This window comes from Lygodium microphyllum, chromosome 11 (assembly GCF_053477565.2).
Source record: "Lygodium microphyllum isolate KBCC chromosome 11, Lygodium_microphyllum_v1.1.10, whole genome shotgun sequence".
Classification (NCBI taxonomy): Eukaryota; Viridiplantae; Streptophyta; class Polypodiopsida; order Schizaeales; family Lygodiaceae; genus Lygodium; species Lygodium microphyllum.
Window position 1 is genome coordinate 43,885,788 of NC_141145.1, and position 144,179 is coordinate 44,029,966.

The following is a 144,179-nucleotide window of genomic DNA, read 5'->3' on the forward strand; positions in this document are numbered from 1 at the left end:
CGGACCACTGACTACAGGGCTTGTAGACACAATACTTGCTTGCTGGTTTTGATAACCAGCCATATCAAAGTGCCCTGTGGCATGCCAAAACTGCCCTGAACTCCCTGAAATCCAGGCTACATGCCTATATTACCATACATGGGGTTTGGCATAAAACCCTGTGTACCCCCAAACACTGTTCCTGGTACATACATCTAGTTTCCAGGTGCATACCCAGCCATACTCTGAAATATAGATCCACCTCCAAAGTACCCAGGGTGTACAGAGGTCGGTGGGAAAACCTGTGGTAAAGCCTAAAAACTATTTCCCTGTCCATTTGAACCAACATTTGGCTGCTGTAAAGTGGCAAACTGAACTGGCAATGCATGTGTAACTAGCATTTTCACCACCTGTTCCTGGATAGTCGGAACCAATCTTGGAGTCTCCATTGACTCCGCAAGCTGCCTTGGTGTTTCCACTGAATCTGCAGCATGCTTACCCTTATCCTAGACCTCTACTGGATCCGAAATCTTTGCAGATTGCCCAACTTGCTGTGAAGGAAGGGAAGGCTGCAAAAATGCCAAAAACCTTGGATTCTGCATCACTTGAGTAAACATACTCACAGCAGCGACTAACTGCGTCTTGAAAATGTCTTCATCCATAGAAGAAGCCGTAAGAACTTGTGGCTCAACCATAACAGGAGGAGTAACAAACTGTGGAGGTCTAGAAGACTCTCCCACCTCATGAACAACAGGGATCTCCTGTGATGCAGACGCTTCCTCTCTGGTGTCTTCCTTTCTATCAGCCATGATGCACAATTCTGTGTCTGCACCCAAACCAACCCTGGCTCACTCTTTAGGGAAAAAGTGATTCGATCCCGGCAATGGAACCATGTGACCGGCCAGTTCACTGGGAAGGGCGGTAGTGTACAACCAAAATAAATAAATGCTTTCACCCAATTTACACTCGTCCACTTTACCTGAACTTAAAGACACAGAATCAAGAAGAAAAACAGGAAGCTAAAATGCTCCTGTTGCCACACAGACACCCTGTTGGCCCCTAAGTTAGGCACCCCTTGCGGTATTTCTTTATTTTTAAAAAGGAGAAAGTACAATGGGCTGTCTTTCACCTATTCTGGGTGAAATTTGGTAACATAACAGTACAATTACTGACCCAAATCAAGTTAACCAGGAGGGGAAACTCTGCCCAAGTCTGAAACTTCTGGTTGGAGTGCAGAATTGACCATTTCAGTCTGCTGTATTTACTGGTTCAGACCTGTTCTGAAACCTGGTTACAACTCTTACTGTTCCTTGTACTATTCACCCCACTGTAATTTTTCAGACCTGTTCTGAGACCTGTTTTCAGCTCATACTGTTCCCTGCACTGTCCTGCATCATCTGGGCCAAGTGCCCCTTGATTCTGACATCAATTGGGCTCTGAAATACCCTCTGAACAGTCCAGAATCAGTTCTGGTTTAGTGCTGTTTCAGACATTTGCTTGGTGAGGTTACCACCCTCACCTGTCCCTGCTGGGACAGCATACAACTGCTCCTGTTCCTGGAGAAAGGAGGCTCTTGCCTCATGCAAAAACAGCATATTCCCACACAACTGTACCTGAATCAGAAGAAAAACCCTTGATTCTGCAGCATAACCATACTGTCAGGGGGAGAGAGAGAGAGAGAGTAGGAAGCAAGCTCAGCCCTCTGTGCATCATAGACAAGGTAGACCAGCTCTCAAGAGCTCTCCATCTGCAGCAATCCATCTCCCTTTCACAAAAAATGAGCCCCCCATGCATTGAAACTCGTTTTTGTGCTGCCCTCTCTCTCTCTTTTGGAAATTTATGCCCAAATTGTGACACATGGCATACATGTCACAATTTTCCTGTTTAAACCTTTCGGTCTAAAATTCTCCATCCTCGGTTCAAAATTTGACCTTGGCACAGACCAGAGGATTAATCCTCGTGCAAAAACGAAGATAATGACGCAACAGATTCTGGGGTCCAAAAATAGTAACTCCCTAAATTTTAGGAGTTGCTTCCATTGCATCCCCACTAGTCTTCTAACCATCTTTACAGACTATGGCTACATCCAAATTTGTAATGTAGCTCAACTAAAAGTGAATTTCCACTTATGACCCCACATGGACTAATCTCTTCAAGATTTGTCCATCTTCACTTTGAACTAGTCTCTTCCAGGCTAGTTCTTCAACACACTTGTCCATATACACTTTCACAAGTCTCTTCCAGGCTTGTCAATCTACAATGCCATCAGTCTCTTCCAGACTTGTACTGGACCTTAACTGTCCAGTCTTGACTCACTAGACATTCCTGTCCGTTTCACATACTGGCCATGCAACTCAGGCGTTTAGATTTCAAGAGGGATCCTTCCAAAAAGAAAAACCAAATAAAATATGTAATAAAGAAATCAACAAAAAAGTAATAGTTGTCACAGCCTTGTGACACTTCCCCTATAGCTGACATTTTCATTTCTCAAGCCCCTTCAGTCGGAAGTGTTTGTGTAGGACACAACTCCTCTGTCAAGATTCAAACTCAAGGTCATGTTAGTTTTCCCACTGACCAGGGTTCGAATCTCACTTCCTAGATGATGTCTATCATGTCGCCCATCTTGGGGTAAACTTTTTGTTTGTTTAACAACTTTGCCAGTTGAGACAAGTAGTTTACTTCACCGCAACCACAGTCGAGATCCTAGACTCTCAAACTAGTTTAGTGATTGCTCGAGGCAAGGTATAGCCTAATGGCCTTTACCATATGATACATTTTCTTACCAAGCAAACAACCAATGATTCAAAGTTCTATAGATTCCAAGCCTTGGTCACAACATGGGAGCCCACGGATTCTAAGCATCTTTAGCATGTTTGCTTTAGGACATCCTAGCTACGACTCTCTTTATGAGTTGTCGCATCAAGGGATGGTTGAGGACCTTCCACACCTAAAACTATCTCAAGAGATCTATAAAGCATGTCAGCTAGGTAAGCAGCATCATACACACTTTCCTCAGTTATTTGTCACTCCTGTTGCTGAACCCCTTATGCTCATTCATGTAGATCTTTGTGTCCCATATTCACTGCTCCCTTGAATAGCATATTGTACTTCTCTTTGATGATGGATTATTTCTCCAAATATATGTGGGTGTACGTTCTAAAGCACAAGTTAAATGCCTTCACTTGTTTCAGTGCTTGGGTGCTACTGCTCCATAACTAGGTTGGTCGTCGTGTGGATACTATGAGGAGTAGTTCTAGTGGTGCATTTACCTCCCGCGAGTTTTTTGTGTTTCTACAAGAGCAGGGCATTGCATGCCAACTCACCTCTACCAACTCCCCTTCCCCCCCCCACAAAATGGAGTCAGAGAGCATAGAAGCTAGACAATCGTGGATATGGCACGCTCTATGCTATTCGCAGCAGTGTTCCTAAAACCAGCCTTCCTCCTCGGATAGGGTAAATAACATGGTTAAGCACCATTTACAGCAATTAACAAATTCACAAAACTGAAATGCACACTTTACCATATAATCTTGGACATTGAACGCCCTGTTGGCCCCAAAACCGACACCTCTTTCAGTATTTATTTAACTTAATTGAAAAAGGATTTTATATACAATGGGATTCTCCCAATCCCTTTCGGTATTCCAAATCCCCTTGCTGTCCAAAATGATGACCAAGTCTTCAATCTGATTTGCCTCTTGATTCGGACAGTCAATTGGCCTTTACCTACTTTGATAGAGATGGAAAATGCCCCAAATTCATTGATTTGCTGGTCCCTCCACCCGAATTTGACTAAAAACAACTTCAGCCCTATTGAATCCAAGACTTGGAGCTTCTAATTTTTGGCATGCTTCTTGACGCTATTGCTAAACCCTAATTTTTGCTGCAGATTACGTTTTACAGAAAAGAAATTTGAAATTTCTTAGTCTCTGGTGATCTCAATGTTGTAATCTTCGAAGCAAGGCTGTAAAAAGACTGGGAGATGAGAGAGAACACTGAGGAGAGAGAAAATTCTAACTTTCTTCGCAAAGAACTGAAGAAAATCTTTCATTTACTACTACTGTACTGTCTCAACAACTTGTGAATGCAAAGAACTAAAGTAAATCAGTCATTTACTATTGTTGCCATGTCTCAACAACATGTAGATGATGTCACCTACTGTTGATTGGTCTTCTCCTACCCCTTGCTACCTCAGAAGGTTCTCCAATGGCTACAAATCAGACCAATAGCATCTCCTCCCTCTCTCTTGCAGACTAAATACACTAAAATGCCTCTCTCCAACCTCTAAAGACGTTTTTCAATCTTGCATGGGCATTTTTGACAAGTGGCAGCCTTTCCAAATGGTTTTTCTAACATTATTCATAATTAAATATTAATTTTCAGTCTTTAAATACTGAAAATTAATCTAATAATTATTTCGATGCCCTAAAAAATAATCTAACTGGCCAATAATTAAATTGGCTAGGCAAATTCCATTCCTGAGTGTCTCTGCGCCATCTTTGACCATCAAATTGGTGTTAAGTACCATTAAACGCCACTTCTCTAGTCTCACCAACTGACACTTATGGCCAAATGAATAACCTAGGCCAACAACTGACACCAGATACCACCAAGTATCTGTGCAGCATAACTTATAGCAACTTTTGCCTTTAACATCCCGTGATTTCCTCAAGTCTCGGGCTCAAATTTACTCTAATCCCAGTTACGCCTCACATATGCAACATTCACTTAACCATGTGATTAAAAATTAATCCACATGTTAAGTGAGGTTTCAAAAATAATGTCCTCATGACAGCTCTGTAAGCGCCTTTGGATTGAGGCTCTTAACACTTCAATGTACATCCTTAACCAATGTCAGATTGTAGTGATCCCTAAAAAGACTCCGTACCAAGCCTTCTTCAGCTATCAGCCTGTTATTTCTCACTTCAAAGTTTCCGGTAGTCATGCTTATACACACACTCCTGATGATAAGATAGGAAAACTCACCCCTCTAGCAGATCTCTTAATCTCTATGGGCTGTGCCTATTGAGCCATGCCTATTACTCGCTCCTAACCTTCCTACAAATGCTTCAACTTCCAAGCGTCCTCCGCGAAACCCGTTATCTCACTAATATCAGCAAACCATGTGGAATTCGGGGATCCTTCCACTAGATTGCACTCCGGAGGGCCCTGGAAGGTATGCTTGACTTCCCCCTCAAGCTTCATATACATCGTTGTTTACAACTAATTACATTATACATTCTAAGCCATACAATTGGCAAGCAACTCTCCAAGACCCTCTGTGGTGTGTGGCCCAAGTATTTTTGACAAGTCTATCAATTTTAATATACCATTGACTCTATAAGTAACCCTAAACCTATTGAATCAGCATAATTGGGTGAGAGAGTCAACGAACATTGGATAGTGATAGTGAAAACATCAATGAAAATAGAAATGTTCTACTATGAATTTCGAGATGAAAACTTCGCGGTTGAAAAGAGTATTGATATAGAAGCAATGAGGATGAACACAATGCTTTAAAAAAAATGCTCTTTTGAACCATCACATTGATGTTCTCAGCAGTCTATGATGGTGCCATAGTGAAAACATCAATGAAAATAGAAATGTTCTAATAAGAATTTGGAGATGAAAACTTCACGGTTGAAAAGAGTATTGATATAGAAGCAACGAGGATGAACACAATGCTCAAAAAAAAATGATCTTCGAACCATCACATCGATGTTCTCAACGGTCTATGATGGTGCCATCAAATGCATGCATGGATGTTTTAGGGCTGTAATATTGGTATCTAACACACATCGATTGTTTTGCATGGCTGCCATTCTCCATGTGCAAATTTTTCTAGATGCTAGCTGCAAAGCTAAGTTTGCACTTGTAAGCATGATAAGACATAAGCATTAGTCTTATAAGCAGTCTCACTTACCTCAAGCACAGGTATAGATGAAGAATCATGCATGGAAAACTTTAAAAGCAAGTAAACAACATGCACAAGAATATTGAATGTTCTCGATATGCATATGCATGCTATTTTTGTATGATCACAAGATCAAAAGCATTGCAGCCAAACTTGCAGCCCTTTTGGCTGAGGGCAATTGCAATTTGAAATTGGGGATTATGTCAAAAGCCGATGGATTAAGGAACTTTGGAAATGTCTCTCTCTATCCCTCTGCCTGCAACCCTAGAGAAATGAAATAGGTGGTTAACATTGGAGGAGGCTAACCAGGTGAAAGGAGCATAATTAGCATCTGCTACTAGTACCCCTTGTACATAGGATGCCAAGGCCTACAGAGCATTTAGCATTTTAACTATCAGGCATCATTGTGCTATCTCCATTTGCCTCGTGGACCTGATGTTGCTTTCTAGGCTCTTGAGCAAGATTATTATCTTCAGTTGCGTATTGACACAAAAAAAATTGGCAAAGAAAGTTCATAAAGATACCAGATCTCGACTGAAACAACTCTGTCTCTACTGCACATCCACATAGTTACCAAGAAACTAGCAAAGAGCTTTTATATTGATACCAATCTTTGTATGCTTCTTGGGGGGCCAAAATTGAAGAAACGCTAAAGACTTCATGAAATACCTGCACAACCCATGTAAGCCAAAGCAGCAGTAATTCCTCTCGTAGTCATCGGAGATTTCACGAAAACATCACCCTTTCCCAAACCACTTGCTGTTGACACCGGCAGTATCCCATTGGGCTTATCCATAAAGTACCAGCAAAGAGGATCACTTGATGGTATACTTCTGATGTTCTGTCTTTGTTTTCAGTATCCAGAACGTATGCTCTGAAAACACAAGCATATGATCTGAAAACACACACACACACACTCACTCACACACACACACACACACACACACACACACACACACACACTCTCTCTCTCTCTCTCTCTCTCTCTCTCTCTCTCTCTCTCTCTGTGCGCGCGTGCGCGAGCGCTTAGATCGAATCATTATATAGATGCCAGAACGTACCTGGAATCAGAGAGCTAAAAGGCGACGAGGATCCAAACATAGGCCAGCAGAGGGAGCCGCAGTCGAATCAGGCAGAGGCGCCTCAATCGCTGGTCTGTCATGATAAAAGTAATTTTGAAGCGTTTCTGTTGGGAATAGCGAGCGCACTTGTTCGATATTTCCGTGCGAGTGGATTTCTACTTGGTAAACTCCTGGCCACCGGCCCGGGCATCATTGCGAATCTCGCGAGGCTATGCCGCCCTTGCAAAGTGTGGACTCTGGAGAAAAAGGGATGCTTGGATAGACCAACCATCCGGACAGACCAACCACGCTCATGAGACAGAAGTATTATTTGGAGTTTGTACTTACCTTTTCAAGTTATAGCTATTTAAAATGCGTCGTTTTGGTGCATGGCTTAGCACCTCCGCTATGAAAAGTGCGGCTTCACAAAAATAGTGCGCACTTTGCACCTTACACCATGCATTATGTGGCAAAAGTGTTGTTGGCTATAAATTTTCTACAAATAGATATAATAAATTATGATGATCATATGGCCCACCTCCAAAGCTTCAAGGGGAATGGGTCTTTTTTGTTTTGGGGGAAGGGGGGGAGAGAGAGAGAGAGAGAGAGAGAGAGAGAGAGAGATATATATATATATGTATGTATGTATGTATTGGGGGGGGGGGGGGGGGGGGGGGGAGAGAGAGAGAGACAGACAGACAAACAGAGAGATATGTATGTATGCAAATTGATGTGCCAGTCCCTTAGAGCTCTGCATTTTCCCCCTTGACTTTAGAAGTTAGAACCCAAACTGTCAGGAAAAACCTATGGCCTATATTCAAAGTAGTGTTCATGAAAAATCGAGGTTTAATGTAAAATGAATTGCAATTTTATAAAAATCACCTTTAAAAATATAAGTAAAAGGTTTAGTAAATTTCATAAAAAAGAGGACAAACATTATTTGCACGTAAAATAATATTTAAAATAATAAATAAATGAAAAAATTATAAAATATACATTTTTTGACTTGATATTATATTTTTAAAACTTATTTAAATGATAAATATTATAATTATATTTTTTAAATTATTTTTATTTTATTTAATATATAATTATGAGGCATAACTCATGAGTTAATGTGACTAGAAACTACATAGAATTTAATTTATTTAATGAGTCATGGCTCATGACTTTGAAATTGGAACATAAATTAGCATGCACAATTTACAAAATTTAATTATTAAATTATTAAATTAACAATTGACAACCAGGTGACAGTGCAATTCCTTTCACACACTTTCTTTGAGTCTTGAAAAGACTCCCCCTCCATCTCGCCCTCCATCTTCTTCTTTGTAACCTGTGGGAGTCCCCCTCCCCCTCCATCTCAACTCCCTCTCCCCTCCATCTCGCCCTATGGGCCGTGGCTCCCCCTCCATCTCGCTCTCCATCTCGTGGCTCACCCTCCTTCTATCCCTCTATCGGCACACCTCCTTCTCTAGCACTTCCTCTAGGTGGCTAATGATTGAGTAAGCAAGCTTGTCAATCTTGTGCCAAAAAGAACGTGACGAGAAAGAAAAGATAGTATTACTAAAGTGGAAAGCATTGTTTAGATAATAGTGTTATTAAGCATTGTTTAGCTAATATGTTACTAGAAAGATAGTATTGATTTTTAGGTGATGATAGGTGATTGTTTTTTAATGGTACAAATTTTAACAAAATCACAGGTTGCAGCACTGTAGAGTTTTTGGTTCAAAACAACAACAAATTAGAATTTTGATTTTTTTTTTATCTTCCTTTTTCCTATTATTATAATAAGCCAAATGAAAGGTCGGCATCTCTAAATCTAGCTATGGCAACAAAGGCCCCACTTGTACAACCAGCTTACATCCATGGATTTGGAGTCTTAACATCTCATGATCCAAAATTAGAGTAGAATGGTTGCAAACTAAATCTGAGATTCACCAAGGTGGGAATGTGTGTGTGTGTGTGTGTGTGTGTGTGTGTGTGTGTGTGTGTGTGTGTGTGTGTGTGTGTGTGTGTGTGTGTGTGTGTGTGTGTGTGTGTGTGTGTGTGTGTGTGTGTGTGTGTGTGTGTGTGTGTGTGTGTGTGTGTGTGTGGGGGGGGGGGGGGGGGGGGGGGGGGGGGGCCTTGCACCACTTATCACCATGAAATTTACACAATGAATTCCTTGAATACAAGTAAAGTTGGAATTACCCATTGTGCACAATCTTTTGCCTGAAAGCATTGCTGATTCCATTAGGGGCATGGATGGATGAATGGATGAAAATGTTGCTAATTATCAATTAATCTTTGCAACTGTCTCCAATGATCTTATGAGGAGGCCTTAATACTGACGGGATAAAGTTTGAGATAAAAATAATGGCAATCTTAATTTTCTTTTGTTTAATTGCAAAAAATGAAAGATACTCAGCAAAAAAACAAGCAAAGGCAAACATCACTCTTAACTATACCAAGCTTTACATCAATGAAAGTAGAAAACTCTATGCACTTGAATGTTGAAAGCAATGGTAGTACCTCGAAGGTAGATGCATGTATTGCATAAAAATGTGGGTGAGGAAGAGGCAATTCATATTAAAAAGGCAATGCGTACATGGAATGAATCTTGGGCATTTCTCTTTGAGTGGGCATAATTTGACAAATCACTAGGAAGAGTGTTTTGTAACATATGCAAAAATCATAAGAAGTGTAAAAGTGAGTATGGCACTATCGGGTCCATTAATATTCAACTTAGTGCAATAAAGCAGCATGCAGACTCCAAGGCACATAAGTTTGCAGCTTATGTGCATGACACAATCAAAAGGCATTCGAAAATGGGTTACAAAGGCAGCAAGATAATGCAAATGATAGTGTGCTATGTCTGTTTAGAGTAGCTTATTTCATTGCAAATCATAATATGTCTTTTTGAAATTTGCTCCACAATTGGAACTATTACGTTGTTGTGGTTTTGAAAATATTCCAAAATACACGTATTAACAACGACAAGGTTGCAGCCATGTTTGTGTCTTTTATTGCTGACTCTATGAAAAATAATATTATTGACAAGATAAAACAATCTTCTTTCTTTGGGCTATATATAGATGAGTCTACAGATGTCTCAGCTACTTCGCATATGATTATGTATGTCAGCTACATGTGGAGACATGAGCCACATGTTTCTTTTCTTCATTTGCTAAAAGTATATGACAAGTCAGCAAAAGGGTTGTATACATTGCTTTCAAAAAAATTTGTAAAACATGGAGCTGATGTGTCAAAGATTGTTAGTTTTGGATCAGATGGTGCATCAGTAATGGTGGGAAAAGAAAATGGCCTTGCTACTATGTTAAAGAAAGGTAGTCCATTTCTTACTGCAATACATTGTGTTGCACATTGAGTGCATCTATGTGTATGCGATGCAATGAGGGGAAGTGATTATGCATGCAAAGTAGATATGATTCTTAATGAAATTGGTCTACACTTCATGTAAACAACATTCATAAGATCGGATGGCTAAGCCGGCACAAAGTTCTTCAAACCATTTGTGAGGTTTTTGAGCCACTTTTGGAATTTTTGCAAGTTCAAAATCCACCTCTTTATGAGCAGGTATCATGCTTTGAGTTTGTTTATAGTGTGCATTTTCTTGCTGGTTTGTTGGAACATGTATCACATCTGAGCTGCACATTTCAAAGCGATTTTGTGGATGTCACAACCATTCCTAGTATTATTAATGCTACTATTGGGACCATTGAGTTAGAGTTTATTATTGATCCATTTGTGGATGTTAATGCTTGGAATCATGATAGTAAAGGATATCATATTATTCCTGATTATGGCTATAAGACCAGCCACTTGGCATCTTTGAGGCCATTTTAAAAGGTGATTGTTTTCATGCTATGAAGCTACAAAGATGTGCGATAGGGATTGATTTGCATATTGCTCTTACTTTTTGAAAAGAGTATTGCTCTCAATTGTTGGGTGCTTTGAGAGAGAGGTTTGAAGACAACTCCATCTTGAAGAACTTAAACATATTATGTCCCTCTTCCTTCCCCATTGGACAACCTTTTTAAGATGTATGAGATTGAAGAAGTGAATGCCTTGATTGAATTTTATGCATCTCCTATAACATTTGATAGTCATGTATACAAAGGCATGATTTATGGTATGAGCTTGAGGAGGGAATTTCCAATTTTCAAAGTTCAAGGTTCCTTGGATTGGAAAAATCTGGCTTTAAAATATACTTGGACTCGAATTAGCTTCAATCCAGTGCTATGCGAGAATTATTAAAACTTATTCAAGCTTAGTCAAATTGCATTATTGCAGTGTTCAAGCACTGCTATTTGTGAAAGAGGCTTTTCCATTCAAAACCTAATCAAGACATGCAATAGAAATTAGCCACATACAACACGTATGGAAGCTTTAATTATGATTTCCATTGAGGGCAGTACACTACCAAAAATGGACTTTACTGGAGCAATTAAAGCATGGAAAATTTGCAACACATCAAGGCATATCTATGGTTCTCCTCAACCTTAATTTGTAAAGTTTTTAATGCTCTATATTTTGTTATATTTACATGCATGTTATTTTTAAGTATACTTATGTAACTATTACTTATGATCGAGCTTTCAAATTATGTATTTTGCATGTGTGGACTTGCTCATTGATTGGCTTCTTCATCTCCTTAAGGAATTGAGTCTTACCATTCTCTTTATACATGTTTGAGATATTTAAAAAGTTGTTTTGAATCTCACATAACCTCTCTTTTTTGTGTGCATGTGGTGCTTTTTTGCTTGAAGATGACTCCTAACATGGAATTTTGGGACATTTACGTATCTTACTTTGTATAAGAAAATTTACATGCGGACTATGGGACTCATCCAATGTCAAAAGACAATAGTTAATCTTCTAGCATGCACTTGATATAGCTTCAAGGTAGTAACTTCTTTTTGTAGTATGAACAGAGCTACCTTGTATGATTCATTCGCTCTCTCTCTCTCTCTCTTATCTTGAATCCATGTTTGTCATTGAGAATGCCAACTATAATACAAAACACAGCTACCTTGTATGATTCATTTGCTCTCTCTCTATTATCTTGGATCCTTGTTTGTCATTGAGAATGCCAACTATAATACAAAAACACCTCAAGTTGTGATAAGCTCTATCTTGCAAGTTAAATTTTTTAGAATGCAAGATTATTTGGTACAAGGTTATTGATAGTTAGATTATGAACTTGAATGTAAAATACCTTAAAATTTTAAGTAATAATTTTTTGAATTATAAATATTGGGAAAAAACTACATTTTTACATGTCTAAAGGTTTTTGTATTGCCTATAAAAAAAATATTTTTCATGAACATTGATTCAAGGTTTCCTTAAGTTTGGCCATTCCTAAGGTTGCCATAGGCTATTGTTTATATAATATGATAATGTATTGATAATATCACATTTTATATTAATGTTGATGCAACATACTATCTATGTAATAATGTGTTATTATTGCATGTATATCCATATCATGTTCTCAATAATATAGTCATTAATGTTGATAGTTATATTAACACAAACAATTACATTGACATAACCACATCTGATGTGACATTATAAAGTGATTATAATTAATATAATATCATAATAAAATAATGATATTGCTAATTAAGTTTGTTAATTTTAGGGGCCTTAACTAACATATTAATATTGCTTATGATAGGTACATATATTATCTCACATATATCATATATACAACATTATTAATATAATGTATGGATATTAAAAATTATTAGAGAGAGAGAGAGAGAGAGAGAGAGAGAGAGAGAGAGAGAGAGAGAGAGAATGTGTGTGTGTGTGTGTGTTTAGAATGGAATGAGCACAAATATTACAAATAATATATACACATGACATGTATGCATGAGAACTAATATTACATATAATACATACACATGACAAGTAATGGCATGTACACACACACACACACACACACACACACACACACACTCTCTCTCTCTCTCTCTCTCTCTCTCTCTCTCTCTCTCTCTCTCTCTCTCTCTCTCTCTCTCATATTATCATGTGCTTAGAAGGTGTTCTAAAGTAGGGATGAGCCCTCTTATAAAGCATAGTAGTTTGCTTCTAGTTGTTGGTACTCTTCTTTGTTTTCTTCTTACTTGAACTCATCTTCACATGCCATCTTTCTTCTCTTTACACTCCTTTGGATTCTCTATGATGTTCTACACTTCTCACTTCACTTTTTGCTCTTGGACTTTGTGAGCTTTCATATGCTTCAAGTACATTTCATCTCACCCTTGTGCTACATCCAAATATATATTTAATGAAATTGATTTTTAAGCACAACTAATATTCCTTGAGGAAGCGAGGGAGGGGGAGAGAGAGGGGGGAAAGAGAGAAATTATACATATTTGTGTATGATTTTCATGGTTTCTTATCATTTCATCTTGCGTTTTGGCACGAAAAACTTCATCACATGTAGATGTATTGTTATTTGACAAAATATTAGAGATAGTACATGAAGTGTGCAAGAAAGTGGTTTGCTTTGCTTGGACCACACTATGCATATGGAGGTTCAAAAATAGTGTAATTTCCACCCTAAGCCACAACAACTAAATACATTGGTAAGAAACTGTCTATATGTGTGCATATATACTGGTATTGGGTGTAGTATTTACATCAATGTTTTCCAATAGATGTGGTGAATAAGAGCTTAAATGAGATGTAAAAGTACACACACACACACACACACACACACACACACACACACACACACGCACGCACGCACGCACGCACGCACGCATGCATGCACGCACGCACGCACGCACGCACGCACGCACACACACACACACATATCACACTTACATAAACCACACATTTTGTGTGTATGCATGCACATCAATACTTCTTTGGTATTTAAAATAGAAAATACTTATATAAGCTAAAAGTTTGAAACATAACAAGCCCCATATTTGTTGGTTTACAATTGAATGAACTATGCTTGAAAAAATAAAGGAGCATGGATTTCATTGGCTATCACTGAATGGACTACGCTTATGGCAAAGAGAGATACACACTGTCTCTCTTTATCATTATGATGAGAAAGAGAAAGAGAGTATATGCTTATGAGATAATATCTATAAGTTTATATATTGCCATCCTATTCTAGATAGTACCTTCATTTGATTTTAGCACAAACAATGCATATATCGATTTCTTAAATGGAACTCATACAATCACTTGGTTAATCTTATCCTTTATTTGTGGAAAACACCAATTGGGACATGTCAACCTCCTAAAAGTTAAGAATGTGTCATCCAAATGGATATCAACCTTGTGCCACACCAAGGCCCTCTAGTATGGCTAAAAGAGCTCCATAGCTTCCAAAAACCCCTCTAAAGATGTGAAATGTTGTACATCGCAATGGCATAAAGAGATATTCTTAAAATCTTGAGGGGTGATTGAATAACTCATGGAAATGTGGTGTGTTGCACATACATACATACACACACATATATATATTCCCTTTGTGTTTTAAGTGTAAGCAGAGAGGTGACCACATTGGAGAAGAATGAAACATTGGTAGGAGGCTGATGGAGGTGTGCCTTTTCTCTCTCTTCCATGCAGAAGCACCCTTTCTCTCTTTCCCATACAATACATTTTCTTCATTGTTTTTCTCCCCCCCCTCTTCTTCAAGTGCAGGTATGCAATCATCATCAATATAAAAGAAGTGCCAACTCGCTATCTGTATGCAAGAAGGCCATTAGCAAGCAAAGTGTATGGATGTCCAAGCTTATAATACCAAAATGCAATAGGCCTGTACAATGGACCTTGAAGAGCTAGATGATGAATTACCTAGCCCAGCTGTTAATGTGATTATTTATTTAGGGAAATGAGTTAGCTAGCACCTAATTGACCAACATGTGTATCTTGGGTGGAGTAGGAAAAAGTTCACCATCAAGTTCCAGGATGGTCCGCAGAGCTACGATGGTAAACAATGTTGAATCCATAGTCAATTCCTACTTTAGGAGGAAATTTACTAGCACAATTCAAAGGAATGCAATGGAAGGTGTGCATGTGGAGATGGCTACTTCTGATTCACTTGTTTAGTTAGTGGATGAGCTCCAATCAGCAAAACCTCATTGTCTATCATATTCTATTTCTATTCCTTTGGGGCATCTTTTGGATCTAGTTTTCACATTCCAAGATCATTTGCTAAAAATCATGTAGCCAAACTAGCCACTTCTTCTAGTCCATGAGGTGGCAACCAAGATTGTTGTGATGGTCTCTAATGAGATTGAGAAAGTGTAGCGTGAGTCGATGCCAGTAGGACACTTGTCTGACCCTACCATTCTAGTGATTTTGATGAAATGCCAAGGTCTAGTTATCAAACATGTGCTATTGGATAGTGGTTCTAGAGTTAGTATCATTAAAACGACAGCTTGCAAGGAATTTGGACTGATGGAATGGGAACCAACACCTTTCCTTGTGTAGATTTCCTTGGTGGTTTTCAATATGGAGCAAGTAGGAGAAGACTATCACCTCCTAGTCACCCCTAGTTGTAGTAAGCTTGTGAAAAAAAAATTGGTTCTCCTTGAAAAAAAATCCCCCACCTTCTTCTACATTTTGGCTTGTGATTACGGAGATGGTCAACATGGTGGAAGGTCTACATTATGATGAGCAAGCTGAATTCTTGGTGGCTAATGCCAACCTAGTTTTACTTTGTTTGGTGGATGTCCAAACTACTCATAAGTATCTAAATAAGGGCTCTAAATCTAGATTCCTACATGTCATAAGGAAGTTGACTGCAAAGAAATGGACACTATGGAAGATGATGCAGATGCAGTAGCCATAACAACATCAAATGTAGTTGAAGTCCTCAAACAAGAGTGGGAATTTGAAGCACGATTACAGAAGGTGACTAGAGTCATCAAGGATAAACTAACCATAGTATATCTTGGTCTAGATGAAAGCAAGCTTGTCAACATCAATGCTCATTTGGATCTAGATCCTCATGAGCAACTTTTTGCCATTCTAATAGAATTAAAAGAAGTCTTTGCATGGGCCTATGGAGGCATGAAGTGATTGGACCCTAGATTTTATCAACACCACATTCCCCTCAAGCTTGATGTTGTTCTAGTTTGGATGCCATGGTTATGGATGAAATTTCACATGGTGAAGTTGGTCATAGAACTAGATCGCCTACTCAAAGTGGGATTTATTACTCTGGAGGATAAAGCAAAGTAGATTTCTCTGACTGTGATTGTCACTGAAAATAATAAAACCTACGAATCTGTGTAGATTACCATAAGCTTAACAAAGCTATAATGGGTGAAGGCCAAGAAGCGAGTTTTTTTTGGCAACCCCTCTATTCTTATTCCACATAGTTCACTTATTCCGGACTTAGATGTATCCACCTCCACTTCCACTTCCACCACCACCACCACCACCATTGCCGCCGCCGTTGCCACTACCACTGTCACCACCACCGCTGTCATCGCTAGCTCTACCACCATCACTACCTTTGCCACCACCTTCACTCACTCACTCATACACACACACACACACTCTCTCTCTCTCTCTCTCTCTCTACATGTAAGTAGCTCATTCTCTTTGTCTCTCTCTCTCTCTCTCTCTCTCTCTCTCTCTCTCTCTCTCAAATTATGCCAACTATCTCACCATCACCCCTCCCTCTCTCCCTCTCTCTCCCTCTCTATCTCACTCTCTATCTCTCTCAAATTATGCCAACTATCTCACCATCACCCCTCCCTCTCTCCCTCTCTCTCTCCCTCTCTCTCTCTCTCAACCCAAAAATAATTTGTGCTAGTACTATGGATTGATAGAATTTGTATAATATTATATTATATTATGGAAGGTGTTTCAACAAATAGTTTTCTCTCTCTCTCTCTCTCTCATGTTTGCAATATAGAAACATTTGTGCAAGCAGTCCAAATCGATAGAACTTGTATTACATTATTGGATTATGACATGTGTTCCAACAAACAATTCTCTCTTTACCTCTCTCTCTCTCTCTCTCTCTCTCTCTCTCTCGTTTGCAATACGAAAGTATTTTTGCGAGTACTCCAGGTTTGATAGAATTTGTTTTACATTGGATTATGACATGTGTCGTAACAAATAGTTCATTTTTTACTTGTAAATAGTTCTTTCTCTCACTCACTCACTCACTCACTCACTCTCTCATATTTACAATACAAAACAATTTCTGCGTGTAATCTCAATCTAGATTCATATTATATTGATATCTGGCAAGTATACTATCGTTTCACAAATTGACAAATAATGACAATAAAAGATTATCATAAATTTAATCATAGCTAACCAAAGCGAGATATGTTTATATTTTCTCAATAAAATAAAATGCATTTACTCTAATAATTAGCAAAGTTTTTGCTTTGTTGGTCACACTATGGGCAACCTTGAAAAAGTTCTTCTCTTTCCAAATATGAGATGTAAGTTTTCTTCGGTAAGCATGGGTTGATGTATAAACATATATTCATTTGTATCCATTCCAAATACTCACTAAACATTTTTCTTTATACATGGCTCTAGCAACCTTATTAAATGTTGGTTAAAAAATAAACACTCATTATTAAAGCTTGCATATTTTTGGATTATTTATTATGGTGGCAAGAAGGGATATTGATTGGTGAAAACAAGTATAAATTTGATGCTTAGTCAACATGCTTAATGAGAGAGAGAGAGAGAGAGAGAGAGAGAGAGAGAGAGAGAGAGAGAGAGAGAGAGAGAGAGAGAGAGAGAGACCATCATCTTGGTCTCTCATTGTGCATGTCTTTGCTAAGTTGACATCACGTTGTTGAAATATTAATGTTCATAGGCTATAAAATATAGTTATACTTCTTTGAACTAATCATATGTGTGTATATGTGTGTGTGTATATGTTAAGACTTATAATATACACACATAAATACATGCACACATACATATGTATATATATTAATGAGAGAGATAGAAACAAGTTTTTAATGAAACACGCACACATACACGCGTGCATGCACGCACACACACATACACATAGAGAGAACAATCAAGGTAGGTTTATCTAGTGTATATTAGAGAACTAAAGACATAGCTTTAAAGATTATTGCTATTATAAACTCTAATCCACCTTAACTAAGTAATTCATCAATGGTTTGCCTAGTCTTAAAATAAAAAATATATTCTAGATACTTTGAATGTAAGGAATTTCAATGGAAGGGTTTTAGGACTCAATGGAGAAGAGAGAGAGGAGAGAGAGATACAAATAACTTTTGGATGAGAGAGAGAGAGGAGATAATAATAATTATTGATGAGAGACAAGAAAGTTGTGTCGTTTTAAAAATCATTGATAAGAGAGAAGAGAAATAAATGTGAAAAGTAGTTTGGATAGAGAGGTATCTTTTTCAAATTAATGTACGAAAGGCCCAAAAGTTGTATCTATACTATTAGTTAAGGAGAGGTGGGGGACGGGTGCCACGTGGCAGCCCCCACCTCCCCCACAAAAAGAAAAGGAGAATGCGGGGGCGGGGGCGGGTGCCACGTGTCTAGCACCCGCCCCCGCCCCTGCCCGTAAAAATCGCGCCCATCCCTGCACGAAGCGCCAGGGTAAGTCTAGGCGCGGAGCACCTAGTTATAGTATTATAGGAGAGAGTGCTAGAAAAATTTAAAGCCAAAGAAGGGGCGTTGGCCAAAGAAGGGGAGCTAACAACGCCCCTTCTTTGGCTTTAAATTTTTCTAGCATTCTCTTCCATAATACTACCTTAGACCCTCTCCTACATTAATAGCCTTGGATCTTTACACACCTCCATACATATATACACACATACTCTCTCTCAATACTATAATATTGTCTTTGGACTTTTCTTACATATTAATAGCTTTGAATTTTTATCAACACACACACACACGCACACACACACACAATCTCTCTCTCTCTCTCTCTCTCTCTCTCTCTCTCTCTCTCTCTCTCATGTGGCTTTAAAACATTCTAGCAACTCTCTCCTATAACATCATAATACTACCTTTGAACTTCTCCTATATTAATAGCTTTGGATTTTTTTTTTAAATATACATACACACACACACACTCTCTCTCTCTCTCTCTCTAAGTGTGTGTGTGTGGCTCCAAAAAATTCTTTTAACTTTCTCTTACAATACTACACTTGGGCTTTTCTTATATATTAATAACTTTGGATCTTCAATACACACACACACACACACACACACTCTCTCTCTCTCTATGTATGTGTGTGCACATGGCTTAAAACAATTATAGCAACTCTCTCCTATAATAATATAATACTACCTTTGGGCTTCTCTTACATTAATAACTTTGGACCTTTATCAAAATATACATATACATTATTTGTCTCTCTCCAACTTATATCAAATTTTTCTATTTAAAAGTTTTTAGCCCAAGTACAACTAGACTAAAAAGTCACATTTTTATTATATTTTTAATAGTATAATTTTATTTAAATATTTGATAAGGTCTTTATTTTTCCAAATACATAATGTAAAAGACAATAGCCATTATACATTATGTTAATTATTAGTTTTCTATGTTAGGAGAAAAATATTTCCCAAAAGAGAGGATTGTTTTTTGTTCATAAGGTCAAAACTTTTCAATATAGTTCATTCAAAAAGTCTCAATTTACTATGTCTCACAGTAAAACATATTATAAATATACACATAATTTGATATTCCTAGCTAATAATTATTTTTTCTCTTCTCTCTCATCAAATATGATTTTAAAACTTTTTTTTCTCTTCTCTCTCTCATATATATATATATATACACTCTTCTCTCTCGACTCTATTAAATCCTAATGACTCTAGAGAGAGAGAGAGAGAGAGAGAGAGAGAGAGAGAGAGAGAGAGAGAGAGAGAGAGAGAGAGAGAGAGAGAATTGTAAGAGATACACATAATAAGAAATGAAGATAATGACCATACACAAACACATACACAGAGAGAGAGACGCACATATACACATGTACTACTTAATTAATTGCTTAGGTAATAACTGAAATACTAATCATTTTTTAATTAATTACTAAATAAATATATAACGAGAGAGAGAGAGAGAGAGAGAGAGAGAGAGAGAGAGAGAGAGAGAGAGAGAGAGAGAGAGAGAGAGAGAGAGAGAGAGATTATGTGACTTGCTTTGACTTTTTTTGGGTCGAGAAGGGGGTTGCTAGCAACGTGTCAAGAAGAGGATTACTTGCAACCCCTTTTTGAGATGATTTTTTTTTTCACAAGTCTCCTCCATCATTTCTTTGAGGGGACTTGTGAATTTTTTTTCAGTCAAACAGGGGGTTACCGGTAACCCTTACTTGGCGATTTTTTTTTTCACAAGTTCTCTCTAATTTTTTTTTCACTAAACATGGAGCTATCAACAACCTTCCTGGCCAAAAAAAATTCATAAGTCCCCTTAGAGAGATGGAGGCAACTTCTGAATTTTTTCACCGAGAAGGGGATGTCAACAACCTTTGTCTGGCGACAAAAAATTTCATGTCCCCTTAGAGAGATGATATAGGGGAGTTGTGATTTAAAGCTCTCTCTCTCTCTCTCTCTCAGAAAGAGTTGCTAGCAACCACCACCATTAGCACCGCCATCACCACCAACACATCTTACTCTCCCCCTTCTCATTAGAGCCACAACCAATTCTCTTCTCTCTCTCCTCATATGTTGGGAACCAACCACCGACATCTCACTTCCCTTCAATAACATTACCACCACTAGCATTGCTACCACACCACCACATCTTACTCTCCTCCTCCACATCTTCGTCCACTTGAATGTTGTAGTAGTTTCCTCATCGAGAAAGAGAGAGAGAGAGAGATTATGTGACTTTATCATCATCTCTCTAAGGAAACATGAATTTTTTTTGCCGAATAGAGGTTGCTAGCAACCCTTTCACAGAGAGAGAGAGAGAGAGAGAGAGAGAGAGAGAGAGAGAGAGAGAGAGAGAGAGAGAGAGAGAGAGAGAGAGAGAGAGAGAGAGAGAGAGAGCTTTGAATCACAACTCCCTTACATCATCTCTCTAAGGTCTAAGGAGACATGAAATTTTTTGCCGCTAGACAAGGGTTGCCGGCAAACCCTTCTTAGTGAAAAAATTCAGAAGTCGCCTCCATCTCTCTAAGGGGACTTATGAAATTTTTTTGGCTATGAAGATTGTTGATAGCTCCATGTTTAGTAAAAAAATTTAGAGAGGACTTGTGAAAAAAAAATCACCGAGAAAGGGTTGCTGGCAACCCCCTGTTTGGCGGAAAAAAATTTCACAAGTCCCCTCAAAGAAATGATGGAGGAGACTTGTGAAAAAAAAATTCATCTCAAAAAGGGGCTGCAAGCAATCCTCTTCTCGACAAGTTGCTAGCAACCCCCTTCTCAACTTAAAAAAAAGTCAAAGCAAGTCACATAATCTCTCTCTCTCTCTTTTATATTTGTCTCTCTCTCCCCTCTCTTCATATTTCTATTTAGTAATTAACTAAACAATGAATCCACCTTGAGCAATAATTCCTAGCATGTGTTAGTGCATCCCATTTTTTGAATATGGTATCAGAGAAGATCTAGTAGGCTAGGTTCATGCATTCAATAGTCCCATTTGCATTCTTATAAAAAAAATTGGAGAAAAAGTAAAAATCAAGCATTCTTTCTACATTTATGCTTATACATTCTTATCACTATATTTAGCCCTCTCTATCCACTTGCATTGGAGGATTGAAATCTCTAGATACTCTTTAGCATTGTCAATATTGTTTCATGAAAATCTCCCTCACATTAAGATGACCTACTTGAACACTTCAAACCTTGAGAAGGTCATTAGGACTAGCATTGCCAAAAAGTAGCAAACATGCACTTTTCACTAACTACGATGTCTATTGATCTTTCTCTTTGAAGTGCGACTTATTTTCTGTGCTCCCTTAGGGATTTTGTTGCTAATAAGGCCACTTAACTTCAACTAAAAGATATTGGAGAAATTTTATATGTGCTATTCTTTGTAGCCTTTGCCCTTAGAGTGCCCTTGCAAGCCAAAAGCTTCATCAAGATCTTATTTCTCATTTATTTATCTTCAAGTAGGTTCTATGATACTAATTTTCTACTTCAAGTCTAATGAGAGCTTCCCAAGCTTTCTTTCTTCTTCCTTTTGAAATGCCAAGCTTATAGAGTCATCATATCAAAGGTACCTCAAGGAGAAGAAAGCAAAGATGGCTATAAATACCTCTATCAAGAAATGGAGTATTGTAGCTACCAAAAGAAAATAATGATGCCAAAAGGTTAGGCAAAAGTACTTGCTAAGCTTCCATCTCTTTGGCAAGAAGCTATATATCCCCAATCATTCCAAGTCAATAGAGCATGCACCTCAATGCATTCAGATTGGCCTCCACTTCATTTATCTCTTCGGTAACAAGTGGACCTTACTCGTGTACCTTCTCCAAGCATTGCTAAAACATGGTGGTGTCATCCTTAATTCTCCTAGCTAGGGCATTAGAGCCCTCAACTCTTAGTTCTTTCATTGGAGATATGCCCTCAGCTCATGTAACCTACTCAACTTATGTGTGCTACCTTGTCAAAATCCTCTCAGTAATGCCTTGCAAATTAGGAATGTAATCTAGTTCAGAAGGTCTTGGCTTGAAAACATTATCCTCCTCAGTGCATATATTGCTTGCACCCTACAGGTAGTCAGTATTTCTATTCAACCCATGTATGCCACCTTGAAATACCATGTTTGCCCTCCTCCAATTGTCCAACTTCTTTTCTAGACCTCCAAGCTTGCTTTTGCACATGTCTCGCATGGTCACCATGAACTTTTCCCATGCAATCTTATGCATGGAGGGGTCTTCTTTTGAAGCACTACACCTCTCAAATGTGTAGCACCTAGCAAACTTTGCCATGATCTCCCCACAGGATGGGGGGCCTAATAAATCTTTTGGAAGAGCAATTTGCAATCCTAAAAAAAAAATATTGTAGATGGTTCAAATATATCTTGGCGTTCTTTCAATGCTATAGCTTGAACACTATGAGCCATTGTTTGTCAGGGAGATCAAAACATCAGTCAAGTCTCGAGTGGCCTTCTACTTAAGTCTCACGCCATACTCCTCATGTAGTTCTTGTGTTGTAAAGAAAAAATTCCTGAGTATTGGATACTCATCCCTTTTTTTTTTCCCTACAATGCACAACTATCTAATTAGTTGCTACACGGCACTCAACATTCATCTTAGAACTATGTGTGATCATGTAGGCAACAATGTGACTACCTACCTCTCATCCTCATTTCCAAGTTGTTTTGCTACTGAGATGATGTGTTTTCTATGGTACATTTGATAGTCTAATCATGTGGGTAGCCATGTCTCCATGCAAGCCTCAAAGCCCTATCACATGGATATTTGACAATCTAATCACGTGGGTAGCTATGTCTCCATGCAAGCTTCAAAGCCCTATCATTGCATGGATATTTGACAATCTAATCACATGGGTAGCCATGCAAGCTTCATCGCATGGATATTTGACAATCTAATCACGTGGGTAGCTATGTCTCTGTGCGAGCTTTGCTTCTTTCAAAAATTTATATACCATTGTAATTCAAACTTTGTGTTACATAGATTTCTTCAAAGGCACAAAAAGAGATACAAAACCCCCTTCAAGTTTGCAAAAAAGAACCAAAGGGCAAAACTAAAAACATGTATAATCCTTGTGAAGAAAAATCAAATATTAGATGCAATAGAGGTTTCCAATGTCCTAGAAAGATGGAAACATTTCTATCCAACCAACTATGCAAGAGGTATATACCCCCTAATGCACATCCATTGTAAAGTGAGAGGTTGTTTGTGCAACAGTAGCATAGAACATCCTTTTGCTCACTCACTGGGAGAACTTGAGTTCACTTCCACCAACACCGTGCCATAGCTGATGAGCAAATGTCCTCCCCTAAATTTTTTTTGTGACCTCACAACGATGCCATGATCCCTTTCTTTGCTTCTTTGCCAACGGCTCTTTGTAGCATTGCATTGGTGTTTGGACCAACATCCATGGGGTGCACTGGCTCAAAGTCATCACATCTTGAGAATCACCATAATTGGGATTCTCCATCGCTAGCGAGAGAGAGCGAGAGAGAGAGAGAGAGAGAGAGAGAGAGAGAGAGAGAGAGAGAGAGAGAGAGAGAGAGAGAGAGAGAGAGAGAGAGAGAGAGAGAGAGAGAGAGAGAGAGAGAGAGAGAATCTTGACCTCAACCCCTCCCTCCTAGCTCCACCACATTCACAATCAGTTGGTTGCAATGACCATTAATAGGGGGCTTTGGTACTTCAATCCTTAAGTTTAAATATTTCAATCCTTCCATTTCTTCAAAAAAAAAAAACTTCTAGCCAATGGGATCATAGCATACTGCTTGGTTCGTGGATTGAGTCTCACCAAAGGCACAATCATCAAGTGATTAAAAATTGGTTTACTCAGTACCACAATTTACCAAAGACCTGTGGTTTTGTGCTGTCAAATAGTTCTTTCAGCCTAGTACTTTCATTATCTATCATTCATTGACAATGAATGATAGATAATGAAATATGTCATATGCACCACCTTCAATGCCTCACCATCGCATAGAAATTTCTCTTCAATGACTCTCTTAAAATCTTTCATCTCCATTTACAAATCCTTTCTTTTTGGGACTCTAAACCACATCAACATTCTAAGCGTGGATCACTCCCTATAACTTGATTACAAACATGGCTGTCCATAAACGTCTATACTATCTCCATGTTGATTTGGAAGATGAGTATGAACCCAATTCTTCAAAGTTATGCAAGAGACATTGAAGAAGAAAATAGTCAAGGGGTCTTGGCTCCCAAAGCCATCTCTAATTCAACAAATAAGACACATCATCAACCAATGAGTATTGGAAGTCCTTGGAAGTCCATTCCACATCATAGATAGCTATCCTAGAAAGAAGAGAGTGCTAAACTATGACAATTGTAATAACATATTCTTTGAATTGAGGATGTCGCAAAGAGAAATAATCAAGTTTTACATGCTAGATATGCAAATGCAAATGGGTTTTCCATTTCTATTATCAAGCTAGACAAAACTAAGATTAAGAAAATGGCAGAGAGTTTTCATCACCTTGATGAATAGGGCTCTTTCGCCACATATCGAGGGGGGTGAAGGCTCTAAGGACTCAGTGCACTTCAACGTGCAATCAAAGCAAGACATCTGGTGGTTGGGAGCATTTCACATTGACACAAAAGATTTTGACATATTGAACTATGTGTTTCAATGAACTTCTATACCTAAGGTGACAAGTGCTCAACAATTACATGAGGAACTAAACATTGAAGGGTTTGGACAATATAAAGTGGAGTAACACATGGCCACATATTTAAAGACACTAAACTGAATGTATAATGTGTCAAAAGGTGCTATTGCTAAGAGTCCTTGTATTTACTACATAGCCATGTCCAAGGAATGCAATGCTGTTAGTTGAAACAAGGCGTGCAATAGACACACCAAAGATCCAAACTTTTAGGTTGTTTTAGATATCCCTTTAACAAATGTCCACATGTGCACATTGCATGAGTTATGCAAAATGGTTGAGAAAATTTTTCATGTGTATATTGGATTTGCATGGAAATTACAACCCCAACAGGCCAATGATGGTATTATCAAGGCTATTGAGAGGGTTTTGTCATATATTGGCCTGTATGTGGGGGATTTTGTGATCAAGGCAGATCCTCAGAGATTCAAAAATGGAAATAGTGTTTCCAAAAAACCCTCAATAGGTGGGGTTAAGGCAAAAAGGTTTTTGGGCTTCCATGGAAAGCCCAAAAAAGGTCATTTTCACAGTTATCACAACCAATGGAAAGCTCTACATGGAGCTTCAATAGGCCTTAAACTTAATACTTGGTACTTAACTAATGCCACGTCTTTTCTTATACACATCATATTATTTATAGTCATGATCCCTAGTTTGCAAGGTAGTACGAGAGTTTGTTGATTTGGTCCACCCAAGGAATGGAAAGTCCCATTACTAGGCAAGGGAAGATACTTTAGGCATATAAGACATAGTGGTGGTGCAAAAAAGATAAACAACCTATTGGAAGTTTTCTAGTGGTTTTACACATTAATTTGGCATAGAATGAGGTTAGAAGAGGCAAAAAGGACATGCCAAAACTTTGACATTGCTCTTCTTTAAAAATATCGAAACAAAAGAGATAAGAAGTATATAATAACTTAAATACAAATGAAAATTTTTTACAATGGCTGGTCTCCAAGGAGAGACAAGGCCAGAGATGGAGCTCAAGGAGTGGATAAGCAGGCATTCATTCCTCACTACGTGGGCTCAAAGGGGACGACTCCATCTTCTTTGTCAACATTTTCTTTTCCTCATTACCCTCGTCACTTGAGATTGGTAGTTGTATAAGCGATATTGACTCCATTGGAGGTAGTGACTCTATAGTGAGCACTCCTGGAGGGGCAGACTTCATAAGAACCCTACACTTCGTCCACAGTAAGAATCCTCATTTTGCATAAGGATGCAAGTCACCCCGGACCCCCAGTGCTGTAATAGAATGAGCAGCATACGATTTGTACTAAGGGACCCAGATTGGCATCCATATCCAATGTTAAATACCCACAATGTATATCACTTCTCGACCAGAATTATTTCTTTGCATTTGTTGAAATGGTATATCCTCCACAAAACATGGTCAGTGCCTTGAGCACAAAATTAGGGAGCCTTACATTGTGTGAAAAATATTCAATGTGAAATTTTATAATATGTAATAATAAAATCATTCATTCAAATCAATACACAACCTTTCTCTATAATATATTGCTTAAAAGTGTGTTTGCATGTATGTACCTTTGTATGATCCACTTTGCCAATGTATTGTATGAGAGTTGCATATTTTTATAGCTTGTTGCCTTGGAGTTTCTGGTAGCTAATGTCCTTCAATACCCTACTCATGTAAGGAAGTCATTGTTGTCAACTAGCACCTACTTGCAAATATACATTCTCAGAAAAGAAGCCATGAACCATTGTAGACCAAGAATAAGAATAGCACACATACTAAATACCTATTGATTTTCATTGCTTTCACAAGCAAATGCAACATTCACAAAGGGATTCTACCACTATGGATTCTTTTAGTGTTGACATTTCATGTTGTTCCATGTTTGCTATGTCAAGCCTTTGGATTATTCACCATCTTTCCTCTTCAATAGGCCATTGCTGCTACTCATAGGCCTTGGCCTCTAGTTCAAGCCTTTGGAGGATCTCCTCACTTGATGTCCATTTTGCATCTTCAATCACATCATTAGCTAGGAGATGCAGATCTACATTGTCCACCACCCACCACCCTGAGTTAGCCTCACTGAATTGGGCTAAGGGAGCAAGACTATAATCCTTGCAAATGTCTAGTGAACCATAATATCAACCAACAACACATAGCATTAGTCATCCGATATATCGTAAATGTGGGTAGGCATGCATACCTCCTTCCTCAGCATATGAATCAAGGGATATCACATCCTCTAAGTCAGTAGGGACCTCATGCTTAAAAAATGCTGATGGTTAAGACTTTGAATCTCTTTTGGTGGGCAAAAACAAGTAGCAACCATGACAATCTAAAGGTTTTTTAAAAATGCTGATGGTTAAGACTTTGAATCTCTTTTGGTGGGCAAAAACAGGTAGCAACCATGACAATCTAAAGGTTTTTATTGGACACACCGATGGATTACTAGGGCTTTGTCAAAACTTTTCCTTTGTTCAGCGACGTGCACTCTCTCATCCTCTGCACCAAATGCTAGAACCTCCTATCTCTTCAACCTCTCTTAAGCCCCTTACAATTCATTCCCTTCTGGTAGGAGATGCAAGTAGCAAAGAAATAGAAAGGAAGAATGTAGTAGATGACACCTCTTGGAGTGTACTGGCACATAATTTACCCAGCACCCTAGCTAACTTTCTCTTAGCAACTTTGTTGGTCGCAAAGTCCTTTGGGTGAACATATTCCTTTGCATCAATGATCATCGTACTAGATAACATGATTCTTTGATATTCCTCCATTTGATCAACTAGCATGTTACCAAAAGGTCTCAATACTTTCTCAATAGAAAGTAGCAACTTAAACATCTCAACAACTTAGAAGAACGGGAGTGAGCGCCAGCATTGCAGAGGAACATATCTGGCTTTTCATCTAGGGTATCCTCCTCCACGTCATCCTCAAACACCAACTCAATCATCATGTTTTCTCTACCCAACAAAAAATTCAAAAGAAAAAAATGATAGATTCTCCAAGCCAAACAAACCTCTTTAAAACAAGCCTCGTTTGCTTGGTGGTGAATCATAATTTGTTCAAGTGCACATGAAAATTAGCACCAAGCGGTGTTATTTGCTCGCCACCCCAGTGAGGGGCCTCACTCACTTGGTGGTGACCCATATATCATTCGGTACACATGAGGATCAAAACCAAGAAATATGGGAGCTCTTAAGCCTAGGGAAAAGCCTCTTGTACTTGCTAGTGACCCATGTGGCATTCAATGCACATGAGGGTTAACACCAACAAGCGATGTTCCCATAAGCCTAGAGAGAAGGCTCCCTCGCTTTGTGGTGATGCATCTGGCATTCAAAGCACAAAAGGGTCCAAACCACTTGATGTGGGGAAGCCTCCCTCACTCGATATAGTGACCCATATGGCATTTGGTACACACAAGGGTTAAAAGCAAGCGATGTGGGAGGTCTTACACCTAGAGAGAAGCCTCCTTTGACTAGTGGTGACCCATACTATATTCAAGTACACATGAAGGTCAAAACCAAGCAATGTGGAAGCTCCTAAGCCTAAGTAGAAGCCTCCTTTGCTTAATGGTGACCAATACTATGTTCAAGTGCATACAAGGGTCAAAACCAAGCGATGTGGGGAGGTCTCACACTTAGGGAGAAGCCTTTTTTGCTCCAAGAAATGTGAGAGCTCCTAAGCCTAGGGAGAAATCTCCTTTGCTTGGTGGTGACCCATACTATGTTCAAGTGCACACAAGGGTTAAAACCAAGCAATGTGGGAGATCTCACACCTAGGGAGAAGCCTCCTTCGATCGATGGTGATCCATACTGCGTTCAAGCACACACGAGGGTTAAAACCAAGCAATGTGGAAGATTTCATGTCTAGGGAGAAGCCTTCTTTGCTCAGTGGTGACCATACTACATTCAAGTGCACACGAGGGTCAACCGACAAGTGATATGGGAGGTCTTATGCCTAAGGAGAATCCTCCTTCGTGCAATTGTGACCCATAGTGCATTCAAGTACATATGAGGGTCAAACCAAAGCAATGTGTGGGGTCTTACACCTGGTGAGAAGCCTACTTTGCTCGATGGTGATCGATATTATGTTCAAGTGTACACAAGGGTCAAAACCAATAAATATAGGAGATATCATGCCTAGGGAGAAGCCTCCTTTGATCAGTGGTGACCATACTATGTTCAAGTGCACACGAGGGTCAACAACAAGTGATATGGGAGGTCTTATGTCTAGGGAGATGCATCCTTCACTCAGTGGTGACCCATGTTGCCTTGAAGTGCACACAAGGTTCAACACCAAGTGATATTGGTACCCTTAATCTTAGGGACATTGGACCTCCCTTGCTCTGTGGTGACCCATGCAGTGTTCAATACACATGAGGGTCAACATCAAGCGATGTGGGGGTATGTAAACCTAGGGAGAAGGCTCCCTTAGTCACCCATATAGCATTCAAAGCACATGAGGGTCAAAACCAAGCAGTGTGGGAGCCCTTAACCCTAAAGAGAAGCCTCCCTTGCTCAGTGGTGATCCATATAGTGTTTAGTGCACATGAGAGTCAAAACCAAGCAATGTGAGAGATCTTACACCTAGGGAGAAGTCTCCTTCTTGATGGTGACTCGTACTATATTCAAGTGCATATGAGGGTTAACATCAAGCAATATGGGAGATCTTAAGCCTAGGCAGAAGCCTCCTTTGCCTGGTGGTGACCCATACTGCATTCAACTACACACAGAGGTTACCACCACAAGCGACGCTCTTTGCTTGCTGCCCCAATGAGGAGCCTCACTCACTAGGTGGTGACCTATACTACATTCAAGTGGACACAATGTCAAAACCAAGTGATGTGGGAGATGTTTAGCTTAGGGAGAAGCCCCCTTGCTTGATGGTGACCCACACTATTTTCAAGTGTGTTCAAGGCCTACGGGGGATTCATAGCCAACATAGAATAATAAGATGACTCACCACTTCATGGGGGCCCCTCTTACTTACTACTCATAAAATTAGAAATAGAAAAAAGTTAGATGTAGCCCACACCTCTCTTGCATTGTCATATGGCACCTTATGCGAAGATCCAATGTCTAGCACTAGATGGGTTGGCTCCTTGATTTACGACATCAAGGGAGCAAGGGTGATTGGGCCGGGCTTGAAGCAAGAGCAAGACAAGAGTAGATGCACCAAATGTAGGAGAGCGTGTGTGGTCGAAGGAGGTTGAGAAAACACGTGTAAGGCACATCCTAAACCATAAATTTTTCGCATTTATACGCTCAATGGTACCTCTTTAAACAATAAAGCCATAATGACACGAGGCCCCTTTTTAGGATTCTAATTTCTATCTCCCTTTTTTCCAATAATGGTGATTGGCCACAACACTATCTCTCATGAAGATCAATGGCCTAAATCAATCAACAAAGAGTGGGAATAAATAGCCCGAATATATACAACTCAATGGTTTTTCTTGGCGAGCAATACTTTATTTTAACTTTTTGTTGAATCCCTAGAAATAAGCATATATCTGATGACACCCTGCATCATGTTCTCATAGGGATCTATCCACAACAAAGCCAAAAAATGCAAAAGCACTCGATATTTAATACCCATGCCCTTAACACGTTAATGCAAAATAGTTGGTCCTCATGATGTAAACTAGTTACTACAATAGCTCCTCTGAACTGGACTCTATATATACATTTTGCAGATTTCTTACTCTTGCCTTCACCTTGTCCTCCTCTACTCTACCTCTCACCTAGCTAGTTGTCTCCTGAGCCCTCGTATTGAGCACATAATTAGAAGGAGCGTATCTTTGACCCGTCTACATCAAGAATCCACTATCAAACAAAGATTTTGCTAGCACCAGTTTTGCCATGACCTATTCATCAGTAAGGCCGCGTTTTGTTGTCTCCAATCAACATCTGTGTGAGCACTATATATATGATATTTTTTCACCCATGGTGATGGTCCTCACACCAGGTTTTTGCTTTGGTTGATGGTCTTTCAAGGTCACCACACCAAGCGATCTGTGATAGCCCGTGGCAACCCATTTTCCACGGGCTACTTCCATCACTTTGTGGTGATGTCAATGTCATCAAGGGTCACCAACCATTGTATGCAAAAAAATATTGTTGTCTCACATCTTCACCATCAATGAACCAGGACGAGATTCCCTGTCCCACATGAGAGGGACACACACACATAGAGCATGACACAGCCTAGCAGGTAGTTGAGATTCGAATGCAAACCCATCAGCCCAAGAGCCTCCAGGCCTTGCCCCACCATCATGATTCCCATCACACTAAGCCCCTCTAGGACACTGAGCCCCTCCAGGACAAGCCCCACCACTTTGAGCCCCTTGAGGCCCTCCAGGAAGAGACCCTCCAGGCCAAGGCCATGGCTCTCCAAGCCAAACCCCTCCAGATAGAGCCCCATCACGCTGAGCCCCTCTAAACCCACGAGCCCTAGCCCCACCACCCAGAGTCCCTTGATGCCCTCCAACACGAGCCTCTCCAAAAGGAGCCCCTCAAGGACGACTTCTCCATGCTAAGCCCCCCAAGGACAAGCTCCTCCATGCCGATCCCCCTAAGGATGAGCCCTCCAAGGATGAGCCCCTCCAAGAGGAGCCTTTCAAGGATGAGCCCCTCCAAGCTACGCCCCTCAAGGATGAGCCCCTTCAGGTTGCGCCTCGCCTCCCACAATCATCCTTGACAAGTGTAAGGCCCCACCTTGTAAAAGCCCCCTCCTCTCCCTCACTTTCTTGCATCTTTGCCTCCAGCTCAGCTCCTCTCGACATCCACTTGTTCTAATGGAGGATGGGCTTGCCCTCAATAATGAGCTTAATCTCATTCTCAATGAGTGTGTGGTGCTAATAGGGGAGGTAGTGGCCCCCACCCAGGCAAGTGTACCCTTGAGAGGGGAGTGGCAAGTTGTGGAGCTCAACGGCATTGACATTGGAGTGCTTGCTCATGCCAATGATGACTGACTCCATTCTTGCCCTTCAATAGTATTTTTTCATGCCCCTTGCTTTTGATAGCTATGTAATATCACTACTACCACTAGAGGTCTAGAGATCTGCATATTGTCTTGACCCACTATTTTGGGTCCTCTACAACATGACGATGTCTCATGGATGAATGCATTGAAGTAGTGGAGTTACATGTTCACCAATGATATGTGAGTTGTTTTCCTTTCGTACCATGAGTAATAAGTGCTTGATTAAATAACATTGTTTATCTCTATATACCTAGTACTTTTACCTTTGTGTTGGTGATGTATCTTGTTTGATGATTGAATAGGTCCCACTAGAGTCTGATATTGTATGATGTGCATCAAAATATTTGTTATTTTACAAATACTGCTAGCAAGGGCTATCACAAAATAGCCCAACAATAAGTATCCACATCTCTCTTTGAGATTTAGCTCTTGATCTTTGAAGGCGTCATCCCTATACTAACTTCACCTATGTCAGTAAGGTTAGGCACAAAGATTGTGTGTGTCGCACAACATGGACCTCAAGATGTTAGCTAGGATGGAGGATGTGCCTCAACGTGTTTCTCCTTTTGAAGATTATATACAGTCTTCCAAATGTGAGTGATTTTTATTATGCAAGCTTATTTTGCCAGTCAAAGCTCGCAGTTTTGTAATTTCTTCTTTGGCACAAGATATTTATATGTGGAGCTACTCGGACTTTGAAGTCAAGAAATTCAAAGTCAGCTCCCTACAATTTTTTGTGTCTACAATTGTCAAGCATCGCAAGGCAAAGGTGTTGCACAGAGATAATTTCGAAAGAGACAAAATGTAGAGGAGGCACAAGTAGGAACAAGAGCAGATGAAGGCTCTCCGGATGACGCCATAAGAGGTCATGAGGCCACAATGGAAGACGCTCATCAATGGGCTGAATCGAAAGAAGTTGTAGAGAGCATGTTGCAAGTGGTGGAGAGGGAACTGCAGAGATTGGAAGCTCTTTGGTGTGATATGGAGAAGGCACATCAAACCTCCTAGCCCTAGCCACAACCTCACCTCCCATCCCAATGACAACCTTTCCACCCTTGTGGTGGATAAACGAGCCACCCTCATGCCCAACCAAGCCATCTCTTGAAGATTTGGCCCCCCATCCCCAATCACAATAATATCATACAAGAGAGTCATTTTCTAATCTAAGAGAACCTGTCATACTGCAATAGAACTAAAACCAATCCTTATGTAAGGTAGCATAAAAAGAGACCCCAAAATCAAGCAACCAACAAAAAGAATATGTAGAGGAAGCATCTATCAATTGAGAAGCATCAAGAGAGGAAGCTACTAAGATGTACTCATCATTTGACTCAAGCTAAATTATATTTATCTCTTCAATCTTTACATTGGACTTACTAGGGACAATGTTGTGATCATTAGATTTTTCTTGCACTTTGTCCTTACATCTCTCTTTGCACTTATCATTGTAGATCTTATGGCATTGTGGCTAAATATGACCCTACTTCCCACAGTAATGGCATGTAAGAGAGGACTTAACGTCCATGGGACTTATTGCGAGATTGTGTACGAGACTAAGACCTTTATGAGTCTCTACCACAGTGGTTATTACTACTCTTACCATCATGTCTGCCCCTAACAGCCAATGCATGAGAAGTACATGTTGCATCCACATTCTTTCCATTTATCTCCTCTATGAGTAAAGCACCCTCAACATTCTGAAGTTTCAATCCATCCTTAGACATATTAGCATACATGGCTATACAGAAAGTGTCCCATGAATTGAGCAGTGTTAGAAGCAAAAACAAGGGAGGGAGATTATCCTTAAACTCAATGCCCTGCAAAGTCACTTGGCTCAAAATAGATTGAAATATCCTTCAAATGCACATATACACTAGTCTCTTCCTTGATGGGAAGGTCTATAAGCTATTTCAATCAATCCATTTGTGAAACAGGGCTTTGCTGATGATAATGTGGCACATTGATAGTAGCAAAAACGTAGGCATGATGATGTGGTAGGTTGACGGCAATAGAAACACAGGAATGATGATGTGGAAATCCGTACAGCAGGTGCATATCACAAATATAATAGTTCAGCAAGTGGATAGATGTAGACGATGTGGTTGATTAGTAAACACAGCAAAAATCAATGTAGATTGCTTGATGGAGGCTAGAAACAGGTGCCTAATGGATGTTGATAGCAACAGGCACCGTCGGTTGAGATATCCTCTGCGAACAAGGTGTGGGCAATGAAGCTAGAGGGCCTCAAACCTGCAAAAACGAGATTGGGCTGAGTGGAGGGCAGCCCACCTATTTATAGAAGGTTTCGGGACCTTGTACCGTGCACTGTTTTAAAACTCTCTTGAATTGTGCACCATTTTAGGGTTTTCATTAATCAAGCATTGTTGGGGCTATTTAAGTGGCTAATTCAGCATGTAATGCTTATGTTAGCTCAACATGTAGGTGGACTTCCTTTTGTTTTTAGGGAGCTGAAGCCAATGGATGCATTGTAGTGCGTTGTCATGACCTACATATTTGAGGTAATGGTTGTGCTGGTTGCTTGAGCTTTGGTGTCTCTTTGTCCTTTTGGTCATGAAGAAGCTGATATCTGGTGAGGAGATCCCTTTGCTCAATGCCTGATGGAAGACAGTGAAGAGGTGCTGGACCGTCTTTCTCGTTTGAGAGCTGGTAGGAGCTTGGTTGTGGGGGTTGCTGCTTTGCTCTATGAAGGAAAGAGAGAGAGATTTGTAAGACACAAACATGTTAGTAGTTTCAAATGGCAATATAATGCCAGGCCTGATAATACTTAAATGGATTGTCAAAAAATCTTGAAATGTGCTTCTGAGTGAGAGAGGGACAAAGGGATCGCTAATGATGGGTTGAATTTGTGAGATTCATTCCAATGTAAGGTGTTCCCTTGGAAAGTGATGTTGAAGGGACTTCGTTTTCTGGAGATCAGCTGAGAAAAAGAAAAAGCAGTCACTGGCAATTGGACCATTTTGTTTTCTGCATGAGGGGCATCGATACAAGTCTGCATATGTTACAGTTGTGACAGAAATGAGATGTACACATCTCCATACAAGACATGCAGTGGCCTATACAAAAACCCATGTGGTTTGGAATTTGAAATGCAGACCGGCATAATGGAAACCCACACTTATGAATGGTCGGATCTATGAAATTTCTTTCCAAGGCTAGGTGCTACTATGGAGAGCAATGGTGGGGGCATACCCCTTGGGGATCACCTGAGGAAAATGAAAATAGGATATATGGGCAATGCATTTTCAGCATGATTTCATGGAGGTGAGTATACATCTGTTAAAGGTGTGCCATGGCTTGTAAGGCGTGGTATTTCATCTCTGCAGTGTGGCTAGCTGTTACATAGTAGTTTTCCGATGGATTTTTGATGGGATCCACCTGGCCAGCCTTTCAAAGAGGATTGGGGCTTTTGGGATATTTTGATGACAAGGAATGCCTTTATTTTGATTCTCGAATGGGCATTAGGTTTCATATTTCAAGGATTTAAGGTTAGCCTTTGGCAACTTTCCAATCAGGGACATGCCATGGATGAGGTGGCAACTTGGATAGAGGTGGCCAACCCATTACGATGGTTGTGTAGCCTTATTTTAAAATCCACTATGGGCATTAGTATGGGGCTTTAATGCTGGCCAACTTTACAAACGGTTTTACTATTATGACAATGATTACAAAGAAGGAGAGGGAGGGAGAAAGGTCGGGAGGGAGGTGTGCTCCATCATAGTCTGACCATCCTTCTCTTAGTAGAATTGGGAGAATTCTTAGCTTCATTTACATCATCAGTTGAAATGGCATGGTAGGCCTTCTACTGAATGGTGGGGGCTCACAATCAATATTCTCAAGGATTCTGTTCAATGGGAGGGTCACATAAACCATTTAGCTTATGGAAGCTTCAAGCAATTAGATGAGATTGCCTTATAGGTAGGTGTGCTAATGGCCTTTTTACTAGAAGGCAAGGCAACAATCTCCAAGTGTTATTTTGCTCAATAGAGCGCATCTCATCACTCATGGCTTGCACCCAATGCACATCCTATACTGCATCCTCAAAACATGTAGGCTCATCTTCATCCAGAAGAGTACTAACAAAAGCATATGCTTTCTCATCATCAATGAGTTGGCTTGTATCAACAAAATGTGCCTCTCATGCATTTCTAGCATTGGAATGTGTACATTGAGGCAAAGGAGCACCCATATGATTCTCTTTAAGAGACTGTAACGGCCATCTAAGGACTATTTTGGTTGTATATATAGCAGCTCTTTCTTGCACAATTGCGTCATCCACTGCCCTAGAAGAAATTGGATTAGCTGGAGGCTGATTTTGGGCACGGGTCCCAATGCAAGTGGCAAAAGACCCTTAAAGACATCATCATTCTCATAGGTGGATGGCATTTCAAATTGATCATGGAAAATTGGAATAGGCTGCATTTTCAGCAAAAATGACATCTCTGTTGACAAAAACCTTTGGAGTGCGAGGATCATACAAACGATAGCCTTGGCTCTCTAAATTGTATCCAACCAAAATACATGTAAGGGCCTTATCATCTAGCTTCCCATGAAGCTCTTTAGGCACATGGCATATGCTATGCATCCAAACACATGAAAGTAATCAACCTTCGGTTTTTGATCATGCCATGCCTCAAAAGGAGTGATCGTCTCAAGTATCTTTGTTGAAGCGCTATTAAGTACATGATTTGTACATTGTAGGCCCTTAAGCCAAAACTTATGTGGTAGTCCTTAACTTTTTAGCATACATCTAGTCATCTCCATGAGTGTACGATTCTTTCTTTTAGCAACTCCATTATGGTGAGGTGTGATCCTTATAGTGGCCTAATGTGTAATGCCATGCTCAAGCAAGAATGTCTCATATGCACAAGACATATACTCCCTCTCCCCCCGATCTATGCGTAGGGTATGCACCTTCAAACCTGTTTGTGCTTCCAATTTTGCAACCAAGTGTTTGAAGTGCATAAATACATCCAATTTGGCCTTCAAACCATACACCCAAGTGTATCTAGAGTAGTCATCAATAAATATAACAAAATACAAATGACCACGGAGTGCTCTAGTCCACATAGGATCACACACATTAGAGTGTATGAGCTGCATTTTTCAGACATCATGTATTGCATCATCCTTCTCAAAGAAAAATTCATGCATTTTCCCAAAAATGCAACCCTCACAAGCATGGGGAGGTGGAGTATCCAAAGTAGGTAAAGCATCAACCATTTGACACCTCTGAAGAGTCATGAGACTGCCAAAACTCATGCGACCGTAATGAGCCTGCCAAAGCTCCACAGTAGAGCACTGATGGTAAAGCTTATTGTGAGGGGCCTTCTTTCGGGTGAGGAGCCATGGAAGAAGCTACTGTTATGGAGATTAGAGACCATTGTTCCCGCTCATGGAGGGCCATGGAAGCCTAGCACACACTGGCTATTTCAGCATATCCAAGCTACAAGGCTTGGGAACAGTTTTGAGGTCAGATTTATTGCATCTATTATATGGGCATCGAGATTAGTATCTATAGGACTTCATTAGATTGACCTAGCAAGTATCGAAGAGAAGTTGAGGCAGCCACTTCTTTTTAATCAGATACTCAAGATAGAGAGAGGCCACAACATTGAAGAGAGGACCCTCCTATCTTGGGGGAGGTTCTCGAATCTCAACACAGGTGGCTGCTATAGTGGGGGAGTGGTTTGCCTTTTAGGAGCTACCAGCCCATATATAGAGACAGAGACTTTGAGGTACCAAGGGGGTCAGAGTCATAATGGAGAGCATTAGGGAGGTTGTACCCCTTGAATGGAGAAATGACACAGTGATAGATGAGACATGGATAGGACTCTTTGTTAGAGGAGAGATCCTTCTTGTAGTGGCAACCACATGGAGAGGGTGTGTTTACATTTTTAGTAGAGATGGATGGTTGACCTAGATGAGAGGATCTAGATCAATTAGAGTTTACAGGATGCTCTCAACGAGTATTGTGGCTCATTGTGATAGGACTTGATCCTTAGACCTAGACCTTCAAAGACTTGTATGGAAGATGAACGGAGATATTGGGCACATAGGAAGAGGCCACTACAAAGGCTTCAGTGGGATCTTGGGGAGTGGATATAGAGAGATTCATTTGTAGAGATTGTTAGCCAGTCATTTCCTGGATAGTACGGACGTCAGTGCCACGTCAGTACCTACAATCGGACAGTATTTACTACAGTCAGCTGCATTTAATGCAGCCGATGTGCTACAATTATTTCCTATTTTTCGGCTATTTATAGCCGGTTTTTTAGCACACTTCAGTATTCATTATTGAGATTCTGATCTTGAGATCTGTTGGCGGAGACAGTCTATGCTCGGGCTGACGGAGATCGAGGTCATCAAGTCGGAGACATATGTAGATATTTCCTCTGTCCCCTTGTGTATTTCTGCACTCTTATACAGCATACTACACCGCAGATTTTCTGCGTTTACACTGTCTCCTCTCTCTCTCTCTCTCTCTCTCCTCTCTCTATGTTCACTCTCTCTCAGTCTTTGTTCTACGCTTCCGCATCGCTACACTCTGACATGGTATCAGAGCGGTGAAGATGGACTGATTGAGGGCTGAACCTATCTGAAGAGGAGATTTCAGCGTGACACAAGGCTGCGTTTTCAGGTTACGAGGGTGAGCGGGAGGACTGCGCATCGAATCAAGGTTGAAGCGAGCGTGGGCGTGCGGGAAAGGAGTCTAATCGGTGAATTTGCTGCAGTTATTGCTGTTCAAAGAGGAGGAAGGCTGCGTTTAAGGCCTTCCATTGCAGATTTTACCTTTTCATCTCCTCCGACGGGTGAAGAAGGTTTGGGCAGCGGAGGAATCAGTCCTAGAAGGCTGTGTTTTCACAGTCAGAGGGGGCTGCTTTTGTGTTTGTGCAGGTATTGTAAGTTAACATGTCTTCAGAGACTGATTTGGAGTTCCAGGCGATCATGGACAGGAAGGTGTCTATCCTACCGGCTCTTCCAACGGATCAAAAGCTTGATGTTGACAATTACCGCATCTGGCGGGTGATGATGTTGGCCATTTTAGAGTCTTATGATTTGGCGGAATTGGTGATGGAGGAGATTAACAGGCCCTCGGTGAGGGATGAGTCCAAACTCTCTTTCAATACTCGTGCGGAGTTGACCAAGGCCCAGTCTCATTGGGACAAACTGAATGCCACGATTTGATCTTTTCTGTTTCTGTCTTGCACCACAGCTGTGATAGCTCACATCGAGCACTTGACGGTGGCTCGTGAGATATGGCTAGAGCTCGATCAGATGTACAACGGGATGACACTGATGAAGAGGGTTTCTTTGGAGGTATAGATGCGGACTTTGTTCGTGAATAAGTCTTCTTTGCTTCGGGAACACATCAATAAGCTTCGGCAGCTTTAGATGCAGGTTCAAAATGCGGGGAAGCCTATTTCTTCTGAAGACACGGCGATCACCTTACTATTCGAGTTGTCGCCACGATTCGGTACTTTTTATTCCGCTCTTATTGCTTCAGGGCGGGAGTCGACTCTTCGGTGGGAAGAGTTGGTTCCTATGGTCTTGGACCAGGAGGAACAATTGAAGGGACAGAATGCTTCCAAATCGGAGGCATTGGTTGGTCAAGCCTCTCAGAAGAAGGGGAAGGACCAAAAGAAGAAGAAGGACAACAAATCCAAGAAGGACAAGGAGAAGGAATCAACTTGCCATATTTGTGGCAAGACCGGTCACTGGAAGAAAGATTGCCCCGACAAAGACAAGAAGGATACCAAGAAGAAGGACACGAAGGACTCTGGAGCGGTGGTGGCTGCACCCTCATCAACTGCTTTTCTACACTTAGCAGTCATTGAGGACTCTACACTGACAACTTCTGATGCTGCGATGACAGCTCCCCAGGCTCGAGAGTGGATTGTGGACAGCGGTGCCTCACGGCACATGACTCCTTCCGTTGGTGTTGCCCATTTGTGACCTTTGCGTGGGCAGATTCTCATTGGAGACAGCTCTTCTATGTCTATTGTTGCGCGGGGTGAGATCCAGCTTATTCCAGACGGACATGGTGGTATCTACACCTCTGAGGTGTTGCATGTGCCAGGATTGGGGTATCATTTACTTTCGGTTCATAAGATTTGTGCTCTTGGTCTCTTGGTGGAGTTTGACAGTGATACTGTTCGAGTCCTTGATTGTGGATTGAGGAAGGTTCTCTGTGCAGGGTATGAGGAGAATGGAGTCTACAAATTGAAGTCTTCTTTAGCTCTTACTTCTCTTCTTCTTACTTCTCAGACACAGTCCGAGCTATGGCATGCTCGGTTTGGCCACCTGAACTACGAGTACCTTCGGAAGTCGTTGCGAGGGTCATTTGTCCGAGGCTTGCCGGGACATAGTGGTGAGCTATCAGCCATGTGTCTCCTACATTCGTGGGAAAGTGCATCGGGATGCGATTCCCAACAAAGCTTCTAGGCGGTCTACTTCACCCATGGAGCTTGTATCTACGGATCTTTGTGGCCCGATGAGGACCAAGTCCCTGAAGGGGAGCTTGTACTTCATGTTGATCGTAGATGACTACTGCAGGATGACTTGGGTCTATTTCTTGACTTTGAAGTCGGAGGCTTTCTCTCATTTAAAGGATTGGCTTCTCTTTGAGGAGAACCGTTCTGGCCGACGACTGAAGACCTTGCATTCAGACAAGGGAGGTGAATTTATGTCTAATGAGTTTGCTTGTTTTTGTGCAGATAGGGGCATTCACCAAGAGTTTGCTACCACCAACACTCCCCAAGAGAATGGCATTTTGGAGCGGAAGAACCGCAGTGTGATCGAGATGGTACGCACCATGATGGAGCACCGCAAGACACCTCAGTTTCTGTGGGCCGAGGCAGTAGCTACCACAGTTCACATCCTTAATCGATCTCCCACTTCGGCCGTTGACAGGATGATACCTTTTGAGGCTTACTTTGGGAAGCCTGATGTCTCTTATTTCAGGATCTTTGGGTGTGATGTCTATGTGCACATTCCGAAGACGCAACATGATAAGTTCGAGGCGGCTTTCTGACGACAGGTTTTTGTTGGCTATAGCTCCCAATCTCAAGGTTATCGTTGATCCTGTTAAGCGGGATATCTACACGAGCCGAGATGTGTGGTTCGTGGAAGTACCGGCCACAGAGGGGAGTGAGGAGCACCCCGTCCTTGGAGATCCAGGGGAGAGTTGGGCTCCCGAGACAATTTCTTTGGAGCTAGAGCCTCTTGATGGAGATTCTTCTTCGGATTCAGAGTCTTCTCTTCCACCGGTTGAAACAATGATAGTATAAGGGCGTACTTGCATAGCTCATCCAACTCATCCCAATCATCTTGAGCAATGCATTAAAGGTTACACTCTTGGTTTTCAATGATCTAACATGCTTCCGTTAAATCAATATCTACCATACATGTGTCTTCCAATAGGAAAAATCAATGTCATTAAGCTTTTTAAGGTTGAAAATAACACTATCATTTGAAGGACTAGTCATAATGATAGTATATGAATGCAAAATCCAAGAGAACGAGTTAATGTAAATGATTGCAAATCAATCCCAAAACTCAACCAACCAAGGGTAAAACACGGGGGAATACCAGATGAGGGTCACCAATGAGCAATGGACTTTCCTTGGTAGTGGATAGCCACACACCGCTTCGTAGTGACCCTTGGAGACAATTACATTGAATGAGGGCCACCACAAGCCTCTATGACCAAGGGTGGCTATGCACAACTTGGTGGCGACCTCAAAGACACGAAATGCAGGCCACCACTGAGTGAGGAAGGATTCTCTTGGCCATGGGTTGCGAGGCTTCCATTGGCAATGGATAGCCATGCACTGCTTTGTGGGGATGATCGGAGTCAAAAAGAAGGGATGAGGGCCATCACTAAGTGAAGGAGGCAACCCGTGGCAAATGCGTTACCATAAATCACTCGATGTTGACCCTAAAAGACTGTCCACCAAAGCGAAACCTTGGTTCGAGGACAATCATTATGGGGGAGGGGGGGGGAAATCTCAAATATTGGTGGTGACTCTCAAAGACAATAACATGAGACAAGGGTCACCACCGGGTGATGGAGGCTTTCCGTGGTTGTGGATAGCCATGCACTACTTGGTGGTCTCTCTCAGAGACAATTACACTGGACGAGGGCCACTATCAAGCCATAAAGGCTTTCCCTTGCCGGGATGGCTATGCATAGCTTGCTAGTGACCCCAAAGACACAAAATGCAGGCCACCATCGAGCGAGGGAGGCTTCTCCTAGCCATGGGTTGTGAGGCTTTGGCTAGCAATGCTTAGCCACACACTACTTAATGGGGACTTTTGGAGTCAAAAACAAGGAATGGAGTTGTCCACCAACTGCAAGCATAGATTACCAAATTACAATGTCTACTCTCCAAGACAATGCTGAAAACTATAATTGGAATAATGTTGTAATAAATGCAAGAGTTTGACAAGAATTACTGTGGGTAATCGATCAAGAAAAGCCAAGCTCCCACTACCAAGAATATCCATGATTAACCTGGATATGTAAAAGTAACCAGCAACAGTGAATAGGCCTACAACTCGTACCAAGATTTATCACAACCTTAATGTGTCAATAAACCTTACATCCAATAGGCATAGATGCCATGCATATAGTAGATCTCAAGGGTAACAAAAGAAAGTTGTTACATGCACAACAGATTGAGTAGAGAGTAAAGAAGCTCAATACATAACCAAGACACATGTATACATCACTGACATCATGCTGACAAAAACAAGTGTCGAGTCTAAATCATGTAATTAAATCAATCCACTAGTAGGGTACCATCATCCAACAAGTATCGAGAGATCATACACATAAATCCAAAGTCCCACTGTCTCAAGAGATTAAGGTCAAATGCATAAAGAATCCAAAATTTTAATGTCAATAGCAAGTATCTCCCAATGAGTATTTAAGTCCAAGCTAAAGCAATGGTGGATAAAGACCCTCACTCTCATTGACGATGCTAATTGAAGGAAGCTCAAGTGAAAGCATGAGCAAGTGGACGTAATAGACAAAAGCTATAGAGGATAAAGCAAGAGAGCAAGAGAAAGACTGATGTGGAAACTCAAGCCACCATAATGTGTAACCAACCTTCCCTTATCCAATAGTCACCAAAAGAATAAGAAAGTGATATACATCCGCCACCTACAATGCACATGTATGCAATCACAGTGTGAAGTCAATACAAGGCGACATACACCCAAGTGCCTTTATCTCCAACAATCTCAAACATCCATGAAGTAAAGGTGGTTGTGAATGTGACAATGGTGAAGCTATTTCCATGTTTCTTTTTCACATTAGAGGCTCTTTTCATTTTGGTAAAAAACTATACTCATCAACTTTGGATCAATCTCAAAGTTCTTATAGTAATAGATCGATTTGTGGAGAGAGATCAACTTCTACCCGAGTAGTGATAAGAAGTTACATCAAACATTGAGAATAATCCCATCCTAATTACATAATACCAAGAAATCGATCTTTTATCTAACTTGTGATACTAGTAAGCTACAATTCAAACCTTTCTCAAGTGTGATTTATTGGTTTGAACAAAATCCTATTACCATACACTAATCTCTTCAGTAAGACTCATGCCATGTGTAACGCCCCTACAATTGCCTATCACCCGAGTCTATTCATATGGAATTTTATTGTAGATTCCTTCTTTCCTTATGGCACCCACTAAGAATTAGAGTTGCTCTAATCTGGTGGAGATTCAATCTCCTCATTCAAGGACATTTATCCGAAATAATGTTAATCATCTACATTCTGAGTCTTAGCCTACCATACAATCCACACCTATCTTGTCATTCTTGACGTATTGGTTTGATTCATAAAACATCATCTTGCTATGAATAATAGCTCATGGCCTTGCCACTGGGAAAGTCTATACTATTATCGATATCAATTATGTTGTTGCTTTTTCTTCTATGCTGCTGCAGCAGGAGGTTGGACTTACATGATATGCTTTAAGAAGCTTGCCCCCTTTCAACACAATCACATGCTTGTTTGCAAAAGTAAACTAAAGAACTGTTGAAAAACATGGTTAGGCATGTAAATCCAACTGTCCCAAAGAGGAAAATTACAGAAGCCGCTGTTGCTCTTGAACAAAATCAGTAGGTACGTACACCCAACTGTGCCGAAAGGAGAATTATACAGTAGGTGAAAGTCTTTCTACATAGTCCTGCCTATCTGGAATGTCTTGCCTCATGTTTGACAATGAGGTCTTCAAGCTCCTGAATGACAGTTGTGAAGCAGAAAGCATACTGTTCCTGAATCAACAAACAATCAAAGTCGGTCAAGAACAAAGACTCTTCATACATATTGCCAGCTAGGACTATCTTAACAGAGTTAGACAACTGGAAATCAGAATTTCAATATGATAACTCACGGTGGTCTGAACCATTCCATAACGTTGCTGTCTGAAATTGCGGACTGTATTTTCAATGTTTACTGCTGACAAATCACCAAGAAGAATTCGTCGCAATGTATGATCTATGGTGCAAAAAGTTCCTGTTCTTCCTATTCCAGCACTGTAGCAGGAACCATTTCCATATAAGAAATATGTCAATTAGTTGTACCATTGTTAATCCATCATAGACAGTATATCTAAGTTGACTTAGTCCCGCAACAGACTAAATACCATTAAAAAAACTTGATGCACCTGCAATGTACCACAAAAGGTCCAAAATCAGCTGGTATTCTGTATAATGTCTTGAAAACTGTACGCACACCTAGACTGGATGTTGGAACTCCATAGTCTGGCCAATCTATTTGCAAGTGCAATACGGGCACTGGAGGGAGGTCCTCTAGCTGCAAAGTTTGCCAAACAAAGAAGAAAACAGATATTTGGATAAGAAAAACCTTTGATCTACATATGGATTTTACCTTTCATAGATTTTAAATCATATGCAAAAACAGTACAGTAGCATAAGAACATCAACCCAATCCAGCAATGCCTTTCAGATTTCAGATTCACGAAGGCGTCCCAAGGCAGACAGTTCACAATGTTAAGCTTGCACCGTCCTTTTAAGTGATTGTAATAGTCATTTATGGTGACCCATGCTTGTTCGTAGTAGCAAATCCTTGACTTCCCCAAGCCACAAGATTTCTGCAGATGGAGACTTTTTGGCTTTGGCTTACCTTATGAGGGATAGTCTGGCTTTTGCAGTTCCAGCGCCAGAAGATGCAATTGAAAATGTCCTTGTTCTCTAGAGTCTAGACTACTTCCCACTAGTAAAGTCAATGGAGTCAATTGTGAAGCAGAGGAGGATCGGGCAACTGAGATTACCTTTAATAATGTTGAACATGTGAAAATTCTAAAATATTTTATTTGAAAGAACCCCCTTTCTTACTTGATTAGCCTAACAAAAATTGTCTTCTCACTCAGCCACATGGAGCCAACCCATAGGGTACAAAACCCACAAGAAGAGCCAATGGCAAGTATTCAAAGCTGCTGAATCCACAGTTCTTTTCTTGTCTTCAATCTGAAAATGCTAAGCAAAGCATGTCCATCCTTCATAGTTCTCCACATGATCAAAATTATCAACAATCTCTCATGGATGGACAGCTCTTGCAGGTTTTGATGAACTCTAATCCGCTGATCACCTTAATTCATGTGGAATGAACTCAAGCCAAGCTCGACTAAATAGTGAGTGTTGATCACCTTAATTCATGTGGAATGAACTCAAGCCAGCTCGACTCAGTAGTGAGTGTTGTTAAGCTAAAAATTCATTACATATTGATTAGATCTTTAAAAACAGCCCCAAAACATGTAAAATGCCAAATGAGTTATGAAAGGAGAGCAGTTCTAGAGAGTTTCTATCCCGCATGCAAAACCCTAATTTGGGAAGGATCCTTCCACATCTATAAATAGACAAGTTGCCCATCATTCAGCCCTATCCTTGTCATGCAGATTTCAGCCATCAGCCCTCTTTCACTAGCTAATTAGCCCCGAGCGACTGCTTCTATGTGATCTACAGTTGTCGCCCAACCTCCCACTACTGCTGGTGATCAGCTGCCGTCTTCTGGCAGTTACATTTTTGCATTTACTAGTTCCAATCCCAGAGAGTGTTGTGTTCTGGTTTCCAACTTGCTGCCCTTCCATTTTCAGCATCATGCTGATTTGCATTTGCATCTAAAACAGGTCATTTTTGTGTTTATATCAATATTTGAGACCTACTTCAGCCCACTCCCACGAGAGCCACCAGCTGTTGGACAACTTTGCCCTTGAGCATTTTGTACATTCTCTCATTCATTTACAGCATTGATTGATTCACTTCAAAGTTCTCTTTCTTTTTTGTTTGTGTTTGTATTTTTTTGTTTTGCATTTTGTGTTTAGGATTTGTGTTTATTGCGATACTATCTGAGTTATTATGTTTTAATCATGTTCGCACATTTTGTATTTTCTCAGTACAAACCCTAGCATATCTTCACATCATATCAAAGCTAGTGCTCTTTTAAAGAGTATATCGTGGTATTGTAGAGGCTTGGTTTTGTGCGAGGTACACAAACGATACATAACCATTTCACAATGTCTTAGACTCCTCCCTCCTACTAGCTTTTCTACTACATTTGGACTAGCTGGTGAGGTTGGCCACCTCTCCAATCAAGGCGGATAGACAGCATTGGACAAGTGGCGACGAGCCATCTTTTTCATCTTAGTTGGGCTTAATGAGGAAGACAATGCTTCAACTTCACCTCCACTTTCTTCTCCTTCTCTTGACTTCATGAGAGGGATGAGAAGTCTGAAGAATTCATGCGCAACAAGTATGGTCCAACTTATCTTCCTCCTACCAGCTTTTCTACTCCATCTAGACCAGTCAGTGAGGTTGGCCACCTCTCGGATCAAGGAGGGCATATGGCATTTGGGATAAGTGGAGAATCTCATCTTAGCCAAGCCCCATTTTAGGTTCGTACAATCCCTTTGAGTCATATGAATCAAAACCCTCTCCTATTTCTCCTTTGATAACTTTCAATGTGTCACTTTTAATTCAGGAGACTCTAGACGTACATATACATCTACAAGTATACCTGGAACTATATCTTCTGTTTCTTCTAAGCATGGAGTTGGCACTTCTCTTTCACACTTCCATCCCATTACACCCACATCTCTCAAATCTCTTTCTCTTGCATTCAGTAATCTAGGATTGCACTCCACTTCTATGAGAATGTGCAATGGAAGAGAATCACGAATGCGGAGACAAAGAGAGAGATAAAGGAAAGAAATCTGCATTGACTAAAGAAGAATGATGAATACAAAGGAACTGACTGATCAGTCCTTGCATGCAGCCCAAGGCATCAGTGAGGGCACCGGATCCGGCTGAAAAATGATGACAGCATCATCAATGGTGACAGACAATGACAGTGATGGAGACGGAAAGTATGCAGCCTGTTGTCCACACCAAAGAAGGAGAAGACTGCAGCCACTTGACGGAGCACCTATGACGCAAAAAAAGTGAGCAATCTGCCCCAGCTAGTGGCCAGATTTATAGCTGGAAATCTATCAAACTGGCCAACCAGCTGCTGGCCGCCCGCCGACCTATAACAGCCTGGCCAACTACATTTAATGCAATCGGAAGCACATAAAAAATGTGAAAAAATATTGACATGGCATTTGATGCAACCACAAACTCCTGGGTAGGTTGGATACTATCTAATAGGGTAGCATAGGCTGGAAGCTGACTGACAAACCTAAGAAATGCACATAAAGCTCTCAAAGATCCAATGTCTCCATTAGACTTTGACATGAGCTCTCAACCAAGGAATGACAAACTGACCTACATGAAATAAGGCAGGCTAACACCCCCTCTCAAATCCTGGGAGTATCTAAAGACCCAACAATCTCATGTGATGAAGCATAGAAGCCTCGGGCAAAGGCTCCATGAAGAGATCCACCGCATTGTCTGTCAAAGTGCAACGATGCGGAAGCGTGGGACCAAGCCTGAGAGAGAGTGAACACGGAGAGAGAGAGAGGAGACAGTGAAATGCAGAAAATCTGCAGTGTAGAATGCTGTATAGGAATGCAGAAATATACATGGGTGCAAAGAGAATATCTGTGTATGTCTCCACCTTGAGGACCTTGATCTCCGTCAGCCCGTGTGCGGTCTATCACCAGTAGGCTGTCTCTGTCAGATACAAGTGATCACAATGTGCTGGAGGACTGCTATAAATAGCACAAAAGAAAAGGCCAAAAATGACCAGGCCGGCTGCATTAAATGCAGCCAACTAACATAAATCTGTCCGACTACACGCTGCCACGTGGCATGTGCACTAACTATTGACATGTCCTGCTAACGTAGTAATGTCATGGCGTGCTTGTTGCACTATCCAAGGAATGGCATCTCTGACACTCCCTCTCATATCCTGGACAGGTCAAAAGACTAAGGGATCTAGCATGTCTCCGAAGAAGAGCGTGGGGAAGCACCTTCGTGAACAAATCTGCAAGATTATCCTCCGTCTTGCAGAACTCCACTTCAATGGTCCCATCCAAAAGCTTCTCTCGAATGAAGGTACTAGATCTCAATGTGCTTCGTCCGAGCATGGAATACAAGATTTCGTACCAAGGCAATGCAACTTTCATTGTCGCACCGCAGAAGAGTAGGATGAGTCAGGCAGCCAAGCTCCTCCAACAATCTGCAAAGCCACACAACCTCACATGTAGTGGAAGACGCAGCCAATACTCCATCTCATTAGAAAAAAGGGCTTCTGTGGGCTGCTTCTTGCTACTCCATCAAATGACACCTGAACCCAAGGTAAAACAATAGCCTGTAGTAGACCGCCGGTGGTCCACATCGCCAACCCAATCCGAGTTGCTTCAACCTGCAAGAACAAGATCTAAAACATCTGTACTTGCGGGATACGAAATCCCTAAATCAGAGGTCCCCCGCAAATACCGAAGAATCCTCAGGGCAGCTTGCCAATGCACTTGTTTGGGTTCACTCATAAACCCTGCCAAAAGATCCACAGCAAAACAAAGATCAACACGAGTGTTGAGTAGCCAAATCAAGGAGCCAAGCAGCTAACGGTAGTGGGACGCATCCATTAAGGGAGAAGCTGAGTGTGAAGTGGCCTTCCAGTTCAAATCCGTAGGAGTAGAAATGGTCCGAAAAGTCTCCATTTCAAAAGTCATCAAGAGCTCCTGAATGTAAAATCCCCCTCAGAGACATATAAATCTCATGACCCAAGAAGAAATGAAGAAGCCCCAAGTCTGTCATCTCGAACGTCTGATGTAAAGCTATCTTGGTCTCTTGGACCGTTTGTACATGGTCACCTATAAGAATCAAATCATCAACATACAACACAAACAACACACGACCAACCTCCGAAGTGTGCATATAAAGTTGCGGATCGGCCGTGGAGCGCCAATATTCCAACTTTGATTAAAGGAACGAGTTAATCTTCCCGTTCCATGCACGCGAAGTTTGCTTGAGGCCATACAAGGCCTTCCTTAACCTATATACTTTCCCATCCGAGGATCCAAAGCCACGAGGCTACTTGACATAGATCTCCTCCTACAAGTCACCATTGAGAAAGGCCGACTTCACATCAAGGCAAAAACAGCCCGAATAGTCGCCATACAAGAAGTGGGAGCAAAAGTATCATGGAAGTCAATGCCTGGGCGCTGAGCAAAACCTTTAGCAACAAGGCGACCTTGTGCTTGTCCAAAGAACCATCACTAAGGTACTTGGTCTTAAAGACCCACTTGACGCAATCACCTTCTTGTGAGAGGGATGAGGCACAAGGTACCAAGTGCCATTCCTCTCAATAGCCTCCAACTCGACTTCCATAGCTTTCCGCCAATGGTCAGACTGCAAAGCCTCCTTCACAGAAGTGGCCTCTCGATCTTGCATAACACGGGTCATCAAACAATAGTTAGAGCAAACAGCTCCATAGAATGGGCTTGATTCCTCTGTGACCTCCACAGTCCATTCTGCGGTTCCCACTCCTCAGGGACTCCCTTGATCCCTGAATCTCGGAGCATGTCATTGGCCAAACGAGGAGGCCAGATCTCTCCTCGTCACTCTCCATTTGTTGAAGACTCCGGTACATCCACCACGGAAGCTCCACAGAGGTGGCCAGTAGAAGGGAAGACTCTGAATCAGAAGAAGAATCTCCATCAATAGGCTCTGGCTCCAAAGGAATTGTCTCGGAAGCCCACTCTCCCCTGGAACTCCAAGGATGGGGTGCTCCACACCCGCCTCTGTGGCCGAAACTTCCACGAACCACACATCTCGGCTTGTGTAAATATCCCGCTTAACGGGATCAAACAACCGATAACCTTGGGACTGGGAGCTGTAACCAACAAAAACCTGTCGTCCGAAAGCCGCCTCAAAATTGTCATGCTGCGTCTTTGGGATGTGCACATAGGCGTCACACCCAAAGATCCTAAAAATAAGAGACATCAGGCTTAGTCCCAAAGTAAGCCTCAAAAGGTGTCATCCTGTCAACGATTGAAGTCTTCTCTGCATTTTGAACCTGCATCTGAAGCAACCGAAGCTTGTTGATGTGTTCCCGAAGCGAAGAAGACTTATTCACGGACAAGGTCAGCATCTACACCTCCAAAGAAACCCTCTTTATCAGGGTCATCCAGTTATACATCTAGTCGAGCTGCAGCCATATCTCTAAAGCCATAGTCAAGTGCTCGATGTGAGCTATCACGGCTGTAATACAAGATAGAAAAAGAAAAGAACAAATCCTAGCATTCAGTTTGTCCCAATGAGACTCAGCCTTGGTCAACTCCGCACAAGCATTGGAAGAGATTTTGGACTCGTCTCTCACCGAGGGTTGGTCAATCTCCTCCATCATAAGCTCCGCCAAATCATAAGACTCCAGAATGGCCAACATCATCACGTGCCAGATGCAGTAATTGTCACCATCAAGCTTCTGATCTGATGGAAGAGGCAGTAGGAGAGACACCTTCCAATCCATGATCGCCTAGAACTCCAATTCGGTATTTGTAGACATGTTCACCTGCAATGCTTGCACAAACACAAAAGCAGCCCCCTCCGACTATAAAGATGCAGCCTGTTAGGGCTCTTTCCTCTACTTCCCAAACCTCCTTCAGCCGCCGGAGGCGCTGAAAAGGTAAAATCTGCAATGGAAGGCCGAAAATGCAGCCTTCCTGCCCTTCAAACAGCAACAACCTGCAACAAATTCACCAACTGGACTCCTTTCTCGCACGCCCATGCTCACTTCGGCCTTGTTCCGGTGCGCAGCCCTCCTACTCGCCCTCGAATGCTGGAAATGCAGCCTTGTGTCACGCTGAAATCTCCTCTTCAAGTAGGTTCTTGACTCAGTTAGTCAGTCCGTCTTCACCGCTCTGATACCATGTCACAGTGCAGCGATGCGGAAGCGTGGGACCAAGACTGAGAGAGAGTGAACACAGAGAGAGAGAGAGAGAGAGAGAGAGAGAGAGAGAGAGAGAGAGAGAGAATGAGAAAATGCAGAAAATCTGCAGTGTAGAATGTTGTATAGGAATGCAGAAATATACATGGGTGTAGAAAGAATATCTCCGTATGTCTCCGCCTTGAGGACCTCGATCTCCATCAGCCCACGTGCTGTCTATTACCAGCGGGCTGTCTTTGTCAGATACAAGTGATCACAATGTGCTGGAGAACTGCTATAAATAGCAGAAAAGAAAAGGCCAAAAATGACCAAGTCGGCTGCGTTAAATGCAGCCAACTGACATAAATCTGTCTGACTGTAGGCTGCCAATGTGGCACCTGCCCTGACTGCTGATGTGTCCTGCTGATGTGGCAATGACATGGCCTGCCTGCTGCACTGTCCAAGGAATGACATCTCTAACATTGTCTACTATAGGACAGTAGACCACCACTAACTCGGAATCAACGATATGCTCTCGAACATAATGATACTCAACCTCTATGTGCTTCGTGCGAGCATGAAACACAAGATTCTTGGCCAAAATCTAATTATCCACACCCAATTGAGTCGAACTTATCTACGGAAAGCCAATCTCCACAAACATCCAATGGAGCCAAACTGCCTCCATAGCTATGGAACAAAGGGCATAGTACTCAGCCTCTATAGAAGAAAGGGCCATAGTAAGCTGCTTCTTATTGCTCCACGAGACAACTCCTAACCCAAGGGAGAAAGCACTTGTAGTGAATCATCTCGAATCCACATCACCTACCCAATTCTCAGTCAGTGCCAATCTAATCCAAGGGAGGAAGAATAACTTGAAGTGAATTATTTCAAATCCACATCACCTACCCAATCTGAGTCACTCCATCCAGAAAGAGTGTCCCCCCCCCCTTTCCATACATGATCCCATAAGATGGAGTCCCTTGTAAATAGCGCAAAATGTGCAAGCAGCTCTCCAGTGAGCCTGAGTAGAAGTCTTCATGAAAGAAGACAATAATACTGCCACAGAAGAAATATTTGGCCAAGTATGAATAAGTGAGATCAATGAGCCAACAAGGCACATGTACCAAGTAGTAGCTAGAAGAGGATCACTCTTCGCCAAAAGCTTGGACTTTGGGTCCATGGGGCAAGAAACAGACCGACACTCAACCATACCAAACTCCAAAAGTAACTCAGAGATATACTTGTCCTGGGATATGAAGATGCCCTATGCCATCTGACAAATCTCCAAACCAAGAAAGAAGTGTAGAATCCCAAGATCAAACTCCTGTCTCAAGATCTCCAAAGTCTAATCAACCTCCTATTATGAGTCACTCCCGATGATAGTAAGGTCATCAACATACAAAATGACCAAGACACGCCCCGCATTCGAGGCAAGATGAACATCATCATAGGGGCCATCCCTCTACAACAAACACTACATGCCTCGCCTCACCCCTCCTCGTCATGAATCAACGATTTGATTGATGGAACCCCCTCTATAAGAAGAACCGATCAATCCTTTGGTACCAAGACGAGGAGCTTGCTTCAAAGGGCCTTCTACAACCTATAAACATGGTCCTCCTCCCCTTGCACAAGAAACCCAAGGGGCTAGGAGACATAAATCTCCCCACCTAGATGCTATTTAGAAAGGAAAACTCGATGTCCATCTAAAAAATAGACCAATGGTGATGAATTGTAAGAGCCAAGATAGCTCAAATAGTGGACATCCAAAGTTGTAGGTGCGAAGGTCTTTGAGTAATCCAGCCCTACATATTGGGTAACTTCCTTAGCAACAAGCCATACCTTATGGTTGTCGAAGGATCAATCGTCAAGACACTTGGTCTTATAGACCCACTTCACACCAATAACCTTCCGCTTCTTTGGACGTGGAACCGACACCCAGGTTTGGTTCTGCTCAATAGAATCGAGCTCAACCTGCATAACATTGCACCAAACCTCTTGTGCAAGAGCCTCATCAACTGTAGTAAGCTCATGGTCCTAAAGAATCTGTGACATAAGGGCATAATTCACACAAAGTAAACTATCCCACCGGGCTTGAATCCTGGCTGATTTGAGTGGGCCAATAGGTATCTCAGGGAAATGAGTAATCCTTGACTCTTGCATGAGCCATTGATACCACCAAGTAATGGTGATAGGCTCATCCTACTACGAAGGAGACCGAGTAGCCTCCCAGTATCTGCAATGCACATATCTGTGGAAGAGACTTCCCTCACTAAGGGAAGGTAGATCACCCTCATCTAATGAAGAAGATCCCCCTCTAACTACTCAATCCCCCCCAAAAGAAACCTAAGGAGATGGAGAAGGGGTAGAAATACTCAATGATGAGGTAGAAGAAAAAGGAGCCGTCAAGAGTCGAAGGAAAGAAGGAGAGGGAGATGGTGCATAGTTGCCAAGAAACTCGTTTTTCATAAGGTTAGAAAACTCGCTTCATACCCGAGCATTTCAGAAACCTATGAAACACCTATTTTCAATTTCCAAAAAGGCCTTATCCTAAAAAATGTATTTGAACTTTCATAATCAACATTTATCATAGATTCATTTGACGCACCGACCTGGACATTGACATTGTTTGCAAGAATGTATTATTGTCTATAATGCATGTATATATTGATAGCTTCTTCTATAATTAAAGCTAATATTGACATGGACAATGAACCGTGATGCATGTATATGTTGATGCTATATCGAATCTCCATTTGTATTGTATAAAATTATGAATTATGATAAATTACATCATATGGAATTATGATAAATTACATCATATGAGTCATACTCAATACGTATAAAGTCTCATGATAGTCTTCTTTCATCTTGAATGAAACTTGTTTCTAATGTTTTACAAAACTCGTATGAAACCTGTTTCATACCTCTCGTTTCAAAAACCATTGGCAACTATGAGATAGTGTAGTAAAGGAAGAAGAGGGAGGAGTTGTAGATGAAGGGGTGAAAATGGATAACCTGGAAGGAAGGGAAGGGCCTAATGGTGAAGGGTCAATTGATGACGAAGAACCACCTGCAACAACAGAAGAACCATCAATCTAGTCTTTGGAGACCACAGCATCATCGAAGATCACATCCCTACTCACCTCAATCTTTTGTTTCTTCAAGTTAAAGAGCCGATAGCCCTTCATGGTCATTTTGTGGCCCACAAAGATAAGCTTCTGCGACTTTGGGTCAAGTTTGCTCCCTCTTTTTTTCTTGTCCACAAGGACATATGCATCGCATTAAAAGATGGGAAAGAGAGATATGAAAGGCTTCTTCCCAAAGAAAGCCTCACAGGGAGTCATACTCTTCAATGTTGAAGTAGGAGACCTATTGCGGCATATATTTTGTGTTTTCTCAGTGCAAAGCCTAGCATATCTTCAAAAGCATGTTGTGTGAATATCATTAGTGAATAGTGTAGACTAAGTCTTAATGAATTCTAATCGTAACAACTCCATACGGATGACTCTACAACACTAGCAAAAGTACCATGCAAGCCATATCTTGCAGCGATGTGTGCATCAAATGGATAGTGCAGCAACTTGTGCGTATAAAATTCTGGCAAATTATAAGTCGCCGTGTCATAGAGGCCAACACCATTCTCGATGCAATTGACCTCATGATGGCATATCCTGGCCATTTCATGAGCCATTTTCAGGCCACCTCCCCTTCATCCGGCTCTCAAACAACCCCAAAACATAATTAAAATCATTTATTTATGAAATAAGAGAGGCAAAGATTTTGGTGGGACAAATGGCTTGATAAGTTCTATAGAAGGAAAGTTCTATAAAAGGGAGTCAATATGTGACCAGCTCCTCATCTTTTTTGCCAACATTGGCATGTCCTTGTTGCCACATTCATCACCATCATAGCTGGCTCTATCTTTGCCCTGCCAGCCAAACCACATCAACGACTGCTGTCCCACATCATCACCATCATCTCAGCCCAGTTGACTGTACCTGCTGCTGGTGTCATCTCCATCAACTTGGCGGTGTCATCCTGCTGCTATTTGTGGCCATCTCTGCTGCATTCCAGCCTTGGGCAATCTGCTCCAACAGCCTGCACTTCTCTATCAGTCTCCCTGAAAGCTCACTTGAGTTGCTGCCACTGTTGTTTTTGGCCTTTATCCTCTGAAGGACTGCTGCATTTTGCAGTTTCCTGCACTCCCTCACTCTCAAGAGGCATCATCCTTCACCTATGGCATCAAGAGACAATTGCTGCATTTGAGATCCTTTCAGACAACAACACTGTTTTCAGCATCCCTCAGCCTGCTCCCAAAAATTGGCCGTTGTGTTAGTTATTTATGATAGGTTTGAACACCTACACCACCAAGCATTCAATAAAGATCAATGCTGTGGGTAAGAATAAGCTTGTATATTGAGTCCCTATCTTTTGTATTCTTGTATCACATCAATCTATCTTCCATTCAGCTTTGCCTCTCCACACACACACACAGAGATGGAGTTACATCTATGATGGCTTCACTATCTTTCTCCTTGGGCTCCAATAGCTAAAAGAGGTATCACAGCCACACAACCCACTAGCCCTTGCAGTCACCACCCTCAACTTTGGCTTCTGCCTAATAGCAACCTTCACACTTCCCGTGCCTGACTGCTCAATAGTTGATGCCGCCTGTTGGGAATAAAGGGCCATCGTGCCTTTTATATGTGCACGGGTGTGAACACACCCTTAGCACATTTGTACTTTCATATATATCTATCTAAAAACCTAAAGAGGTACACTCGTCATTGTACCCAAGAACATTCTCTCTCTCTCTTTTTTTCGTAAATATTCTGTGTGTGTGTGTGTGTGTGTGTGTGTGTGAGAAAGCATTGTGTGTCTCGATCCTCCGCTCTCTATCTTAACAAACTGGTATAAGAGCTCACAAGTCGTGCACGCTTTCCGGAGTCAGTAATTGTTGTCAGGTTGACTGACTGACAAGCAGGAGCTTCAGGCACCAGTCGTCAATATTTAGCAAGTGCAAGAGGGGCAGTTGGATAGGCGAGCAAGAGTTGCAGGTGTCGCAAACGAGTAGGGCAACAAGCATGCAGCAGCACACAACGGGACCAATCAAGCAAGTGTGACAGGGCAGCAGTCATGGCACAGGGCGACAGGGCAGGGCAAGCGTGACCACTGACAACGGACCAACGGGGCAACAATCGAGCAACACGTTGCAGGCGACAGTCGACAGGCAACTGGAAGGCCGACGACCTACACGGCGGGTCAACGGACCCCCCCATCATGTTTTTCTTTTTTGCTCAAAAAATCAATTTTTACCCCTTCTCTTTGTGGGCGTCCGTGCGTGTAAGCACAGTTCATGTTTTTTAGGCAAAATTGTGCTAGAAATTTGGGGATTTGTCCACATTTGATGCGAGTAAGACACAATAGTGATATTTGTCTCAGAAATTGCCAGGATTTGTAACATTTTGCCTCTGACATTTGGGGTTTTTCATGTACATGCAAGAATTGGGCTGAAATTTACCCAATTTCTGGACATTGATGCACTTTGGACACCGTGCAATTTGGGGATTTTCCTGTTTGGGTAAAATTTGTGCACCATTTGTCATTTTATGTACATGCATGTTTAATTCTGTGCAATTTGGACATCTAGCACTTGGAAAAATATGGGGTTTTTGCAAAAATTGCTCTATTTTGGCAAAATTGGCCTATTCTATGCATGTCAGAGACAATGCAAATGTATGGTTGATGCTTTGAGCACAAAAATTTTGGGGCTTTTGACAGTGCGTGTCAAATTTTGTGCCCGTGGGTGCATGTACAACAGAAATTGCAGCTAAAATTTGGGACTTCTCATGCAATATGATGTATTTGTCCTTAAAACAGTTGTAATCAGTTGTGGAGTGTTGTAGCACAAGGTTTAGTGCTTCTGAAAATTTATTTGTAGGTCTGAAATTTCTGCTTTTACGTGGTTATTTATTGCTGGTTGGTACTTGTTTGTACCTTGGTCCCTTGTGTTTTCCGTGCAATTTGGACATCTAGCACTTGGAAAAATATGGGGGTTTTGCAGAAATTGCTCTATTTTGGCAAAATTGGCCTATTCTATGCATGTCGGAGACAATGCAAATGTATGGTTGATGCTTGGAGCACAAAAATTTTGGGGCTTTTGACAATGCATGTCAAATTTTGTGCCTGTGGATGCATGTACAACAGAAATTGCAGCTAAAATTTGGGACTTCTCATGCAATGTGGTGTATTTGTCCTTGGAACAGCTGTAATCAGTTGTAAGTGAGCTTACACGCTCAACCATTGAGCTATTGATTTCTAATGCCTTGCTGTTTAACATTGAAGGTTTGGATTCTGCCTATGCTATTTGGACTCGATTGGAAGAACTGTATGCACAGAAGAGTGCCGCAAGCAAAGTTTATTGGCTGAAAAAGCTTATGGATTTGCGTATGAAAGAGGGTACAACAATGTCTACTCACTTGAGTGAGTTTAACTCCATTTTCAGCCAACTAGTTGCCTTCAAGTTCATGATTGATGAAGAATTTAAGGCTATGTTCTTACTTTGCACTCTACTAGAGAGTTGGGAGACATTCAAGACTACTATGAGCAATTCTAATGCGATCCTTTTGTATGCTAATGTAGAGAGGGCTCTACTCATGGAAGGAATGAATCGGCAAAACAATGCATCAAGTAAGTCTTCCAGTGCTTTGTATACTAGGGGCAGATCACAGCAGAAAGGCAAATCTGATAGCAAGGGACGCAATAAATCGCATGGCAAGGATGTTGAATGCCATCATTGTGGCAAGAAGGGTCACTTTAAACGTGACTACTACAAATGGAAGAAAGAGAAAGAAAAGGGCAAGAAGACAAATGATAGCAAGGAAGAGAAGAAAGAGAGTCAACCTAAGAAGAGCAGTGTCAAAATTGAAGAGGTGAATGTAGTCACTCATGACAGTGACAGTGGAAATGACATACTCTTTATCTCTTCACACTTTAGTACACAAGCTTTACTTGCAGATACGGATGATGACATGCATACTTGGATTCTAGATTTAGGTGCTTCCTTTCATGTCACCCCTCATCGTGAGTGGTTTACTAACTATACAGGGGGTCAATATGGTGTTGTCCATCTTGGGGACAACTATGCATGTGACATTGCAGGTATTGGCAGTGGGAGTTGTAGTTTCAAAATGGTTTTTTCTTCACACTTCAACATGTACGGCATGTACCTTAGCTCAAGAAGAGCTTGATTAGCATGGGGCAACTAGATGATGATGGATTTCATACCACCTTTGGTGATGGGAAATGGAAGATCTGTAAGGGATCTAGAGTCATTGCCAGAGGTTGTAAAAGTAATACCTTGTATCCTCTCCATGTATCTAGTGTGTGACCATGTTGTTGTCGTGACCGAGCAACCAAGTGTTTCTTTGTGGCATGGCCGGTTGGGACACATGAGTCAAACTGGAATGAAAGTGCTTTCTCATTTAAGTTACTTGCCTTGTCTTCATTATGCTGATTTTGAGCATTGTGATCATTGTGTTTATGGTAAACATACACAGACGTCTCACAAGAAGTCTCTTTCGCTAAAATCTTCTCCTCTAGAGTTAGTACATTTCAATGTATGTAAAATGCCAGGGTTATCTTTAGGGGGAAAGAAATACTTTGTCACCTTTGTCGATGATGCTACACAGAAGGTATAGGTTTACCCTATTCATAGCACAGACGAAGTACTTGACAAGTTTCAAAAATTATTGGCATTGGTTGAGAATCAGACTGATAAGACACTTAAGTGTCTTCGCTGTAACAATGGTGGGGAATATGTGTCCAAGGCCTTTCAGGCATTTTGTGATAGCAAAGGGATAAAGAGGGAGCTCACTGCCCCTCATAATCCACCAAAAAATGGAGTTGCATAGCATATGAATCGGACCATACAGGATAAGGTCCGTACGATGTTGTCTCATGCTGCATTACCCCATGGTTTTTTAGCAGAGGTTGTTATGACAGCCGTACACTTAATTAATCGGTCACCAAACAGGTCTTTTTGGGGGGAGGGGAGTTCCCCAAGAAGTGTGGTCGGGCAAGCCACCTTCATATGCACACTTAAAAGTGTTTGGCTGTGGAGCATTTGTGCACATACGTAAGGAAGAACGTAACAAACTTAAGCCAAAGTCCTGTAAATGTATTTTCCTAGGATATGGTAATGAAGGTGAAATGGGATATAGATTATGGGATCCCGAGAAAGGAAAGTAGTACGCAACAATGATGTTCTCTTCCGATAAGATCGCATGTATAAACAGCCCGAAAAGACTGAGGAGATCCGTATGGTTGTATTCTGAGAAGAAATACCTTTTGGACAACAAAATGTGCCCACTCTATAACAGCAAATACCTGCTGTAAATGAACCCGCAAATGCAGAAAATAATGCTGAAAATGATCAGTCAGCTATTGCCCATAATGATGAGTCACTCAATGTGCAGAAATAGCCAGGGCAGCAATCTGTTAATTCTGATTTGCAAGCTGAAATGCTAGGACAGTAAGCTGAAAATGAAAATTTGCAGGCTCAACAGCTAGCAAACAATGATCATTGGGTTAGGAGATCGTCTAGGGCTACTAGACAACCTCATAGATTCGTTCCTGGTGCAAACAATGTGGCTGATTATGTCATGTTGGTAGACTGTGGTGAACCATCTTGCTTCAAGGAAGCAATAGACAAACAGGACAGCAAGAAATGGTATAAAGCCATCTTGTCAGAAATGAAATCTCTTGAGAAAAATGGCACTTGGGACTTGGTGCAGTTGCCTAAAAAGCAAAAAACCCTTCCGTGCAAATGGGTTTACAAGATGAAGGTCACTTTTGATTCCTCACCAAAGTACAAAGCAAGATTGGTTACGAAGGGATACAAGCAAGAACATGGAGTTGACTTTGATGAGATATTTTCTCTTGTAGTCAAGATGACTACATTGAGAACCATTTTGGGCTTGGTTACAGCTGAAGATATGGAGCTCATACAAATGGATGTAAAGATTGCATTCTTACATGGTGATCTGCATGAAGACATATATATGCAACAGCCTAAAGGGTTTGTGGCAAAAGGGAAAGAGAAGATGGTATGTAAACTCAAAAGGAGTTTATATGGACTGAAACAAGCACCAAGAGAATGGTATCATAAGTTTGATACATTTATGCAGTCCCAAGGTTTTCATAGAAGTCAAGTGGATCACTACTTGTACACCAATAAGACAGCACATGACAGCTTGATTATCTTGGTTCTGTATGTTGATGACATGCTGATTGCTGGCAGGGATACTCATGCCTTAGACTCACTAAAGCAAAATCTTCATGGCAACTTTGACATGAAGGATCTTGGTGATGCAAATCACATCCTTGGCATGCGAGTACTCAGAGACGGGTCAAAAGGATTACTCTATCTATGATTACTCTATCTATCTCAGCAGGAGTATATCTCCAAGGTTTTGAGCATTTCAATATGGAGAGGGGGAAAATAATTGGGAATCCATTGCCTCCATATGTAAAACTCGTTGTAGAGGACAGCCCTACATCTGATGATGAGAAGGCTGAAATGGCCAAGATACCATATGCTTCAGCTATTGACAGTTTGATATATGCTATGGTTGCTACACGTCCTGATATTGCCTTTGCAGTGGGAGTGGTTAGCAAATACATGGCAAACCCTCGTAAAAAACATTGGGAAGCAGTGAAAGGTATTATGAGATACCTCAAAGGCACAAAGGATTTGTGCATCAACTTTGGAAAGCAGAAGGCATCTATTGTTGGCTTTATGAATGCAGACTATGCTGGTCATGCGGATTGCAGAAAGTCCACTTCTGGATATGTGTTTAGCTTCCCGGGAGGAACAATCTCTTGGATCTCCAAGCTACACAAGTGTACTGCATTGTCTACTACACAGGCAGATGTAGTTGCCACTGAGGCATGCAAGGAGGCTTTATGGCTTTCACGTCTGGTGGGAGAGCTTAGCATTACAGAGTTACCTGTTCTCCATTGTGATAGTCAAAGTGCTATCATGCTAGCACAGAATCCCGTCTTTCATGCAAAGACGAAGCACATACAGGTGAAGTATCACTTCATTAGAGATGTACTTGACAGCAAGAGCATTGAGCTTGTCAAAGTGGATATCCTACAGATCTTCTCAGAAGGGTCTTTCAACAAAGCGGTTTGCTCATTGCGGACAGATGATGAGAGTTGGATAGATATATGTATTTCAGCTTTGTACATACCTAGACTTAGCTGATTCTTTTCTCCTCTTAAAGCACATTGCCTTTAGGTGGGAGGTTGTTGGGAATAAAGGGCCATTGTGCCTTTTATATGTGCACTGGTGTGAACACATCCTTAGCACATTTGTACTTTCATATATATCTATCTAAAAACCTAAAGAGGTACACTCGTCATTGTACCCAAGAACATCAAGTGTCATGCTCACTCTCCCCTCTACTCTGCACACACACACTCTCTCTCTCTCTGCTGTGAGAAAGCATTGCGTGTCTTGATCCTCGCGCTCTCTATCATAACACCGCCTCAATCACAACCACCACTAACTGCCCACTACCCAAACTTTGGTAGTAGACAATAAGCTTTGAGACTTACTATGATCAATGTAGCAAACACTTGTATTTCTACAACTCTACTTGATTATTCACTAGTGCAATGAGTACCACTTTGATAGCCATGGATATGTACGGTTGTGAATTGGTTGTTTACTAGTGCAGTGACTACCATCTTGCACAATTGTGCATTGCTAGAACATGGAGTAGCAACAATGTGCTCGGTTACTTGAAAACAAGTATGGCAAACTATACATTGAGAATATGTGTAATAATGGCAGCATGCTTCGTTACTAGGAAACATGTATTGGCCATTTTGTATGCTATGTTGGATCTCAACTATGCACATTCGGGGTTGCTTGCCATGTTTTTTTTTCCTCTCTTTTTTCTGGACCGCACATTTACAAGTCTAAATTGCTTATGGACCGCACGTTTATAGGTTTAAATTGCTTCAATTTGATGACATGCTGGTCAACATTGGAGGGATTGGAACTCTGCATGCTTGAAGACACAATGGTTTGAGTGTGTAACTAAGTCGAATTCAAAGCTCATTGGTCAAGGTTTGTGAAAGGAACTAAGGACATAGAGATTGGAGCAAATCCAGTCCACTGAAGAGCCAAGCATGTGAGGAATCATTAGCAAAAGCAGTCCTCATCTATATCAAACGCATTGAGCACACGGACATGTCACAATTGATTCATATAAAGGTTCATCTTCAATATTAAAGAAATACCGAAAAAGACACTCACCTTGAGGGCTAATTTGGTGCCATCTACTATGCAAGAGTGTCTATATCTCAAGTTCTTTGTGTCGTTTATTTTCTTTGCTGAATTGAGTAGTATGTGTGCTGTAAGTTTATGTTCACCGCCCTATAGATTAGATCCTTCGGCTGGTTTCAAACCTCCTATAAGACATGACTGCTACGAGGACTTCCTTCGAGATGCATCAAAGAAGCGCTAAATATGCTTTGGTGTTGACAATTGTCCCAATCTAGGATTGCTTCCTCGTAGTTGTCTTCGTTCCAATAGGATGGGATAGGAGAGGGTTTTCAAGGATGGCAATATACCAAAGATGCTTTTGCACATAAAAAGCTTTCATCACTACATTCCAAGTTAGATAGTCAAGGCCTTTAAGCTTGTCATCATTGTTACAACATGAAGGAGCCATCGATACATGCTACGCCAAGAAAATAAGTAAGGGGTTTAGAGAGCATACTTGGGGCACTTTTGATCAATAAGCTCAATACCAAGAGTTCAATAGTTCAAGAAAAACACAAGTTTAGATTAAAGATGAGAGAGATGAACATGATGTGAAGTGAGTGCAATGAACACAGACAACGGCCTACACATGTGAACCTTCCCTTAGAGTGTAGATCAGGCTGAAAATGCAAAAGGGAAGAAGATGCAAGGTCCAACACTGAAAACACAAGGTAAACAGGCCACCTAGCAGCTATAAACTGCCACCCAACTACAAACAATCAAGAACCACAAAGAGCATCAGAAGCAAGACACTTGGGCTCTAATACCATGTCAAAGTAATGTGGAGTGATGGAAGCAAAAAGGTGAAGCTGCATTGCTGCTGTAAACACAAAACTGAACAAAAGAACAAGAACACATGAACTCAGAAATAATTAATTGGGGAAACAGAATCCATATACTAAACATAAGAGTATGTACAAAGGCATGGGCTGTGGGCAACCAGCAGTATGCTCCTAGTCTCCCTCTCTCTAGCAAGATGCAATACAAAACAATAAACAGGTCAGTCAGCATTTAATGAAGCCCTTAAAGCAGGTCAGCTAGCCATAATTATGGCGCCTGCTCAGAAATGAAATGCACCCACACAATGTGCCTATACAACCCTGATATGTGCATTGCCAATAGGAATAACCATGCACATTGGACAACAAGCAAGGGCACAATCCCCACCTATACAAATTTTGGAGATAGTTGTGCTAACTCTCCACCACATACAATATTAATGTAGTTCAATGCACTTCACATACACCACATGGCATACTTTGCCATCGTTTTTTCTAAACTTTTTGACCTTTCCCATCTCTCTTCGTATGGACCCCCTATCCATACCAATAGCAAAAAAACATTTCCATCACAAGTTCTCCTCAACCAGTTTCACAAGCTGGAGTAAGTAGCAAACTTACAAACATTTCTCTATAGTTGTAATATTTAGTTTTATTAAATTTTATGTCTTTTTTCCAGCATTCACATTAACATGGTGTTGTCACACAACCCACGCTATTGACCATTCATTTCTAGAAAAATTTGAAAACGTCCTTGTGCTAGCTGATGGAAACTGAGGAGAGATATGTGGACACCAAAGAGAAATGAAAGCAATAGAATGAAGGTAGATAGGACCCAAGCAAAAAAACGTTAATCTTTTTGTTCTTGGGATAAGATGCACCCCCCTTGAACGCCCACAAGGAGGGGCACCTCCCCTGCAAATATTAGCTAATAGAGCAAGCAAGAGCCACCCCAACAATTCTCCTATGCAAAAATAGGATATCTTGCAAGTGGAATGCATGGTGGAGGTTGATCACATTAAGATCCTCCTCCTAAATGACCTTACCAAGGACGAAAACCAACCAAGTGTTCCAATGGGCTAGAGCCCACAGTTCAATGGCCAAGAGCTCGGAATTCCATAAACACACCATGTGAACATAGGTGTCCAACCAAATGATGCACTCGACTAGACTTGAACCCAAAGGCTTGTAAATGTGAGCCCAAGTGCTAACTACTAGACCATTACCCTTGGGACAGGTATTACGTAAGAACTAAGGGAACCATAGCATGTATAATCATAGCTACCTAGCAATAGGCAAGGACTAAAGATAGTCCACACTAATCTAAGGCTAAACTTGCCAACATGATGATGTGGCAAGAGGAAATAATTGCCAATTTAAATCTACCACATAGCATAAGTGCCCACAATAGAAACACATAGAAAATGGGAACTTAGACGTGGCGTCATCACACTGACATTGTGCCCAAATATGAAGTTGCTACATATCAGGAGAAGGATCCAAAATGAGCCAAGTGGCTTCAAACATATGCACAATAGGCAACTAAAATGTCTTTCTAGAAAGGGAGAACATCCTCAAAGAGATATCTACTAGACAAGGTTGTCCTCCATAAAGTGAGAAATGTTAAATCTTCAAAGAAGAAGTATGGAAGAATGAGAACTGATGTGAACATGTAGCATCCCCATGCGAAACTGGAAAGTTAGTAATCTCTACAATCAAGGGAGCAACTAAGCTTGCCTCCATATCATCCAAAGAACCAACGTAACAATCGAAAGGATCATTTGCAAGAACGTCCTTAAAAACACGAGGAATGCAAATAGTAGCATAGGGAGCACCCAAAGTGCATGAGTTCAAGTAAGGTAAAATCTCAAAGAATTTGCTCATACTATGGGATGGTGGTCCTGCAGAATGTTGTTGAGTGATCGGTAAGGGCATGCGTGTTAGCAGTCGTCGGCTCCCCTACCACGTCAGCAGTGCCATGTGGCGGCAGTCAGACTGTCCGGCTGTAGCCTGCACCCGACCTACCTATTTTGGGCATTTTTCGAGGCATTCTTTTCAGCTTTTTTAAAGGCTGAGTTCCAACAGTTTTGATCACTTGTATCTGATAGATTACAGCCTGCTGCTAACAGAGACAGCACTCGGGCTGACGGAGATCGAGGTCCTCAAGGCGGAGACATGCACAGATATTCTCTCTACACCCGTGTATGATTCTGCATTCTTATACAGCATTCCTCACTGCAGATTTTCTGTGTTTCATTGTCTCTTTCTCTCTCTCTCTCTTCTCTCCGTTCACTCTTTCTCACGGTCATTCGCTTCCACATTGCTTCACTCTGACAGAGGAGTTTTCAGCGCGACACAAGACTGTGTTTTCAGCATTCAAATGCGAGCAAGTGAGCTGCGCATCAAAACAAGGCTGAGGCAAGCGTGGGCATCCGGGAAAAGAGACGATTTGCTGAAGTTGTTGCTGTTTTTCTGCTGTTAGAGAAGGAAGATGGCTGTGTTTTTGGCCTTCAGGTGCAGATTTTACCTTTCCATCACCTCCGGCAGCTGAAGAGGGTTCGGGAATCGGAGACGAGCCCTAGCAGGCTGTGTTTTCACAATCAAAGAGGGCTTCTTTTGTGTTTATGCAAGCATTGCAAGTGAAGATGTCTACAGAGACTGACGTGGAGTTCCAGGCAATCATGGACCGGAAGGTGCCTACCTACCAGCTCTTCCATTAGATCAAAAGCTTGCTGGCGACAATTACCGTATCTGGCAACTGATGATGTTGGCCATATTGGAGTCTTATGATTTGGTGGAGCTTGTGATGAAGGAGATCAACCGGCCCTTGGTGAGAGATGAGTCCAAACTCTCTTCAAGTGCTCGTACGGAGTTGACCAAAGCCCAGTCTCATTGGGGGAAGGACCAAAAGAAGGAGGACAACAAATCCAAGAAGGACGAAGAGAAAGCATCAACATGCTATATCTGCGGTAAGACCAGTCATTGGAAGAAGGATTGCCCCGACAAGGACAAGAAGGACCCGAAGGATTTTGGAGCAGTGGCTGCACCCTCATCAGCTGCTTTTCTACACTTAGTGGTCATTGAGGACCCCCTCAAAGACTTATGATGCTGCGATGACAACTCCCCAAGCTCGAGAGTGGATCGTGGACAGTGGTGCTTCACGGCACATGACTCCTTCGACAGTTGGTGTTGCCCATTTGCGACCCTTGCGTGGGCAGATTCTCATTGGAGACAACTCTTCTATGTCTATTGCTGCATGAGGTAAGATGCAACAGGTTCCAGATAGACGTGCTGATACCCACACTTCCGAGGTGTTGCATGTGCCAGGTTTAGAGTATCATTACTTTCGGTACATAAGATTTGTTCTCTTGGCCTTTTGGTGGAGTTTGACAGTGATGTTCGCGTCCTTGATCATGGATCGAGGAAGGTTCTCTCTTCAAGGTATGAGGAGAACGGCATTTACAAATTGAAGTCTTCTACAGTTTTTATTTCTCTTCTTCTTACCTCTCAGACATAGTCCAAGCTCTCGCATGCTCGGTTTGGCCACTTAAACTATGAGTACCTTCGGAAGGCATCACGAGGATCGTTTATTCAAGGTTTGCCAAACATAGTGGTGAGCCAGCAGCCATGTGTCACCTGCATTCATGGGAAACAACATCGGGATGCGATTCCCAACAAAGCTTCGAGGCGGTCTAGTTCACCTATGGAGCTTGTATCTACGGATCTTTGTGGCCCGATAAGGACCAAGTCCCTGAAGCCCGAGCCTTTCTCCCACTTCAAGGATTGGCTTCTCTTTGAGGAAAACCGATCAGGCCGGATATTGAAGACCTTGCGATTAGACAAAGGACATGAATTTGTTTCTAATGAGTTTGCTCGCTTTTGTGCAGATAGAGGCATTCACCAGGAGTTTGCTAATACCAACACTCCTCAAGAGAATGGCATTTTGGAGCGGAAGAACCGAAGTGTGATCGAGATGACGTGCATCACAATGGAGCACTAACAAACACCTCAGTTTCTGTGGGCCGAGGCAGTGGCTACGGCAATCCACATCCTAAATCAATCTTCCACTTCGGCCATTGATAGGATGACACCTCTTGAGGCTTACTTTGGGACTAAGCCTGATGTCTCTTATTTTAGAATCTTTGGGTGTGACACCGATGTGCGCATCCCGAAGACACAACGTGACAAGTTTGAGGTGGCTTCCCGATGACAAGTCTTTGTTGGCTACAGCTCCCAGTCCCAAGGTTATCATTTGTATGATCCCGTGAAGTGGAATGTCTACACAAGCCGAGATGTGTGGTTCATGGAAGTTCCGACCACAGAGGGGGGTGAGGAGCATCCTGTACTTGGAGATCCAGGGGAGAGTTGGGCTCCCGCAACAATTCCTTTGGAGCCAGAGCCTCTTGATGGAGATTCTTCTTCAGATTCACAGTCTTCTCTTCCACCGGCCACCCCAGTGGAGATCCCGTAGGTGGATGTACCCGAGTCTTTGGTGGATGGAGAGCACCGAGGAGAGATCCAGCCTTCTCCTCGTTGGGCCCATGACACCCTCCGAGATTCAGGGATCCAGGGGGTCTCTAAGGAGTGGGAACCGCTGGATGGACCGCAGAGGTCACGGAGACACCAAGCACATACTACGGAGCTTGTTTACTCTAACTACTATTTAATGTCCCGTGTTATGCAAGATAGAGAGCCTACATCAGTGAAAGAAGCTTTACAGTCTGATCAATGGCGAAAGGCGATGGAAGCCGAGTTGGAGGCTATTGAGTAGAATGGCACTAGGTTCCTTGTGCCTCATCCCTCTCATAAGAAGGTGATTGGTATCAAATGGGTCTTTAAGACCAAGTACCATAGTGATGGCTCTTTGGACAAGCACAAGGCTCGCCTTGTTGCTAAAGGTTTTGCACAGTGCCCAAGTGTTGACTTCCATGATACTTTTGCCCCTACAGCTCGCATGGTGACTATTCGTGCTGTTCTTGCCTTGGCTAGTCATAGGAAATGGCCTGTTTTTCAGTTGGATGTGAAGTCGGCCCTCTTGAATGGTGATTTGAACGAGGAGATCTATGTAAGCAGGCTCCTGGATTTGGTTCTTCAGATGGATAGGTTTACACGTTAAAGAAGGCCTTGTATGGCCTGAAGCAGGCTCCACGTGCTTGGAACAAGAAGATTAACTCGTTTCTCTAGGCCCAATTGAGCTATCAGTGTTCTAGGGCCGATCCACAACATTATGTGCACACTTCCAAGGGAGGTCGTGTGTTATTTGTTTTGTTGTTGGGAATAAAGGCCTCGTGTCTTTTAAATGTGCTCGGGTGTGAACACACCCTTAGCACTTGTACTTACACATATATATCTATCTAAAAACCTAAAGGTACACACTCGTCATTGTACCTGAAAACGTGCTCACTCTCTACTCTGCTCTCTCTCACTCTCTTTGGCTCTCACTGCGCGTAGAACAATCTGTCTCGATCGTCCTGCCTAATCGGTCCCTACAAACTGGTATCAAAGCCATCAACTTCTGTGCGCTTCCTGAGATCTGACAAGACCAACAAACAACCAGAGTTCTTGACGACTTGTGTGTCGGGCTGAGGCAGAAGGCAACGTGTGGCGTCAGGCAAGCGTAGATTGCCAAAGGTTCAGGCGAGCTGGACAGGCAACAGCAGCTTTTGAAGAGTAGTCGCAAGCGAGCTGACGGACGGCATCTGCAAGGCAATTGACCTGTGCGAAAACGTGACGGATAGCAATCGGCGGGACTGGTCACGACAGGCGGCTGTCGGCGGGATGTTGACCAACAGGCGTTTACGAGACGCGATGGCAGGCGCGCGACGGACGGAACCGTCAGCAAGGCTCACGACGCACGACTGACAAGTCAACAGACCCATCATCCATTTCTTTTCTTCTTCAAAATTTTTGAACGGCCTCTCCCCCTACCGAGGGTTCACGCGCTGGAGGCACAAACCTCAAATCTGTACCAAATTGAGCCAGAAATTTGGGGCTTTTCCTAAATTTGGAGATCTCAACACAGAATTGGACAATCTGACTTAGAAATTGCAAAGTCGGTGCACATTTGCCTAGGAATTTTGGGGTTTTTCACATTTTAGTAAAATTCTTTCAATTTCACTGAAATTAGTGCACGCAGGACTTGGAAAATTTGGGGATTTGTCCAGATTTGATGCGAGCAAGATGCAACAGTGATATTTGTCTTGATCGTCGTACCTAATCGGTCCCTACAAACTGGAATCAATGTTGATGACTTGATTATTGCGGGTGCTCATACCCAGATGGTCGAAGAGACGAAGACAACTCTACGAGATGACGGATTTAGGACTTCTCCATTTCTTTTTGGGCCATGAGATTTATCAGTCTCAGAGGGGGATTTTCATCTCTCAACAAAGATATGTACAGGAGCTCTCGATGACTTTTGAGATGGAGGATTGTCGGTCCATTTCTACTCCTATGGATTCGAACTGGAAGGCCACTTCACACGCATATTCTCCTTTGGCGGATGCTACTCGCTACCGTCAACTGATTGGATCATTAATTTGGCTCCTCAACACATGGGTTGATCTATGTTTTTTTGTAGGTATCTTGGTTGGGTTCATGAGTGCACCTCAATAGGTGCATTAACAAGCTGTTCAGAGGATACTACGCTATCTGAGGGGGAGCTCCGACTTAGGGATTCATTATCCAATAGGTACAGGTGCTACTGATCTTGTTCTTACTGGTTGGAGTGATTCAGATTGGGTTGGCGATGTGGATCACAGGCGGTCTACTACAGGTTATTGTTTTACCTTGGGTGTTGGTGCTAACTCTTGGAGTAGCAAGAAGCAGCCCATGGTAGCCCTATCTTCGACTAAGACAGAGTATCGAGCTGCGTCTTCTACCACATGTGAGACTGTGTGACTTCGGTGGTTGTTGGAGGAGCTTGGATGCCTCCAGACTCGTCCTACTATCTTGCAATGAGACAATGAGAGTTGCATTGCCTTGGCACAGAATCCCGTATTCCATGTCCGGACAAAGCACATAGAGATCCAATATCACTTCATCAGGGAGAGCTTCTAGATGCGACCATTGATATGGAGTACTGTAAGACTGAAGACAATCTTGCAGATTTGTTTATGAAGGCACTTCCCCACGCTTTGCTTCATCGACACTCCAGATTCCTACACCTGCTGCCTTGTCCAAGATCTGAGAGGGGGTGTTAGCAATCGTCAACTCCCCTGCCACGTGGCAGCAGTCGGACTATCTCCGAATGCCTATTTTGGACATATTTCGAGGCATTCTTTTCAGCTTTTTTAAAGGCTGAGTTCCAGCAATTTTGATCACTTGTATCTGACGTATTACAGCCTGCCAGAGATAGAGACAGCACTCGGACTGACAAAGATCGAGGTCCTCAAGGTGGAGACATACACAGATATTCTCTCTACACTCATGTATAATTCTGCATTCTTATACAGCATTCTTCAATGCAGATTTTCTGTGTTTCACTGTCTCTCTCTATCTCTCTCTTCTCTCTCCTCCGTTCACTCTTTGTCACGGTCATTCGCTTCCGCATTGCTTCACTCTAACAATGTGGAGATAGTGGAATAGGTTGAATCTATGCAACAAGATGAACAAGAGGAATGGTGTGTCCTAGGGAAGCCTATACAATTTGCTAAGCAAGGTAAGGGGATAAATATGTCCACATAGAAAACATGGCTGATAAATTTCACTCATGTTCTATGGGAGAACATGAGACACCTCGTCCCATTTCCCACTTCATGCAAAGATAAATACATATTTGAACAACAAAAAAGCCAACCATCAATCAAAGAACCCTCTACTCCAAGAAAAAGAACTTCACAAGCAACCCTCTGCTCTGCGAAGAGAATTATCCAAGGAACCTTCTTAACCTGAAGAAGTGCCACCAATATGCTCTTCTTCAAAGTTCTAAAGCATGAGAGAGGGAATCCAAGAATACGAGTGAACATTAACTCACCCAATGTTTGACACTTCCTTCATGACTAGGGCAGCATAGCTTTCTATACAATTTTATTCTGCAGAAAGCATGGTTTGCTTTATTGTCATGGAAAATATTTGTTGAACAGACTTATGAGAGAGTTCATTAACTATAAGTTTTTTTCACACCCCACTTTTCTGCTCACCCCTTGTTTGTGTCAGAAGTGATAGTGTAAAACGCAGACCTGCAATGGCACAAAACAGCACCAGGAGCACAATCACAGATGGCTGAAACAATCCTCAAATTCGATAACATATCAGAAGTGGATGCAGCGATGGAAGTGTAGAAAACTACTGTGATAGGCTACATAACACAAGAGAGGAGAAAACAGAAACACTACACAAAGAACTTAGAAGAAAAGAGATGCTTGGGAAATGGAACCCATATACCAAGACATGAGACAATATAGAAACAACATGAGTCACTGGCTGTGGGCACTGGCACCAACTCCCTCTCTCCAACGCGACATACAAGTAAGAAAGTATGCAGACAATGATCTGGTGAGGAGGGAGCCCAAGAATAAATAGGCCACGAACAAGATTAGGTCAGCCAGCATCAGGAGGCCTCAAAATACAGGTTGACCAGCCAAGAAATGCATAAAATGATCAATTGCCAATAAAATGACTGGCGCCGACTGATCCTCACTGGAAAAGAAATGCACAGTCCCCCTGGAACAAGCACAGACTCACACACAAACTGACTAATCTGCTAACAATTTGTACCTTTTGTCTCACCTCTTTGGTACTCTCTTTTATATTTTCAGTACTGTACAAACACTCATATTTCATCAAACTTTCTTTTATTTGTCTCCCTACCTCCCCCCTGCCTCCTATCTTTTCTCTCTTTTTTGAGCTATGGATTTCTGGCATCATAGCTTCACCTTTCATCTCAAGTGTTTGTGGTCTGATTGCCCACTTTGTGAAAGTAAATAAATGGTTAGGGACAATCAAGATTCAAAAACAAGGAAACACAGTGTGGTTATATATTTAATAATGATACTCAGTGTTGTTATCCCTTTACTAACAAGGATAACCATTACAATCAAGGCACAATCCAGAAAAGCAGAACATCTCCAGACTCATAGTAAGCATAATAGTCAGAGGAATACCAACTCTGGGCCAACTATTTAAGAAGGCATTACCTTAAAGCTGGAGTAATGTACAAAATTGCAACATACAGCTCAGACTGACAGTTAATATTGGCTACTGATTGCCTAACCTGAAAGAGCAACAGGATCGCAAGTACCTGAGAGCGCTTCATTTCCAATAACCGCACTGCTACAGCATTTTCAGAAATTTTATAGTGCTTATTTATGATCTTAAATTGCCCGTGGGTCTGAGACTCTTGTGAAACGGGTGGAAAATAGTTATCACACTTCACCGCCTGGAAATAGGATGCATTCAAAAATCTGGAATGTGTAAGTTTAACTCTCTCACCGTAAGAAAAAAAACTGTCAAAAACACTCAGATGAAAACAAATACCTTACTATTTTGATTACTCAATTCAGTGAGCATAACTATGACTGGGCACTGTTGTTGGGATATCATTTCCCAAAAATCAGCACTTGTGTTTGGTAAAGGTTGCTGAGTTGCAATGAACTTTGAAAGTTTCTCATGGGAAAGATCCTGCACAGACCAGAATGTATTGTGCCTCAGCTTTGCAGTCAACCTGCCCTATTTATGGACAGCATTACTGGCTTTCGAATTGCCAGAAGTTTCTTTTTTTTTAACCCATCAGCAAATACTCAATGCAAATATATCTCACCAAAACATAGTTGGCATTGATATAAGATGACCTTGATTCATCCAGCACAACTCTTGTATCATCGTCTTTTGGGGTTGTCAAGGTCAAAATTTACGAAGCTAGTCCTAAATCACTTCACCTTCAATGTTGATCATGCTGTCAGTTATTGCACATGATTATAATCAGGATACATGGCAGGACATTCATATAGCGATTCTTTGCATAGTTTGCCTCGAGCCTTGCAATCGTTGTCCTTGCAAGATACTTGTTAGTAGGCACTTTATCTGACTGCAGCACAACAATTTAAATTAGAGCTCAGAATTTGCTAGATAACATTTGCAGCATAAATTTATTTTCAATACATTGGATGAAGACTTAAATCTATAATAAAAAACAACTCAAATGAGGGGGATTTCTGTTGCTTCTGCAAAACCAATCAATACAATGTACATAAAATGCCATTGACCTATGTTTAAGACATATGGTCCATAATTATTGTCTGTCTCCATTGGAAATCACTCTCCAACTATTCCCTCAATCGCTCCCACGAGAGTCATCGGCTATTGGACGGCTCTACCTTTAAGCATCTTGTACTCCATTTACAGCATTCATTCATTCACTTCAGAGTTTTCTTTCTTCTCTATTTGTATTTTTGTATTTGTGTTTGAGTACTGTGTTTCAGTCATGATCATACACTCAATGTTTTCTTTTGCAAACCCTAGCATATCTCCTAATGGTATCAAAGCCGGTGCTCTTTTAAAGAGTATCCTATGGCTATCGTGGATTGCATGGTTTGTTCCTAGATTACACTATATGTCACGAGCTAATTCATGATGGCTCAGATCACTCCATCTTTAGATCCTCTAATGTTTTCTCAAACTACTGCAATGGAGGCTCTGTTAAGGCATCATGGCCTTGATTTGGAGGACAACGCTCCATCTAGTAACCTTTCTTCTAGGGACCATTCACAATCGTCTCATATTCCTTCATAAGAAGGTAAATCTCAATTGGAGCATTTGTTGACAAGATTGATCACCTCTCAGTTGAGGAAAGACTATCCACTCAAGAAACATCCAAAAGTTCAAATTCGTCACAATCAAGCCCAATCTCAAATTCATACAATCCATTTTTGTGTGAGTCTAATTACATCTATGCTACTACTTCAGTTATGCAAGAACCCACTGTAAGTCACTTAGGGGACCCAATTCAGGGCATGTATGAGAAGAAAACTCTATGATCACAGATGTTTCGCATGGTGATCCTTTTATCTTTTGGTTCGTTTGTGTTTGAGTTTGGTGCTTCACATTCACCTTCACATTCCCCGCCCTTCCCTCCGACTTTCACTTCACATTTAGATTCCTCTACTTTCAATCTAGACCCTTATTTTAACCCTACCATAGGTTATCCAATCGTAGCTCACATTGTCTTTGATGCACATTTAGGTTTTCACCCATCACTAGACACTCAAAGGTGTACCACTTTGCACCTTGGGGCTTTGTTGGCGAGAATACCACTTGCGCACTATGCATATCATCCATATCCACAAGTGTGTTGCGTCACTCTCTATTCTCTACTCCTATTGTGTAGGAAATCCCCTCATACACATTGTAGCGCCCTCGATTGCCCAAATGCACAAACCCTCTTCTTGTGTTGATGAGCCATCTCCTTCATTGAACGACTCAAGTAGTGAAAAGGAATCACCTACATGCTTAGAACCGATCCCATCCTCCCTGATTGATATTAAACATGGCCCACGTTTTGATGCCATACTCAATCTCCTTCTTTAAAGGAAAAAGCGAGAGGTAGAGTCCAATTGTCACAAAGACCCCTTTTGGTATTACTTGCGTAAAAAGAATAGGTTTGGTAGTTTTTGCAAAAAACCCAACCATGTAGATGACAACCATCACTCAAAGGCCAAGGGTATTAGACTCGCATCCAAAATCACCCCATCCACAGCTAAAGGCATTTTACCTACATCAAAGATGAATATGATTCCCATTCCCAAACCAACCTCAACCCCTTCCAATAGTGGTAGTGCCACTCCAAGGAGGTTGAGAGGGGGTCTTCCCCAAGGAAGTGGTGCAATTTCTCCACCCCCCAATATCCATCTCAATGGCATGCCAGAAGTGTAATGGATCCTAAATCTCCCCCTCAATCAGTGTCTCATGGCATCTCTGATGAGTTCAGTCATCATCGCCCCTAAGCAAGTTTCTAGGCATTCTAGGTCATCCTTAGGCACCTAAGGCTAGTTAGACTCCATTTCCATTTCCTTCAGGCTTAGCGTACTTTTTCAAGTCTTACCCTGCACAGTTACATTTTCTGTTTACTTCCGCTGCATTCTGCACTCACTTAGCTTCTTTTCTCACTTAGCACACTACCTAAAGCATCTCAATATGAAACATATGGCATGCAGGTTTCTTTTCTAATTCTGTTATGTTGGGTTTTGTATTTCAATTCAAGAATAATGTTGCAGATATTTTACCAATCCTAATTGGGCTGAAGGTTTGTTTTTCAGCTTTTGCCTTCATGATTGTTGCCTCCATTAGCACGGTAACAGAGAGAGTATCTTCTCTCTCAAGATCATGCATTCTTTTTCTCTTATCTTGACATCTATCTTTCTTTCCTTTCAATTGAGGCGTTTTTATCATTTAACATCATTTATTACTCCACTTTTCTTTTTCATGTTAGATGGAGGGCTACTTTTGTGGTTGTGCCTACAACAATTAGTCGACATTGAAGCCATCTCCCGAGATTGAGTACGTGTATATCTCGATTGCCTTGGTAGCTGACTCTTCTCCCACTCTTCTAGTTGGGGAGTGACAAGTCTTCCTTCTTCATCCACTTGATCCATTCACATCCAATATCTTCTCTCCAATGAAATGGTATTGTATCTCAATGTGCTTTGTCCAAGCATGAAATACCAGATTCCATACCAAAGCTATGTGACTCATTGCCGCATAGAAGTGTAGTAGGACCGCCTGTGGGCAGCCTGTGGGCAACTAATCTTTCCCAACCACCTCTTAAGCCACACCGTCTCACATGTAGTAGGAGACGCAACTCAATACTCAATCTATATAGATGATAAGGCCATTGTGGATTGCTTCTTGCTACTCTAACAAATAGCACCTGCACCCAAAATGAAGCAATAACCTATCATTGATATCATATGGTTAACACCTCCATCGCAACGTGAATCGGTGCAATCAGCCTTCCTTCCGTGGATGGGTGGCAATTCCCTGATTACAACCCAATTAAAATAGCAACATTTATTACAAAACTAAGAAATGCAAATTAACTTACAATCTTGGACAATGGACACCCTGTTGGCCCCAAAACCAGTGCCCCTTTCGGTGTTTCTCTAACTTAATTGAAGAAAAAGTTGATGTACAATGGGATTTTCCCAATCCCTTTCGGTATTCCAACTCCCCTTGCTATCCAAAATGACCAGCAAGTCTTCAATCTGATTTGCCCCTTGATTCGAGCAATCAATTGGCCTTCACCTGCTTTGATGGAGATGGAAAATGCCCCAAATTCATTGATTTGCTAGTCCCTCCACTTGAATTTAAATAAAAACAACTTTAGCCCTATTGAATCCAAGTCTTGGAGCTTCCAATTTTTGGAACGCTTCCCGAAGCTACTACAATGCCCTAATTTCTACTTCACATTAGGATTTACAACAGAGAAAACTGAAATTTCTCAACCTCTTGTAATCTCAGTGCTGTAATCTTTGGAGCAAGGCTATAGAAAGGCTAGAAATGAGAGAGAATGCTGAGGAGAGAGAAAATTCAAACTTTCTATGCGAAAAACTAAAGAAAATCAGTCATTTATTGATGCTGCCCTATCTCAACAGCCTGTAGATGTTGTCACCTACTGTTGATTGGTCTTCTCCTACCCCTAGCTGCCTCAAAAGGTCCTCCAATGGCTGCAAATCAAACCAATAGCATCTCCTCCCTCTCTCTTGCCAACTCAATTCACTGAAAATGCCTCTCTCAACCTCTAAAGACGTTTTTTTAATCTTGCACGGGCATTTTTTACAAGTGGTGACCTTCCCAAATGGTTTTTCCAAAATTATCTATAATTAAATATTAATTTTCAGTCTTTAAATACTAAAAATTAATCTAATAATTATTTCAACGCCCAAAAAAATAATATAGCTAGCCAATAATTAAACTAGCTAGGCAACTTTCATTCCCGAGTATCTCTGCACCATCTTTGACCATCAAATTGCCGTTAGGTACCATTAAACGCCACTTCTCTAGTGTCACCAACTAACACTTATGGCCAAATAAATGACCTAGGCCAACAACTGGCACCGAATACCACCAAGTACTTGTGTAGCATAACTTATAGCAACTTTCGCCTTTGACATCCCATAATTTCCTTAGCTCCCAAGCTCATAAATTTACTCTAACCCCAATTAGACCTCACATGTGTAACATTTACTTAACCATGTGATTAAAATTTAATCCACATGTTAAGTGAGGTTTCAAAAATACATGTCCTCATGACAATTAATCATGAACCGCAATATTCTCAAAGCAACCTATTAATGAGCCAACTTGGCTTCATGCATAAACCTTGCAACTTACAAGCAAACCAACGCGGAAGCATAGATCGGTCCAACTATTTAGCTATATCAACCACCTAATCAATTACCTATAGCAAGTAGCATTTGCCACGCTAGTAAATTTGCATGGACCATAGCCCTCCACTTCAAATCTATGGGAGTAGAAATAGACCGACACGCCTCCATCCCAAAGGCTGTCAAAAGCTCCTATACATACCGCTGTTGAGAGAGAGAAATCCCACCCTCAATAGGCCATATCTCATGACCTAAAAAGAAATGAAGAAGTTCCATATCCGTCTTCTTGAACTTCACACATAGTGCTTCCTTTGTCAACTTGGCTTCCTTTGTCAACTTGACCATCTAGGCATGATCATCTATCAAAATGAGATCATATTGAACTTCACATGTAGTGATTCCTTTGTCAGCTTGACCATCTAGGCATGATCACCTGTCAGAATGAGATCATCCACATATAGCATGAACAAAGCATGCCCGCTAGTTGAAGTGTGGATATATAGATTGGGATCAACAATTGATCTCCGATACCCTAATTTCTCTTGGAGGAACAAGTCTATCTTCTTATTCCAAGCACCTAGACCTTGTTTAAGACCATAAAGGGCCGCCCTCAACCTATAAACTTTGCCATCCAAGGAAGAAAAGCCAAGAGACTATTGCATATAGATCCCCCTCCTTCAAATCATCATTTAAGAAGGCAAACTTAAACATCTAGCTAATAGACTAACCACCTCTTATGGTTGACCAAGTGGCAAGGCAGGAACAGCCCTAATGGTGGCCATTCGAGCAATAGGGCCAAAGATAAAAGGAAATCCTTAGCTAGCTACTACCGAACCCTTTGGCAACCAACCATGCCTTATATTTGTCCTCCAAAGTGCCATCACTATGGTATTTGGTCTTGAAGACCCATTTGACTCCAATAACATTCTTGTGAGCGGGCCCCAACACAAGATCCCAAGTATAATTCCACTCAATGGCCTCCAAACTCTTGCTCCATAGCCTTCTACCCATGTTCTAACTTTAAAGCCTCCTTAATCGAGATGGGCTTTGTATCCTATAAGGCGCGAGTCATCAAACAGTAATTAGTATAAACAAACTTGGTGGAATGTGTTTGGTTCCTCCGAGATCACCACAAGCCATCCTACAAAACTGCCACTCCTTGGGAAGTCCCTTCATCCTTGCATCACGGAGTGTCTCACGTGCCCATCGAGGAGGACGCTAATATTCCCCTCCTTGCTTTGCCTCTACTAAAGGCTCTAATACATCCACCAATACCAACTCTAAAGGCAAATTCGGTGATGAAGCAACCTCCTGAGTAAATGTCAAAACCTTAAGAGGTAAAGGCTCCAAAGGCACTGCCTCAAGTACTGAACTCTCACTCGGATCTTTCAGAACAAGGTGCCCATCACCACCCTCTAAAGCTGGAAACTCCACGAACCAGAGATCTCGACTCGTATAGACATCCCATGATACAGGATCATAAAGCATGTGTCCAGATGATTGAGAGCTATATTCCACAAACACCTATCTCTTGGAAGCAAGCTCAAACTTACCTATTCGTTTCTTCAAAATGTAAACATAAACATCACATCCAAACACCCTAAAATAAGACGCATCCAATTTTAGACCAAAATAAGCCTCAAAAGGTGTCATACCAACCATGGCCAATGTAGGTAAGCGATTTAGAATGTGGACGGCAGTGGCCACTACTTAAGCCCATGGACACTAAGGTGTCTACCGATGCTCCATCGTGGTCTGTGCCATCTCGATCATGCTCCGATTCTTCCACTCCAACTTGCCACTCACTCGAAGTGTGTTTATGTCAGTAAACTCCTAATGGATGCCAAAATCTGCACATAATCAAGCAATTTCATTGGAGATAAATACTCTACCTTTATCGATCACAAAGACTTTAGTTTTTGGCTAGACCAACATTGTGATGTTGTGCGTCCATTTGCAAAGAACCCCAATGGAGCATCAAACAATGAGATTTCAATGAGTGCTGAGCAATGTCGTTTCTATGATTTATTTTCCATGTGTTTGCGTGTGAACCCATAGTCTTAAAATTTCCCTTCCCATTCCCTGTACTTTTCTTGCTTCCCATTTCTTTTCCATGTGTGCCGTGTGAATGTGTGCAAAAGACGAGGCCAAGAAACCCGCAATTTAATTTTCCAATGCCCAAGTATGTGATAGAAAATCCTAGATATGTTATGTTTGAAGCCGAGATGAAATACCAAAGGATTGAGACCAAAACCCATGAAAACCATGCCAAACCCGAAGTTAAAAGACTTAGCTATGTGTGAATGACCCTAAGTCCAAACTGGTTCAAGCCACATAAGTGTGAATAGCTTAAAATCCTTGAACTAGATAAACCAATGATTGAGTGATTAAACCCAATGATTAAGAGAGAAGCTTCTAAGTTTCCTAAAGCTTCTGACAAGCTCTCCAACATTGATTAACACGTTGCAGCACCATCTTTTTTAGTGTACAAGAGCCTGTCTTTGATCACGTTGACCTAGGTAGGTCACTTACTAGTATCACAGCAATCGTACAAATCATCAAACACTTTGTTGTTTGCCTTTTAGCAAGTAGAAAACTCTAAGCATTTGCTTTTGGAGTTAATCATGTGCTAATGTTAGAATCAAAGAACTCCCTTACTCAAAGCTACAGATGAACCAAAAGCAAAAGAAAAACCCATTAGAACAATGGTTGAATGTTTCTTTGATGGCTGGAAAGCACTCTACAGTCATCACATTAGATCAAAGAACTCAATTCTTGAGGGGAAAGTGAATGAAAAGCAAGAAAAGCTTGTCTCAAGCTCCACCTAGAAGAGAATATGTCAGGAGATGTACCTGGTGTGATAGTCCTAAGCATCAATGCAAGGATTGTGAGTACTTTAAAGATGCCAAGAGAAAGAACTTGGTATTCTTGGGACCCGAAGGCAAAATCTATCTGACTAAGACCGGAATACCTATGATTCCGAACTTTGGTAACGGAGGAATGAAGAAAACTCTTGAAGACATGGTTGCATGAACTTCTTATATAACTAGAAGTGATGCCTCTACTTATGGCATACAGATTGAGAAGAAACCACAAATTAAATCAAAACTTTGGACCTTTTCAATGGATACAGCACATAGAGGAAAATTGAAGCAATCAGAACTATCTAGTGCAGGAACAAATATAAGAAAAGAGACTGGGTGGGATGCTCCAGTAGACACCTATTCTATTCATGCATATCTAGCAAAGACCCAAGGAACTAAGGTACTTGTCGAGAAGAAAAGAAGACAAGATGATGAAGCTTCAAGTACTTCTAAAAAGACTAGAGGGGGTGAGCCAATTGTTCCACCTCCTAAAACAAGACCTGAATATACCATGGATGAAAAATAGAAAAAAGAGAAGAAACAAAATGCACAACTTAAGAAATAGCTTGGTTACAAACTCCTTTCAAATATTGAAAATACTACTGACCTAAAGAAAGTACTTAAAGAGCGGACCTTGGACAATAAGCTAGAACTTAGTCTTGGCAAAATCCTGGGAATCGCTAAAAAAGAATTTCATGATGTGATTGTAGATATTATCAAAAGATAAAGATAGGTAATCTAGATTGCAAAAGGACAAAATATCACAATTGAAGAACTACTTTGTGAAGAGCTATTGGATGATAAAGAGGATGTAGCACATGTAATAAATGCTGCAAAATGCCTGAAAGTCATAAAGAATATTCAACTAGTGCGTTATGAAGAGGATGATACTCCAATTATGGTTCCTTGCAATCACTTCCCTAGACCACATTGGGCTTGAGCAACCACTAAAATAGTGGTTAAGATAGGCAATATGGCTACTTCATGTATTGCTCTATTAGATCATGGATCAAAGTTCAATGTAATTGTATACAAAGTCTATGAGAGCGAGTAATAGCCAATGAATGTGGAGCATGGATGGTGGATGAGCGCCGCCAATAACACTCCACGAGATCTATATGTTGCATGCCCGAATATCAAGGTATCCATAGATGATATACAAGAAGATTTCCATTTCTTTGTGCCAAATTCCTATTCTTATGATATTATTTTGGGTCAACCATTTATTACGAAAACAGAATTGGAGACAAAAGTGATGGATGATGGTTCTACGTATACACAACTACGTAGTAGAGATGAAAGAATAGCAATTCAATTTATGACAGTATGTGTGAATCATCCCAAGAATAGAGACACTTTACGGGATGCCCCTCTACCTGCAAAAGACTCGGATTTTCTGTAGGTACCACTATCCTTTGAGATGATGGTGGTGCAAGGAGGGAAAAGCTCTCACCTCCTGACAATAATGCTTTTTCTTCGAGCTTTGTTGGATTTTCAGCATATAGTTCCGTTCCTTTTCAAAAAGCTTCAAAATTGCCTAGAGCTACTAGGTGGTACATATGCAAAAAGGAGAAAGATTTGAGGATTGCAAGTGTTTTACAGGTTGATGAGCATATAGATGGGATATATGATGGCTTGACTTATGCAGACACAAATGTCAAAAATAGAAAATATGCTGAAAACTAATATGCAGATTGGTCCTAGTGTAGTACCAATACATTCCCTAGACATGTTTCATGAAATTGCAAATTTTGTGCAGAGATCAAAGTCAAAGGCTGGGGTAACTCAACAAACAGAGTTTACAGCTGATCATTTTCAGTCTACAGAGTTTACTACTAAAATATTTCAGCATCCAATGTGTGAGGCTGCTCCTATGCAATCCATAGTGCCAAGAACTGATCATTTTCAGCTGAAATAGTTGAGGGCTGATCATCTTCAGCAAACAAAATTATGTGCTGCTTATTTGCAGCAAGATTTGAGTCTTCTACCAGATCTGAGAGAGGCTAGGGTTGACATGAAGTACAAAACAATGGACAAAAAGGTGAAGCCAGTTGTAGGACCACTTTCACCTAGCATTGATGGAAGGGTACAAAGGGAGTATTTTATTGGAGCCCCAATTGTGGTTGAGACAGATTGCTTGCCTCCGCTAGGCCTGACTACTAGTTGCTCTACCCCAAACATAGCTATGTTGAGATGGATTGCTTACATCAAGTCACTGGATCCAGAATTCAAGCATATAGTAGGAAAGGAGAAGCCAGTTGCAAATATGCTTTCTAGAGCCAGGTATGAGGATGAGGAATCATTGCTTGTAGATGAGGATGATGTAGAGATTTCAACTACCATGCTTGATCATGTCTGCCATGTTTCTACCATTTAGGCTTTCTCAGAGGAACCTTACACTAGAGAGTGGTTGCAGATAGGTCAATATCTTAGTACGTTGACCAAGAGAAATGAATGGACAGATGCAGAATTTAGAAAAATCAAAAGAAAAGCTTATGGATGCTTTGAAAGCATCCTAAGAAGAGAGGAGGTCTACCCTTGCATGTAATCTATGACAAGGCTACCCGATTGTAGGCTATAAGAGAGTTTCATGAGAGCCTATGGGCTGATCATAGGGATGTATGGGAAGATTAAGGAGAGGTATCCATGGAAGGACATGTATAAAGACATCTTTCATTTTGTGGAAACTGGCAAGGACTATTAGATGCATTCTTCAGTATGTCATAGGAACGAGTTACATCCTACATACCCGCTAAGTATACACTACAAGTGGGTAGTTGACCTGGTCACTATGCCAGTGGGTCTTTGGCAAATGCAATATATAGTTTTAGCCAAAGAAGATGTTACAAATCAAGTTGAAGGCAAAGCATTAAGGACTAAAGCTACTAGTGTTATATGCAAGTTTCTTCTTGGAGAGATTTTCTACAGGTACAAATGTGTTGGAAAAATTACTGCGGATCACACTGAACTAGATATAAAAGAAGCTAGAGAATTTTTCTCTAAACTTGGTATCAAATTGGCTTTGCCCACTACTTATAATCCAAAAGGAAATGGAAAGAGTGAGAGAGGACATCCGCTTATAGTGAAAGCATTGGCTAAAGCTTGCAGTGGACGGATTGGAGATTGGCCGAGGTTGCTATATTTTGCATTATGGGCTGATCGTACGACTCATAGTGTGACTACACGATTCATGCTGGCAAAGTTGATGTATGGACAAAACCTAGTTATGCCCACCACCGAGACTTGTTTTTTGACTTGGAGTGTGTTTCCGTGGCAAGAGGATTTATCTAGACAGGAGCTTCTAGCACTTCACATTAGGAAATTAGAATAAAGACCTAAAGATATGCAATTGGCAATGGAGAGATTAAAGACAATCAGATCAAGGAATAAAGATAGACTTAATAGTAGACACCGTCTACAACCTAGCGCTATGCCAAAGGGTGATTGGATGTTGGTATATGATAGCAGCCTAGAGAATCAATATAGTGCCATCCGCAAGATGGTAGAGGTAGTTCATGCCGTATGTAGTGAAGCATGTCTACGACAATGCCACCTATATATTGGCTGAGCTTGATGGGTCATTATTGCAAGTACCTATTCAAAGGAAAAGGATAAAGATATTCGAGAGGAGAGAGGATAAGGCCTATGAAATTGAGGAGTTTCTAAAGAATTATTTAGTAGATGATATAGCAGATGGACTTGATGCAGAGGATGAAGAGATTGAGCTATTTGTGGATCTCCGTGGAGTTGAAAATGTGTAATAGTGGCCCATCCAAAGAATGTGTAGATTCAGAGGGGGTGGATGTCATGGCACTATGCGTCCACTCACAAAGAACCCTAGAGGAATGTCAAACAATGTAATTCCAATGGGTGCTAAGCAGCATCACTTCTATGATTTATTTTCCATGTGTTTGCATGTAAACCCATAGCCTTAGAATTTCCCTTCTTGAACAGTGTATCTAAGTTTTTTTATGTTCTTTTCCTATTTCTGGTTTCTTTTCCATGTGTGCCATGTGAATGCGTGTAAAAGACAAGAGGTCGTGAAACCCGCAATTTAATTTTCTCGTGTCCAAGTGTGTAACAGAAAATCCTGCATATACTATGTTCAAAGCCAATATGAAAAACCGAAGGATCAAGACCAAAATCCATGAAAACCATGCCAAACCTGAAGTTAAAAGACTTAGTTGTGTGTGAATGACCCCAAGTCCAAATGAGTTCAAGCCACATAAGTGTGAAAAGCTTAAAATCCTTGAATTGGATAAACCAATGACTGAGTGATTTAACCCAATGATCAAGAGAGAAGCTTCAAAGCTTCCTAAAGCTTCTGACAAGCTTTGCAACATCATTTAACGTGCTACACCACCATGTTTTTTGGAGTATGAGAGTATGTTTGATCACATCAACCTGGGCAGGTCACTTCTTGGTATCATACCAATCATATGAATCATCAAACGCTTTGTTGTTTGCCTTTTAGCAAGCAAAAAGCTCTAGGATTTACACAAAAAAAAGAACCATCACATCATAGGTTATCCAAACTTATTACTATATGGTATTAGATCAAGTTGGAGTTAATTGTACACTAATGTCAAAATCAATGAACTCCCTTACTCAGAGCTACAGATGAACCAAAAGCAAAAGAAAAAACTGTTAGAATAATGGTTGAATGTTTTTTTAATGGCTGGAAAGCACTCTACAATCATCATAGCAAATCAGAGAACTCGAACTCTTGATGGAAAGCGAATGAAAGCAAGAAAAGATTGTGTTTTACTAATTGGAAAGTAGGGCAAGCAAAGCCTTGCTAGGAATTGCATCTCGATGTTGTTTGTCTCAAATACAAGACACACATGGCAAGTGGCTCAACCCAATATCCGGCAATCCATGAACAAACTCATCACAAACTGCCTTCGGAAGACAGTTGTTGTTGAGGTGGTCAAAACCAAGCATGCCACAACTCGGTCTGTGTCTAAGAAGAAAGGAGAAGAGACATAAAGGCCGAAGAAGTCCAGATCTTTAGACTCCATTCTCCTTATGCCCTGTAAAAAGAACTTGTTCGGACCTACCATCAGGAACTCAAAAGGAGTCCTTATCAAACTAGACTGTGAGACCAAGTGCACAAATCTTGCTCATTGAAAGTAGATGATAGCCCAAGCCCGACACATAAAGAATCTCTAATGTGTAGGTATCATCATGTCCATCCAGAATCAGCTACATATCACCCTTGCCTATCCACGATCCACTCACAAGGCTATGGAGCCATCGTCACTCCATTAGAAGTTGTTGGTATAGAATCCTTAATCACCTCAAAGTGAAGAAAAGCTATTGATGAAGAAGCAGCCACCACTCCTGGGTCCTTCATAGATTTCTCCTTCTTGTTGTCTTTCCTGTCCTTATTTGGCAGTCCTTCTTCCAATGACCTGTCTTACCACAAATGGAGGGAGTAGACTCATGAAGAACCACAATGCAAGTGACCTAGCACATTCTCTATTTATAGAGATGGAGGCAACCAAAGTTAAGGTTTTGCTTATATGATGTTGAAACACACTTGTGCATTTGAGTTTTGGGGCTGTTTAATGAGTCTAATGAGATGTTTAATGTCAATCCACCTTTTTTAGGTTAACAGCAGCTTCTTTCACCTAGCGATTGTATTTATGATGTACTCAGCTACTCTTTAGAGGGTTCTTTGTATTTTGTATTTCACCTCAAGGATATTTTCTCCAAGGTGTTATTAACAAAAAATTTCTTTTTCTCTAAAAAGAAAGAGAGAGAAGTCTTATATAACAATCAAGAGACCACAAAAGTTATTTATTTTCCTAGACCGGTCCTTTTACTAGCCTGGTTGCCTTTAAAGTATTTGGATATAAATTGAGCAAAAATCAAATAATTAATAATGAATCTCAGCAAATTAATTATCTGTGCACCGGCAAGCAGGTCAAAGAGCTTTAAACATGATAATTTATCAGGCTTGGCCTCGCTTCTCTTTGTCTACAGTATATCTGAATTTTTTTCCTACATCTCTAAATCTGTTCAGGGTGAAACAATTTTCAGATTCCGCTTAAGACATTACAGCTCACAAAACTTACGTTAAATTTCTTGCAATACTTAGACAAGAGACAGCAGTGCTGAATCGATATGTTTTAAGTTTGACATGGCACATGCGATATATACTAAAATGATGCACAATCAAGAAGTGGTTCCAAATGAGAAACACTATCAATACACAGTGCAGCCGCACCTATAACAACCAATGACCATTACACATGACTTTCTTAGACATCAAAGTTCCAGAAAATACAGGTTTACTACGATCCAGATATCACGAAAATTTTGTCAAATTCAAGAAATGCTTCTTCAAAAGGCATAATTTTTATGAGAATTCCTTGAACACATGATAGAAACTGGCTCAACCCTTAGGACTCCTTGTCGATGTATCGTGAGCAGGAAAGTATTCGTCAGACATGTACTACGTTCTGAACTAAATACCCACAGGCATAGGTGAAAGCTTTGCAGGACTGACCTGCAATGATTCAAACCCTTTGTCGATCAGGCGCCGACGCCCAACGAAGGCATTGAGCTTCTTTGTGAGAAGCACCAGGGCTTCACGGCAGTATGCCAATTGCTCCTGCGACAAGGTGATGTTGCCTCCTTCGTCCTCTTCCTGAGCAAGCCCCCTGATAAGCTCCGCTCTGTCAGAATCACATGCAGGGACAGCGGAATACTTACGCACGGCCGCAGAGGATGCGGTGGGAGGGGTGACGGGGGAGGTGGCGGCGAAACGGCCCACGCGATTGGGGTGCGGGCTGGCGTCCATGCCAGGGGGGGGACGAGAAGACGAGGAGGAGGAGGACGGCGATGAAGAAGGAGAGGAGGTCGAATGCTGTGCGTTTCCCGTCTTGGGAGACAGAAATCCTCGATCGAGCTTGCGAGGGCACAGGGACTGGAGTGCTCTGCCACAGCGAGCTCTCGACGACGGTGAGAGCTGGCAAGATTGCAGATGGAAATTTTGAAATGCCCTGAGTCCAGCTCTTACTAACATATCTTAATTAGCATTTAGTCCAATACATTACACAACATCCAATAAGAGATTTATCCTTTGCTATATGAAACCAAGCAAAGGCTACAATTCTCATTACAACAAAAAATTTGGTCCATCTCTCTCTGACAACATATCTGCTTGCTTTGGAATCTCCCTAAAGACTATCTCGGATCATACAACACAAGGCTTTCGTGCATCCGCCCAACAATTGCCCCAAAAACTTGAAGAACATCTGATTTCGAGCATTAGGATCTATCATGATTATGGCTCAATTTGGTCTCAAAACCCTAGCGTATGAACAATTATGTTGAGTCTAGTAGCAAAATAGGTGGTATAAAATGGTGTATCTAGTCACTTGGTCGGTAATGTGGCATACTTAGTCATTCTAACAACATGTGCCATCACATAAGATGAATTGTGGGACTCAACTGTAAAGAATAGGAGGATTAATCCACAATAAATCATTTTGTCACTATCATGTTAGGTAATGTTTACTACCAATGGTAGCTACTCATGTCAAAGCCAATTGGACCTCAAGAAGATGTGAGCACATCTCTCTCTCTCTCTCTCTCTCTCTCTCTCTCTCTCTCTCTCTCTCTCTCTCTCTCTCTCTCTCTACTAGTCCATGTTTGTCCTAAAAGTGAAGTACAAATTATCTTTGAGTTGTATCAATATTATACCATAGTAAGGATTAATGTAGACCAATACCACTTCACTACAAGCATTGTCAAGTTGGAAGCCATGCCTTTTTAATGTTATTTCCTCATTGATAATTAATTTATGACAAAAATTAAAATATGAATTACTTAATGTGTCTTTACTAAGTACCTCAAAACCTTATGACACTACGCAATTATTTTAGATGATGTGGGCTTTGCACTAATCAAAACAAGATTCGGTTTGGGTAGTTGCACAAATATTTATAAGTGGCCCATGAAGAATGGGTCAATCTAATATCAAAGGCCCTACTTCCACAAGAGGCGACATTGTTTGTAGTCAAACATGTTGCTTCGTGGACAAACACGTGATTATAGGAAAACTAGTGTGTAGCACTATCACACATTTACTTTGGTTACATAATCAAAATAGTGAAAATAGATAAATCTACTTGTGCATCCTTTCTCAAATTTTATTACTCATTACCCAAACCAATATTTTTTAAATTATTTTAAGTCATTTTCACTTTCAAACACCTCTATAATAAGAGGCAAACTTACCTAGATATAATAACAAAAAGGGGTAAGAATAACAAAATGTGGTATGCTTTATCAAAGAGAAGAAGAGGAAGAAGAAGCCTGATAACTATAACATTAGTAGCAATAGTAATAGGCAAGCATATGCACACTCCCTGCAACATGTACATGCAAGCTCAATTGGAGGACACGCAAGCATTCCAAAAGAGATAAGAGGGGTAGGAAGAGGTCAACATGGCTAGAGAGCATGTGCCTTTTATGTGCATGCACATACATGTGTGTGAATGAGGGAGTGACCACCTCCAATCTTATTTTCCCCCACTTCATTTATTTAGATTGCCCATTCTATGTTTTATGTAACAAATACTACTTTGAGGTTATTATCCATTTTTCATGTTTGCATTTGACTCCTTAATTTTATATATATATATATATATATTATATATGCATGCATGCATGTATGTATGTATGTATGTATGTATAATGTGGCACATGTATGAACCTTGTAAAGATTATACTAAAGGGAAAGCAAGGGGAAAACATTAAAGTTACCAATTATTCTTCTTAGTCACATCTAAAAAAAGAGAATAACATATTTTGAACAACGAGAAGACAACAATGTAATTGTCAATCTAATATTTTATTTAATGAACCTTTCTAGTCTTCTCATAAATGTAGGAAACATGCACTCACTTCCATTATTGGTCTCTGTAGGCAAGGCATAGGCCTTGCGTGAACCTTTCTTGGCCAAAGTCATTAAGGTCAATATATGTTAGTCTTTAAATGCTTACATGAAAATATTTGTTTGGTTGCTTAGGAGTTGAATATTAACAAATATTATATTTTTTGTCCTCCTTTTGTACTTGTTTTCCAGATTATTTTCAAATTGTGAGTTTTATTATTAATAATTGTTCAATAAAATGGTTGCAATCCTTGCTCTACATAGTCTTAAGCTTTGAGTGATCTAATGTGTAGATACCTTCTTCTTCACATTTCCTTTCATTTAATGTTTTTTCACCGCTTTTCTTTCTCTTGCTTATGCTTTTACGTGTCAAGTTACTTCAATATTCTTGAAAGGATTATAGAGCTTGTTCATATGCCATCATTAATTTGTGAGTTCCTTTCTAGATGTGGCCAGAGCAAATGCTTATTTGACTCTTGTTTAAATGCTACTAACAATTGAGCTTTAAACAATTAACATGGTAATGTTTGAATGATTCTATACGACAAATGTTAAAATCTCAGAAACTTAGATTCCTCCTTCTATGGGGTAGATATTGATATTTCATGATTGGGTAAACCTTTTATGAGGTTTCTAAAGTGCTAGCTTAAATAATTTTTTTTGTGTTGCTCATCATTTATTAGGACAATTCTAATAATAATCTATTGATTTACTAGGCTTATATGATTCAATGAATGTGCTTACATATTAGAGGTATTCTCATTCACCTTCTTTCTGAACTTGGCTTCCTATTAAAGATTCATGACAATTGTTTTTGGGGTAGTTAAAGGAATTCTAGTAAGAAGGGGCAAGGGAGAAGAGGGAAGGGATGGGGAGGTTGCAAAGCCAAAGCAAAGGAAGTGAGGGAGAGGGTGAGAAATATGGAGATGGAGCATAGGAGGAGAGGCAGGGGAGGGCACATCAAAAGTGTTGAGAGAGAGAGAGAGAGAGAGAGAGAGAGAGAGAGAGAGAGAGAGAGAGAGAGAGAGAGAGAGAGAGAGAGAGAGAGAGAGAGAGAGAGAGAGAGAGAGAGAGAGAGAGAGAGAGAGAGAGCAAACGAGCATAACTCAATTGATTAAGTTGAAAGCATGGGGACCAGATGGTCCTGAGTTGAATTCCTACATCTACATGGGTATTTAGTATAGGAATAAAAAAGAGAGATTTGAAGCTGGGTCAACAAGTTGATAAAACATTGTCTTACTGCTAGGATAGCCACTTGATCACTCACACACACACACACACACACACACACACACACACACACAGTAGGGAGGATCTTTTCTTTCTAGATGAATGTTTCTACCGTTAACATACTTCTAATTTGTGTTTTTTTTTCCAGTATAGAGGCATGGCTTAAGTGACTATGATTATGATAACTCTTGTTCACTCACGCTCCTTTCTTTCCTTCTTTAACTTATACTTGTACATTCTACTAGCTCTCTTTTTCTTTGATCGTACTAATTGCTTCTACTTTTGACATTTTGGAAGAATTATACATGTTGTTTGCATTACATTGTCATCTCTCAATTTCAAAGGCAAACTTTAGATCTTGTGATTATCATGTTAGCCTAATTCTCTTCTTTGAGCTTTAAACATGTATATGCTATTAGTGATACTTTATGATAGAAAATATATATATTCACAACCTTGATAAAGTAAGAGCCCAATAGGAGCCATGCTATAGTGTTATTGTACATGTTATTATAAGCCATGTAACTCACACAACCAACACTTGTCGATTGTTTGAGATAATACCACTTAGTATGAAAATTTTAAAGTGAAGACATTATTGTATGGTTTAACCTAATAAGCAAGTCATTTTTTACATTCCAAATATCAACATCAAATGGTCAACCAACCACATTTCTACCCTCATTATTGTAATATGTTCAAAGAATCACTCACGCATGGGGAGACCTAATACATTTTCAATAATTGATTCAACTAAAATCAAAAGTTCAATGAAAGCTACAAGTGAAGAAAACTATAATACACTCATGATGGCTTACTATAGAAAATCAAAAGAGAATATGATAGGTGACTTATAAAAAAAAACAATGTGATCTAGTCAAAAAGACATGTTATAAGAACATGGAAAGACAATGTGAACCTTTGGAATTGTTCAATTTGAAAATTGGAAAATAAAGAGATAAAGGCAAAAATGAAGACACAAAATACAAAATGTATTGTTTAAAGGAACTAAGCAAAACCAACGAGAGATGTGGTATGTGATGGCATGCCAATTAGAACTGGGCTCATAATGGCGAAGTTGTGGGTTTAGGTCTTCTTGAGTGCATTAGGCATCTATGCTTTCATGGTATGTTCGTGCAAGTCGCAAAGGAAGATGCTAATATGTCTCTTGCCTGCCCTCTTGATGGGAAGAGCTCCCTTATCGATGTTTAAGAGTGGGTCTAGTGGAGGGGGGGCGCATATACATTTGTGTGTGTGTGTGTGTGTGCGTGTGCGTGTGCGTGTGCGTGTGTGCGTGCGTGTGCATGTGTGTCTAATCTCAATAAATTTTAATAAAAGATTGAAGAAACATAGCAAGGAGTTTGCTATGCAATTTACTTTTAGACTAAATATGTTTGCATTCGTACATGGATACATTGTTTTTTTTCAAATGATATCAAACTTATGCAATTCTTATTTCCATCTTATATTACTTTGTGTGTGCGAATATAGAATCTCCCAAAAATGCTTCTTTTTGACAAAATGTAACACTTGGACATTCAACCCTCCCATTCTTCATTTTTCTTGAAGCAAATTCAAGGCCATTCAAGCCAAATGCTAAATCAACAAGAAGGTTCATGAGGAGAGTAAGATTCTCCTTTGAATACTCCTTCCTATCCCATAGGTTAACCTCAACAATCCAAACTAAGTCTCTTTTTAAGACCAACATATTAGCATCATTAGAAACTCAGATAGCATGCTCTTATCTATAGGAGCAATGGTTTCTTTTTTGTCATTTAGCTTTAAGGGCACTAGATGAAAAACTTGTTGGGAGCATCACCAAAAGTACTCCTTTTAGCAACCAATTATGCCTTCATATCAGGATTCTATTTTTTCCTAACCTCAAGTTAAAATTCACCATTCTAAAAGAGAGTGTGGATATTCCCATCATCAAGATCAAAAGCAAAAGTAGTGAGAAGGGAACATCTAGATGGGGTAGCACAGGAAGGAAAGTATCTCCTAGCCATTGTAGCTTGATATCTTGGTAACTTCAATGATATACTTATCCCATCTTTCTTCCTTAGAAATAGTTAGAACAAGCATGCCTTTTTGTAATCATTAGACTTGTTGAATAAAGTGGGCTCCTTATGGGTCTATGATAAAAAGGTTAGGATCTTTAACAATACCATGTACCCATGACTTAGAGATAGCCATTACGCATCACCATTAGTATAGGTACAATCTAACTTGGCTACACCTAATGTTAAGTCAAAATGTCTCTTGTGCCTTGCAAAGATGTTCCACCACCCCTCATCTGAGAGCAAGGCCAAGTAAGGAAGCTAACACTTTGAAGTGAACAAGGGTGTACGAGTGTGTGTGAGCATTGCCCTTACTAGTTTTTCTTTTTTCATTTGTTTCTTCTACTAGCAATTCTTGTAATAGTAACCACATAACTATACACAAGAAATGCCCTTATTAGTTTTTTCTTTTTTCATTTGTTACTTCGTACTAACAGTTCTTGTAATAGTAACCACATAGCTATACACAAGAAATGTCTATTAATGTAGGAAAGAACAACTTTTTGAGTGGTTCCTTGTGATGTACCTCCCCCTAGCTAGGCTAGAAGAGGCACCTTTAGTAGTCACTCAAACACCTCTCCATGAATAGCACCATCCGAACCCAATTTGAATATAATGACTTAGCTGGTCGAGCAGTCTCTAAGTCTACCTCAAAATGAAACATCAAGGCCTCAAACCAAAGGTTCGACCTGAGGGTTCTAAATTATGAAGTTATCCTAAACAACAATCTAACATCCACCTAAGAAGGGTCACTTTTGAAAGGCAAAAGTAGGCTAACGCCACACTTGGTTAAAAAAGAGTGGGATGTAATATACCAACCTTGATACCCTAGATATTATGTAATATTTAATTATAAAAGTAATCGCAGTTGTTGCTAAATGTTACACAAATATCACTTTATTACTTTTATTTGGATTAAAAGAGTTGCATTGCTTAAGCTTTTTTATTGATTGGAAAAGATTGTATTCCTTGCTTTGGTATGTCTATTTTTTGATTTTGCTTGTAAATTAATAAGAAGATTTAAGAGTACGTGTGGTTGTTGGATTTGGGGACCAATGAAGCCATTGGTAATAGTTGGACTAGCCCCAAGGTCTAATGGAAATATTGAAGTGATTGAAATAAACCCAGAAGGGCACTAATTGGGATCCAAGGTTGAGGGCTATGGTGAAAAAGGCCAAGCATGTTAGTGTTACATCACCTGAGGTGGAGGTGCTTAAAGGGGCTATGAGCCTATAAATCCCTTGGTAGACTATGATAAGGATATTGAGCTTCATGATTCCCATTCACCAATTTTAAGGATGGATGACCTCGAATATTAGTTGAGAGGTGGAATGACCTTGAGGGGTTGAGAGTCCTCGTGGGGGATTGAGACGACTTCCTGGAAGTTGGGATCCTTGTGGGGGATCATATTAAAGTATTTGAACCCTAAATACAATAAATTACTTTTCTTATTTATTGTTTATGTATTGTGCCTAAATTATATGTAACGAACCTTGTGTGATGGGATAATAAAAAAGGAAGTTACTTTTATATGTTTTCACATCATGGTAGCATTCTTTGCTAAGTATATAACTAAGGCAAACTCATCAAGGAAAGTGGGAGGCCTTAGTTTTGATGATTGAGAGTCTACGGTTGGTTGGACCCAATCAGTCAAGTAACTTACTAAATGCTAGATAGAGATACTAGAACATGACCCCCAATTTTGTAGGATAGTTAATGGGATTAATCTAGGTCCTAATGACCATGGAAGTCAAAAAGATAGCTCCACTCTCTTTGAATCAAGTGCAATGTTAGCCCACTCTCACATTTGAATGGTTACAAAGTGACCCTTCTTAGATGGGCATTGAGACTGTTGTTTAAAAGTCCTTCATAGTTTAGGAACCCTTAAGTTGATCCTTAGAGTCGAGGCCTTAACGTTGCTTCACAAGTGGTGATCAAAGATAATCCTCTCACACAACCTAAAAATAAGATGACAAGGAGTGCCCGTTCAGATTTATGACTTTGTTTACATATTGAACTCAATAAGAAAATTTTTCAAACACAAACAAACTGCCAACACTTAAGCAACATGTAGCCATAGAATACAAGTACAGAAAGTGAAAGTAGATACTCAAGCAATAAGGTCATACCTTACTTTTGTTAGCACAATCACAAATCCACTAGATTTGATTTTTCCAGAATGTTTGAACCTCAATACACAAACTAAGCTCATCGCAAAAAATCTTTCTTATTTACAATCCATTTTTTACTTTCATGTGACTCTCCTCTCCTCACATGAACAAAATTCTGATGCAAGAGAAGGGCCCTTAGCCCTTCAAAACTCTCCTTTCTCTCAACATGTTTGTGTGTTTACCAAAGCATAAAGCTTAAGCTTCTAGCTTTTTAAAAGCTTTTAGAACTTTCTTTCTTTTTATGTTTAGATAATAGCTTTTGGATGGCTTCTTTACAATCCAATGTCTATTGCCTTATGTTCCATGGTGCCATCTCACTTTGTGCCGCTCTCCAAAGGTGACGGCCTACCCAATGGCTTTATACATAGAGCAAGACATGTGCATGAGTCATGAATTCCCATCATTACTTTCATCAAGTTGTTAGTCTCAAAGCATGAAAACCTTGGCTCCATCAAGCATGAAAACTTGATAAAACACAAAATGCCTTAAAGTAGCCCTATAATAACAGAACCCCTCCCAAGATCATGATGGCATCTCTCATGCACTTTTCATTCACCCATAATTACCAACTGTCTACCTCTTCACATAAGAGTTATAAGCTCTATATATGATCTTTGAGTAAACTATCGTTAATTTTTTAATATATTTGCCATGATATCAAAACTGGTGTTGCATTCAATTCCATTTCCATGAATCTTGAAAATAATAATCATGTCATGAAAGCTTCATGGCATGGACTCTACTGACCCTTGGTTTGCACATTATGATGATTGACAAACAATTAATGCTTAACCCATTTCTAAATCCCGTTCTGTTTTGAACTAATACATGAACATTTTGAAAATAGTCGGGACTCTACAATCACTTTTCTCAATAATGGTGCAGCTTCGGCTTCATAAAATTACAATGTCCATCTCTAATAGGCTGAGAGACTATTTATGATGATGCTTATCAACTCCACTTTTCTGTCAAATTCTCTTAGTTTGTTAATCTACCACACTGAGACTTTTAGACTTCCATCACCATGGAGACACCCATTGTAGCAAGGCACTCTTGAAATCTAGCTATTTAGACTCCTATCTCACTTGAGAAATTATTGTAGAACTTATCAATGTATACAAAACTATTGATTAACTTTGCTATGCCTCCAAAGAAACACAATGTCGACAATCCCATCCTCCTTTATCAATACTCACAAGGAAACAATGTAGTTGAAGCTCCAAGCAGCAATCAATTGCACAGTAATCTTTAAGAGATTTAGCATTAGTGAAAAATGGTTCTATCACTACTTATGGCAAAGGACATTATCACCTTGTTGCTTTCCAAATCTTCATCACACCATCACTTTTTCTTTATGTTATAGTCCCTATATGTAAGTTGGGAAATTCCTGGCTTTTTACTTGTTAGCCCACTAGATTCTCAATGACTTTATAGGGACTTGGGCTATCAGCTCCTCTATTGAGCACTCATGGATAGTTCTCCCTTGAATCTTGAGTGTTTAGTCAGCTCCACTTTTGGCCTCATATGGCAGTTTGTGTACATCTACATGTAGACATCCTTATATCTCCCATTTAGTGCACAAGTGCTTAGTCACTAGTGCTATTCCTTTGTCTCTCTTTTCCTCACACTCTTTCTATGCATTTGCATACTTGGGTTTCATCACCACATCTCCTACCCAACAAGTCATTCCATCCCCCTACTATATTTTCATGCTTTCTTCTCCTCGATGTTGCTCTACACATAAATTATCCTAGCCTCCTTTGTCTTCAAAAGAGAATTATTTTTCAGATGTACCTTCTTTGATACCATGTAATGTGTTTAGTTAAAGACATGCATTGAAGTTATACTTCGTGCTCAATTACACATGACTTTGAAGAAGTGCAAATTAGAATCTATGCCATGCATTCACAATCGATGGAAAACACAAAAAGATGAATGTAGTGAAGAATTAGTGCTTAGGCTATCTATAAGTGCCCGTGGGTCATGCAAGAGATGCAAACATAGTTCCTTGATTAATTTACGATCCTTAACCTCACCTCTCAACTTTCAGTGAAGAAAGAAATGTTGCACTCCACTCCACCCTCCCAAATCTCCCAACATTCGGGAAAATAATGGTCCTCAACATGTTGACTAAATACACAACCCATCTCACAATTGTAGGCATCCTTCACAACTCTCAAACTCACCCAACCACCTTTCCCACTCTTCCAGAGGTTCCTAATTTAGTGATGCATACCCCAATTATTGTGCATGAAAAGGACAGTAGCTAATTTCTCTTGATATAAGAAGAATTTTTTAATCTTCCAAATCTTGACTATAATATTTGATTCCCTTGGGTTGAAATCTCAAATCATACCACTTGAAGTCATTTTAAATCATGTTGCCCTAAAAACATTATCTTTGAACATAGTCTTGTCTAATCTTTGATCTATATTGTGTCTGGCTTATGCAAAGTGGATTAACAGTTGTTTACATGAATGGGTGTTAAGATACAAGGAAGCCTATGGTAATGCATTCCAAGTGATTGAAGGTTTACATGTTCTTGATCAGTGCTTGAAGTTGGAATTCTTCAATCCCTTCCCAAAACCCTAAAACTCTTCTCTAATCCCATCCACCTCCTGATTTCAAGCTCTCTTCCATCTTACTCTCTTCACCCTGTTGTCTCTTACCCTTGCGGTAGACTTTCAACCCCAAACACTCCGACAATGGTGAACTCGATGTGAAAGTCGACAGCAACAGGTGTATAAAGATGGGGGATTCTACAAGTTCAAGTGGTGGTGATACTTTACAACGGATGATTGCTTTGTTCCAGCAACAAGAACAGTCTCAGTTGTTGTTACAACAATAGATGCAAACTCGGCAAGAAGCAGAAATGATTGATTTCTTAAATGTGAATGCAATGTAGGCAGTGGGACAAGAATTGAAGCGATTTAAGGGCCAAAATGTTTCGGCCTTCATCCGGTTGTATGAAGAAAAGATGTTGTTTCATGTGGTATTGCAATATGCATGGAGTTAATATTTTTCACATTTGGCCATTGTTGAGATGGCAAGCTCAATATGTGTGGACATTGATAATGGACCGCTTGGCTAGATGGGTCCACACGTCTACACTTAGCACATTGGTGGTCATTATGATACTCACACAGCCATTGACTTATCACTTATTATATTTAGTTTGTTACACCTACATATAGCTGGCAAAAGATATAGCGCCAGTCGATTAGTGTAGTCTGTTATGCACTGTTTGACTTAGTAGGTCACTTTCCTTTATGTGGTATCCTATCTATACTTTGTGTACATTGTATAGTGTGTGAAAGAAGCAGAGAAAATCAGCAAGAAAACGTTTTGGCCTCCATCTCTCTTCTTGTGTTCTTGAGTGAGCTTCCTCTTGTGTATACAGTGTGTGTTTGGCACAACAGCTCAGGTAAGTCCCCCCACCACGTGATTCTTAAAATGGTATCAGAGTCGCACCACTGAGAGAGGTTGATTTTGAAGGGTGAAGTGAAGGAGAAGAAGCAAGGTTCGAGCAAGCAAGCAACGGGTAAGAAGCTCTCCCATTCTTCCACTCTCTCTCTTGGATAGTGCATGTGGAGGCACCGGAAGCAAAATAGAGGGAAAATCTTAGATTGTTGTGAGATTTGGTGTGTGAGCAAAGCATTGTATATTTTTTAGAAATTCTTTTTGGCATTTGAGGCCGTTTCAGGCCCCGTTTTAGAGCTACAAGGTTGTGGACAACAGCTTCAAGGTACATTGTGATTTTGGCTATATTGATCAAAAGTGGGTGCACAGGATACAGATTTTGAATCTGTAAATTTTGAGGTGTTTCCTAGGAAGAAAACATAAGGTTCATCTACAAATAGATTGCAAATTACATGTACTATTGAGCAATCAATGAAAAAGGTTGCTTGGTGTATTGCTGTGCACTTGTTGTGAAAGGTTGCAAAAGACTAGCTTGCTGTGTTGTATCCTTTTTTGTGATAATGGTAGAGAATAGTGGAAATCCCATTATTGAGAAGCTAGACAAGAACAACTACCCTTCATAGAAGTTTTGTGTGATGAACTTTCTCATTGGAAATGGCCTTTATGAGTTTGTTTCAGGTGAAGAAAAGGAGCCAGAGCTGGATATCCCTCCAACTGTAGATGAGTTAAAAGCATGGAAAGAATGAAATGCAAAAGACAAAAAGGTGATGTACTGGCTATCTACAATAATTGATAATACGATGTTGGGACATATCAGGAATGCAGAAACTTCACATGCAGCTTCGACAATTTTTGAGAATATGATTTGAGTAAATACAAAGGCACGAAAGATTTAACTCAAGTAAGAGTTGAATACCTTAAAGAAAGGAAAAATGTCTATCAATGAGTATGTTTTGAAGGTGAGAAGCATTGCAAATGCTTTAGCAGCAATTGATGCAATGCTTAATGATGATGATTTGGTTTCATCCACTTTGAGTGGCCTTAATAATGAGAAGGCATGGAAATCATTTGTTACTTCAGTATACGTATGGAAGCCATTTCCAGATTTTGATGAGTTGATCTCTCTCATGATTATCGAAGAGATCATTATGTAGGGTGACTCATTTGAAAGAAATGGTTAACAGGTCCAAGCATTTTACTCAAGTTCAGGAAGGGGACGTGATAGATCCTCTTCGAGAGGCCGTGGTATGGGATATGCTAGTGATAACTAGCAAAACATGTTCAATCAACAATTTGGTGAAATGCAGGTTTTAGGAGGTCGAGAAAACTTTAGAGGCAGGGGGAGCTCTAGAGGAAGAGGTGGATGGTAGAACAGAGGTTCTCGAAATCCTGCTATTGTTTGCCATTATTGTGGCAAAACAAGTCATATTGTAGCCAATTATTATGCTAAGAAGGATGATATTTGCAATGGTAAATTGTTGCAAGGAAACTATGCATCGTCTTCACGACAAAATGAAGACAAAAATGAGCATGTGTTTGTTATGCAGCATATGATGAATGCAGTTACAGGAAAAGGGACACATGATGATGTATGGTATGTCGATTTAGGTGCATCTAATCATATGATCAATCATGTTGAATGGTTTGGAGAGATGCACAACTAACAAAATCTAGGTTATGTGTAGACAGGTGATGATTCATGCCACCCAATTTCACACATTGGAAAGGTTCCCTTATCCTTGTATGATGGCCAGACAAAGAGTCTGATAGATGTATTACATGTGCTATCAATCACAAAGAATCTAATGTCTGTTGGCCAAATGATAGAGCAAGGGTTACAGGTTTAATTCAATGCAAAAGGTTGTTTTGTAGAAGACTTTAATGATAAGTGCAGGTTGGTCGCAAAAGGAAGTAGAGTTGGCTGCATGTTCACTTTAGATGCTGGAATTCATGCAATGGATGTTGCTATGTGTGCTAAAGGAAAAGGAGTGGTTGTAGACATTGAAATATGGCATAAACGTATTGGACATGCAAATGTGCAAAGGATGAAATCAATGCAGTCCAGAGGATTGGTTACAAGGTTGCCTTCTTTTAGAGTTGCAAAATTTCATAAAGTCTCTGAAGCATGCCAGTTTGGTAAGCAGACAAGACAACCCTTCTCGCAAGATAGAGAAGTGAGCGGAAATATACTTGATGTAGTGCATATAGATGTTGGGGGGCCTACACAAAATATGTCTCTTGGTGGCAGCAAATACTTTGTCACATTTATTGATGACTATTCAAGGAAGCTATGGGTATATTTCATGAAGGAAAAGAGTCATATATTTGAGCACTTCAAATCTTTCAAGGCAACTGTTGAATTAGAAATAGGCTTGAAAGTGAAGTGCTTTAGATCAGATGGAGAGGGAGAGTACCTCTCTAATGAGTTTAATGGCTTCTTGAGGACTCATGGGATAAAGATGCAATTTACTTGCAGGTATACCGCATAGCAAAATGGGGTTGTAGAAAGAAAAAATAGGCATATTGCAGAAGTTGCACGGGCAATAATGGCTGAAAAGAATATGCCAAAACATTTTTGGTTTGAAGCTGTCCATACTGCTGTCCATATTATGAACAAAACCCCCATAGCTACAGTTCATGGGATGACTTTTGAAGAATGCTTTAATGGCAAGAAGCCCAATGTATCACACTTGAAGGTATTTGGCTGCGTTACATATGTTTATGAGCCAAATGAGCTACGGAAGAAGCTTGATCCAAAGGCTGAAAAATGTATTTTTATTGGATACTCTTTAGAGCAGAAAGGATATCGTTGTTATAACCTTATCCACAGGTGAGTTCAGAGTGAGCAAGAATGTTATTTTTGATGAGATGAGCAGTTGGTATGCACCTGCTGGTGATGTATTAGATGATGATAATGATCATGATAACTATGTATAGAAAGAAAAGCAAGAATCATCGAGTCTTAGTGGACCAGAAACATCATCTGGTACTACACCTATAGTGGGCCCTTGGTTTGGGAGATAAGGAGTAGCCCCACATCTTTAGGTGGATCTATAAGTATTGCAGGCACAGACAAAGGAAAGAAGAAAGTGCTGGATGGTAATGATGCATCTACTAGTCATTTGGGATTTGATGGAGATTCTAGTGGCTCAGAGAGTTTAGATGATGAGCTTGGTATTTCTTCAGTCAGGACACCAGGTGTACAGAGAGCTCATAGTAATGTAAAGGCTCCATTGAGTGATCCAGTGGTACGTAGGTCTAGCAGGGTCACATACCCTATTAAAAGATTTGATTTTGAAGGTTATACAGCTCACCATTATGCTTATATGGTGAAGGTAGTTGAGGATGTTGAGTCCACTTGGTTTGAGGATGCTGTTGGTCATGCTCATTGGGATGCATCAATGGATGAGGAGATGGCTGCATTAGAAGCCAATAAGACTTGGGATTGGTACCCTTGCCTAAGGGTAAGAAAGCTATTAGCTGTAAGTGGGTTTACAAAGTCAAGCATGATGCAGATGGTTCTATTAGCAGGTATAAGGCTAGGCTGGTTACAGCCAATAGCTTTCTTACCCTTGCCTAAGGGTAAGAAAGCTATTGGCTGTAAGTGGGTTTACAAAGTCAAGCATGATGCAGATGGTTCTATTAGCAGGTATAAGGCTAGGCTGGTTACAAAAGGCTATGCTCAAATATATGGCATAGATTATGAAGAGACATTTAGTCCAGTTGCTAGGATGGCAACTGTTAGATGCATGATTTCCTTGGCAGCAGTCAAAGGTTTGAGTTTGCAGCAAATGGATGTTAAGAATGCCTTCTTGCATGGTGAATTGCAAGAAGAAGTGTATATGGAGCAGCTAGCAGGTTATGAGGATTTAGAGCATCCCACATATGTGTGTAGGTTAAAGAAGGCGCTCTATGGGCTAAAGCAAACACCTAGAGCATAGTCTGACAAGATTGGAGAGTATCTTGTCAATATTGGATTTTGTATTTTCGATGCTGATCACTCACTTTATGTGAGAAGGCGAGATGCAGGTTTGGTCATCATAGTCATTATATGGATGACTTGATTATTACAAGTGATAGTGACAATGGGATTGTTGAAGTTAAGGACTTCTTGAAGAAGAAGTTTGAGATGAAGGATTTGGGTGAGTTGAGATACTTTCTTGGTATTGAGGTGATCAGATGTGATGATGGTATATGGCTATTCCAAAGACAGTATGGCTTGGATATGTTATCCAAGTATGATATGACAGCATGTAAGCCTCTTTCAATACCATTGGAGCAAAATGTGAAGTTGAGTGTTGACGTTGGGGATGAGATAGAAGACCTTACTATGTTCAGAAGGATAGTAGGGAGTTTGATTTACACGACTATCACAAGGCTCGACTTGAGCTATGCTACTGGCCTTGTCAGTTAGTTTATGTAAATGCCTAGAAAGCCTCAATTGGATGCGGTTAGACATATATTGAGGTATGTGAAGTCTACTTTACATTATGGACTTTTTTATGAGGCAGGTAAGGATGTACAGGTCTTTGGATATACAAATGCAGATTGGGCTTGGTAGCATGTCAAATAGAAGATCTACAAGTGGATTCATGTTTTTCCTTAGTAGTGCAGTAGTTACATGGAGTAGCCAAAAGCAACCTACAATTGCTTTATCGAGTACAAAGGCTAAGTATAGAGGTGCCGCTATGGCAACATGTGAGGTGGTATGGCTGCAAAAGTTATTAGGTGATTTGGATGTGCAAGGAGATGGTCCAGTTGTCATTCATTGTGACAACATGAGCAACATACAGCTAGCTAGGAATCCAGTGTTCCATGCTAGGATAAAACACATTGAGGTGCACTACCACTTTGTGAGAGAGAAGGTACTCGCAGGAGAGATTGACTTGGTATATGTCAACACACATGATCAGATAGCTGACATTTTCACAAAGACATTGGGTGTAGAGAAGCTTCGAAAGTTCCGAAGCTTAGTTGGAGTTGCAGAGATAGAGTTGAGCTTGAGGGGGAGTGTTGATATGGCAAGCTTAACACATGCGGACATTGATGATGGACCGCCTAGCTAGATGGGTACGCACGTTGGTGGTCATTATGATACTCACATGGTCACTAACTTATCACTTATTATATTTAGTTTGTTACACCTACCTATAGCTAAAAAAAGATATAGCACCAGTTGATTAGTGTAGTCTATTATGCACTATTTGACTTAGTAGGCCACTTTTCTTTATGTGGTATCTTATTTATACTTTGTGTACATTGTATAGTATGTGAACGAAGCATAAGAAATAAGCAAGTAAACGTTTTGGCCTCCATCTCTCTTCTTGTGCTCTTGAGCGAGCTTCCTCTTGTATATACAGTGTGTGTTTGGCGCAATAGTTCAAGCAAGTTCCCCCACCAAACGATTCTTGACAGCCATGCATGCTTTGCATAATCGAATTGATGAGTTACATAGAAGAGATGTTGATTTGGAAGCTTTTAAGAAAGCTTTAAGAGAAGATTTTTCTTGGAAGATGCATGATAAGTAACTAAAAAGGCATTTACATATTGTATTGAAAAGCCAATAAAGGGTTGGCTACTACAACTTTGCTTTGTGAATTTGAAAGTTGATAGGCGCAGTTGGATGCTGATGAGCAGTAATAATTGGAGAGTCGAAAAATTGATTTGTTTCTGAAGGCTATAGATCCTTGTAGGAGAAGCTGACTAATCGTTTGGAAGATGCCTCTTCTAAAATGGGACTAAAATCAGATTGGGCTAATGTAACTAAGGCAGTGTATATGTTGGTAAAGAGAGAGTGGATGAAATTAAGATGGGGTACATGCACCACACATGGCACTACTTAGAAGGGGGTTGAAATTGCAGTCAATGCACCTGTAGCTGTGGTAGAACAACTAGCTATACCTACTGGTCTGGCTCTTAAAGGTGATACTGTGGATGAATTTATCAAAGGCATACGTGATTTGAGGGTGAAATTGACATAAATTAATGCAAATGTAAAAAAATTGGATATTAAGGTAGAAAAGAAGGGTTAGAAAACAACCCAAAGGCCGTATAGAGAAGGATACAAGAGGAGATGCATTTGGTGTGACAGTTTATAGCATGAAAAGCGAGATTGTACAGCCTACCATGAAGCAGAAGCAAAAAGGTTAGTCTTTTGGAAAGATGGAAAAATACATGCAACAGAAACTGGTCTTCCAATAGAGCCAAATTTTGGAAATGGTGGCATGTAGAAGAGGTTGGAAGAGATGGTTGTAAGGATATCATTTTTTGCTATAGATGCAGCCACATATGGGTTGAGAATTGAAAGGACTGATGAAGCTCGTAAAGGAGGCATGACTAAAGCAAAATCTCGCGTCTAGATGCAAGCATTAAATTGCATGGAAAATGGTAAAATAGCAAAGTCTGAATTGGTTGATGCAAGTCAAAGTATATGAGGGAGAATACGATAAAGTGCACCAGTGGATTCATTTTCAGCCTATGCTTATTTGGCTAAGGTTTATAATCAAGAAGCTCTCGTGGAAGAAAAGAGAAGAAGAGATGGGACACTGTTGATCCTTCCTCTTCAGGTCCATCTAAACTCATCACACGAAGTAAAATGGAGTAGCAAAAAGAGGCTAAAAAAGCTATACCTGAGCATGTTATAGAGGATGTATCTCAAGAGAAGAAACAAGGGAAGAAAAGGGGCAAGTAGCCCAGTTACAAGTTACAATTGGATCTTGAGATCACCACAAATCTTAAAAAAGTCTTGGAAGATTGCATACTTAGCAATAGAGTGGAATTCACACTTGGCGAAGTTGTTGGAATCGCAAAGCGTGAATTTCATGATGCAATCATTGATATGCTGAAACAAAAAAGACAGTTTGATGGTGAAGGTTTGTAAGCAGTGATGCAGGTTAACAAAGATATAGAGAAACAACTTCAAAGGGAATATGATGATGCATGTAATGTTGATTTGAAGCAGGCTGATATTGAAAATAATGGGAATGTAGACATCAAGCTTGTGGGTGAAATTGGTCTTATGGGTAGCACTAAGCATAGAGAAAATGCTATGTATAATGGGGATGCCCATCAACAAGCACATGAAGAAGAAGATGCTCATTTTATTCCAAGTAGTCATTATTCACTAATGCATTGGGCTCGTGCTACAATAGAGACAATTGTTAAAGTGGGAGAAAGAGAGACCCCTTGCATAGCTCTCTTGGATCATGGTTTCGAAATCAATGTTATGGCACGCAGCTTGTGTGAGAATGGAGATTGACCGATTGATGTAGATCCAGGATGGCGCATGCGAGCAACAAATAATTCATCAGGGGATCTTTACGTGGCTTGTCCGAATGTACCCATGACTATTGGAGATGTTAGGGATGAATATCATTTTTTTGTGTAGGATTCATGTAGTTATCCAATGATTTTAGGACAGTACTATATTTCAGAATCAAGGATAGAGACAAAAGCCTTGGATGATGGTTCATCATATGCTCGGGTTCGAAGTAAAGACAATACAAAGGCAATACATTTTCTCACTGTTTGTGTGAATCATCCCCGCAATCGAGATAGGCTATAGGATAATCCTATGCCACCTAATGCACGAGAGTTTAAGGGTTTTTGAACAGCACTGCTGTAAGTGGAGCCTATGGCAGTGCCTCTGAAAAGATAATTATACCTCCAAGAAAAGGGGAAATTGTTTTTGTGTCTGGGTTGTAGGAATGGATATCATGTAGTCTCGGTAGTTTTATGAATATTTCAGCCATGTGCAATGCTGAAAAGAAATATGTAAGATGGGCTAAAAAAGAGCTAAAGACATATGGTTTGATGGCTACAAATGAAGGTATTTCAAGACTATTTTTAGGGCTGGTTGATGTTAATACAATGGCTGAAATTTTTGCAGCAATTAATGTTGAAAACAAGGCAGAAAAAGAGGCTATTTATGTTGACACTTTAGAGATGTATGAAGTCATTCAAGAGTTTGGTGAGCATGAATGTTATGGGCTGCAAAATAGGATTGAAGCAAGGGTGGATACAAAGTACAAAATAGTTGCAAAGAAGGTTAAGCCTATGGCTTTGCCTTTATTACCTGAAAGTGATGGGTTGGATGAAAAGTGACTCAACAGCCTAGTTTACGAGATCCATATGGAGTAGGACAAATTTACAGCTAAAACTTTACAAAAGCTGAAAATTGGTGATACAAGCTTTCTTTTGCATGTTGAAAGAGCTTGTTTCTTGCAGATGTTGGCAAGGCATGGGAAAGCCTTTGTGTTTCAGCCAGACGAAATCGGATGTGTTGATCCAACCATTGTTGCACCTATGGTGATCTTTACAGTACATCATGTGCCTTGGAATTTAAAGCCTATTCCAGTACCTTGGGTATATTTGCCTAAGCTACTGGAGCTTTTGAATGAGAATATCAAGATGCAAATTTTGGAGCCCTCTTCAACTCCATATTCAAATTGATGGTTCACTGTTCCAAAGAAGAATGGTTCTTTAAGGTTTATACAGGATTTACAACTAGTTAATAAGGTCACCATAAGGATTGTTGGATCGGGCCCGATAGTGGATGAATTTGCAAAAGCCTTTGTAGGCAAGGCAATTTACTCTATGGGAGATTTATATTCAGGATATGATCAATTCAAACTTGCATTAGAAATCTAGGATATCACTACCATGAAGACACCACTTGGATTGGTTAGGATGTGTATGCTTCCACATGGGGCAACTAATTCAGTGGCACATATGATGAATGCTATGCATAAAGTTTTGAGGGAGCATATTCCTCAATTGACCTTACCCTTTCTTGATGATGTGCCAATCAAAGGATGCAATATCTATGAGAGGAATGAAGAGCTGAATGAATAGAGATGTAGAAGATTTATGGCTAATCATATTGTTGATTATGACAGGATTTTGAGCCTCTTGAAGAAGTTCATTTGACTCTATTAGGAGAAAAGTCGGTTATTGGAGTGGAGGAAGTATTAGTTGTTGGGCACATCTGTGGACCATATGGGAGAAAGCCCTCACCAGTAAAGATTGATGCCATAAGCAAGATGCGGGAGACATGTTCGAATGTATCTGAGGTGAGAAGATTTTTGGGTGCATGTGTCTTTTACTTGATATGGATTCCACATTTTGCTCGTATGTCTAAAAGTTTATATCAGCTCTTGAGAAAAGGGCAAAAGTTTTGGTGGGGAAAATAGCATATGAAGGCAATTCAGAAGTTAAAGAGCTTATTGATTTTAGCCCCAACACTAAAGAGAGCAAATTTTGAGAATGGACAACCTATTACTCTCACCGTGGATACAAGCCCAATTGGCATTGGTTGGGCAACAGTGGGTCATCAGGATGATGCTGACGGGAATAGGTATGCCATTTGGTTTGGAGCAAAGGTCATCAATGAACGGCAGCAATGGTATTCTCAAGTCAAAAGAGAGCTTTGGGGTGTAGTGACATCCCTTAAGTGTGGTAGGGAGTATTTTTTCTATTTCTCTTGCATCATACAAGCCCTCTTGATAAGATTTGTATCTTCCAAGAGCTCTTGTGATAGAGCACTACATGTACCCTTCATCTAGCTAATTTCTCTTGATATAAGAAGAACTTTTTATATTCCAAATCTTGGCTATAATATTTAATTCCCTTGGGCTGAAATCTCAAATCATACCACTTGAAGTCATCTCAAATCATGTTGCCCTAAAAACATTGTCTGTGGACATAGTCTTGTCTAATCTGCGATCTATATTGTGTTTGGCTTATGCAAAGTGGATTAATAGATATTTACATGAATGGGTGTTAAGATACAAGGAATTTTATGGTAATGCATTCCAAGTGATTGAAGGTTTACATGTTCTTGATCAGTGCTTGAAGTTGGAATTCTTCAATCCATTCTTGAAACCCTAAAACTCTTCTCTAATCCTATCCACCTCTTGACTTCAAGCTCTCTTCCATCTTACTCCCTTCACCCTGCTGTCTCTTACCCCGGTGGTAGATTTTCAATCCCAAATGCTCCGACAACAATCTATGACTTAATGTATCAACTACAATATTTTTTTATACCAATAGTAAGATTACATGGCATTACTAGAAATTTGCAATGGCCAAATTGGGTCATAAGGGTAGTTTTATAAATATTAGGGGTAGCCATGCGGATTTGATGATAGATAGAATTAAGATTAATCTTGTTAAATATAGTAGTGCCTTACAATTTGTTTAATAGATCCTCCACATGAGGAATTGAATATTAGTTTTTAACAATAATTTTATTTAGAGCTCTATAGTTTATGCACATACGATAGGTTTGATTCTTTTTCTTTACGAAAAGAATGAGAGCTCCAAAATGTCAACTATTAGGCCAAAATAATTTTCTATTTAATATTTCTTTAACTTGTTTTTGGATTTATTTTTGTTCTACCTAATTATGACAATACGAAGCTTTAGATAGGGAGGTTGACTACCAGGTAGAAGGTCAATTTAATGATCCTCGAGTCATGATGGAGGAAGTTGAAGAGGCAAATTAGAAGAAGAACATCAATAATTTTATTAATAAAATTGTGTTGTCTTGTGGTAGTCAACTTAGAATTAACAGCTTCTTTGACTTCATTAAGTAATACAAGAAAACCTTTAGATTGTTTTCAAATTGACATGCTTTGCATGAGTATGACTAATTAATGGGTATAGCTCAGTGTCTATTATTCCTTCAAGAAAAAGAATTTTATCTTCATGTTGAATATACATCGAATGTGTCTCATAATCAATATTAGGATTAAATTGATGTTGCCATGGCATACCTAAAATTACTTCGATAGATTGTAAGGGTGCTACTAGAAAATTTCATTTTTCTCTATAAGATCCGATGAAAATCTCTAATCCATGTACTTATTTAGTTCCATTATATCGTTGCCCTAAAAATGCATCCTTAATTTTATAAGTAGACAAAATAATTTTGAGTTGCAAATTTTTGACTACCTTTTCTGAAATAAAGTCATGCATACTCCCATCATCATGCAAAATAGCCATTTCATAATTAAGGATTTTGCATCTCATTTTCAAAAAAAGCATGGATAGAAATTTTACTAGCAAGTTCATCAATGTCGTTAGATTTTTCTCCCATAAGCGCACGACTTCATCAAAATCAAGCATTCCTTCAAGGTCTTCGATTGCTTTGTCAGCTCTAAGATAATTTAAGTGTGCATTAGGCTTTTTCCAATCACGAGACAATTGGGATGATTCTTGCCAAATTGAGAGTTAGAAGCACAAAAATAATTAAAACAAGAATTTTTGTTACCCATATTATTTCTCGTGGAAACTGGAAGTTGTCATTGATCTTTAGTTTGTTTCTTGTGCCAAAGAGATAGCCTCATCCAATGTATTAGGTTTAAACAGGTTGACTTCATCTTGGAAAAAATGAAAGAACATCAGATATATACTTCCTTTTAAAAGTTAATCACCTACAAGCTCGACCCTTTGAAGTTACAACAAAGTATTCCAAAATCTTTTGGTGTACTAATGGTCTTTCGCTCTTGCTGCATAAAGATATCCCATTGTCATTACATGCGAAGCACGAATTGGGTAGGAAGAAAATAAATGAGAACCTTCGTACAAAATGCTTCCCATGTAAGAGAACGATCAATGATCTTGCACGTGACATCCCACCATAAAGAAGCTTTCTTTCTAAAATAATGTGAAGCACACTTGATTTTATCATTTTCAGCATAACTTTCATTATCAAAATATGAGTTGAATTGACTTAGCCAAGAGAGAAACTTATGACCATCTTTAATACCATTGTAAATATTAAATTTAAAGGTATGTTTGTCTTCACCTCTTTGTGGTTGGATTGTGCTTCGAGGGTAGCATTGATGGTGTAGACCATAGCATCGTGACAAAGAAATTTTGGGAAGAAAAACACTTGAGAGATTGTAGCTCTTGTTCCAATTGGGCTCGATGTTGATGCTCTTCTTCTAGTTGCATGGCCAATAAATCCATGCATTGCTCCATGGTTGGTTCAGGAAGCAGTGATGTAGAATCAAAATTTACAGTGTTCGATGGTCCTTCATGAGACATGATGATTACAGATGGCTTGATAAAGATATCTGAATAATAAAGATGCCTTGAAGAGACACTTCACTTGGTCGTAACAATAAAACTTTAGCATGTAAGCACCAGAATTGTTGAGAATAGCAAATGATGCTTGATATGTATTCCCATAGAGGCTAGATGTGTGCCCAAAAGAGGCTTGCCCATAAGTGGCCTTTGTATGGAAGATAGACATATGATGTATGCTCTAGGAAGAGATGTCTTGAATCCCATAAGCACAATGAGGAAGAGTGGTACTATCCAAAAGCTATATAAGCATGTACATGACACTTATTTCAATGGAATGGTACTATCATTCTATGTCACTCAAGATTGTGTTTATGAGTCCACGTTAATCTATCTTGGAACCTAATTTACTTGAGTTACAATTCTTTATCTCAATCATATTTTATGTTTATAACCTTCGTCTGCCATAGCTAGTATAGCTCTAGATCCGTGTTTCTCAACATGGTATCAGAGCCATGGTGAGCTATGACTAACTTCATTAGATTAGAGTCCTTCTTTGGCCTTGTTTTATTATGAATGGATAGTAGGAGTTGAACCTACCTTAAGGCCCTTTGCCATATCCATACCTTAGGCTTATTCTTCATCTCACATCTTTCTCATCATCCCTCTATTCACTTAAAATTCACCATAGGCCATTGAAGTGAGAGATTCGAGTAGTTGGAGAGCAACCTTTATCAGGGTGAACTACATCAAGCTTTGCATACTTTGTGTGTCCAATTGCAACCTTACAAAACACATCCACACAGGTAAGCTCTACAATAGCCGAGTCATTGTTGTGAGGCAAGCTCTTGAGTGATCTTACTATTTGAAGGGGATTCTACGGAGGAAAGTAACCACAAAACAATGTATTGAAGCATTTTTTTGAGCAAGATGCTTCATTTCTACAAGCCTGTATGGTTGAAGCCTCTCTTGAAGGCTAATAAGTGATTGCATCTAGATTGAGACAAATAGGTATGCATGAGGCTACTAGAATTTTATGCCTCTCGGATAGAGAATAAGCTTTAAAATTGGAAGAGCATGAAGCTCCCAAGATTGCAAATGCTATGAAGAAGAAAAGCGTCTACAATTGCAAGAAGCAGATGAGCAGCTACTGCAAAGGATAGCTATGTGCATGTTGCAAAGAGAACTCGAAGGTTGAAAACAAAATTTGTTGTAGCTTATCACCCCATCTTTGATGCGATAGCCTGAAGAGAAGAATCAAAGAGAAGAAGAAGAAGAGAGCAAAGAGCTCAAGGACTCTACAAAAGCATTGTATGCTGCCTTGACATGTTCTTGGCTCAATTGGAACCCACGACTGCACACTCAGAGGTGAGGACGAAAAGTGATTGAGTAGGCACGTTATCCCTCTTTTCTCCTTTAATCCTTAAACCTTAAACATTAAGGTTAAAAGCCTCCTCCACTAAAAAGCTTTTTCACACTTGAGCCCTCTTTCTCAAACTAGCCTTCTCAAGCCATTCGCATTGATCTCGATTTTAAAACTTGTGCGCTTTCAATCTCTTTCACTCTACTCTATCAAGTGTCTTTTGAAACTAGCATTGTGCGTCATTTCAATATCTGTGATCACAAATACCACTTGTAAAAGGGATTAAACACTGCTCGATAATACTCGTGGTAAGACCTTCTCGATATTGAGATGGTTTGCTTGCACCTTGCATAAGAATCCAATGTTAAGAGAAAATTCAATTCCATTCATTTCAGTAAGTCAAAGCCAAAATCCCAAAAATCATGTATTCCAAGTCCATATATCCCAAAATCTATGCCATGTATGTCAAAAGAGAGCTTGTCAAGACAAGGCCATGAACCCATCAATGAAGCAAAAAGACTGTGTTAAGAAGATTGGAGCAAAAGACACGTACCTCACATCAACAAACGGGATAAAGAGCACAACAAAGGACAAGAGCATGAAGACAAAGAAAACCAAGAAGATCAAGAAAAACAAATGATGCACAAAGAAGATGAAGAAGATACATTTCGTTGTTGACAAAAAATTTCCTATAAGTGGATCATGTTTTCCCATAGTGGATATAAAAACCCTTACCAAAATGTAAAGTTTCAAGCCTTAACTTGACTAGGTTGCCAAAGAGCTAGTCTCCTGGCCCATGTATACATGTAGGGGGGGGGGGTGCAAAAGCCAGCAACGGTAGGAACTCATCATTTAAGGGGGGGGGGGGTGTTGAGAACAACAAATGATGCTTGATATGAATGCCCATAAAGGGTGGTTGTGTGCCTAAAAGAGGCTTGCCCATAAGTGGCTTTGTATAGAAGATAGACATATGATGTATACTCTAGGAAGAGATGTCCTGAACCCTATAAGCATAATGAGGAAGAGTGGTACTATCCAAAAGCTATATAAGCATTTATTTGACACTCATTTCAATGGAATAGTACTATTATTCGGTGTCACTCAAGATTGTGTTTATTAGTCCAAGTTAATCTATCTTGGAACCGAATTCACTTGAGTTACAATTCTTTGTGAATTCTTGGCAAAATGATAAGATAGAATAGGCAAGAAAAACTAGAATTTATTGTGGTACTTTGATGAAGTTTTGCAACCTCGGAGTGACCATGCAGGAATCAACTCTTAGAGGTTGGAAGTCAATGGTGATTTGAACCGATCTGGGTAGTCTGCAGGTGGCTTGGAGTAAAAGAGACTGAAGTTTCTTAAGTAGGAAGGAATAAGGCTTTAAGCCTTAGTTTAAGAAAAACTTGACTTTTTAGGACTTAAAGATGGCATCGATTTGCAGGTGATGGCCAAAAACGCCCCCCACATGAAATTCAAATTGAAGCTTTTAAGCTTCTTAAAGCTTAATCAAGCTTAATGATAAAGCCTAATTCACTTTTGTAAACCTTCCTGTCATTACAAACTCTCAGAATAATGGTGCCATGAGAGAGGGGGTTGAATTTTTTTATCTTGGCCTAAATTGCAAATTTTTTGAGTAGAGATAGAGGGGTTTGGGGTTTTGAAGCCCTAGGAATCTAGATGTGCAGTCAGTTTGAAATCGACTATAGAACTTGATTGCTCCAGAGAGCTCATCTTCACGCAAGATGATAGGCGATTGGAAGCCCTAGATGTGAGCTGAGCTCTGATACCACTGTTGCATAGATCGAATGCAAGACTTGCACGTAGTAAACCAAAGAAACTCTCCCTTATTCTCTTTTCTTATAAAAATTGAAAGCACGATTCATAAAACTCAAAATAGACTTAAAGAAGAGTAAAGTAAATTTGAGCGGCACACTATTGGATGTAATTTTTCCCATACATGGAGTAGGCATCTCCTCCATGCCATATTTACAATATTAAAATGAATCTTGCTTTGTCCAAATATAGGCCCTTTACAATCACTCTTTTTGCAAAAGAGTTTGAATTAACTGAATAGACGGTTACAATTAGTTGATAACTCACAACCTACTGAGAGCCATAAAATATTTTCAAAATATCTTTATTACATATTCTAAAAATCTCAAGTATCAATAAATACTTACAAAGAGGATGTATGCATGCCTTAAAATAAACAACTGTGTATTTATTTAAATAATTTAATGAAAAGGTATTTGGAATAAATTGCACTTGCTGCGTATATTCAATTCATCTTGCTCTACCTATCAGCTCTCAAAATTTAGAAAATCATGTTAGAAAAATAATTAACTGAATAAAATGCATCTAGCCATAATAAATCTACTAATCATTGGAATTTCATAATAATCAAGTCACGTAGACGTTAATACTAGAGAAATGAATAATGTGGCATCACCCATGTTCACACCTGCAAGTCTCATGCTCGTAAAGGATAGGTGTCCCCATCAACTTTTTGCCCAATATGAAAACTAATTCTCTCTTACGAAGGTGCCCTACACTAACAGAGAACCATTTAAGACACTCATCCCATCAATGTGCACACAAGAAGGGAGAACCATTGAAGGCGCTCATCCCCTTGTGTAGGTGCCACTTGGAAAAAATATACCTCTCTTAGCCTAAGTCTTTCTCCTAATGTGCAAAACAATTTGTACACATTCTTTCACCTTATGGTGTTATTTAAAATTTCTTATAGTTTGCATGGGAGAGAGTTGAATTGTTCTCATAAAATTACCAAAATTTGATAGTATAATAGCTTCAAATTTTATTTTTAAAAAAAAGTGGAAGCATATTGCACCTTGTGGTTAACATTATGGCCCCCTCCTAAATGATTGCCAGCCTCATAGCACTCACTTCGAAGGTAGCTCATTGTAGCTTGTATGAAAGATGAGGAATGCTAGGACAATAGATGAAAATGTCCAGGTAGAGGAGAGATGGGTGTTTTTGATGAAGGAATCAAGCTGACATAGACCTTGTTGGGATTTGAGATAGCTTGTGCTTTAGTGGGTGATGGGTAAGGGGCTATGTTTCCAAGGTGGAAGAGTGATGGTTGTACAGTGGAAGAAGGAACATAGATCATGGAATAGTGACAATGTAGGGCTATCGATGTCATAAGGTCTTCAAGGAATTCATTGGAACTTGTAAGCCATCTCATGCTCTTCCTAAGGGGTGTATATACTTCGCTTGTCTTGAGGCTAGTGCACAGGAGATGGGTCAAATTTGGAATGCTATCCCTCACTTAAAGACCTAGTTGATATAGTGTTATGTAATCTCAGGATGATAGGTTTTCTAAGTAAGCCTGAGATGTCTTGCCCTTGATGTGCCCTAAGATTGTGTTCCAGGGTTAAGTGCTAAGGGGTTAGAGACAAAGCCATTAGACCAAGGTCACTAGATGCTTCTAACTTGAGAACCTCTAGATATAGTGAAAATGTCGTATGCCTTTTTGTGATAGATTCTATGTATCTTTTATTTCCTTCCTCTCTTTTATTTTTTATTTTTTTCTTTTTTTGAATAAATATAAATAAATACTTAAAGAGTAGTGCACTACTTAGGAAGAGGTAGAGTGTCCTTTGGAGACATCCCTTGCTAAGGAGGTATCCTTTCATAGACTCTTGATGTTGCAACGAGAACTCAAGGAAGAATGGATGGGCACATTTGGTGAACCTACTATCCACCATATCCTCTAGCATTTGTGTGCAATTAATAGGTAAAAATAGAGCTCAAAGGTGGAGTTGCACCATCATCACATACTCAATTTCTACATTTATATCAAAAAACAATGGTAGAAGCCCATCTTTGTAGAGTGTGATTAGTTGTTGCAATAGCTTGACCAAAATCTAGATATAGCTATGTGTTGTGATAAAAGAGGGTTTTGACAATTACTGAAGTCTCACACAAAGTGACTAAAGGAAGGCACTGGATCCAAGGGCTAGAACAAATAAGTTTTTTCTGGATAAGTGGCTTTTATATTTAGAATCTGAGGAAACTTACACCTTCCATACTCACTTTCATGGTAATTATTGTTGTGCCTCTGTGGGTAGGGCATTGGAGTGGATTTGCTCTCTCATCTTGATATAAATAATAGTAGGTCTCCTGTGCTCTTTTATTGGATTCAATGATGGAATAATGTCACTTTGACTAGCCTAGTTATGCATCCCTAGGTTTTTTGTTGAGATATTACCCATAGCTACTGTAGCACGTCATTCAAAACTATATCTCTTAATGTGGTAATTCTTAGTAATGTGGAGCATCTCACCCTGACAGAGCATCTAAACATATATATGCCCTTGAATTTATTCAATGACCCCCTATGTACAGTGAACTCACGAATTTTTTGAAAACATTTTGTTGAGAAATCCTAAGGTATGATGTTATGAGGCAATTGTTGACCATTCTTATCAAATGGCTAACTTCACAATTATGTGGTAGGATAGATGAAGGATCCAAATCAAGTTACATCAATTTTCCATGTTTGGACTACTCGTAATCATTGCAAGTTGGTTGTCTACTTGTCTAATTTGTCAATGTTTAAGCTATCTTGGTGGAGTGTACTTTGACTTATGCCATCAAGCTCAAAGCTTATCTTAGTCCCTTTTTTCTCTCTTTTCAAGAAGAGCAACATCAAAGTGGTTGAGGTTGTTAAAAATTTAGGTCTTTTGGCCCTTGGCGCTTGCTTGCATAGCTTATAGATGGCCTCTTTTTCACATAGTGCCAACAGATCAACGTGCTAAGTTATTGTGTGCATTGATAGCACATTGTTGGTCCATCGCTTCATGTGACACATAGTGCCCCAACACCACCATCATACCTAGTTTTTTAGCATTTCTTCTTTAAAGTTTACAAATCCATCATTAGACTTTTTTAAAGTCTAGAATATTGAGACAATGACTCTTCGTATCTTTGTCATAGTAACACTGCTATGACCTATCTCGCCAACTCAAAGAAAAGATACACCATCTCTCAAGCCCAACCATGAACATGATTAATGTATCAATTCATTTGAATTAGGAGGCAAAGTCTAAAGGATTGTAATGCACCCAACTTTGATACCTTAGATATTACATGTAATACTTAGTGGTAAAAGTAATCAAAGATATCACATATTTTATTGCACATTAGTAACTTCAAGAGTAGCAACATTGGAAGTATCGAAGGCCTTGCCTTTAACACTTGTTCTAAGTTATTAGTAGAGATTTCTAATGGGAAATCATGAAGATTGAAAATTGATATCTTTAAACTTTCTCAAAAATGTAAAATGAAGTGATAAGATTGTAGGCTCATCATCATGATTGCAACAATTTAAACCGATTTCAAGGATGGATGACCTCAAATACTCGAGAGGTGGAATGATCTTGAGGAGTTTAGAGTCCTCGTGGAAAATTGAGACAACTTCACTGAAGCTAGAATCCTTGTGGGAGATTGTAATAAAGTAATTAAAGTCTAAATAAAATACATTTCTTTTCTTATTGATTTTTTATTTCTTATGCCTAAATTATATGTAACAAATTTTATGTAATGGGATAATAAAAAGGAAGTTGCTTTTATATGTTCTCATAGTGTGGTAGCATTCTTTGCAAATTAGATAACTAGAACAAATTGGTCAAGGAAAGTGGAAGGCCTTAGTCTTAACGATTGAGAGTCTATGGTTGGTTGGACCCAATCATTTGGGTAACTTCCCTAAAAACTAGGTAGAGCTGCTAGAACATTACCCCCACTTTGGTAGGAATGCTAACATGCTTAACACCATTTTAGGGGACCGAAATGTGGTTATCTAAGTCCTAATGACCAAGGAAGTCAAAAAGACAACTCAACTCTCTTAAAGCAATATTAGGCCACTCTCACCTTTGATTGGTCACAAAGTGACCCTTCTTAGATGGGTGTTAGAGTGATTTTTAGAAGACTTTTATAGTTTAGGAACCCTTAGGTCAATCCTTTGAGTTGACACCTTGATGTTTCATTGTGAGGGATTGAATAATTGGTTGCGGAGCGATCCTTCTTAGATAGGCGTTAAACTGCTCTTTAGAAGACCTTCGTAGTTTAGGAACCCTCAGGTCAATCTTGACAGAGACTATTCAACCCCTCATAATGTACCGTTGTCAAGTGTTTTTGCAAAATAAATAAACCCCTAGTAAAACATCAAGTAGGTAGGATTTATTATGTTTGATTATTTGCGTGATTGTTTGTTTTGTTGTTTTAAAGCTATGTCTTTTGTGTTTGATCAAACTAGGATTTGTGCTTTGTCATTTTATTGGTTCTTTTGTGCTTGAAAACTTGATAGCCTTGGTCAAGTTTGGTATTTTTTGGATAGATTGGAGTTGGATTTTGATTGTAGCTGTTGAACATCCTAAATCATGTATAATTCCTTGCCAATATCTTTGCAGACCATGGGGATTATGGGTTCACGAGCACTTCACATTGCACTTGTCGAATGCACTGCACTCGAGAGTTGTCTCCTAATTTTTTAAAATTACTTTCATGCCATGGATTGGGTTGATGCACTTATTGAACCATTGTTGAGTACTAGCATGGCATGATGCTTGTTGTAGCTACATGCAATAAACCTCACATGATGCACACATACTTGAGAGAGCACCTTCATTGTGTACATGTAGTGCTCTATCTCAAGAGCTCTTGGAAGATACAAATCTTATCAAGAGGGCTTGTATGATGCAAGATAAATAGGAAGAACTGATTGCTATTAGTTTGAAACTATTATGGATAAAAATTGCAACCAATTATGGATAGCCAATAGTAGTCCAAAATCATACAATCCCTCTTGATAAGATTTGTAGTCCATCAAATGACAATTTTGGATAGCCAATAGTAGTCCAAAATCATATCATAACTCCACCATGAAAGTATTTTGATGCCTCTCTAGGCAAGGGATACAAGGTCTAGCATGTAGTTGAAGAATCAAGCCAATAGTAGTCCTTAAAGTGGCAAGAATGGAGGGGAAGTTCATAAGAAGAGCTTCAGCCCACCAATTTACAAGTTTGGGGAGCCAATAGCAGCCCACATTCAACTCTAAATGTAATCAAGAAAGTACTTCTAATGGTTCTCTTGGTAGAAGAGATCAATCATAGCATATATATGAAGGTACAAGCAAGATTAACCCTTTTCGCCTCCATAATTATTCAAAATCCAACAAGAGTGGGATGCCGCCCTTAAATATACAGTCCCCTCCCCACCCCCCCGTTTTTCACAACCACATGATGTTTCATTTATAGCCAATGCATGGGCACAAGACACACTTACTTGCCAAGTGGTGGAGAGTGCTCACTATCTCCCTCTTCCTTTGTGGTTTGCATGCCTTCTTCTCCTTTGTGTGGTAGTGTATGACTTTCCTTCTCCTTCATCCAAGATGTGCTCTGCTCCAGCTTGTGAAAGCTTGTAAAATGCGACGCAAAAAATGGAGAGTTCACGAGTTTCAAATAGATCACAACTAGGTCACATAAGCAAAGACTATGGTAAACACAATGTCCTACACTTAGCCAACTTAGACAACTTCATCTTCTTTGTGACTTTTCTTGTCAATACACTTGTAACTCTTGAATATCGTAAGTTCACAACCACATCATAGGCTCCAAGAAAATATAACCCAAGGGAACCTACCAGGTCATCTACTCATGACCATACTTCTCATGTTTTATGTTCCATGACTTATAGAACTTGTAGCAAAAGTGACTAAGTGATACATGTAAAGGATAAAGACTTTGTTTTTAAACCATGGGCAAGGAATCCCATGACATCGTCTGTAAATAATACTTCTGTGCTTTCTACATCTTCATTAGATGCTATGAAAAATACTTATTTGCATGACTCTAATTTTCATGATGCTTGGTTGAATTGGTCTCAAAACCAATTGATTGCTAAGGCATAGAAATCTTATGTTATAAGCAAGCTAATAAGATGTTGAGAGATAGGCATGTAAACCCTATGTATGTAAGGGTGGATAAGGGTAGCTTAGTGTGAATGAACTGGAGGGTAGGGGAAAACCCTAACCCTAGCCATCCATAGGCTATTTAAACAACCTAAATGTCACTCTTAATGTAGAGGAGAGTGTACTAGTTGTACTTGTGAACAACTCATTAAGCAAGATCTTCTTGTACTTGAGCTCTCTCTCTCCCTCTTGTGCACACTCTCTTACTCTCACTTTGATATTTCAATATGGTATTAGAGCCATCTCTGATACAACAAGCTTCCTTCAACTCCATTTCCCACTAAGTGCACATGAGTATGCCATTTTCTCACTATATCTCTTTACCTCCATAGCTATTTGCCATATCCACCTCTATTAGAGGACCTAAGGTGAACAAAAGAGAGCATATTTTGCCTTCTTTTCTTCTAGAAATTGCTCCCCAACTCAAGACGCTTCAGCACACTACTACAAACCCCAAAATTGGCCACGTAACAAGACGTCATTATAAAAAGACGCATGCTAGCATAGTCTAGGATAGCATGCATATCTATACGATTGCGTGCTTAGGAGGGGACAAATTATTGGCAGCTACATTAGGGCTTTGATAGGCCCCCTAGTGGGATATCCTCCCACAAGAGGGCTCCTTAAATCTCTATCTAGAGGAAGAGATATTTGTCAAACCCTAGTTGTGGGTTTCTTGGGAGCCATAGCTAGGAAGCTTCAAGCTCCCCTATTTTCATTTTTTTCACTCTAGGAATCATTAATAATGATTCTAATCACTGAAGCATATTCTTTGAAGTTTGTTCCATATCTGGGAGTAGCTCCAACACTAGGGGGACATCAATGAGCTTACTTAGAAGCTAACTTTCAATCGGTCTTCACTCAAGCATCTCACTAAGCTTGACATTAATGTTTTTAGATACTATCGATTAACCTTCTAATCACTTACTTGCTAGATATTTATTAAATCTAGTATAAACACATTGAATATTGTAACATCTCATCTTGTAACACATTAGATTTAAGCTTGCTATATATTAGTCATCTCTTTTTGCTTTTGCACTTACTGGCCATTGTGTAAAGGACTAGACATTGCCATTGCCTAGAGCAATCGGTTAAGACCTTCCTATCATGGCAATGGCTTATGCTGATGTTAGACCTCAAATCCATAATTTTGATGGAAAAGACTTTCATCCATGGCAAGCATTAGTGAAGTATAAAATGATGGAAAAGGGATAGTGGCCCTTCATCAAAGGGACCAAGGTTATTGATCCATCAAACCCACTTGATGTAGAAGATGAGGAAAAAGCCCAAGCCATAATCATGCTTCATCTAGATGAATCCCTAACCATCACATTGACCAACTCTCCACTACCAAGGAGAAATGGGATGAGCTTGAAAATATTTATGGTGCTAAAGGAAATAACTCTAAAATTTTCCTTAAGATCAAAATTTTTAGCTTGGAGTATAAACAAGGAGAAGGCCTAGGTAAGTTCATTTCTCACATGAAGGGGCTCTTGGCACAACTATCCTTAGTTCAAGCTCCAATTCATGACGAAGATGCCATTGCAATTCTCTTGAAAGTTGTAAAGAAGGTATTTCCAACCCTTGTGACTACTCTTACAAATATCCCTAATACAACCTTGGAAAGCACCATCCAATCTTGTTTAGATGAGGAGAAAAGAAATCAGAAAGAAGGTAGCACTAGTCAGGCATCCACTTCAACAGCCCATGACCAACTCTTGGTTCATAATGTATCCACTAAATGCTCCTTTGTAATAAAAAGGGACATCTTGGTAGCAACAGTTGGAAAAAATATCCTGATAAAATGAAGTGCAACAAATGTAAGAAAACAAGACATATTACTAGTTAATGTCCTACCATCCCAGAAGTACCAAAAGAATTGGAGTCCAACTTTGTCTCCAATCCACCTAATTATTGGATTTTCTAAATCTACAAATCCTCTACCTATAAGCACTCTTGTAGCCTGATTTATGAAGGCATCCCACTTTGTTTGAGGGGAAGCATTAACATGTCTTGTGGTCCAATGCCACTTTGGAATTGAGGGGGGGAGTTGAGAGATAGGCATGTGAACCCTATGTATGCAAGGGTGGATAAGGGTAGTTGGGTGTGAATGAATTGGAGGGTAGGGGAAAACCCTAACCCTAGCCATCCAGAGGCTATTTAAACAGCCTAAAGGCCACTCTCAATGTGGAGGAGTGTGTACTAGTTGTACTTGTGAACAACTCATTAAGCAAGATCTTCTTCTTGTACTTGAGCTCTCTCTCTCTCTCTCTCTCTCTCTCTCTCTCGTGTACACTCTCTTACTCTCACTCTAATAGAGTTTTAAAGAAGGTGATTATGTTTTGTTGCGAATTGAGAAACTTAGATTGCATAGTGTTGAGAAGAAGACTAATGTTAAACTTGCACTTAGATTTTATGGACCATTCAAAAATTTTCACTGTATAAATGCTAATGCTTTTAGATTAGAATTGTGTTCACATTGGAAAATTCATAATATCTTTCATATTAGTCTTCTTTGTTCAAGGTTCATTACCTGTCCATTCTTTGTATGATTCTCCACCATTGCTTGAAGATCACCATGAACTTTTAATTCATGAATCTATTATCAATACTAATTATATGACCACTTGCATTGGCAATACTTATCCTTGCTATCTTGTCAAATTTCAAAACCATCCTATTGAGGAAGCTCAATAGATGACAACATGTGCTTTGCATAATTCTCCACATTTATTGACTCCACATCCAGCCAATAGCAATTGAGGACAATTGCTATCCCACCTTGGGGGTATGTTGCCAGGTGCGCCACCTACACGAGGGAATGAGCGCCTTCAATGGTTCTCCCTTGTATGCACATTGATGGGTTGAGTGCCTTAAATGGTTCTCTGGTAGCGTAGGGCACATTTCTAAGAGAGAATTAGTTTTCATCTTGGGCGTAAAGTTGATGGGGATACCTCTCCTTTTCGGGCGTGAGACTTGCAGCTATGAACGCGGGTGATACCATATGTGGGTGATGCTAGAATATTCATACATCAAGTATTAACGTCTATGTGATTTTATTATTTTATGAAATTACAATGATTAGATGATTTATTATGACTAGCTACATTTATTGAGTTAATTATTTCTCTAACATGATTTTTTGAATTTTTGACAATTGATGTGTAGAGCAAGATACCAGTAAAGCGCAATTTATTCCAAAGACTCATTAAATTATTTAAATAAATGCATTGCTATTCATTCTAGGGTGTGTGTACATCCTCTTTGTAAATATTTATTGATACTTGAGATTTTTAGAAGATATACTGAAGATATTTTAGAAATATTTTATGGCTCTTAGCAATTGTGAGTTGTGTAACTGATTGTAACCATCTATTTAGTTAACTCAAACTCTTTTGCAAAAATAATGATTGTTGTAAAGGGCCTATCTTTAGCCAAAGCAATATTCATTTTAATATTATAATTACGATATGGAGGAGATGCCCACTCCATGTATGGGGGAAAAATTACACCCAATAGTGTGTCACTTAAATTTACTTTACTCTTCTTTAAGTCTAATTTGAGTTTTATGAGTCATGCTTTCAGTTTTTATAAGAAAAGATAGTAAGGGAGAGTTTCTTTAGTTTGTTATGTGCAAGTCTTGCATCCGATCTGTGCAACATGCATGCAATTGCAGGGTGAGTGGTCAAGAGACTTGGATATGGCCTTGATGCATAAGGGAAAGGTAGAAATCCAAACCCTAAAAACTTGTATAAAAATGATGAGAAAGAATGAAACAAGCTTTCAATGTGCACACAGAAGGCTATGTTCTAGTCTAGGGATTTGTAGTTGTTAATAGAGCCTCTTTTAGTGCTTTATTGGCACTTTGACATTCCTTGGACCACTTAAAGACAATGAACAATTTGTCTAATGGTCTAGCAATCAATGCATAGTTCAACACGAATCATAATCGTATCCCATGTAGTTGAGAAAGCATCAAAATCCCTTGTAGTTTATCAAGGATGGCATGCTGATGACCACTTTCACTTTTGAGAAGTTGATAGCGATATCATTTTTGGAAGCCACGTGGCCTAAAATAAAACTATGCTTAACTCAAAATCGGCACTTCAGGGGGTTTAGCCAAGAGACCATATTGTCGACAATATTCAAAAACTACTCATAGCTTTTCTAGATGCTTTTCCTAGTTGTGGTACATATGCAAAAGTCATCCAAAACACTTTTAAAATCACTTTCGGAGCATGTCCTTGGAGATTGTGCACATAAGTGGCTAGAAGGTGATAGAAGTGTCATTTAACCTAAAGGGCATGATTATGTATCTAAACACTCCCCACCCAATGGCAAATTTTGTATTGTATCTATCCTTAGCATGAACTTGAAATTGATTATAACACAAAAATCCATTGAGGGAGTTATAAGACCCCCTTTTCTATGGCTCTTTCCAACATGTGTTGTGTCCATGGCAATGGGTACTTAGCTATATTTGTTGCTACATTGATATTTCTATTTTTCTTCAACACAATGACAATTGGCAAGAACTAGTCCATGTTCTCAACCTCTTGTATGAATCCTACATTTAAGTCCTTATCTATCTCCTCTTTGATAGCATATGCATATTTTATATTCATCACAACTGATCGTTCTTTCACATGCATGGTATTTGGCACCATGGGGATGATATTGGTAATGATGTTAACATCGATCCTTCAAATTCTTCCATAGACAAGGTGAATAAATCCTTGAACTCTTTTAAGAGGCTCATCAAATTGGTCTTCGGTCATCGACTATGAACATGGGCTAAGGCTTTCCCCCCTCACCAACCAAATTAACTTGATTTCCTTTACCTTGGTTGGTCCTTCTATTAGTTCATTAGCCTATCCTTGATGCTTTGCTCCTAGCAACACCATGATTTTCATGAAACCTTAGGGAGATCTTGAGGTTTTCTCTATCTCTTAGCTTCCAAATCCTTGGGTATTTTCTTCCTTTCTTTCATCAACTTTTGTAATGTAGGTGGGTTGGAAAGTCCCCTTTAGTGCATTAAGTCTAGGTAGCAATGGGATTTTTGGATTATTATGGAAGTTGATTTTTTACTTTGAGTTGTAGTTGCATCCTTCACTAAACAAGGGTATCTTATCTAGCAGTCACACTTCATATTGGATCCCAACTTCATACAATGTAACTTGTTTTTCTTGGTTGAGTCCTGCTCATTTCCTTGAGCCAAGTTTGGTTACAATCCATATCTTGACTAGTGCATCAATGTGTAATATCATTGTTTCCTTAGGTTTAGCATCGATAAGGGCATGCTCTATCATATTGTGTCATAGTCAATTATTTCAAGGTTGTTACAAGAGGTCGCTCCCTTGAATTCACAATCAGTGTATTCACTTTTTGTGTCCACTTCATTAGAATATCCATCATCAAAATAGTACACTATCATCTCGAGCATTGCTCTTCTCTAGAAGGGCCTAATTATAGAGAAGATTCATGTCATGCACCTTGGTATAGTTCCATTTGTGAGCATCCAAGAGCTCTTTAAGAGGTTTCAAGCAAGGATTATCTTGTAATTATCTTTTCAAAAACTCTAGGATTTTCATACACTCTAGCTTGTGGGTTGGTACGTGATAGGTCATCTGAGAAGTTTATGTTATGACTATACTCCACGCCATCATGTAGATTTAGACTATAGGTAGGGCTTTGTTTGAGGTGTTTGGTGCATTTTCTTGCCTTCATTGATTGCTTGCACTATCAATTTCTTGTTTGTACTCATCTTCATCATCTAAGAAGTGCAAGTTGATGATTGCAAGGATGTGTAATCTATCTCACTCATTATTTGGATAGGGTATGTATTTTGTGAGTAGCATGTAGTTTGGTGAGATCTTACAAATTCTTTTTAGTATAGTTGACATGACATTTAGGTCAATGGGTGAGGTCTTCCACATGTACCTCTCAATTCTTACTAGTTTTTTTCAATCTTCAAAGAACATCAATCCATTGCCCTAATCCAATTGCGTATGTGTTCCTTATCTCCACAATCTTCCAAGGGCATAATATCATAATCCAATCTATTCATGATGATAAAGTTCACTGAGAATTGGATATTTGCAATCTTGATTCACCAATACTTCAAGACCCTACAACATCAAACTTTCATCCCATTGCCAATGTGATGTTAAAGTGAGCAATTTTGATAAGTGAGTTGCCCCATGCTTGTAAAATTGCATGGCTAAGGATGTTAACTCCTACCCTTGTGTTAGGGATCCCTTTCCTAGTTGTGGCACCTAATGTCAAAATAGGGAGTATTGAATGTATTTGGATTTCTTCCCATAAGGCATTCACCTATAGGGCTCCTGACATTGGATTGAGGGTTATGCTTGGTATGTGTGTTTTGGCTTCTTGTCCTTGCATGCCTTCTATGTTGGGCTATATATGTCATTTTACCCACTTCTTTAGTGCTTCGAAGAGCACAAAGCTTTGTGTTAGCAGTTGTCTGAGTGGTGAAGAAACTAGAATTGAGGTTAGAGTGTCTAGCAAGTTTGCACTTGGATTTTTATACTTGCACCCACTAATGCCATGTCTTCAATGTTTGTGGTTTTGTTGTTGTTGAGGCACATTACTACTTGATCAAGCACATTAGATACCTGATTTCCCTCTAACCTAATGTAAGTGGGAGAGGAAGGTGGGCTCATGCTAGTGAGATTGTGAAGTTTATTTTCCATTTGAAAGGTGAAGTGAAAGTGGAAGTACAAGTGGAAGCAAGAAGAGAGCAAGAACTATGGAAGTTCAAGCAAGAAGAGAGAGATCACTGTGAAGGAACTCCAACAGTCACAATATGTGACCTACCTTTCTGTATTCCATTGCCACTAAAAGAATAAAGAATAAAGAGACAATGATTGGTGGTCACCACTTGTAGAGTGCTAATGTATGGGTACAATAGACAAGTAAGTGTAGGTGGCTATAGGTGGCCTTTAACCATCAACAACCTCCCATATGAAGGCGAATGTGCCTTAGTGAGAAGTAAAAGAAAAAGGAAAAAACTACAACATGTATATAGAGTACAATAGGATGAGAAAGATGTCATCTCATCCTACACCCATTAACCTCGTAAGGAAGGCATAGCATTCCATTGGGATACATTTATGAGAAAATATGCGAGATTCATATATGTACGGCATAGCATTCCATTGGGATACATTTATGAGAAAATCGGCGTATATGTACGGATCTAGACAAAGTCAATGGACTTAACCTTTACTACCTCTCTATTGAAGTGATAGTACACCTCAATGTGCTTTATCTTCACATGAAAGACTAGGACTATGGGCTAACTAAATGACACATCAAATCCAAATGCAGTGTAGGAGTCATACTCACACCAAGGTTTGTAACTAAATGGCCTAACCATAGAACCTCCTTGCAAGCCTCAGTGGTGGCTACAATGTACTCAACCTTGGTAATATATAAGGTTGTGCATTTCTGCACCCTAGATATCCAAGAGATATCACCCTCAGCATATGTAAAGACATACACAGAGGTGGACTTCCTATTGTCTACATGTCCTACAAGATTGAGTTAGTGTAACCCATAGCTCCTATATCCTAGCCACCATAGCAAATGCACATACCTTAAGTGCCTTTAAGATATCTCATGATACCCTTTGTAGTGTCCCAATAGCACCTATTGGGTATAGCCACATAACATGTCACAACTCCCATTGCAAATGGTATGTCTCACGACCAACAAGTGGCTATCATGCCATACATAAAACTACCCACAATGGATGCATATGAAACCTTGGCCAACTCAGCAATCTCATCATTTGATTGTGGAAAATCGAGCTAACCAACCTCCATATGGCCAACTCAACAATCTCATCATTTGACTGTGGACAATCGAGCTAACCAACCTCCATATGGCCAATTCAACAATCTCATCATTTGACTGTGGACAATCGAGCTAACCAACCTCCATATGAGAAGATAAACGATAGCCAATAGGCTTACCATCCCGCATATGGAATCGCTCAAGTACTCTATGTATGTACTCCTTATGGGACAAGAAGAGAAGTCTCTTGTGTAACACACATACTAAGTATATGAGGCTTGCTCCATGTCCTTTATCTCAAAGCTCTTCTTGAGCTAAATCTTTAAAGCATCTAGCTCAGGATGAGCACTCCCACAATAAGAATATCATCAACATAGAGCACCAAGATAATAAGGCTACTATCATGGGCCTTCTTCATGTATAGACACAGATTCATATAACTATGGGAATACCCTTGTGAATGCATGAAAGCATCAAACTTATTGTACCACTTCCTAGGTACCTACTTAAGCCCATAAAGACTCTTCTTCAAATTGTGCACTAGTTGTTCCCTATCTCTTTCCACAAAGCCCTTAGATTGCTAGCATATAAATGTCCTCATGTGGGTCCCATGTAGAAAATTTATCTTAACATCCATTTAATAAATATCCAAATCTAACTAAACAACCAAGCCCAAGACTGAGTGTAGGATAGTTATCTCGACCATAGGAGAGAAGATTGTATCAAAATCGACTTCCTTTTCCTACTTTAAACTCTCTCTATATATAGGCTTAGGGTGACTAGGGATATTCTTCGACTCTTATACACTCACTTGGATGGCAATGCACACTTTCCATCATGCAAGGAAACTAAGTCTCATGTGTGGTTTTTTTGGAGTGAATTAAACTCAGATTACTGAGCTCTCTCCCATGAATGAGAACCACCTTTGCACATAATCTCCTCATAAGTAAGTGGCTGAGCAAAGTTTGTTATCATGACATAATCCATAGAGGGCTCATAATGGTCAAGAGGATGTGAAGCTTTAGTAGATCATCTTAGAATTGGTTGTGGGGCTCGTATGGTGTGTCCTCTTTGTCCAACATCATGATCTTGCCCAATAGGTTGATCATGAGGCACCATATCATCAACAACTATAGCACATTATCTTAGTGGGGCTAGTTGTATTGTAATAGGAGACTCCTCCTAAAAGATCACCCTATGTACCTCAAGGACTTACTCTAGTCATGTATGCATCTTTTTCTCATGGAAAATAACATGATGCTTGCAAATAGCCTTCTAAGGTTGTGGATCCCAAAGGTGATAACACATCTTACCTACATCACCATAACCAAGAAGGATGCATTTGGCAGACTTTGGATCCAACTTATTGCAATTATATTTAGGAATATGGTGGAAAGCCTCATATCCAAAGACTCACAAGTGTGCATATGACAGAGACCATACCTCCTCTTATAACTCTACTACCAAGAGTAGTGCATGTAGATCTATTAATAAGATACATCATAGTAGTAAAAGCCTTAGCCCAAAAGTGTTGTGGTAAGCTTGCCTGATTACCTTGTTCTTGAAAAGTTATATTAATGCCCTCTACAATACCATTCTAGGATGGGATATATGGGGCAGTCAATTGAAGCTTAATACCCCTCTCATCATATAACTACTCAAAATCCTTAGAAATATATTCACCCCCATTATCAAAACATAGATATTTTAGCCTATACCAAAACTGGTTCTCAACCATGGCCAAAAAGCACTAAAATGTAGACAAAATATTTGTTTTTTGCTTAATAAGATAGGCCAAAATCTTATGTGAATAATCATCTATGAATGTAACAAAATACTTTGCACTACCCAAGGACTAATAGAGCATGGGGCCACAAACATCGGAATGCAGAAGAACCAAAGGCTCACCCACACACATAGAACTAGACTTCTTATGCAAGTTAGAGTTTGCCTATCATACAAACAAGGATCACATAAATCAAAACATGAATAATCCAAGGAAGATACTACAAATGGATCAATACTTTCATTCTTTTCAAAGGCATGTGCCCAAAGCCGACAATGACATGAAGATACATGTGGAAGTTCTTGCCATAGCCAAAACATGGTCAATAGACCTAGAAACAAGCAAAGGGTAAAGGCTGCCAACCTTGGTACCTCTAGTAAAAACAAGACAGCCACATGTGATCTTACATGAAAAATCACCAAAAGATACATGGATACTATCATCATCCAATTGTCTAGCTAAAATACGGCTTTTCATCAAAGCGGAGACATGATGTACATCATGAAGCACAAAAGGAGCATTGGTACCAAATTATAGTCTAACATCACATATGCCAATGATATCCAATATAGTGTCATCTCCTAGTGTAATTGAACCTTTAAAAGTACTATAGCTATAAAACCAATGATGATGCAAAATAACATGGAATGAAGCCCCTAAGTCAAGAAGCCAATATTGAGAGTAAGTAGATGGTGCATTGATGAACTGAGTAGCATCAAGAGACAAACTTGCAAGAATGTAGTCATCGAAATTGTATCCCAATGCATTTATCTTCTCTATTTTCACACTAGACTTAGACACAATCTCAGTGGACTTTACGTTTTATTGTACTTTTTCTTTGCCTTTATCATTGCATTTATCATTGTGCATTTCATGGCATTGTGGCCTAATGTGACTCTATTGCCTAAAATAATGACATGTAAAAGAGGACCTACAATTATGGGACTTACTACAAGATTTTCAATAAGACTAAGAATTGCTCTTATTGGGCTTTGAGTCTCTACTACGGTTATTATTACCATTTCTAGCATTTTTTCCTCTAACAATAAGTGTATGAGAAGTGTGAGTTGCAACAATATTCTTCCCATTTACTTTTTCAGTAAGTAAAGTACTCTTTAGATCACTGCATTTAAAACCATTCTCAAGAAGATTATCAGTTTGCAGTAGTACGAAATGTATCCCATGACTCTAGTAGAGTGACAAGTAAGAAAAAAAACCTTTATGTTATCCTGAAATTTGATATCTTGCAAGATAAGCTAGCTGAAAATAGAGTGGAAATCATTCAAATGAGTAGACATAGGGGTGATCTCATTCATGAAAAGGTCCACAAGCTTCTTCAACCAATACAAATGAGATATAAGACTCTGCTTGTCATAAAGATCACATATCTTCTTCCATAAATCATATTCATTGCCAATAGTAAAGATACCATTGAAATACACATGCTTAGACAAAGACGGTATGATAGTGGACTTGCATAACTCATCAAGTTCATCCCAATCATCTCTATCCTAACCTTTTGGCTTTATGATCTTGGTCTTCAATAGCCTAATTTGCTTCTTCTGCATTAATTCTTGCTATACTTGCAACTTTCAGTATTGGAAGTTGTTATCATCAAGCTTTGCAAAGTTGAAAATAGCACTACCAACTAATGCATGAGAAATACTTTCCATTATGATTGTAATTGGCTACAAAGTACAAGAGTATGGGCTATTGTAATTACAGTAAAACAACCCCAAATCTAGGCCAAAAGGGAAGACAAGAGGGTAGGAATAAAAGAGGGTATAACTATTGACAAACAATATGCAATAGAGTGCTCAAATAAGGCATATCTACTCAAAGGAATTTCTCATAAAGAGTATTCAACATTTTTGTCCATAAAATTGCAATAAATGACCTTATATTAGTAGAAAAAAGACCAATGGAGTAAGTTTCCACTGCTAGGAATATCGGGGTAGCAATATGGGATATATCGAATGCAACTAGTAGTGTAGTAACCAAGTACTAACAATTGTCAAAGCATATGGAGTGTCAGATACACAGGTGCATACAACCAATGCATGTCAAGCATCCATCACTGACAGCCACTACTAACAATGATAGATATTTGGAATCCAAAAAGCTTAGAAGCAAATTAGCCCAGAAGAATTAGTATTTGCAAGAACAATGTATGCATATATCAACTGAGCATATACATGAGCAAGAGATTCACACTATCTTAAAAAATCTAGTTCTACCAAATAAATACAAGTGTCTCCCACTAGAAGTGGATCCAAAATGTAAATTGAGCAAGAAAACATCAAAAGACATAAGTGTCATAGCATTTGGGAAGGCCAAATAGATCATAAATACATTTGGGAGTATATACATCCAATATGGCCTCAACTTGCAAGTGAATAACCACTAAACCAAATGTCCAAAGCCTAAATACATCCAAGAGAGCTCAAATGCAAAGGTTGAAATGCTTCATAAGTGTATTTGGGTAGATATATTACTGCCAAGCATCCATATAAGCAATGTAGAGTACCCGAGGCACTTGTAGACATTCAAAACATAAAGCTCACTCTACATAGATGCAAATTGGGCTATTTGCATTTTTGATAGAAGATGTACCAATGGATCCATGTTTTGTCTTGGTAGTGCAATGGTTTCTTAGAGCAATGAAAAGCAACGTACAATTGCTTTATTGAGTATAGAGGTACTGCTGTGATACTATGTGAGGTGATATGGCTACAAAAGTTATTGGGTGATTTGGATATGTAGGGAGACCATTCAATGTCATTCATTGTGACAAAGTGAGCAACATACGATTGGCTAGAAACCCTATATTCCATGCTAGAACAAACTATATTGAGGTGCATTGCCATTTTATGAGAAAGAATATACTTGCATATGAGATCAACTTGGTGTATATCAATACATGAGATCATGAAGTTGGTATTTTCACAAAGGCATTGGGTGTAGAGGAGCTTTGAAGATTTTAAAGTTTACTTGGGGTTGTAGAGGTACAATTGAGCTTGAGGGGAAGTGTTGAGATAGTAATCTCAACATGTGCAAACATTGATAATGAACCACCTAATTAGATGGATCCATGGTTCCATAATGCATACTTAATGCTTTTGTAATGCTATTTTGGTGCTTGGATGACACGGGGGTGCTTTAAGATGCTCTTTGGCTTGGATAAAGCTCATTTAGCTCAATTATTAAAGGATACATTGCTATAATAACCGTTACTTATAAGTCCTTACGTATCTCATAAAAAAGTCCATAATGCAAGGTATATTTGGAGCCCCGAGAGGAACACCAAGGAAAAGGGAATTCTCTTGCAAGAAAATCTATCTTATAACATCAACAAGCTTGTTTATCATATTTCATATGATCACAATGAAGAAAAGAACACCAGGCACAACAAATCTTCATGCAGCATCATGTAAGTCTCCCACGGTTTTTAATAGAATCAACCATATTCTTCAACATCTTCACAAAATCCATCAATAGAACAAAGAAATCAAAGAAATACACCATCTTTGAATGGAAATACATCACATAGTATTCATCTTCAATATCTTCATAGTCTTCTCTCTCAATCTCTCATATACAATCACTCTGTTTGAGTAGAATTGGCTATCTCTGACTCTCTCTCACACACTCCATCAATAATACATCATATCCTCACTACAATCTCTCAAAAATTACTCTCAATAATCACTCTTAGGTCGTGGATACCCCTCCCAAGAGGTATGTCTGATATGAAAGGTCACCAGAGCCACTACAGTGTCTCTTCACAGCTCACTACTGTCACTTCACTCTAGTCTTCTCTTGAGTCTTCAGCAGCTACTTTTTTCCACTTCCTTCAGCTCTTTTGCACTTGTATTCACCTCTTTCCAAGGCTAGAAAACCTTCCCAAAGTCACACATACATTCCACAGAACACTTACAGAACAGTCTACAGAACAGTACCAGAACAGTTACAGTACAGAACAGTACAGAAACAGAACAGAAGCAGAAGCTCTACAGAAGACCTACAGAACGTTACAGAAGGTCATCAAAACCTCATAACTCATTCTCAAATCATTCCAAACTCTCTCAAACCATTCAATAAGCTTTCACAATATCTCATTCTGCATCAATCAATACTCCATCCCTCCTTACAGAAGACAATCAGATAAAAAACAGACCAAAACAGAGCAAAACAGAAGGTATACAGAACCATTCAGAACCTATCAGAACATCACAAAACCATCAACAAACATCATGATCTTCCAAAACACAATCAATATCATCCAAAACACTCTCAAACCACTTCCAAATCAATCAATCATCCCATAAAATCAACCATTCAGCTCTCAAAAACAACAAAAATCAGCCAAAAAACAAGTCATTTCAACACTCAACATATCCCCACACTTAATAAGGAAGCGTCCTCGCGACCCAGGAAAAAGGTAATACAAGTTCATTTCAAAGCTTCACTTTTGATCTTCAATATCTTCATACAAAGAATCCATCCACCACGACCCCAACTTATAACCTGTTTCTGATATAAAAATACGAAGAAAGGAAAACTCTTTCACACATTAACACCTCTTATCAAACTAAAAATCACAACAAATTTGTAAAGGATATAAGAGTTTGCTTCTTCTTCTTCTGCATCAGCTTCAACTCTCCAACCACGACCCCATCTTTACAAATCTCCAAAACATAGCTCGTACACAAAATCCAATAGGAAACCACCACGTTCGTTTGACATACATGAACTCACAACACTAATACACAACACAACCATCTGAATGACTTCTTCAAAAAGAAGAGTTTGGCATTAAAAAGCTTGCACCATACATTGGAAAGGCATCAATGAAGATGATCCCTCTTAAAAGATTGATGTTGTCTGAATCGATCCATAGATAAGGATTCATCTACAAAGTTTTTAGGAGGATTTTGGAAAAATTGGAGACAGCACATCCTTTCCAATAGGACTAAGTATCTGCTAGGCAAACAGAGGGCATGAAAATACAGTATCTCCAACTGTTGGGAATCAATGCTTACATTGACATTCATGCACAACTTTGGGATAGGCTTTGAATCAGTATGGGAATGCCTATGCATATACGCCAGGTACCAAGCAAAGTGAGCAGTTAATCTCACTGAGGGATCTGCAGACTGTGAATATTGTTGGGCAAAATGAACATAGTTTTGATAAGCTTGACTTGAAACTGTCCATTCCCCTGGAATTACTGGCCAATTAATCTGCGGTCCTGTAAGGCAATCATCCGAACTCCATCCCCTTCTTCTGGAAATCTGAGTATCAAAACCGGCACAGTCACTAACCAACTGAGGTGGTTGAGATATGGAAGTGTTAGGAGAGGGTAATGGAATAAGAGAAAGTGGATGTAGGGAAGGATAAGAAAAATCATAAAAGGAAGAAAAGGTTAAAGAAGGAGTGGCAGAAATTTGTAAGGAATCACTAAGGAAAGGTGTTAATTGATAAATAGGAAATGTGGAGGGTACATTAATGAGGGGTGAAGGACAAGGTGGAGAAGGGGAAAATACCCTATCCTCAATAAAGGAACAATAAGTGAAAATAGGAATTTGAGGGGAATTGAAAGGTTGGAAAAGAAGTGGTAAAATTACTGTGGAATGAGTTTGACAAAGGGAAAAATAGATAGCATAGCGGTGAGCCAATTGTTGGTAATAAAGGAGGGTAGGAACAGAAGGTCCCAAAAGAGATCGTCTCTGATAGGCATCAAAGAAAGTAGCATCAAATGGATTATGTTTGGAAAGATAGGTTAAGAGATCCATCCTCAGTTGGTTAGTACTCTGTACAAAGGTAGGAGCTGTGTTTTGTCTTTGATTTAGGACCACTGACTCAATCATGGGATGCCACGAATTATCCTGACAATCAGCCACTTTGGAGGAATAACTTTGAAACATTTCAGCTATGCGCAACTCCAAATGATTGACATAGAGAACAGCCTGTAAGACCACATCCCCCACATACCATGCCAAATCTACCTCATCTGGAATTAACAAATCTCCTCGGAGATACATGTATGCCATCAGCATGGTGTCTGGCATGACAGAATCTTCAAAGAGCATTCTGACTACCTCTATCAACAACTCAGCAGACCAAGCCCCACTCCAGCCATCCTCTGGAAAAGGTAAATCCATCGTGGAAAGCTTCATATAGAAGACCAGCTTCTGTAAGTGGTAGTGGACAAAGAAAGAATGGTCTGGTAGGACATAGTCCTGAAATTGTTCAAAGGTAGACCATAATAAGTCCATTCTGGACTGCAATCTTTCCACTTTGTCTTGGAATAGAGGGCACAAAGTAGCCTGTCTCTGTAATGCAGCCAAATCCTGCTGTGAAAGAGAAGGAATTAATGGAACAGGAGGGCTTGGAGGAACAGAGCGGGACTTTGCAAGCTGATCTTGCAACTGCTGGATTTGGGAGGCTTGGTTGGCCACTGTGTCATTAGCCATTTGTAAAGCTGAAAGCTTGTCATCTAATTGAACTTGGAATTCTTTCGCTTCGTTGGACATCCTCTCCTTCTCCGCTGAAAGGCTAGTAACCTGTGACTGAGCCTCGAATAACTGGGTTTTCAATGAAGAAATCTCCTCGCTTTGAGTGGCAACCAGTTGGGTTTGCTGTTCCATTTGCTTGAATAGATCTGCTAGGGTATCCTTAGTAGAAGCTAATTCAGATGTTGCCTTATGCAACTGGTCTTTGGACTGCATGAGCTCCTCATAGAAAGATGCGTACAGCTGTTGAACACAGGCTGTCACTGATAACTCAATGGAACTTTGAATATCCTTGCAGAGGAAAGGAATGGCATCTCCTGAGACGAGACTGTTCAGGGAAGGAACTGAGATCTCCAAGGATCCTTCTCTATGTGCCCGGAATAGATTATTGCAAGTGAGAAACCCAGGGAGGTCACTGCCAGAAGTAGCAGGGATAGGCACTGAGGGAAGTACAGCAGGGGCTTTATCCGCTACCCTCTTCAAGCGTTTGCGCTGTATGACCAGGGGAGGCGGAGAATCATCATCCTCAATGTCAATAGGTGCTGACTCTTCGGAAGGTGGAGGAGGAGGTACTGGATCTGATGGAGGAGGTGGAGGCACAGTCTTCTGTAAACCTGAATAGGTCAAGAAGGCAGACAAATAGGATCCATAGGTAACATTGGTAACATTACCCCTCGTGACTTTAACAAAATGCTGATCCATCTTAGTAAGGAGGTATGTGCTCCAATCAATGGCAACTCCTTTTAGCACCATCCTGGAAGCTGTGAAAAGCTCTTTGGACAAATAGTGGGATGGCGTTTTGGCAGGCATAAACCTGTCCTGAAGGAACTGACACATGGTCTTCCATACGGGATCAGTGATCATAGAAAACGAAACTCCTGAAGAGTTTATCACTTTCTTAACATCAAGGACCTCCCTTGTCTGCTTCTGCAACAGTTTGAGAATCTCTTCATTAGAGAAGAGCTGTCGAGTGGTCACAAAAGGTTCTCCTTTGGAGGGTAAGGACAGAGCCTTCCCTAAGCCTCGAGACGTCAATGTCATAGACATGCCTTGGACTACTCCTGTCTTCTTGCTGTAAGAGGCCAGGAACTCATCACATACGGACGGATCCTCAGGAAGTAATGGAAAAGGAGTGGCCACAAAAGCAGCAAGTCCTGCCGTCGTGAGGGGCTCAAAAGTAAGTAGGGACGAGTAATCCCTACTAACTAATGGGACGTACTGGATAGGGGGAGGAGCATGAGAAGGCGCCATTCAGATGGTTACACACACACCACAAACACAGACAATCAAAGAGAATGCCTGCAAACCAACAGACAAAAACCAAGGATAAGAGGATTACCAAATAAAACGTGACACGACCTACTAACCCCAGGCAAACCACATCCTAGAAAAAAAAATTGACATGACCTCGAGACAAATGCGACCGAAAGCTTCATGCGATGCATCAGACAAACACCCTGAACCCCGTATCAGGCAACAAAAGAAAAAACTACATACCGGACCCGTAACCGTAACTGTAACTAAAACAGGAAACCAAAACCAAACCATATCCAACATCTATCAATACGACAACTGTGATAAACCAAGACTGGACCATGGAAATCAACATTAAGAACTGCGTATACCCATCCCACGAAACGCTTCATTAAAAAAAAGGATTAAGTGCAGTGAGGGGGGATTTAATTTAATGAAGGGTTCATTTGAATCAATTATTAAAAATGGGTGAATTTTTATTAGGTGATAAACCTTAATAAGAAAACGGCGGTTCCTTATTACAAATTTAATTACCAATTATTAGGTTAAACGGTGCAGTTATACGATTCCCGGACTTCGATTCCCGACTGGGTCTCTAAATGCAATTCATTGAGTATAATTAAGGTGATGTGGAGCGCTTTTTTGCCAGCGCGTGCTCATGTGACGGCTGGTTGATTTTAATTTTTAAAAAAAATGTGTGTTTAGCGCGAATGCGCGTGCCATGGTGGGTGAATTAAAGGGTTGATTTTAACAATTAATTGTGATTAAGGGGGAAAAATAAATAAATAAATAACAGAAAATAAATACCTGGCAGGGTGTGTATGAAATGCAGGAATGCGCACGGAAGAGTCCCAGGAAAGGAAAAGCAAAAGGCACTGATGAAACAACAAATAACACCTTAGCAGATGTATTAAGTTGATTGATGTTGGGTTTTTATTTTTATTTATTTTATTGTAATTTTAGTTGTAATTTTTTTATGTTTGAATAAATGGAAAATGAGTAAGGGAGGCGAGGGAAATTTTTTAGAATGTTTTTAGAATTTTTTACAATTTTTTACAATTTTTTAAATGATTTTTCATATTTTTTTGGCAATTTATGGGTAATTTTAGGAAAGATGGATTTTTCTAAAATTATAGGAAAGGCAATTCCTAGCAGACAATGGTCCAAAAATTGGCAAAAGACAGAAGGAATTTTTAGAATTTTTTTTGAAATTTTTTAATGAAAAAATGAATGTTGTGATTAAGTAAGTCACATTGGTCACATAAATCACATAAGTCACAAGTCACTTAAGTCCCTTCAGTCACGTAAGTTACTTAAGTTACTTAAGTTAGGTTAGTCATGTTAGTCAGGAAAAACTACCTAGGTTAGTTCTGACTAACTAAGTTAGTTAATTAAGTCTAACGAAGTGAGTTAAGTTAGGTGTTGACTAAGGGAGTTAGGTTAGATTTTAACTAAGTTAGTTGAGTTAAGTGTTAACTTAGTTAAGTTAGTTAAGGTGTAACTAAGTGAGGTTAGTTGCTAACTGAGGTTAGTTAAGTGACTAACCTAGGTTAGCTGGTGGAGGTTGGAGGTGGGGGTGTGGAGGGAGGCGACAGGAGGTGGAGGCGGCGCCCACGGCGGCGGCGGGCGACGAGGGGGCGGCCGGAACGGCGTCCAGGAGGCGGGCCGGACGGCAGAGCAGGCGGCCGGGGCCTGCTGCAAGGCGGCGATGGGCTGGAGTCGCCGATGACGACGGGCGGGGACGACCAAGATGACACTGCAACGGGCGCGGCCGGGAGGACGAAGCAGGCGCAGACACAGTCGGGCGGCACGTGGCGTCACGCCGGGTATGGGTCCGAAAGGGCGTGGGAAGTCGGGGGCACGTGGAACCTGCACAGGTCGGCGCAAGGGCGGGAGTCGTCGGCAGAGGGCAGCGAGGCAGGCCCGCGAGGAGAGGGTGCCACGGGGCAGGGCGTCGGCACGGGCTGCGGGCGTGGCAGGAGGGCCGGCAGGAAGGAGAGGAAGGAGGAGGAGCGTGCAGGGAGGGAGAAGAGGATGAGGGAGAGGGAGAAGAAGGGGAAAGAGAAGGAGGAAGGGAGGAGAGAAGAAAGAAGAGAGAAGGAAGAAGGGAGAAGAGAGAGAAGAGGGGAGAGAAAAAAGAAGAAGGGAGAGGGAGAGGACGTGCAGAGAGGGAGAGAGAGAGAAAGAAAGAAAGAGAGAGAGAGACGGTTGAGGCGGGAGAGGAGTTGGTTGTGTTTTTTTTTTTAAAAAATTTAAAACAAAAATAAAAAGAAAATAAAGAATAAGAATAATAAAAATAAAATGGGTGGGCGGGCAGGAGAGAGTGGGCAGGGGCTAGGGAGGATGGGCGGGGTCAAGAGGGGACGGATCCCCGTCCCGCGCACGTGCGCGGGGCGGGGTAAAAAAATTTGCCGTGATGGGATTGAAACGATGCGGGGAAGACGGTACGGGGTACGCGGACACGACCGGGGCGCGTGGAGACGCGTTAAATCGAAAACGGGCGCGTTCACGCGCAAAACGAGCGCAAGAAAAAAAACGCAAAAATACAGAAAAATTAATAACTTCCAATCCGGATGTCAAAACGAAATAGCGTAAAAACGAAAAGTGGGCAGGACGACAGGAGGGAAACAGGGAAAATACGGAACGGGGGTGCCGGGAGGGGTAAAGGGCGTTCACGTGCAAAAAACACAAAAAACGAACCAAAAACGCAATTGAAAAATTAATATCGAAAGATCCGTGCATCGGAATGAGGTGCAGCAAAAAGGAAAACGGTGCAAAAAGATGTGCCCGACAATCCTATCCTATCAAAACAGAATGCCGACTGAGGTAAGACGCGTTCACATGGGAAAAACCCAAAAAACAAACCCGAAAATGGGATCGGAAATGAATATCGGACGAACCGTTCACCGGAATGACATGCAGTAAGAAGGAAAAACTGGCGCAGGAAGGGGTGGCACAGGGTTATCATGTTAAAACGCAGTTCCGGCGGAAATAGGAGGGGTTCACATGTGAAAAACTCCAAAAATACTCCCGAAAAGCCATTTAAAAATTAATAAGTAAAAATCCGAACATCGAAAAAGGGTAGAGGAAAAGGGGAAAAGGTAGGGGAAGGCATAGCGGACACGGCTGTCAAATCAAATTGGAATTCCGATGCCAATAGGGCAAGTTCACATGGAAAAATGTCAAAAATACACGCGAAAAAGTCTTAAAAACCCGGAAAATTAATAACGGACAAACCGTGTATCAAAATGATGTGGAATAAAAAGGAAAAATGTCAGGGGAAAAGCGCTAGTCAGGGCTATGACGTCAGATCACGGTTCCGAAGCAAGAAAAGCGCGTTCACATGGAAAACCGTCTAAATTGCGTAAAATGCTTCAAAAATTAATAACTCAAAAACCGTGCACCGGAACAGGGGTAGGTAAAAAGGAAAAATGGTCCGTTCAAAGAGAGGAACAGGGCTATAAGGTTGGATTTGGATTTAAGTGAACGTAGGGTGCATTCACATGGAAAAACCTCAAAATCAGGGAATGAAGGAAAACTGCAAGGAAACAGCCCCAAGGGTGGGTGAAACATAACCGGGTGGGTGGGAAGGGTCCCCATTAGGGTAAAAGCAAGTCATGGTATACATGCATGAGCAAGATAAGGCATATACAGATGAGTATGCAATGTAGACGCGCAGGGACGCGTCCCCACACTTAAGACCTTAACGGATAGGGTTAACCGAACATTAGGGACCTAGGACCATGCCACAGACCATCCACTAACTTCCCCACACTTAAAACATAAACATCACGAAGAAACAGAAGTTGTAGGGTTAGAAAAACTTGGCCCATTTCGTCAAGAATCAAGGTTGAGTGTCAACGGCACGTCCAGTGTGGTTGTCGGCGCTGGAGGGACCAAGGCATCTTCTCGGCACACGTTCGTCATGGCAGGGACCACGGAGCAGCACCCAGGGAGGTAGCTGATGGAAGGAATCGCAAGAAATCCGTCGATGAGGAGAGATATTGCACTCAACTCACAGTCACTCAATTGAAATGAAGGAACAGTCACTCGCCCCATGACTAATATCACTCGCAGAAGAATAATTAAAACCCATATCTCATACCCGGTTGAGGAATCGACAAAGGGGGAAATGGTGCAGAAGGAGTATGCCAGGGTGCACGATTGACGGTGCATTAGTGCGTCCAACCCGTCTGGCATAGGTGCAAGGAGAAAGGCAAGGGAGCCTTAGGGTGCAGTGTACATAACAGGGTGATGTGTCTTGTGATGACGGTAAAAACCCATCCCGTGGGTGCACAGGGAAACAGAAACATACCTGACTCCAAGTGTCGTAACGTCCCTCAATCTCACCTCTCGGTATTTGATTGAAGAAACTCCAGTCACACTCAACCCACCCTCTGTCTCACGCTCTGTTTGATAGATACAGAAGGGCAGCCTTTTCCTGAAACCCATTGATGTAATCCTCACAGTCACTTGTGCAAAGGTTGTATGCCTTGTGCGCATTTGATGGTGCAACTGTGCATCCCGCCCTGTGCCGGCATACGGTGCAAGAAGGAAGGCTAGGGAGCCTTATGGTGCAGTGCACAGGGACAAATTGTGCTTTGTGCATTGAGAGGCCCATCCCGTGCGTGCAACACTTCATTCATACTTCTCACCTCTCATTCGATTGGAAGGGAAAAGACTGGTCTCTCGCCCCACCTTCTGTCTCACTCTCTGTTGATAGTTACAGAGGGCAACCATACTCACTTCCCCATCCGGTTAGGATGAAAGCTCACATCACTCAAGGGGTTGTCGATGAAGATCGCGTCAGCAGCTGTGGAAGAGGCGTACCCAGGGAGGTAGCCATCAAATCGAATATTGTGGTGAATAGAACATGTCATCTGCTAGAGGACAGGTAGTCACTTTGCAAAGAGACCCAGGACACAGCGTACCAAGGGAGGCAGCTTCGGAATTGGATCCGAGGGATATCAATTAATGAATCCACTTTCTGGACTGCTGGGTGTTACCACCTTTTCCACAGCCAGCTTCCCGCCCAAGGGTGTTTACCACCTGTTCTTGGAACGAGGCCTGCTATGACAGGGAATTGCTTCCTTTTCTCTCATAACAGATTTGTTTTGTTTTGTTTTGTTTTTTTTTTTCTTTGTTTTTTTTTTCTTTTTCTTATTTTCCCCTATTCCCGAGAGTGTTTCCACCTTTTCTCGAAGAAGAGGTCGGCATGACAGGGACCTAAGTCCTTTTCTCCCATGACCGATATATTTTGTTTTTCTCCTTTTTTTTTTTTTTCAAATTGAACAAGGGAATGGTGGAAAAACAATGTGTCAGAACCCACCTCGCCACTGTCGCTGGTGGAAAATAGAGGATAAGAGATCAAGGCTAGAAGGGGGTTTTGAGGGGACAGAGGGTTGCGTCCACTTCATCAGGAGTGATTGAAGAACGGCTAACAGAAGTGTCAACATAAGAAGTACAGTGCCGCGACAACGAGGGAAAAGATCAAGTGACCGTAATTGTCAAGATCCCCAAGGAGGGAAGTACTTCTTCAGGCGATAACCATTGATCAGAAAGGGATCATCAGAGGCATCCAGGGTCTGTATTTGGACAGAGCCATTAGGGTTGACTGCAAGTACCTTATAGGGGCCCATCCACCGCTGCTGGAGCTTGCCAGGAAACTTGCCAAATCGTGAATCATAGGCTAGGACCAAATCACCTTCTTTGAACTCCTTGTGCTTGATGAAACTGTCATGGTAAGCCTTACGTCGAGCTTGCGTGGCTTCCATGCACTGTAGAGCCATCCGACGAATTTCGTCCAAACATTCCAAGTGCAGGAGACGGCGTTGCAATGAATCATCATCCCCCAAACGCTCTTTGATAGCCACTCTCAAAGAGGGTAGTTCCAGTTCAACAGGAAAAACAGCTTCTGTACCATACACCAACTGGAAAGGTGTTTGTCCCGTTGCGGCTTTATGGGAGGTTCTGTATGCCCAGAGGGCCTCTGTAAGTCGATCGTCCCAATCACGACGATGTGCGGCAATTGTTCTTGTCAGAATCGAGCAGAGGATGCGATTGGTGACTTCGACTTGGCCGTTGGCTCTAGGGTAATAGGGAGTGGACTTGCGATGGCGGATCTTATACAATTCTGTCAACTCTTCCATGACTTTGTTAAGGAAATGAGTGCCTCTGTCACTTACCAGCTCTAAGGGACTGCCAAAACGGGTGATGATATTCTCGTACATGAACAGGGCCACGCTGTTACCATCGTCCCGCTTGAGGGCTTTAGCTTCACACCACTTTGTGACATAATCCGTACATACGAGGATGTATCTGTTCTGTTTCCTTCTGGTAGGAGGGTCGATCGGACCTACAAAGTCGATGCCCCACTTCTCAAACGGCTTCAAGGGAAGGATAGGTTGCAATGGCATGGCACTTGTCTTCGTGGGTTTCCCCATTCTCTGACAAGCATCACATCTTTTACAGTAATCATAGGCATCTTTGTGGATGGTAGGCCACCAATATCCTGCTAGCAGAGCCTTCCTGGCTGTAGCTTCTCCTGCAAAGTGACCTCCACATGGCTCGTCGTGGCAAGCCTTCAAAACAATCCCAATCTCGTCTCCTGCAACACATCTTCTGAGCATTTCATCTTTGCCTTTCTTGTACAGTGCACCACCTAGCAGGGTGTAGGGGGCTGATTCTAGCATGAGCTTCTTCCTTTCCCGACTAGAAATACCAGGAGGGTACTGTTGGGTTGCCAGTAGATTG

At 40.3% G+C, this 144,179-nt stretch overlaps 3 protein-coding genes across 6 annotated transcripts in view; all 3 read right to left on the minus strand.

The window, feature by feature from the left end:
* The window catches only part of LOC148028759 (Nucleotide/sugar transporter family protein), a 71,039-nt gene extending 63,798 nt beyond the window's left edge, over positions 1 to 7,241 (minus strand). The window contains exons 1-2 of one of the 4 annotated variants that reach the window (XM_087687549.1): positions 6,955 to 7,241; positions 6,563 to 6,767 (exon numbers count right to left, since the gene is read on the minus strand). In XM_087687549.1, coding sequence (XP_087543675.1) covers positions 6,563 to 6,689 — 127 coding nt within the window. In that variant the 5' untranslated portion in view covers positions 6,690 to 6,767; positions 6,955 to 7,241. The remainder of the gene's footprint in view (positions 1 to 6,562; positions 6,768 to 6,954) is intronic. The other 3 variants (XM_087687547.1, XM_087687548.1, XM_087687546.1) reach the window with 3 other exon arrangements.
* Positions 390 to 1,790, minus strand: LOC148028761 (uncharacterized). The gene has a single exon (XM_087688610.1). It carries the CDS (start codon positions 786 to 788, stop codon positions 486 to 488), a length of 303 nt encoding a protein of 100 aa, XP_087544736.1. The 5' UTR covers positions 789 to 1,790; the 3' UTR covers positions 390 to 485.
* A 37,011-nt stretch (positions 7,242 to 44,252) lies between the features above and the next one.
* On the minus strand, positions 44,253 to 87,927 carry PTP1 (protein tyrosine phosphatase 1). The gene is made up of 8 exons (XM_087687550.1): positions 87,396 to 87,927; positions 73,627 to 73,723; positions 73,457 to 73,521; positions 73,174 to 73,317; positions 72,938 to 73,075; positions 44,912 to 45,060; positions 44,639 to 44,780; positions 44,253 to 44,519 (listed from the first exon to the last, which is right to left on the minus strand). Exons 1-8 carry the CDS (start codon positions 87,912 to 87,914, stop codon positions 44,436 to 44,438), a joined length of 1,338 nt encoding a protein of 445 aa, XP_087543676.1. The 5' UTR covers positions 87,915 to 87,927; the 3' UTR covers positions 44,253 to 44,435.
* Between the last annotated feature and the right edge of the window lie 56,252 nt (positions 87,928 to 144,179).

Excerpts from the sequence above, each read along its gene's own strand:
- LOC148028761 (XM_087688610.1), bottom strand. The coding sequence starts at position 788 with ATGGCTGATAGAAAGGAAGACACCAGAGAGGAAGCGTCTGCATCACAG.
- PTP1 (XM_087687550.1), bottom strand. The coding sequence starts at position 87,914 with ATGTTAGTAAGAGCTGGACTCAGGGCATTTCAAAATTTCCATCTGCAA. Across the intron at positions 73,724-87,395 it reads AAGGGTTTGAATCATTGCAG|TCAGATAAAGTGCCTACTAA; the intron begins GTCAGTCCTGCA and ends GTTGTGCTGCAG. Across the intron at positions 73,522-73,626 it reads CTATATGAATGTCCTGCCAT|ACGATGATACAAGAGTTGTG; the intron begins GTATCCTGATTA and ends CAACCCCAAAAG.